Below are 118998 nucleotides of genomic sequence, written 5' to 3' on the forward strand. Positions count from 1 at the left end.
ATCTCTTGTCCTGGCCCTTTGCCTTCTCTACTATTATCACCATTTCTATTTAGTCTATGATGGAATTCACATTAGTTTTATTCATATTCATATTTATTCAAAACTGATGATACAGTTTATGCCAAAACTATTAATTAGTTAAGTAATTACAGCTGTCAAATAAAAATAGCAGAACACAATTGTATTTGAAAGCGCCACATTTCACCGATGGAGCTTTTAGAATGAAAACATAGCCTGAGATGTGTGAGAGAAAGAAAGAAAGAAAGAAAGAAACAGACGCAGGGCCGGCCCAAGCTTCCATGGGGCCCTAAGCAAAATTTGATTTTGGGGCCCTTCATTACTGCCAATAATACTGATTATTGATCATTCACACACCTAAACGTACCACTTCTTATTGTAATCAATATGAATACACTTAAAGAAGTAAAAGTGAGAGAACTTTTTCTTGTAGTTAGATTGTAATCCACAGTGATTAATGCCATGGAAGCAGACACCAGATTTGCAAACTTGCAGAAAAATCTTTCAATTAATATTTGGCACAGTCATCAACTCCCCCTACTGGCCACACAGAGAATCAAAACATAAAACCTCAAAGAGCAGCCTGGCATGTTTTACCCGTCTATGGTTTTTAATCTGAAATGGTAGCAAATTCAGCTACAAGAGCAGCCTGGGGTTGATTTACACTTAATATTCAAAGTGATATAGTACTAAGTGGGATACTAAATGTCATCTAGGCCAACTAAAAGTAACAAAATAAACCAATCATTTACTGTAAAAACAATCTGCTTTGTTTTTTTTTTTTTTTGTTTGTTTTAAATAAACTGCAACAGCAGTAACACAAATGGTTTATAAATAAAATATAAAGTTGAATTAGGTCTGAAAACTATGTAAAAATACAGGATCAAATTTGGTGTTGATCTTGTAAAACCGATTCTTCTCTAAAGAAGTGGTGTGCTGCATGAATCATGCACGCAATTTGCGCATCTCCCTCAAAACGGGGCCCCCTCCGCAAACGTGGGGCCCTACGCACAGTGCGTGGTCTGCGTATAGGGAGGGGCGGGGCTGAACAGACGGATTGTTCTGGATGTCAGGGTGCAGCAGAAGTCTCCGTCACCAGGGGGAGTCTCGGAGCTGAGGAACCATTAAAGCTTTTCCCCTTGGGTTCCTCCTTCCTTACTCCGGTCACACGGTCACCAGTCGCCGGCTCCCGAGCCCTGACAGACAAGCCTGTTAAAATGAAGATCTGGGCGTCAGAGCACATTTTCAAGTGAGTACTGTTCTGTCTGAATTGATGTTTTATATAAGTATGGGTGTTAAGAAACGGATTTCCTTTTATATAACTAGTTTTTGTTGGTTCCCTTCACACTGTCCGGGTAGCAGCTATTAGCCTCCTTAGCTGCTAAGGCTGCTTGTAAGTTAGGTAACGAAGAGCCTATAGGAAAGTTACCTAAACCTTTGTCTTGTATGTTAGTCACCACATCTAGTAAATTCAGCCTCCAGCCGCAATTATATTTGAAGTTTTTCAACAAATACCTACATTCATCGGTCTTTGCGTGTTAGTTTTAAACCGCTTTAGCTAGCTGAGTTAACTTTAATGTTAGCTTTTTGCTGTTAGCATTGAAGCTAACTTTGGCTAATCTGATGCTAGTTTGTCAGCCTAGTACATCGTCCTAAATTTTAAAACTTAAGGCAACATTTCAACCGGAGTTAAATGAAAGATGGTATAGCCTCGTGCATTTCATGTATTTCTGTTTCAGTCACGGAGACTAAATCTCCCGCTGTATGTAACATCATGTACCGCGTTATATAATAGTCTGTCTGCCCGTCAGACCAACATACTCTGCGATTAGGCAATATACAATGATCCAACCCTATTCGCCTCGTTTATTTGCTCCACAGTCAGTAAAAAATATTTAGCAATGGTAAGTGGGATATTTTTTTAAAAATCCATTTCTAGAAGTTTCTGTATGAATCCATGATGATGATGTGCGGAGGGGGCGTTCCTCCTCCTGTCGGTCTGTGGCTGTCTGTCAAACAAGATGAGCTTTACCTCTATACTGCAGATCCAAATGCACAACACTAACAGCGCTGATTTTTTTTTTTTTTTTTTGACCAAAAAAGCAAATTATGTGGTTCTGTGTAACCAGCTAATTTTATTGTTACGCCTTTTAAATATTTCTCACTGATCTTTGTTTGTATGATGAGTAAAATACAGTCATGAGTGTTTGCAGGAAATTTGTTGAAAGCTTCACAGTGGTGTTTAATCCTTCATGTAGGTTTGAATTTAATCACCATGCTAAGATTACCTACCTCAGCAGTGAAAGTGGCCTGAATGATATTATCAATTAATCTGATTCTCAGTGTTTGATTTCCAAAATGCTGTCACATCATATGCATTTTCTTTTGTTGGTGGGTTCAGATAATCAAATCCAAAAAACAACAAAGATAGTTTCATTATCACATTTATTTAAGTTATTAATCTTTTTTTAAAATATAGATTCTTGTATTTATCAATAAAGGACACTGCACATTCATTAAAATGTAAATGCTTTAGACTTGACTTACACCCACTAATGTTCATGTGCAGTCTCTCACCAGATTGTTAAACACCCAGTAGGAACTTGCACTTTATAATGTCAGTATTGGTTTTAACAGCCACCCATGGGAGACGGTGACCAAGGCGGCGATGCAAAAGTACCCCAACCCCATGAACCCCAGCGTGTTTGGTGTGGATGTTCTGGACAGAGGTGTGGACAAAGAGGGACGGTTACATAGCACCAGACTGCTCAGCACAGAGTGGGGGCTGCCCGCCATGGCCAAGTCTGTAAGTTTAGATAATGAGAAAAACGCTTGAGTCAAGGGGACGGTATGCTTTGATTGATCATGTTAAAGTGTTTTTCTTTGTACCAAGTTTGAGCTGTGTCCTTTTCCTGCAGATCATTGGGGTAACAAGAACATGCACTTATGTTCAGGAGCATTCAGTAGTGGACCCCAAGGAGAAGACCTTTGAGCTTAAATCTACAAATGTGAGTAGTGCTGACATAAAACATTTGACTGTTTACGCGCTGTGAATGCAGAAAATTCGAACTAAAACGGATCATGTGATAGACTGTGGTCTTCAGACATTGTTTCTAGTGTAACCTCTGGTAAAGCAGAATTATTTTGTTTTCAGAAACATGTCAAAGCAAGTCCATTGACTTCAGCAACCTAAACCGTAGTTGGTTCACTGCCATTGATTTTCAGTACAGTTTCACAGCCATCTACTTACCAGCGTTCCTGCTGTTTCCACATTGTGGAAAACTCTGCATCTTGATAATATATGGTTGGATAATTTCTTATTTATATATTTATTTATTTACCTACCCTCCATTTTAGTTTGGTAGAAGTTTGATTTGTGTGTTAGCATACACATGACCTGCTCTTAAGAACTCTGAAGACAATCATTATCTTCAGACATGTTAAGAACACAGGTGTATTTAAAGCAAGCTCAGTTTTTCAGTAGACGTGGTTGTCAACACAGGTGTAACATATAACATGAATAATTGCTGCTTACCAGCTGGAACCATCATCAGTGTTATCATTTGCACCTGTGCTTTTTATGTTCACCATGAGGGGGTTTTTCAGAGCAAGAGAGGATCACTGTCAGAAATTTATGGCTCTGCCTTCACCCTTCTCTCTGCGGTTGCTGTTAAATTAACTGGAAGAGAGAATGTAAACATGATTATGCTGCAAGAAGACCAATGCCAGCTTTATTTTTGGCCACCCAGATCTCCTTCACTAACCTGGTATCTGTGGACGAGAAGTTGACGTACAAGCCACATCCGCAGGACCCTGAAAAGTAAGTGACTCCACACTGAGTATTATTCCTGTGAAGTCAGGTTTGATTGAAGGATTATATAAAAATGATCAAACATACAAAAGCCACAACAGATTTAACACTGTTTGAGTTTTTTGCTGACCGTATTATTTATGTGTTTGTCAGGACGGTGCTGACACAGGAGGCGCTGATCAGTGTGAAAGGTGTGAGTCTGAGCAGCTACCTTGAAGGTCTCATGGCCAAGACCATCTCTGTTAATGCTGGAAAGGTACGCTTAAAATCTTTATTTAACTGTAAAATCTTAAATAAAATGTGACATTATATTCGTCTGTACACATAATGTTCTGTAACACTTTTGTCTGTCTCAGGGTCGGGAGGCGATGGAGTGGGTCATCAGACGATTAAACACAGAAATCGAGGAGTTGGCGGCGACCGCTCGTGGTACGATGCGTGTTCCCATGGCAGCGGCCGTTGCAGACAAATGATCCCAGCCTACCTGCCACTCTTTCCTCCACCATCATGAACCGATGGACTTCTCAAATGTTTTTTTCCCCTCAAAGGGGACCTCTCATCTGCCAGCACAGCCTAATAATAACCACAGCCCCATCCTTTGGTATGTTTGTTTTTGTTTGTACGTCACAGGAACTCTGTGTTCGTCCGTCCTCAGCAGTCTGCGCCGACGAGTTTGATACTTGTCTCCGTGGGCAGTGACGGGGAGCTGATGATAGTTTAAAAAAAAAACAAACAAACAGGGTTGAATTAAACTGCACTTGAAGCTCATAGGACTTAGTCTTGTGATGTTAAAGCTCTTTTTTAAAAAAAATTCACACTGTGCCTCCACATCATCTCATCAACTTTCTCTTTTCTAACCTTTTTCCCCTTCATCTTAAGATTTTCATCTCTCTCTAATCTTCTCTCATTGTTTCCAAATCCTTATAAACTAGTTGAGCCCTGGTAACAGCTGAAATGAAGTCACTTTTCATCGTCCTTTTCTGGCTGACCTTCCTTTGTACAGCAGAACTGACCAAAATATCTCAGAGCTGAAAACCCACCAGTGCAGACCGACTGTAACAAAACTTTGACTGTATGTTACAAACTGTATCAGCTGTGTCTTGGAAATATTTTTTCAAATATCTTCAAATCTGTGAAACATCTGTCAGCGTGTAGTCTGAACAGTTTGGTTGTAGGGTCTCAACGCCTAAATCTGAGCGCAGGTTGGCCGGACAGGAAAAACCAGTTTTGGGCGTGTACTTACATGGTGCTGGTCCAGGTCTGGAACAACCAGCACAAATTTGCCAGGTTTGTTTGTCAGAGTCTGCCAGATTTCTGAGCGAGTGTGTGTATAATCCAGAGTACTTAAGGTCCACAGCTCAGCAGCAGGGGGTGTTGCTGATCAGGTTTTGTACAGTAATGAAGAACAGCTTAGGCCTGTTATTTCTTATAAGTTTCAAAGCATTTAAATAAGGTAGAAGAGGGAGTTGTAGTTTACCTTTGTACCTTTGATACAGATGCTGGTCTGTCTATCAAAACTGTCAGCGTAGTGGACTGGTCCTCGGATGTTGTAGTCTCTCATGGTTGTAGTTTTGGTAAAAGAATGACTTGATTTCATAACGTCTCTTGTCTTGGTCAGTCTTTTCTCTTACACTGATGATGTGCTGTATAGTTAGGTGTGACAGTATAAGAACAAGCATACTTGAATGTGTAACTTATTTCCAGCATGTGTACTTAAAATACACTTAAAGTAGCAGGAAGTCTTTGAAAAGTGCAGAGCTGCAGCAGCACTGGTCAGCGTCCACCTCAGCGTTTTTGTGTTGTGAACGCTCACCAGTGTTGGAAGAGCACTACAGGTTTATGTTTGGGATCACTGAGTGTGCCAACAGCAAAAGATAGAAATAACTGTACTAATTTAGTTCCCCAAACATAACGTAACTTTATTTATATTATTTAAGAACAAACCTACTTTGTATGCTCTGACCTTTTTTTTTAATACTGTCTACAGATGGTGATATTTATGCTATATTTGTGTTGGTGAACATTGACAAAGGCTGTTAAACTGATCAATTTTAAAAGCTGTTAGCTTGTGGTGTTTTGCTAGTAACAGTGCAGTGTTTTTACTACATTTCCCAGGCTTATTCCACGGAGGACTCCTACATGCAACATTATTGATGTTGGTTCAGCTTCACAAACACCATACTGAAGTGAAGGCGACATAATGACCCTGTTGCTCTCCCCCTTCTTTTTTTTCTTTTCTGTTGACATTTTCATAAGGACAGTCCTACAAATTAAAGTGTACTTTAAAGAGGTTTGTTGTACAACCACAACCATTTCTCACTGTTAAGACGCTCGCTTGATGGAGCTCAGCAACATCACAAGTCTTCCGAGATGCTCCACAGTCAGTATCTTAGTCTCAGTTAGTTCAGTCTTTTTCCACATCTGCTTCCAGTTCAGCTGAGCTTCTTTTTAACAGCTTTTCCAGAGTTTACTTTCCATCCCATTATGCTTCATCCAGCTCAGGATCATTCTGTTTGAAGTCTGGTCTGCTGCCTAACTGACTAACCAATCAGTATCCACACAGCATCTCGTTTCATGAATGAAATGTGATGTTTTGGGGTTATTTTTTTTTTCTGTGGGGAACATTTTAAGAACAAGTGGCTGTAAATAGGCTCATATTTATATTTTGGTTGTGTTACATTCCAAGAATGTGAACATGCAACAGAATCTGAAGAGCGCACACTGAAATGTTTCAAAATAAAGAGATGTCGTTGTTTCATGAATGTGGTGGTGATGAAGTGTTTTGTAAAAATGTCTCGACTTTCACTTTAACCGTTTGAGGTGAACAAACAGGCATCAAGTTTAAATTGGTGATATTGGTTTGTTGCATTTCTTTACTTCTTCAGTGTTTTTGGTTTTCAGTCTAATATAAAGATAATTTGCTCCTGATATTTAATGAAGAGTTTACCAGATTCTCATTTACTGAGGGTTCATGGGAACGTGGGGCCATATGTTAAAATGTACCAGGAGCTGAACACAATTTATGTAAAAAAAAAAAAAAAAACACTCAATAGGTTCGTAAGTGGGAAATACAGATAAGATTGTAAATACAGATAAGATCGTATTCCTGGCGTATTCAGATTGTTTTAAATGAAAGTTCAACTTTGAATTTAAATGAATGAAGTCCCACTGCTGCAGTATTAGAATCCAGACTGGAAAAACCCTAATCCCTGCTATTATTTTGTGTACCTCTCAGGTGTCTATAGATCAGGTGTATTTTTTCTAAAACGTGGTGCCCTCTGGTGGTAGCACAAATAATGGTACAGTGGAACACAGCAATGCACATACACATGCTCTAAACTTATAAAATGAGAAGAAGTCAGATTCACAGTGTCTTAAAAAATAAGCTCTAAACCTTTTCTCATTATTAATGGAAACCAGTGGTAGGAAGTAAACCTTTACTCAAGTACTACACTTGTAATACTTGTAGTAGGTACTTATAAGCCTACTTCATTACTTTTTGAGGGCAAATATATTGTGCTTTCACTGTACTGTACTTTCAAATTATTAATACAAAGTATTATCAACTAATAAATTATTTATTTATTACCATAGAATAAGCTGCCCAGCTTTAGCTTAAATAATTCTTAGACATCAATTCTATATCATCCATAATTATAATTCAACATTATTTAGGATTCTGAAATGGGCTGCTCTACATAGTGAGTATTTTTGGCACTCTCTGATGCTAAATTCCAATCACAGTAAGATCTCCAACCATTTTTCACAGTTAGGTCTTATCACTGAGGCAGTCTGAATGCATTTAAAAATATTTAATTTTATTTTTTGTCATGTAGGGAAAAAAAATAATTGGATTTTAATTTAAATTCAAACATTCATGAAGCTGAACTGCAGATTTAATCAGAAATGATTTCATATGATGGCTGTACATGTGTAAATTATGAATAACAAAAAATGATTTGTTTACTGGTTTAAAGTTTGAGAATCATGTTTGATGTAGCAGAGTTACACGGGCCCGTTTGTCTGTTGGTTGGAGCCTCTGTCGCTTAGCAACACCTTAGCATCTGAAAAGAGGGCTATAAATCCCTGTAAGGAACAAAGACAATGGTCAGCTCAGAGACAGTTTATATTATTGGTTAAAATCTAATTCAAAGTCAAGTCTTGATTTGTTTTTTGCTTTTTTGTTTTTTTATAACTAATACTGACCACTCCAACTTTCAGAACTGAGTTGACCAGCTGTGCGTGTTTCATTCTGGGTAAATCAACACCTTTTTTCAGTTTCTCTGAAAGAGAAAAGTGCAAGTCAACCCAAGGAACCATGTACAGTGCAAATTATATATTTCATTTTCATTTAGTTATCCCCAACACGTTGGATCAGTACAGTGTTTTATGATGTTTCATGTGTGTTGCTCTAGTTTATTATGGTGATGATAAAATATAGGATCACACTTTGGTATCCAGGATGTGGAGGGGTGAGGACAAAGCTTAAGATGAAAGATGAGTTTTAATAGAGCACTGGTTGCTTTGACTGAAGTAGAAAACAGTTGTAAAGGTGAGAGGTGAACACAAAAATAAATAATTAAAAAAATATAACAAAGACTCACCATTCAGTTTCTCCAAGCCTACCGTCTTAATTCCCAACTTCACAATTTTTTCCAAAGAATCAGTCTGCAAAGAAGAACGTGTGATTGTTCACAGTCACAGTTTTCTGCTCCTTGGTTTGTGCACACAGAAATATGCTGTGCACTGTCCCTAACATAAAATGTGATGTAGTTTTTGTTATGTCTTTTACCTTAAAGGTTCCTATTTCACTTGCCACCAGCGTCAGTGTAAAACTGTTTGAGAGAAAACGCCATCATTAATTTTGTGTTTGTGAACTTAGGGTTAGGTGTGTATTTTAAAATGTAGTGACGCTCACTTGTCCATTGAAGCAGAGCCGGTCAATTTTCCATTAGAAATCCACACTTTACTGCTGAATTTTGAATCCTGGAGGAAAAAAAAAAGTGGTTATTTTGCCATTTATTTTCCTGTGTTTAGTCTGCAGTGTCAGTAATGATGCTAAATGCTCACTGAAGTTTCTGTGAGTGCAATTTGAAGCTTAAACCCAAAATATACTACGTTTACAAGCAAATTCTTACATTTGAGAAGAGAGTTTACATTTCTGACTAGTAAATTACTTAAGCTATTAATCACTGATCAAAATAGTTGTCCATTAATTTTCCAATCATTGACTAACTGATTAATCCACAGATCATTTGAACACTTGTGTATCTTTATCTACTGTGGACTGAATGATCCCATTAAAATGAAGTGAATTGTCGTCACAGAAGACACACACACACTCACATGTATTTATTCTTTCATTATCGACAGACCGGAAAAGAAAAGTTACTCACGGCATTGAGTTTGAACAGTGGGGTCTTGGTGCCATTTCGCTGGATGGCAAAGGCCTTGATGGCGCCCTGGAAGCCCAGTCTAACAGCAGCAGGCTGGATGGAAAACATTGGGACCTCTCTGGCATAAACCTGCAGCTCCATCAGCAGACCTGGAAACATCTGGGGAAGCTGCAGAGAGGAAAAAAAACAAAACAAAACAAAACAAAACAAAACAAAACAAAACAAAACAAAACAAAACAAAACAAAACAAAACAAAACAAAACAAAACAAGACTTGACTTGACTTCTTCAAGAGTGAAGAGAGCCAGGGAAACTGGAGAAGGGAGAGAGGGTAAAAGTTGGACTCTCTGATGCATGATAAATGCATCAATACATCACAATACTCAGCTAAATAGACCTCACAAAGCTTACAATAGATTCAGATCTATTGTAAGAAAAGTAGCGTGTATCTATACTAGTATACTCACAAGTTTTTTAAACGGTAGCCTATATCAAAAAATTCAACTGTCTGTGTTTTCTTGTTTGTGTTGGAACTAAGCAGATTTACTTTGAGCTTCTGTATCTAGAAGTTTAACACATGACCACCCACATCTAAATCAGTGTAGTTTGTTACAGTACTTTGCCTAATACTCAGTAAGCGCGAGTGTAAATAGTCTGGTTTCATCTCATCTCCAGGGACAGACTTCATCCAATGACACTGTTTAGTGAAATAAGTTAATTAATCAGTTTACAGAAGGTTAATCTGCTGGGTGTTGTTTTTGAATGGTGCTGCAGATTTTCTGACTTTCAGATAGAAGTTCACATAGACACAGGATTCAGTGCCCGTTGGGGCTGCACAGCTCACAGTCCCTGTGGGTGTCTGCTGCTTTTCAGGTGTGAATCCATTAGACCGATTGGTATTTATTTGGAATATGATCATGGTAACAATAATCTAAACATCTCAACAGAGGAACAGGGAAACAAGTGAACAGGCAAGTTTCTACTTCAGGGCAATAGCCTGGTTTAACAATAGCAAACTGAGTGGGATGTAGCTTTGACTTAGTTCCACTATTTTTGCTGCCTGGGTTCTCATACTGCACGAAACTGAAGTTGTTTCTGTGTTACATAAGGTAAAGAACATTGAGGGGACTCTTAGGAGTTTTTTGACTCTGATAAAGACTCATATTTTCAAATAACAATAAAAGTTTAATATCAATGCAGTGTGAACCACACTGCCATCATGCACCTACTCAGAGCTACTTTTCACTATTGTTTTCTTGACCTTTAATCAAGACCTGAGACACTAGGTGCATGCAAACTTAAAGTCATTCATATATTGAACTAATGAAAGTCTGACCTGAGGAATGAAGCGTCCCATTGAGCTGGTGTTCAGGTGCACAGGAGAGAACGGAGGTATCTGAGAGGATGAAACAACACGTCTTAACAACAACGACAAACAAATACTTCAAACCAAATTTAAATTGTCTTACTTTCTTCTCTATTTTCATCTCCTATCCATCCATTTATGCATCCTTTCGTGTCTACTTACCATGCTGTCATTGATGAGGACCTTAAATATTCCAGCTGAGTAGTATCCGTACGACGCAGAGTTCAAAGTGAATTCAGACAGACCCAGTGACAACATGTAGCCTTGCTGCTCACTCAGTTTGAAAGGTTGGGCCTCAAATGGAGGTTCAGCATGAGTTTTAATGCTGTAGAACTCTCCCTTTAAATGAAGAGTTGCAAATGATCAATTACAGATATTGATTACATTTTTGTTGTTGTTATTTTTTTTAAATGCATGCACTTTTTTGAAAGAAGTGAAGGAATGGCCTGAAACAATGTGGCTAAAAGTCAGGGGACTTCCTCAATATGCAAACAGACCACATGAAACTACATCCATGCTTGTATCCTTACCTTGAGACCCAGATTCAGACTTGAAACATCAATGATGGGTAAGCCGGTGAGGGAGAGGTCAAGAGTAAGAGCTTGATCCACATCAATGGAAACTGATAGAACAGAATAGAAATCAATTGTAGACCCAGTCACCCATTTATAAATTTTAAATCCTGCCTGTTATTTTACTTTTGACCCTAAAGTAAACGATGTAACAGGCCTCAACATGTACTCTGTTTTTGTAATTGTGGTCTTTCAATGAAAATGTAGGCGACTGCAGTACCGTTCATGGCCTGTAGGTGGTGCTCCAAGTTTGAAATCATATTTTCCACATTAGGGCAAATCTGGGGAAGGAACAACACGGCAAATGTCCTGCAGTTTTCACCACTGAAAATCTTTAAATCTTTACAGTAGGTTTCATACAGGAAATATCAAGCCTCCACTGATACACATGACAAAGATGCAGGGAAACACTCACTCACATTGGACTGTATTATACTGCTGATATGCCCCTTGAAGAAGTCCACAAAAGGCTGGAACAACCAACTGTTAATGAATGAATATGCATGGCTTTTATCTTGACATCTGTATCACCTCTCTCTCTCTCTCTCTCTCTCTCTCTCTCTCTCTCTCTCTCTCTCTCTCTCTCTCTCTCTGTGTGTTTTACTGTACCTGGCTCCACCATGGAACTCTATGTCCACATCTCCAACCTGAGCATCACAGCTGACACTGGAGACAGACAGATGCCCATTGGTATCTTTCCCCAGCTCCACTACAGAGATGACATTCACACTAAACATAGCCATGTCAAATGTTCCCCCGTCATGTCTGAAAATAAACAGTACAAACAAATCAGTGCACGTTGGTATTGGTGAAATTTGTTCATGCAACATACAAAGGCACAGAAACCCTCTGCCACATATTTTAAATTGCACCTGATAATAAATCTGTTTCGTTTTCTGTTTAAGTTTTTCTTCTTTCTGACTTCCCCTATCTTATTTCCTTTTTTTTTTTTTTCTTTTTGCACGACATTCAAGTGGTAATTTATCGTTACTGGCACATCAACTTGCTAACAATTCCAGTGACCATTTAATACAGGTAAATATGGAGACAAATTCAAAGTTAGATAGTTCATAGCCAGAACCATGTCTTTATTCCTCAATTCTCTATACTGTAGCATTGTTATTCATATTAAAATGCCTGGAGGGGAGTGCTGACTGCAGACCTACTGCCTGGGTCTAACAGTGCCCTCAGTTAACTGTTACTTTCACATTCAATATTTAACACAGATCACCAAAGAGCCCTCAAAACACAAGGTGAAAGAACAGGAAGTCACAACAGTCATTGCTTTCTTCTACAACAAGCTTTGAGCCAGTCCACCTAATGTGCTGTGCTGAGCTTAGCTAACCAACTTTATTGACACCATTTGCATTTTATTCAGGATAGTATGGAATGATCTGGTTTTAACAGTGTTTGTTAACAGTAAAATTATTGTTAACTTTTTGTAACTTAAAAAAAGTATACATTAAATTTAAAAAGGGAAGATGATGTAGCATAAGTGAACAGATGATTCCTCATCTGTGTAAGAGCAAAGCCAATGGCGTCCCATAAAAGAATACAGGAGTTAAAACTATACAAAACTGTCAACATTTCAAACTGAAGTTGTCTTTTGCCTAAATGGAAAACTTGAGATTGCTACAAATCCTGAGCTGTGGCATTACCGACTTTGCAATTACACGTCAGGCTGAGATTTGGGAAAACTCACATTATGCCAAGGTGTGTCGTCCAGTCACCAGTTAGTGCAACACTGAGGCCTGACATGGATGTCTTGACTCCTGTGGCGCCTGGATACAACTTAACAGACGGCTCTGGAAGGTCACACTTTGCTATTTTAATGCTGCAGCACATGGGAAGAGCAAAAAAAAAAGGTTGTTATCAGGTGGGGAGATACAGATCTGTATAATGTCAGTAGGTCTGACAAAATAAATCAAGCACACACACACTGTGCTAATGGTTTTCAGAATGTGTAACACGACAGCTACAGGATTAATCACACTGGAGTTTAAATTTGTGAAATTTAATCGGACACAACCTGTTCATTTTCAAGAGCAAATTGTCTGAACAAGTAATCTTAAACTGTAAAATGAATTTGTGAACTGATTTGGAACAGAAAATATGCCTCAGTATTCATGAATGTCAAACATAACTCCTACCCTGATAGTGTGTAGTCTATGCCCAAGATGCTGCCACCGATTTCAGGTAAAGTCACCTTCTTCAAGTTCCTCTGAATCCAGTCAGTACCTGCATGCTTTCCTGGCATGAACAGCACATGCATGAAGTTTTAATTGCTATGAATGAAACATGTCTAATCTAACACTCTGTGAAACAATAATTTTTTGTGCTTAGATACACTTAGAAACTGAATGAGTCACACCATCTGACATTGCCTTACCGTACTGAAGTCCTTTGTCATTCAGAATGACTTGTATGGCGGGATTTTTTCCACAGGTTAAAGAAGGGAGCATGAGCACGACTATCGCGTATAGAAGCATACTGCTGGGTCCCCTGGGGTGCAAGCAACAGCTACACTGTACTAAATAAAACATTTGAGCGTGAATGTAACCACAAAACTCAGACAACTACTGAGACATTTACATTTTAGTATGAGCCTGTATAAGGGTTTAGTAATATTGTGTAGCATACCTGAATTACTGCAGGATGAAATGTGGTTGCCAAGCTGAAATGAAAAGCTCCTGATGTTTGTTCTGCACGTGAACAAATGTCTTCTCTGCTTCTCTGATGTGAATTTATGCTCTGCAGCTTTTGCTTCCTCTATCAGTGAGAAGTGAAACTTTCTGACATTTGACAATAACCTGATATTGTCTGCTTCATGAGGTTGTCCATTAGTGTGAGGAACAAGAAACTAGAGTTGATTCTGCTCTGTCTGTCCTAACCCAAGCAGCTGGTAGAGTTTACATTTGTAAAAAAAACAAAAACAAAACAAAACCAAGACCAAAGAAAAAGCACTACATTCAACAACAACATCAAATAGAAACTTATGTGTTAATAGAAATATTCATATAATTTGTACTGAAATTACAGTACAATGTTTTTGAAGGGAGATTGATGCAAGTCAAATCTTATCAGAAACAGGCACAACATCCTCATTCTTAGAATAAAAAGCATGTAATAAGAAGCCAACTGGCTTGGAAAAGGAAGTGAAACTTACCTCGTGTTCTGTTGACTTTAACTTTCAATTTTGTTTTAACTAAGCAACAGTCTCCTTTAATATTTCTGAAATACTTTGTTAAATCTATAGGCTTGAAAATTCTACTCTACTCCACATTCAGTTATTTTCTTTTCTGTTTTAGCGTGAGGGCGCAGAGCTGACTACAGCAACTTCACTGATGCAAACAGCACCCTGTTCTGTCTGTCTCTGAGTCCTGTCAACAAGTGGTTGCACACCATCTGTCACACCGCTTTGTAGCTGGAAATATAACCCTGAAAGAGGAAGTTTGACTGGTCCCACAATGAAACAACAAACAAAAACATGTCAAAGTTGTACTCTTCATTGGGCAAGGAAACATTAGAATCACCAGCCATAAAATATTTGATTTATTTATCTCTTAATTCAACAAATACTCTTTGTCTCACACACCATGATTAGTTCCATTAAATCACAATTAACAAGTTCAATAGGAAGAGAATATTATCAGACAGACATTTTTTTTTTCATATAACACAATTAGGACCCACTTGCTTGCACTTTGAATTCACTTCATCCAGAATGACACTTGAAACACCAAGAAAACAAACGAGCCAACAGGACTACTATAGGCATAAGATGGAAAATAAAACACAAAACAAAAATAAACTGAAAAAAAATTAAATCTGTTCAACAACTACACATAAGTTATTCATGATTTATTATAATCCACAGAGCACCATCTGGTCTGAAGGGTGCCTTGGTCTTATGTTTTCTCTGAAGTGAGATTAATGATATATCTAGCAGCTCAAAAACCAGTAATAACATATTCACCCCATTGTTTTTCACATATTTCATTCCCCAGCTATAAACATGTACACACTCACAGTTAGACCCATGGCGGACATTTTCACTGGATCTTTGACAACTTTGCATGAAGACTGATACCTGGACAGGCTTGTTATTGCCCGCATATTTAATCACCCCCCCCTTTTCATGCGGAGGCTTCCTCTGTCCAGTTCATGAACATGTTTTCTGGAATGAGTAGACTACTTTACACTATGATTGTAGAGTTTATTATTGCACATTATCACGAAGGCAAAATAAAAAGATGTACATTTCACACAAATAATCCTCCTCACGAGCTTCTATGTCGAGTGGTCAACATGATGTTTTAATAAGGTCTGCGTCATGACAGCCTGCCAGCGTGCGGCATTTTAGGACATCACCGTTCAACAAAGGTCATCTCTGAAGCTCTCAGTCGTGGATATCGTACTTGAACGCCTCTATAAGCCCTTCAATCGAGTGAATGAGGCCAGATATGGCGCATATGCCTCCAATAACAAAAATGGCAACGTCGAAGAAGACGTGGTGCCACAGGAGATTCCTCCACTGGAGCTTCAGGTGGAAGAGGCTTGGCAAGAGGAAGCACAGGCCAGCGCCGGTAAGGCTCCCAGTTAAGCCCATCAGTAGCGCGAAATGGGGGACAAAGACCGCCATAAGCAAGGTGAAGACTACCAGGGCAATCCGAAGGCCCAGACCCCATGATTTCAACTGCCCACCGGGGCCGTAACAGTCAGGAAAGAAGGCTCTCCCGCCGTCCTGGAACAAGGATTTCTCCAGAACCTCAACTGCAGCAAAGAACGGCAGCGGATAAGATAACAGCGCCTTGGCGACGAGGAAGATGTTCACCACAGCCCGGATGGTCGAAGGGAGGTTATCCGTGATGACCTCTTTGGTGGCGTCTGCCCATGTCAAGTAGGCCACCAGGGCAAAGAGGCCCTTGAGGACGCAGGCGGCGATGTGAGTCCACTCCATCATGCAGTGGAACTCGTTGGGCTTCTGCATGTTTCCCTCCAGGGAGGGCAGGAAGATCTGGGAGGTGTAGCTGAACACGATGATACCAATGGAAATGGGGAATTTCTTCACGTCGATATAAAACTTGACCTTCTCCCAGGCCCACTCGCGCGCCCTGGAGAGACAGTAGGCAATCACAAGGACGTTGATAACGAAGTGCGCCACAGTGCAGAGGAAGCTGAACTTGGACACGGCCTTGAGGTTCTTCAGGAACGCGCACGGCAGGAGCGCGGCCGTGGCCACCACAGACCAGGCTTTCTGGGAGACGGGAAACCCCGGGAAACTGTTGTACATCAGGTTGCCGCTGACCACAACGTAAAGAATGCAGGTCATGACCAGCTCGATAATCTGAGCCACGTTCACCACGTGCCCACCCAGCGCTGGGAAGCGGGGCGCGCAGCAGGCATTGGCGATGTCCACGTAGGAGTCCCTCACGCGCACTTTTATGCCGTCCTCGTTCTCCTCGTACAGACACGCGATGAGGATTTTGCCCGTGTAGCAGCACACCACAGCCGCAAAGATAATGAGGAAGAGACCGAGGTAGCCGCCGTGGAGGATGGCGTACGGCAGGCCGAGGACGAACATGCCCTGCGGACAGAGAAGCGCACTTGAGTGGTAATGGACGAGGCCCACATCGCAGTGACAGGCCGAGTCAGCGCAGACATGCAATGACTGGTTCACCCAGCTCACATCTTACATAATAACAATAACGAAAATATATATTTTGCACATTAAAATCACACTGCGATGCAGAAATGTGTGGTTTATCACAGAGGATTAATTTCCAATGTTTGCATCACACGGTTATTTTTTTTTTTATTCCGCCTCGCCCTTGAAAAACAGGCCTTTCGTTTGCGTAGGCTATAGCCTGAATCGAATTAAGGGATTAAAAAGACCATTTAAAAACGAATTTTGATTTTAATTTGATTAGAACTTAAATTTGATGGAGCCGCTGATAAGCACGTGGGTGCCATTCAGCCTCGGGGCTATCAATGTCAAACAGGCCCTGCCTGCAGCTCCACTGATAAAAGGATTTGAACAAATAAATTCTAAAACCTATTGGCAGCAATGAATTCACTCACAAACCGCGAATTAAATGTTAAATTGAAGCCTGCATTTAATTATGATTGAAATGTAGCAGGTTTAAATATATGTGGAAAGCTCAAAGCTCATAATTTTATTCGACAAAATTGAACACATTGCTTTATTCTAATCTTGGATTGAGTGAAATTATGCGCATCTCTTTAGTGCTCTATTTCTCTTTGCATACAGTTTAAATATTAAAATATGAAAATCTTCAAGGTGACTTTTTGTCCAGTTGCAGGCCTGCACGGTGCATGCAGCACATGGTATTTTTTTTTTTTTACAAACAGTGATCACAGTGTACCTGAATGGCATTGGTCACGTTCCATCCAGCTTCCCATGACGTGATTTTTGGTTTATCCTCATCCAGCGAGCCTCCGGTCTTCAGGGACGAAGGCCTGGGGCCGGTGCCGTCTCTCTGGTAGTGGCTGTCTCCCTCCAACTCCCCCTCTCCCTCCATGTGCCCCCCTTCGTCTTCGTCTCCCTGGAGGACATCCATTTGCATCCCTTGCCTGTAGTCATAATCCAAATCGTCGCACTCGGCGAAACCCAAACCCTCCTCGTCCGTCGCGGCCTGGAAGCCCAGCCGGGCGAACACCCCGCTGACCTTGGCCTGAGATTTGTTGGACACCGTGTGGGCCGCATTGGTCAGCTTGTTGGTGAGCTTGTGTCGGATTAGGTGAGCCATAATTATCCGAATAAAATACGGTCTTCAAATGAAAATGATATTACCGAGGAAAAAAAGAAGAGATGCAGATGCATGCAGGGTGATTTACTAGCTGTTTTTTTTTTTAATAATTGCTACTGTAAAGTCATGCCTGTTGCCTCTTCGATGTCGTCGTGAAGTAAGCCAACCAGCCTTCTAACGGCTGCTTCACCGTCTCACCCAAACCGTTAGAAATCCTCAGCCGCTTTTCTTGGCTTGCTTATCCATATTACTCCTTCGAAAAAAAAAAAGAAACACTCCTTGGCATCTGTCTCAACAAGGAAACCCCACCAAAACAGAGACAAAACGAAAACGTGTCCTCACCTGTGGTTAAAAAAGACAATTACGCATTTCTTTCCCCAAGCAGTTTTGTTTTTTTTTTAGTTGGGGGTCCTGTTGGTGACAGCGCGAGCGCTGGAATTTCTGACTGCATCACCCAATGAGAGGGAGAGCGAGAGAGAGAGAGAGAGCGAGAGAGAGAGAGAGAGAGAGAGAGAGAGAGAGAGAGAGGAGCGGGCACGTGTCCGCATTGAGTGCCGGTGTAACGGCTCGTGCACAGCAGAACTGTCACGAATGGCACACAGAGAGAGAGAGAGAGAGAGAGAGAGAGAGAGAGAGAGAGAGAGGGGAAGAAAGATAGAGAGAGACTTTATTTCAGAGTGATCACGAGGATAAAACGTCCCGGTCATTTAAAGGCAGCAGCAGTAGGTTATTACAGAAGCGTCCCTGACATTATGCATGAATGAAAAGATCAAGCATTTCACCTGTTTTCATGCACCATTCTGTCAACAGGTCGACAGGCGCTGCCATCAACAAACAGCAGGCGCCATGCACGAATGCTAAATAAATATCTAACAAAACATTCTGCTTCAATTCATCAAAATGTAGCGGAGTAAAAAAATATATTTTTGAGTTCTAACATTTATCTACAGCTGTATTAGCGCTGCAGTTTGCGTAACAGTTATGGTCTTATATAAATGAACAAATGAATAATAGCGTAATTATTATTTAAAAAAAACCTCTTCCACCTGAACTGCTCAACTGTATTTTAACATGTGCAATCAATCTTAAATTTGTGAAAATAAAGCGTATCCAACTCTGAGACTGCGTACAGTGACACACACAGCCCATAGTCATACACACATCACATGGGTATTTTCAGAAATGCCTTTATGATCCATGGGTTATTATTCCCATTATTTTTAGGAATAGCCTAATATAACTGTGTAAAACATAGCCTACTGTATATAGCATCTTTGCAAGTAGAAAATATTTCAATGTATTTCCCACAAATGTTTTAATATTTTCTTACATATTTTTATTCTATATTTAAAAAAATTCAAAAGTCAAAAACATGATACCAGTATTTCCAAATAAAATACTCCCGATCTTCAAAACCTTTAAATTACTGGCACTCTTTACCCATATCTTGGTGTATGAATTTCTCATGCATGCACACGGCTACAGATTTTAAGTTTCCTGCTCATTTAACAGCTTGATTGCGGATGAGCATGTTCAGCAGGCTGTGGAGGGATGCAACTCGTTGCTGATATGATGAACATCCTCCAGCTGGCCTGCTGCAGAGCACCGACAGCACCACGGACAGCTCCTTAAACACAACAAGAAAAAGAAAAAACAGGTCAGACTCCTACTCAGCCTTTTTTTTTTTACCCTTAACACAGAATTAAAGAGGAAAACAAGCCCGCCCATTTAACGCACCATGCTCTTGATATAATACCTATATTTATTCTTGTCTTTTACTGGCATACATTTACAAAAGATGTATACAGAGGAAGAAATCTCAGTGGGAGAGGTATTCCTTCTCCACCTCAGCACTAATCGTCAGGAAATACGAAGCACCTCGTCTTTGCCTCCATAATCTGCTGTGACAGGGCTGAGCAAAACTGTCATCTTTTTCAGCCTGCTTGCAGAAATGTAGCCCAGCAGAGTAAGAGGGCTTAAACCAAGGCGTTTCTCTCATAGTCGCGATGATTTCCGAGCTTTAAAAAAACGAAAGAAAAATTCTTTTGATGTAGTATGTGTAAACATATTGAGAGTTTTTTTTTCCAAGGTTGATCCAAACAACAGAATAATGTGTTAAGAAGTGCGAGACAATGATGTGTGAGCAGCATCGCAAGACAAATAGCACGAAACATGGACGAGAGGTCTAAATTTAGAAACCAGCCAGAGGACAGAGAAAGTTCCGCATATTTTCATGCTTGACTTGGGCTGCTGTGCCAGCTGCTGTTTGTGCTCAGGCCAACGCAGTGTTTATTAGTGAGTGTGTGTCATCAGTGTCTGGGGGTATGTATGTGTGTGTGTGTGTGTGTGTGTGCTGGACAGTGAGGAAATAAGGAGAGTCCTTGGGGCGTCTCTCCCTCCCCCCATCACATGCACAAACCCCGGGCTAACGCTGGGACAGAGGATCGGCTGCAAACGTCACCACACACACACACACACACACACACACACACACACACACACACACACACACACACACAGAGAGAAAGAGAGAGAGACAGAGAGAGAAAGAGAGAAACGCAAGCACTTCACCCAAAATCAACAAAAATTAAACGGATTAAGAGGAAATGTAAGCGAAAGACGCATAAAAGCAATGCGACAGAATATTTTTATATTTTATACCAGGGTACTGAATTTTCTCACACACAATATATGTATTTCCGGGCTGTACTTCCAAAATGGATTTTCAGTCTGCCTTTTTTCTTTGAAAGGGCTTTGAGATTGGTTGCTGGGGCGACCAATTTAGCTTCTAAGGCTACAAAGAGAAGGATTAATTCAGGCTCGGTGTGTGTGTGTGTGTATGAGTGAGAGACAGCAAGAGAGAGACACCCGCCCGGTTCAGTGTGTGTGTGTGTGTGTGTGTGGAGGCCTGAGATATGGAGGGGCTTATAGCTTCGTCTAACAGCCGTGCAGCCCTGACTGGGAGCAATAATCTCTGATAGTTGCCATGGCCACAGTAATTGGACAGGGTGTGTGCACGTGTGTGTATGTTGAGATTTTGGAGAAAATAGATTTTCTGAGCACAGGTTTTCTTTTTTCTTTTTTTTGAGTGTGTGTGTGTGTGTGTGTGTGTGTGTGTGTGTGTGTGTGTGTGTGTGTGTGTGTGTGTGTGTGTCTGAAAGTCTTAACTACCTGCACGGAAGGAGAATTGAAAACATTCAAAGCAAATGTTTAATTTTATTTATGACAAAACTAGTGACTGAATTACAAATGACAGAGCAGTCATAACACTTGCTTCTACCAGGGTTGCACAGTTTGCGTTTTGATTGTAGAAAATTTGTGTAGAATACTTTAAAAGTGAATCTGTCTCCGGATCTGATCTGTGGTAATGCTGATTGGCTGATGGCTGACCACGATGTCTGGAGAAATACCCAAATCCTGGGTATCTTAAGGCTTTGTTGAAGAATGCATTGTTGAAAATTACAAGTCAGACTCCTGACCTTTGATTTGATTATTTCAATTTATCATGTAGCTGTCGCGAAACCCAAACTATATGTTCACCGGAACAAACTGTTTTAGGATCGATGCCTATTAATAGCCTATGTGCACATACCAACTTTCGATAGTTAACTGTGCAGTGTTTTACTTAAAAATAAGCCATTTTCACTGCAGACATTTTGACATGTAACAGCACGAAAAACGTAGGGTGAATAATGCAATTACTGATGGCTGAATTCCATTTAGCTGCTTCATATTCATGGTCCTGGTTCATACTGGCTCACTGTCACATTGTCATATCTCACTGGGACACTTGAACAGAACAGGGCCATTGTCAATGTTATTAATAACCCCAGTGCTTTTCCTGCAATGACAAGTCAAAATATCTGCTGTGAAAAAGCCCCATTAGTTCACACAGGAATTTGGAAATCGAGGTGATGCATAGGCACAAAGACATAAATTACATTTTTTATCTATTTATTTTTTACGTCTCATCCAAATGTGTTAAAATATGTATGCGGTGTTAAAAACTATTTTTCAAAAATAATAATAAAAAAAAACAAAAGGTTAAAAGATCTTTGTAAGAGGCCAACAATAATGGACAGAAGAAAGTAATTAAGGGAAATTAGATATTACTTTTAATTACAGGATTTAAAAGTGACCTCAGAGTGACCTAAATTTAACTTTAAGCTTTACATGTTTTTGAAATACAGTGAAATATATCCTGTTAACTCGGTATTTTTCGGGGGAAGACGGACCAGACAGGTGTTTTCAGTCATGTTGCCTGATTAAATCTCTTGCCATGGCTCTGCGGTCCTGCACAAGCTGCACTTCAATGACACCTCCTTTACCTTTCTGTTGGTCTCGGTGCACCTGTTGGGATGAAACAACAACATACACTGTAAACCCCGCCCTCCTTAGTTACTGTTGCTAAGCCTGTACTTCCATTATTGCCTCTTGCACAGCAGTTGCTTATTTATTTCCAACGGTAGCAGACTTACATGTCGAACCTCTTACCAATGCTAGAATACCGCTATAGGTAGCAAGCTAATTAGCCTGGCATGCTAAACTCTAACAGAAGTTTGCTGTTTCTGTTAGAACAGATAAACGGACATGAATCCATTCCCTATTCTTTGGTCGTTGTGTTTTAAGAAGAATGACACTCTTTAAGAAGACAGGACACTCCAAACTATTAAATGCCATCTATCACTTTTATTAGAGCCCCATACACATTGCTTTGACTTGTACATATCCAAAACTTGACAGGCCTGCCATACCTACCTCTGGTGGCTAAATGTTTGCTTTTTAAGTAAAGTGGTTTAATATATTTATACCTTACAGACATATTCGTCTTATCTACTCTTAACAAGACAGAGACTGCCAAACTAAAAATACACGCATACGTACGCACAAATAAATTTGAATATTTGTATTTTTTTTTTAGAAATACCCTATCCACATACACAGCCACATGCACTCATGCATTCACTCCCACACATACATGAATGCATGAATAGTGACAGGTGCACAAACACATTAATCACTCTATGGCCCAAAAAGATCTGCTGGGCTTACAGGGCCAGGGATTGAAGAGAGCCGTAGTGACAGACTGTGTGTGTGTGTGGGATAGAAAGAGAAAGACAAAGAGATAGAGGTTACAGTGTATGTGTCTCAAAGAGGAAGAATGTGTGTGCTTGTGTGTGTGCAGGCGTGACAGGGTGTAGAGGAGAGTCATGGAGGTTGCAGGGGGTTTTGTCCGCAGTGTGGCTCTGATATATCAGAAGTGCTCAGAGTCAGGATTGTTACGTAAACTCGGCTCTGTTCCTCCATTCCTTCCTGTCATTCCTTCACTCACTATCACTCTGTCTCACACACACAAAGAGCTTTCGTTTCTTTTCTCTTGGCTGTTTTAAGCCATTCTCTCCCATATTAAAAAATTAAAATGTTAATTCTCAGGAGTTTTTGCTCCTGTGAATTAATGATATGAACAGTTGAACAAAGGTGTACTTAATCACGGTGATTCCAGTAAATTAAATCTGATTTTGACTTGATCTTTCTAATGCAACATCATAATCACACAAGACATATAAAGCTGCAATTGACATTACAAAAAGAAATGTCCTCTGATCCCAGCATTGATGTTTAGAAAATGAAGTTCTGTGTTGTCATGACAACGGAGTGGAAGTGATTCCAGAATTCTGTGATTCATAATCACACACATAATCGTCACTGACAGATGTTTTTCCCCTCAGAGCGTTCAGCTCAGGAAACAGCACATTGTCACTGAAATGTCCCAGTCTTTTCCTGCCTCCACAAAACCAGCATTTGAAGAGGAGGTGAAAACCCTCTAGATGTTCTAGAAATGAGCTTGTGGTTTAGGGGTTGCTGGTTCGGATCCCTGGAAAGGATGTTTAATTGCGAGGAAAACAAATGACTGCCCAACACTTCTAATATGAAAAAGGCACAGTAGTGGTAAAAAAAAAAAAAAAAAAAAGAGCGTGTGTTAAAGTAAAATGATTTTTTTTTGACAAAACAAAAAATAGAATGAAGAAATTATCTAAGTTGTGCCTTAATATTCATAAGTCCTCAGTATTGTTCATAAATGCTCAACATAATTGGCCCTATATAACATTAGATTTGCCCCCTCCTTCCCCTCCCCGTCAGTGGGAACTAACAGTCTGTTCATTCCTCCACAAAATGGAGGCTGCTTGGCATCACGCGTGGCAGTCCCAGAGTGCTTGTGGACTATTAGAGCATCGTGCAAGGACAGCGGCACAATGTCACGTCTTGCCTCTTGGGAGTAATGGACGCCAGTGTGTGTCTGTGTGTGTGTTTTGGAGGAGCAAACATAGATGGGGGTGTATTTGTATGAGTTTGTGTCCGTATGTATGTGTGTGTGGGTGGGGATGTGTGGCTAGTGTGGATGTGATGTGTGTGTGTGTGTCTTACCAGTGTGTATGTAGCTGTGTGTGTGTGTGTGTGTGTGTGTGTATTTGAGAGGGTAAGCTGACCCAGATCTGCTTATTAGCATCAGGAGGAGGGGGACGGCAGTCACTTAGAGCTTTGTGCCTGAGCAGTGAACTGTGCTTGTGCTTCAGTGACACACCATCAAGCTTCATACAGTAACACCCCTTCCACACACACACACACACACTTTCCTTCCTTCATCCTTTTCATCCTCTGCTCCCAAATATCTGTGCTGTCCAGGAAATAAACCCACTCAAACCCACTCATAAAATGTAAAACGTATAATAATGGTAATATTATACATATATACATTAAACCAAAAAAAAAAAAAAGCAGCAAAAATAGAACATATCCAAATGTGCATGACAGTTTGCTACATTTTAAAACAACAAAGTAGAAAAACAGAACATTTAAGCCCATTTATTTTGCTGCACCTTTACATCAAATGGAAATATTGTATGTCTTGTGCATTACTATATACATAAAATTCCAGACATATTTTGCATGATTGATTGCATCTTGATTAGAATTTAAATGTTCTGTGGGGTGTAACATTGCCATTGGGAAAAATGGGTCTGGTTAGTAATGTTGCAGCTTTGCAGGGGTTTAACAGTTAGCCTATGTAAGTTTGTGTACAACCAGTTTTAATTATTATATTTCCGTTTGCTTTCAAATATCACTAAATATTCAATTGAAAATAAAACAAGGTGAGAAATTGGAGCACACGAAGGATGATTAATATGCTGTGATGTGAAAGTATTGAAAAATACTTATGTATGAACAAAAGATATGTAAACAAACTGAAACTTCCATTTTAATCCAACATAAATTACCTTTTACATTATATGTATATTTGGCATTAATTTCCAGTTAATTAATGGATTGCTGAATGAAGGAATGAATGAAACTCAAAAGCTCTGTGATTCTAATTTAGATACATTCATCAACTATGAATGGAAATTGAGAAATGCACTGCACACTGCAATAAAAACAAAAGTGGAAAGCCACATCAGCAGAAGTTGCAACTAGCAATATTGTTTTCTTTGTACAAGTGTTCATTTTCTGACTATACTGTACTTCACTTCACTACATTACTCACTGTTTATATGAGAATTAGGGATTGCATTAGATCATGCAATGCAGGGTAGTAGAAATCACAGAGTGTGAGAACTCCAACACGTGCATCGACTGAATGGTCTGAACTGAACTGAAGCCCGTTGGGACATGCAGTAGCTCTCATGTGCAGGTGTCCCACATCACCAGCTGAGGCTTCACCCGGTCAGCTGAGAGTAACAGGATGGTAGACAGAAAGAAATCAGGAATTGCAGGCCTGAGGGTGAATGTCTGTTCACATGGTTTCAATGTATGTTAAGAATGGACTCATGCTTTTCTAGGTTATATTTCCAGTTGACCACAATTTGGGGTGATGAGTGGTGATAAGAAAATGGCAGAGACATGTTTACATGTCTTTTAATTCACATGCAGATTGGCTCAGTGATAAATCTTATGCTTTTTCATGGTGGCATCAAGCCATAAAAGGGAAATTTAGGGGTCTCCACAAGACTGCTTTCAAAGCGTGGCTGCACAGCGTGAGTTTGTAACGACTGGCCAAAAAAAAATGAGTCAGATTTAAGTGGTAAGTGAAATTTCCATCTCATGTCAACGGGAATTGCAATTTTCTACAAAGGAGTTTAAAATTCTTTAAATATTTTAACATGAGATAGAAATTTATGATACTTTTATACAGTAATGCCAACGTCAAATGCTCTCAATCCGATAATTTTTCTACCTATTAATTCATTAAGGATAAACCATGTGTCTCTTTTCACAAGGTCTCATTAAATAGAGTGTAGTACGACCTCTGGTGGTAAAAGGTAGATATTTTTCATAATTCACTTTTACAGTGAATTCGCTTACACACGGTTTTCGTTGACAACACGTTACTATTCCCAGACTTTGTTGCAGTGCAGACAAACAGGAAAGGTTTAGCTGGAAATTAAAATATAAATCATAAAAAATGGCGGAATATTTTGTTTTGATTTCTGTAACAGTAAAACCAAAATATGTATTGTATCATACTCTTTCATATCAAATGATTTTTGCTTATTTTTGTTCAAGTGCTTCTCTGACGATTCTCTTCATATTGCTTCTTACCGATTAAACACCTGTACGTTGAGTCGGAACTAAAAGTCGGCGATACCAAGGTTGTACTCGGAGGTATTTTGCAGTAACGCACTTTCAAAATGGCTTCCAAAGAGAGACCGGTATGTCAAATCTTCTCATTTCAGGACTGTAAAGCCTCTCCCGACCCGATTTATGAACTCCCCGCCCAGTGTCTCACTCCTACTCCGGCCCCGATAGTGATAGATAACGGCTCCTTCCAGACCCGGGCCGGCTGGGCGGCTCCAGCGGCGGAGTACGACTCTCCGCGGCTGATCTTCAGGTCTGTGGCGGCGCGCAGCAGAGGGGCCGCCCGCAGCGAGACCCAGATCGGTAACGACATCCCAAACTTGGAGCCGCTGCGGTGGCTGCTGAAGAGCCAGTTTGACCGAAACGTGGTGGTGAACTTCGAAATCCAGGAGCTCATCTTCGACTATGTGTTTACACATCTGGGCATCGCCTCTGAGGTATTAGTACTGGGGGGTTAGTGTTGTAAATTCCAGTGTAGCCATTTTTTGCCATTTTGTAATTGAGTGTTTTTCTTTTCCTGTCAGTGCCTTTTTTTACATTTCAGTTAAATCCCAGCTGTCTTTTAGCTCTGCATATCAGTCCATTCAAACAGTTAACATATAAGGCATAATGTTGCAGAGACATGTTACCACCAACAAAGGTCTCCACACACTTCACATTAAATGGCAAATGTTTTCCAAGTCAGAGTTAAACAAATATAAGGACATACTTAAAAGCTACATACACAAGTATACAACAGGTCTTTTCAGTTCAGCCGGTCAAAATGCTTGAGGTCAACCATGATAATACAGAAAATGATGCTTCTAAATATCAGAAGTTTACAAAAGCTGTTCATGTGTATAATAAGGTGTTTTATTTCTAGTCAGACATAAAAATATTTTAGTTTTACCACTGAAGGAAAGTGCCAGGTAAGCTTGTAATTTATTAAACCTGTTTCTCTGTTGTTAATGTGCTTGTGCAATGACAACATAGAAACACACACTAAGAACAAAACAAAAACATTGTAAGGGGCATAAAGATATGTGTCTGTTACCACCAAGTGTTTCCTGGGAGGTTAATTACACTAATGCACACTTGTAATGTTTTGCCGTTTCTGTTTACTAATGTCAGTGATGACCAGATGTTTGCTCAGCATTACTTTCCCATGCTTTCACAGGACAGCGTGGAACACCCCATTGTGCTCACAGAGGCACCCTGTAACCCGCTGCACTGTCGGCAGATGATGTCAGAGTTGCTGTTTGAGTGTTACCGTGTCCCGTACGTCTCTTACGGCGTGGACGGCTTGTACAGTTTCTACCACAATAACACGCGGAGGAACATCCGTCCGCCACACACCGGCATTGTTCTGTCCTCAGGATACCACTGCTCACACATCCTGCCAGTTATCAACGGCAGGTGAGGATTCACAGACACAGACAGCTGCTTCTGTGTTGCATTTGTTCTTTTACAGTTCATTGTATATATGTCTGTAAGAAATCTGTCTTTTTCCTGAGCTTTTTTCCACAGAAGACATTTTCACTTACAGTAGGAAAAGCAAAAGTGTTACTTTTAACATCAGTGGTATCTCTGCTCTGTTCAGGTGTCCCACTAAGCCATGACAATGGGACAGTGAGCCAGGACGCATAATACCAGTGCTCTGAAACTGAATAGATAAATGGAATTCAGCCATTGTCATTTACACCTGTGGTTTTCCCACTGTGACATGTCTTTACTGTAAAAGACCTTTTTTACTCTCTTTAGCGCAACCATTCACACATTTTGTTCAGTTTGTTGTGTCTAATTTTGATACGGTTTCGATTCGAGGTTGGATGCGGTGAACTGTAAACGTGTGAACATGGCTGGGAGTCAGGCAGCGTCCTACCTGCAGCGCCTCCTCCAGCTGAAATACCCAGGTCACCTTGCCGCTATCACACTGAGCCGCATGGAGGAACTGCTACATGAACACAGTTACACTGCGGTGGATTATCATGAAGGTACAATTTGTCAGTGTCAATATCAATGTATATTTAAAACTGGCAAGTCTTTTCTTTAGTTTACAGCTCCAAGTTACCACAGTAAATAACCATTATGTTTCTGAAGAGTGGAAGGACTCCCAAATTAATCTCAAGTAACATTAATTAAATGCGCACAGGCATGAATTTTCAGCTTGTGGCTGGTGGAAATACAGGTGATCATAGATTTATGGAGATACATGCACATCGCTTCTTCCTTTCTTCTTTTCTTACTTTCCATTTCCTTCATGTTGTGTTCTCTCCAGAGCTGGAAAAATGGCGCAGCCCAGAGTTTTATGAGCGGGAGGTTCACCGAATGCAGCTTCCCTTCTCGGGTAAAGTGCCGGGCGGCTGTGTGAGTGTGGAGGAGAGGCAAGAGAGACGAGCTCAGCAGCTTCGACGCCTTCAGGAGATCAATGCTCGCCGCCGTGAAGAGAAGCTGCAGCAGGACCAAGAGAGGCTGGACAGACTTATGGCAGTACAGGCAAGAAACCTGTCTTGTTAATTTAGTAAAGTAGTGTTGTTATTCTCTTTAGGTTTTTCAAGTGGTATTTTATATGTGTGAGACTCAAGATTACACAGAAGACTATAAAAATTGGTCTTCGAAGGAATTTGGATGTCCTTGTTTCCTTTACAACAGCAACTTTTGATTGGATTTAAAAACACAGCTGGTGTGTGATCACAGAGTTTTGTGTGTGCAGGAGCTGTGGGACGACGGCCTGTTGGATCAGTTTCACAAGAGCCTGGTGGAGCTCAACATGGACTCAGCGGAGGAGTTGCAGTCCTACATCAACAAACTGCAGCTGGCTGTGGAGCAGGGCAGGCAGAAGCTGCTGCACAGCGACGGAGCAGAGGGAAAGATGGAGGTGGGTGTTACCTCACCAAATCAGAGAGAAAAATAGAATTAGTAAGTCTTGAATTGTTATTTTACAAGGGTGGGGTCTATATTTTGAGGGTAGGTCTCTGGTAAAACATTTGGGTTAAAAAACAGATGGTGCAGGGCAGTAACTGCAAAAAAAACAGAGGTGGGTTTATATTAGATATCCCCCCCCCAAAAAAATTGTAGTGAAACTAAAACATAGTAATTTATTCATTGTTGTGAGTTAAAGCACAGTGGATTCATACATACATAGTGTAGTTTTATACATTTTATACATTATGAAATGACAGCAGCTAATAAATGCAGGAGCCACTGAGCTGGAGTCAAACTCAAATGATCCAATAATTGATTAGGTCTGCGTGTCATTACCGTGAACGTGCTCGCGGGGCTCTGCAGGATACGAACCTGTTTGCTGCACTGGATGTGCTGCGGCTGACACGAAGCCTGAGGCTGTTCTGTCTCTGTCTGCCAGGTGTCTGAGCTGGAGCAGCCGATGGATGAGGGAGACGGAGTCGCGCTGATGGATTCTGACTTCCCCGAGGACACGCTGCCAGAAAAACCCGCTAATGTGGTTCAGGTAATGGCACAGAGACACTGCAACTTCCCAGACAGATATTTAGTTCCCCATTAATGCTGTGCAGGTAATTATCTGCCAGTTCAATATGTGTGAGAAAACTTTTTCTCCTGCATAATATATTTGTGCCAGAACAGCAATGAAACTAGCAAACTTTGCTCCTGAGCTGAAACATTTGGTGTCAGTACTTCTCACACATTTTATATCAGTGAACAATAACTTTGATCTCGATCTGCAGCCCATGTTCAACATGGCAGAGTACCACCAACTGTTTGTGGGTACAGAGCGCCTGCGGTGTCCAGAGATCCTGTTCCAGCCCTCGCTGACTGGAGAGGAGCAGATGGGACTGATGGAGACGCTGCAGTATGTCCTGGCCAGGTAATGATACAGTCCACAATAGACACACACAAAAAAAGCCAAGCTCGCATATGCATATACGGTACAGTACATGTATACATGCACACACATGCATCATGGAAATTTGTTTGCATGCTTGGACCTGTTTGTTTTACCACACAAAACTTAATTTTATCAGCTATAACATCATTTCTCCTATTAACTGTAGTAAAATGACACATGAAAGGTTACAACTCTGACATATTAATGTTTTTCTCACTTCTCCTACGCTACATACAGGTATACACCAGAGCAGCAGGAGGCGTTGGTGAGCAATGTGTTTTTGACAGGAGGGAACATGCAGTACCCTGGGATGAAGGAGAGAGTGGAGAGAGAACTGCTGGCTATGAGGCCCTTCCAGTCACACTTTAAGGTACAGCCTATATCCTTTTTAAACCCCTGTTTATCATTATACATACTCGTCTAAAGTGCCAGACCATCATGTTCTGATGAAGACTGAATTTTGTTAGAAAATCTAAAATTATGTTAAAATTTAACAAATTTGACGAACCCTTTCAGGCACAGTCATATTAGAGTAAGTTTTACAGTTTTCTTTACACAGTGGAAACATTTACAGACAGAGCTTACATCCAAATAGATCTAAACTAGATTCATACAAATGTACAAGTAAAGATAAAAGCCTGTTTTTAAAAATATAAAAAGTTCTAAATAAGAGATGTGAAAAGTAAAAAGTAAGAAAAAAGAGAAAAAAATAAACTCTAGAGAAACCAGTTCCCTCAGCTTAAAGCACCCCTACCTTTCAGTTAGGGGTACTTTAATTTAGATGTAATCTGTTTTCAAATACATTTGAACTCTGGCTCACTGCTTCCCAGGTTACCATGGCATCGCAGCTAGCCCTGGACGCCTGGTGCGGGGCAAGAGACTGGGCCTTGGAGCATCCGCCTGGAGGAGGAGCGGCAGAGGGATGGATCAGCAGACAGGACTACGAGGAGAAAGGAGGCGAGTATCTGAGCGAGCACTGTGCCTCTAACGCCTTCATTCCCATGAAGCTCGCCAAACCAGTTCCTGCTCGCCCCGTCGAACCCTCCGTTATGACTTCAGCGGGAGCTTCTGCTGCCATCTCCACGGTTACGTCTGCCCTGACTCCCTCCTTCTCTACTGGTGCTGCTGATGTTTCTATGGTTTCCTCCTAAACTTATTTCTCAGAGTCTCAATTTGGAATGAAGTACCCTTTTTTTTGGTGTAGTTTAACCTATCTGCTTCTGCATCAGACTTTAGTAACTTCATAACTGGAACTGGACTGTTCATATTGAATTGCCATCAAAGTAATCACCTTAAAAGTCAGATGGAAATATTTTTGTATATTATTATGTAAATAGAATTTGTTTTGTGTGTGTTTTTTAAAAATATATTTTCACTTATGAAAACAGCTCTTTGCTTTTGATTGACAGATTGACCAGAAAGTTTGGCAGATGTCTGATGCTGCTCGTCACATCGTGTTGCATTTTAGTCAACCTTCTTCAGTATCTTTGATTTTCTTCCTTCTCTTTTTTCTCTCTCTGCAGCTCACTTTCAAATCAGTTCAGTTACACACACAACAAAAAGTTTTCTCATTTACCTTTAGTTGTATCTATACATGCAGTTCATTTTGGTTTTATTATTTCTTGGGTTGCACTGGTCCAGATCTTTGCTGCCACACCAGTATAATGGAGGTGAAATTTTATTTGTTGTGCTCACAGCAGAACTTTAAAAAAATCAACTGCCTTATGTCTCCATTCCTCTGGATTAGCAATTATTTTCACTACTGATTATCCAATCTGTCGGTTATTGTTTATATTAATCGATTAATTGTGCAGTCTATAAAATTTAGTCTGACAAATGCCTATTACTGTTTCCCACAGCTGTAAATGATATCTTCAGATTACCTATTTTGTCTGACCAACAGCCCGAACCCTAAAGATTTTGCCATTTGGACAAATAAAGCAGAAGTAAAAGGTGATACCATAGATTATTTAGCGGTCAACCGATCAACTAATAATTTCAGCAGGCTGTTTTCACAGGGACTATTTCTTCTGTTTAAAGTTGTTCAGGTAAATACCTCCAAACCTTGGACTACCAGTATATTCATGGAGAAATAACTCCAGAAGTAAGTGAGATGATGTTTTAGTTTCTGATTTGGGTGAACTGAGCCTTTAAATGCAGCACACATGATGTGTTGCAGTGTAGTGTTGCACCACCAGATGGCACAGGCGAACAAAATGTAGTCGTTCTGTCCTCAGCCTCCACAGTATCAACTGAGCTACTGGGGTTTGCTGTTGGCACAATCACAGTAGTAGACCTATTACACAGTATTACACTGACCTCTGTACCTGAGTGCTTTGTTTTTATTGTTGTTAACACAACAGACACACAAACACATAGTTTCATCACCCTAATATTCACAGGAACATATAACAGCAGGAACCTCTGAAGTGTGAGGCTGTGTCCTTATGTGTGCAGTTAAGTTCTCTTTCTTTCATGTAACCTAAAGGTTCTGACTCTCACTGTTGGTTGTGTTGTAGGTGTGTTTGCTGTGCTGTTTTGCTCCTTGTTGGTCCATATTATTAACCCAGCAGACCTCTGCAGTCTAATAATATTACATGGCGTTAAACTCTGCCACAGCTGAAGGCTGAAAACCTCAGACAGCTTGTTCTGCTTCTCCTCAAGCAGCAGTGTGCCAACCAAACACACACACACACACACACACACACACACACACACAGCACTGGTTTCCACAGCAGGGCAGATTGGGGCTAATCAGAGCCAAAACAGACCTGTGACTGCAGGATGATTGGCTCAAATTTAACAAGGGAGAAGGAGGAAAAACAAAGCAAGAGGATTTATTTCTATGGCTACACTATACTTTAGCAAGGGTTTTCAATGATATTTAGAAAAAAAAATCAGCTGCAGGTGCAACCTAAAAAAAGACATTGGATAATTTCTGCCTTTTCAATTCCATATGATGCACAGTTGTTGTGTCCAGCTAAAGAGGCTGCCATTGTGTCACTTTTGGTTTGTTATGCACCGTAAACAAGCGGGTGAATAATCTCAGAAAGTTCATTGATCTGAATTTTTGAGAAATACAAAGACATATTGGCCACAGTATTCTGTGGTTATGATGTGTTGACAGTGGATCTTCTCAGTCCTTCCTGATGTGTTGTGGCTCAAATTTAAAAAGAAAACAGTGTGATGGGTGGTCGTGGTACCCACTTTTATCCATGTTCATACCTGCTTTCACCTCCCTCTTGCTCACCTCCACAATCCATTTTTTTTTCCCTCTGTTGTGTGCACTGTCACCACCTTGCCAGATGCCAGTGATGTAGAAGTCAAATTTACTGCTAGGACCAATAAACGTCATCATTAGGTGGGGTTTCTAAGAGAATTGAAGCTGAAGGCATACTGTAGGTTCATGCATGTAGATCATGTGTATTTTTAAACAAGCCTGCACTGTATTGGACCCTGTTCATGCCATAGTGCTGGCCAGTGTCCAATTAGGAGGATTTATCTGTGAGCTGCAGTGTTGTAGGTCAGCAGGAACACCAGGCAGGGCTGAGTTCATGTCACGCAGTCCTGTGTTGGAGGGGAGGAGAAAATAAAAACCAGGAGCTGGCAGTATGACAGATGCACAATGAGGGTTTTTTTTTCTTTTTCTTTTTAATAATGGTCGGACAATCTTATTGTATTTCTTCAGTGTAAAGCCTCTCAAAATTTCAAGATAATTCTTGAAGAAACAGCACAATGCAATCCTCTTTTTTTTGTTTTTTTAACCAGTACAGTGAGGTCTTCATGGTTACAGAGTTTAAAATAGCCTGTTAGCAGAATGTCCTGTTGGCATAGTTACATAAAGCACACACCAGGTAACTGCGAGTTTGGAGTTAAATCCACCAAAATCTTTGTTGCAGACAAGCCCACTGTTTCCTGACTCTCTTCTGTCTCTTAAGGCTAAAATATTGGCAGACTGCTGCAAACATAGGTGGCCTCATTCGAGGGTGGGAAGCCCGTGAGGGATCATATCATTCTTTCTAGTGATTTCCAGTTTATGAGACACCTGCACAGTGGGGAGGGGAAATGAGGTTGTAGTTTATACCTAATTTGCCTGATGCCTTCTCGCTGTAATGCCCTTAAAGCCAGCAGTGACAGAAGAAGTATTCTGATCAAGTAAAAATAGTAATATCGCACTATAAAAATTCTCCGTCACAAGTAAGTACTCAACTTAAAATTTTCCTGGAGCTAATTTGATTTATTTCTATTTTAACTATTTCTTTGCACCACTAAAAGTCGCAAATTGTTTTGAAAACTTTTTTGGGTTGATGTGTTCCCTAACATCTGCTGCCAGAGAATCCAGGAAAAAAACTAATTCCCATTATGTTTTCAAAGACTTTCATGTTTGACTGCTCTTTGTCTTGTGGGACTGATGGCACATAAATTCAGTGTTGTTTGGCGGCTGTCCATCTCGTCTCAAATGTCAGGGCTTCCCACAAGAAAACGATAGAAGTATGTGAAGAGACTGTTGTTGCTGTGAATGATATTACAAACTCGAACAATTATCAGGTGTCGGCAAGTTGATGTTTTATATTTTATGGACTTGAACTGAGGTCTGCCTGGAAGATTAGATATCAGTCTAAAAATCTTTGCTCTGTCAAGTTATAATCAATTTGCAGTAACGCTGATATGCTCCTTTAAAGTGTCTGTAACATAATCGTAATTTTTCTTTCATATCATTATATTCAACCAGTTTTGTCAGCATACACATAAAAACATTTAAACTCTGTATTCCCTTTAGAGTTTCTTGACTCCCAAGCTGGAGTTTCAGTAGACCCTTGAACATGTCGTTCTCATGTCTCGTGTTGGTTGCTGTCCAATCAGAGTCACTTGCTGCTCTCACTGAGAAGCTCACAGAGCAGCAGGATCAACATTATAAGCTGAATGACCCCAGCAGGCCTGATATTTCCTGCCTGGACATAGAGCATGGGCAGTTTGTGAGAAGCTGCTGTCTCTGTATTATTAATGGTGAATTATTGTTTCCATGGTATTCATTTCTTGCTTTCTGTTTCTGTTAAAGGGATACGCTGCTCAAAATCTTTCCCTTCTTGAGTGTAAAACACTCTCCTCCTGTAGCTTTGAAAAGTGGCTGTAAAACATCTGTAGCTTCAAAGATTCAAAGAAGGTAACAGTGTCACATAATAGCAGTTTAGACAAAGCTTTAAAAAAAAAAAGATTTATTGTGAACATACTAGATTAATAGATTTGATTTGACTGTGGAAAAGTCGACTCTGCTGCAGGAGCAGTTGGAGAAGTTTCTGTGGGTGGTTTTCATACTTTTTGTGCCTCTGTGAGAACTTGTCAGTTCTGGGAACCTTTGTAAGTGACTTGAACTGAACTACAAACCTTTCAGAGCCACATTTCAACCTGAGAGGAGGAACAGGAAGGTAGATTCTGGACAGAGTATCACTGAAAATCAGCTGTGAAACACTGGTTACACATGCTGAGATTATTGCTGTTATTTGTCACACACACACCATACACATGTGAGTTCCCCATGTAAGTGAGTCTTGGTCAGACATTGTGGAGGCAGATTTAGGATTTACAAGAAAGTTCTAGGGGCTCATTTGCAAAAGATCTGACTTACTACAGACACACACTGTTTTTCTCTCTCTCTTTCTCACCCACAAGCACACACACTCACTGATTTGACAGGTTGGGAGCACTATGGCCCTGTCTCACGCTGGGATTTATTGCACTCTGCAGACACCTCGTCTGAGGCTGATGAAGTCATCATAATGAATCTTTGCTGTTATGAAAAACCTCGCAGCTCCAGTTTTGCAAATGATCACTGTCTTCATTTCAGTTAAAGGTGCATGCTATCCATGATATCACACAAGATTCATGGTTGATTCCATGAAATACAATATAAACCTACACTTTAAAAATACGTAGATGCCACTCTGAATTATAAATATACGTTCTTCCTAGGTCATCATGTGACCTTAATGGTGCTGCTTTATCATCTGAGGGCAGACGTGTGGTGTCTGGGAAACAATAAAACATCTGTGACGCTGAAAGCAAAGGGCTCCTGTGCCAAATTGAATTGCATTTGTTTTAACTTCCAATTAAACTGGAGTGCAGTGAATCATAGAAACAGGTCCATGAAACAGACCAGGAGGTTTTCTTTTTAACAAGCAAAAGCACACTGTGTGTGTGTGTGTGTGTGTGTGTTTACGTGAGGACATAGATACGTGTACATCTGTGGTTTTTCTACTGTCAGTATCAATCAGTGGCATAAGGACACAACAGTAAGTCAGTTGTAGCTGCTGAAAAGCATTATTGCATTGGCCACTGTTGGTTGAAAGTTACATCTTTGTTTGGTGTTATCACTTTTGGGGTTGACAGATACTGTGCGACAAGTTAAAAAGAGGTTAAAATGTTAAAAAGAGAGGAAAAGAAACCTTTGTGTGTGTCTTTTTAATTCAAGATGAAGTAAAAATTTTACAAGTGTTAACGTGAAGGCGACATCTTTATTGTGTTATGCTTTCATGTTCTCTTTCAGGTGAGGATGTCTTGGCTGGGCTTGATAATCATCCCAAACTAATATTTTCCAGGTTGTTCAGACAGTTCCTTTAACTTGTCCAAAATTTTAAACGTGCAGTTAAAAAAAAATACAAAAAAAAAAATACAATAGCAGAAAGTTCTTAAGCATTTAATTGTCAAGAAGCTTAATTTTCCACATTTCTAAACTCTCTCAATGTGCATTCTGGTCTTCCACTGTGCTGAAGTCCTAATGAGGTATGAACATGGTGATTGTAGTCCATAATTGTGGGCATCTGTTGCCAAGATCATCAGGCAGAAATTTTGTCATTTGGTAGAAGAAAAGAGGACAATTTCCCCGAGTGTTTTTGAAGAAGAGGCAACACGAAAGCAACAGCAACAACAGACTTTTGTGTAAGTCTTTGTATTTTCATTTATTTTGTGTCATTCTTCATGTATTGCATTTTTTTTCCCTCAAGAATAGTTTCCCGCAACATTTGATGGATCCAAAATAATCCTACCCCTAGGAATGACGTGTTTAATTGCAGCACCATTTCAAACTTGTAGAGCCTCATTCGTGTGTGAGGGTACTTTCCTCTCTTTCTCTTTGTTGTAGCACCTTTCAAATAAACTGTGCTCTTTTGGGATGCGCATGCACATTAACTGATACATGAGGTCCATAGACATAGATATTCTCCAGAGCCTTTTAACAGGACACTGTGTTTGTAGGCTTTTCTATTTCCTCCAGTCGGCTCCCAAAGGACCAGTGAAGGAAATAAGGGAGAAAAGGCCTCTGAGCTCTCAGCAGGAGTGTGCACAGCTTCTTCTGATAGAACACCCTGATATGAGTAATGAGTTAATGAATCTTTACAGGGATGAAACCTTATCGTTCAAATATAAACTGTTACACAGTGTCCAGCGCTGTCTCAGGCACAGTGTAATCACCCCAACAAGGGAGCTGAAGTATCTGTAATCAGATGTAAATGACCTCTTTCTCCTCCCCCTCCTCCTCTCCTCCCTCCACATGCAGAGAACAACAGGTCTAAATCCTGTCTGTGCACGACTGTGCAACGCTTGTGGTTGTTGATAACAAGGGTCTGAATTATTGACTTTGCATAATTTGTTCCCAGGTTGGAGCTATGATATTTCGGACAGCTGTAGAGCATGCTAAGAGGCACCCTGGCGTAAGTAATATTTATTTCCTGTTTGTTTCTGTTAATCTCTGTCAAGTGTTTCTAACCTGTTTTCACACTAAAAATGTTTTACCATGTAGGTAAAGTTTGAGTAGGAACCCATCAAAGTCTCTGCATTGCCCTCTTTCCTGATTTTTGCTTATGAAAATATAATAAAATAACCAAGTAGAAATGCCTAATTTACATGAAAATTATTTGGATGTGGATGCACTGAATGCAGTCAGCATTTGGACAGCTCCTGTGTTTGTAACATTGAGTTAGATTAAAGGAATACTTTCTTTATTATCCTCCTAAAATGCATGCATTAATTTATTGTAAATTTCCAGGAAAATACTGCACAATGAATCTGGTTTTATGTACTGTACATTAAAATCCTGGACTTAACTATTAATTCAGTTCTAGCCCTTTGGCAATGAAATACAGCAGCAAAAATACAGAACAAAACTAATGACTGCCTACTTAGCCAAACCAATAGACATGATCTAAATCAAATGTTGTCTCATCTCATTTTAACTTTAATTCAGTAGGTTAAGTTGCTTCGGTGGCTCATTTCAAGTCAAGTCAAACTGTGAGAAGCTTAAGACTTAAAGAAAAAAAACTCCCATGACTTTTACAAACCTTCTAAATCTAAACTGACAAAAATGTAAGCATTTAGGAAATGAGTAGTTGGAATAAAATAAATTTAAACTTGAGGGTTGTCCCTACGGGGGACGGGATTATTTCTGCGTTTTTTACCAGCTCTGCTGTCAGAGAACGGAGTGACAGAGTTTTAACTTCTTGTCATCAGCGTCCCAGGAGACACAGAGAGAGAGAAAGAGAAAGAGAGAGAGAGAGAGAGCGAGAGAGAGAGAGAGAGAGAGAGAGAGAGAGAGAGAGAGAGAGAGAGAGAGAGAGAGAGAGACTGCAGGGAGGAAATCCCTATGAGACTCTACCAGAGCTCCTTGGTCTATCATCCGGACAGACAGACAGGCTGAGAGTCAGACAGTGAGAGAGAGACAGAGAGAAAGAGAGAAGCTGCAGGGAGCAAATCCCTGTGAGACTCATACAAGCCTGCTTGATCAAGTCATAACAGTCACATGGAGAGAGAGAGACAGGGTGTTAGAGACAGTCAGAAAGCTTAAGAGTCAGAGAGACAGACAGAAAATCATCCAGACAAACTGACAGATAGACAGGCATATACACAGTCAGACAGCCTGACAGAGATGGAGAATCTATTAAAGCCAGAGAGATTCAGATGGAGACAGGTAGCACTGAGACAGAAAGACATATGGAGAGTTAGTCAGACAGGCTGAGTTTGTGTCCAAAATCATCCACAATTTAAAACACAGTCCAACTCTCTGTTGTCTGAATCTCTGAGAATTATTATAACTTATAAAACCAACTTGCATATATATGCCACATGAAGTTATTTACATACAATGATTCTTCCACACACTTCATAGTCCTCCATAAATAATTCAAGTGTTGCCCGAAGTGGTCTGATCTTTTCCTTAAGTAAAAGAAGCAATACTACAAAATAGAAACACTCTGTTATGAGTAAAAGACCTTCATCCACAGGAGTCTCACTTATGTAAAAGTACAGAAGCATTAATAGCAAATTGTTCTTAAAGTATTAAAGGTAAAGGTGCTTTTTGAGCAGAAGAATCACCAGTGTTTTAAATCATTTCATTAAAATGACAGAATTTAATGTTGTAACTGGTGAATGGAGCAAGTTTCAGCTACTTTAAACTGCTGGATATTTTACTCTTTTCTCAAGCACATCATGTGTTTTGTGTGCAAGATCTAACTTGGCAAAGTAACTACTGCTGTCAAATAAATGCCCCCCCAAAAAAACATGCTCAGTAGGATTCCCTCAAAAGTAAGTAGTGAATAAATGACAGGGTCACACAGTGGACAGTGAGTCAGTGGATGGAGAGTTCACAGACCGTCAGGTAGACAGACAGCAGACAGATACAGAGAAACAAGTTCTGAGAGAAAGTCTGAGAGGCAGAGAGACAGATAAAGAGTCAGACAGGCAGTGTTTGACAGGCAGACGTGATAATCATTCAGTCGTGTTATGGTAAATCTTCAGCTGACAGTAAAAATGATGATTGTCAAATCAATGGCTGGTTTTCTCTCCTTTCCTTGAGTAAAAGTAAAAGAAAAGTAAAAGAAAAAAAAGTCAGCAAAAAGTTAAGTGTCAGAAGTAAAAGTACACACTTTGTTGAAAAACATGATGACAGGATGATGGAGGGAGATGGAGCAAAAGCCAGCATGGCAGCAGTTAATCCTCAGAGCTGTTGTTGGTCAGATGCTAAGACCAACAGTGCTGCGTTTCAGTAGACAGGTAGTGTCAAACACAGTGTGCACTCTCTAATAAGCCTGGTCCAATACAGACTACAGTGAGTCTCAGATGGAGAATAGTTGAAATTCACCTCATAGGAATTTGGAGTGAGTTAATAATTGCCCTGGTGTTATTGTTGACGTGATTCAGTTTCTCACAGCTGAATAGTTTGAATTTGCTTTCCTCCTCAGTTGATAAAATGCTGCATCTGCCCTTTTTTTTAAATTCATGAAGGTGCTTAGACATTTGCATATTCACTGAGACATTCAGCGAACGTAGCGTCAGGAATCATGAGTCATGAGGCTGGAGCTGACTGAGCCTGATGCCGCCGTTTTCCATCATGATGCTAGCGGCTGCCGTGTACAGGATTATTCTCTGGCTGACATTACTTTGATTTTAATGACCAGCGAATCAGCATTTCTGGCAAAATTGTGGCAGTAACATTGTCAGTTAAACTGTTGGCAGCAGTGGTTGCTATAGCAACACAATGTTCGACTGTATCTTCAGCAAAACATTAAGAACAATAAATACTGTCATGAAAATTACTACAAGAGTGTATAAATGTCTTCTGACTCAACAGTCGTCACCTTTCTTCCCTGTGGTCTGCAGAACGTCCCAGTGAAGAATGTGTAACCAGCTCTCCTGCCTTTATTGCTCCCTCTGTGGAAACTTGGAACAAGTTTTTCAGTCCAACTTCCTTTATGTTGTTAAACAAAAATAGCATCCCCTCGTCCAGCTGTGTTGCAGAGGGTCCAGCTGTCAATACATGACTACAGACACTGTGTGGAAAGTGTACACTTACTCAGGCGCTGTGGAATAAAAATGTTTCTGAATCTGAAATTTTGGCAGTTGTAGTGCTCCATTACATTTATTTAAAGAAATAGTTTGACTATTATTTTTGTAAATAATGCTTATTCACTGTCTTGGTAAAAGACAAGGTTGAAACTCTCATGTCAGTATGGCAAATATGTATGAAGCTAGAGCTGGAAGAGCTGGAAGCTGGAAGACGCCTCTTTGTTGATCAAACAAAGAGGCGTGATGCTTCTGAGGGTTTTAACTGCTGAAAGAAACGTAAACTGAACACCAAACGCTGTCGGTATAGTTATCTATTCAAAGATAACAAATCAGTAAAGTTTAAATTAATTTAACATGATGTAAAATTTAAGAAGCTTAATCTGTTGGTTATCTTTCTCTGTGTTTTCAGCTCATCCCACAGTTCTTCTTCATCTGTCTGGGAATGGGCGGGGCATCGCTGTACCTGTTGCGGTTGGCCAAAGGACCTTATGTTATGTAAGGATCTTCAAATTTCACTCTGACCTCTGATAATATGCTAATATGTCTGTGTGATTGCTGCTGAAACAAACAAACAAAGAAAACTCATCAGTTTCATGGCCGTCAGTAAGCTTTTTCCTGGTTAAGGCACCTGTTTAGTTCATTTTAGACGAATTAAACTCAGTCTTTTTCCTCTGTTGTCATGACTAGCCCCTAAGGGGGCTGTTTTCAGAACCCTCTTGTGATGTTATGAACTCTTTTGTGGACTTTTGGACTCTAGTTTCTTAAGAATTGTTCATAATTCCTTTTATTTTCAAGTCATGGCACCTTGTGTATCTTGCCTTGTTACACTTCCTGTCTTTGTCTTGTTTCCCGCCATCTGTGATTGTCTGCCCCGCCCTAATTGGTGTCACCTGTTCCCCATTACCGAGTGTATATATTGTCTGCATCTCCCTTTGTTCTTTGTCAGTTTGTTTTTGTCTTATGTCTTGTCTCTTGTCATATTGTCAGAGAACCAGCGTTTGTTCCATGTTTAAATCCACGTCCAGTCAGATCTTGTGTTTTGTTGATACTGTCTCTTGCTCCTTGCCATTGTTTTTTCAGAGTTGTTTTGTTACTTAGTCAAGTTGGTTTTTTGCCTTTTTCCTCTCTGAGTGATTTTCTGTTGGTACTTTGTTAGAATAAAAAAAAAATTATTTATGATTACGTCTCTGGGCCGTGCATTTGGGTCCAAGTCCTTGCTCTAGTTGTGACATCTGTGAGTCCTAATGTGAGATGCAGATTTGTTAACGTTTTAATGAGGCATGTGGAGAGCAGATGAGTCCTTGCTCACTCTAATTAAACAGAGGGACTTGTTTGTGAGCGTTCCTGACAACAGGGTACCCCCGTCTGCTTTCACATCTCCCTCGAACCACCTCTTGCTTGGACATCCTCTCCTCCTGCTGCTATCCAAACTGTTGATCTACCCTTAATGATACTCCAGTAACAGCAGACACAGCTAAGTGCTTTTAGCAATAAGAGCTCACAGGATGGTGCGCTGTCTCGTCTCTCTGCAGGTCTTTCATCATTTCTTTACAGCAGTGATTGTTTACAAGCTTGATGAAATTATTAGAAAGCGTGTCCTGGTGGTGGCACAGTGGGCTTAAAGTACATACCGTGGGCTGAGTTTGAATGTGACCTTCAACTTTTGCTTGCCTTTGTTTTGTTTTTGTTTTTTTTTTAAAAAAAGATTTTTTTTTTATCACATGCTATCTAACAAAGCTGGGATGAAATAAAGCAGCTCGCAGGAGTATGGCGTGCTATGTCTGAAATGAGAGCTTTATTTATGTCTATCAGACTCTCAAACAGCTTAACACGATGTCAGTTTATCCCACATTTGTGCACATTTGTTTGTGTGTTTAGCTGGAACAAGACTAATAACCCTGAGCCCTGGAATGAACTTGATCCCACATACCAGTACAAGGTAATATGGTACACGAGCACATACATGCATTCAGTGTTAGAATTCTGGGGTGACACTCTAACTGTATCTCATCAAGCTTCTGTTGAATTTGATCTTCTTCTTCTTCCACAGTTTGTTGCCATCACCACGGACTACAAAAACCTGAAGAAGGAGGGACCTAAGTTCTAAATTTCACTTGCGATGAGCAGGTGACATTGTTAATATGACTGGGAATGTCAGTCACACATGAAAACTGAGACTGCAAAAGCTGAATATGTAACATTTCTACATACTCAAAACATATGCAGGAGATATATGTCACACATGTGCACATGTTCCCATTATGTCTAAACTTTCCTGGTCTGTTTTGCTCATACATCATAAACTGAGGAGTTTAGATTTTAGATTGGTTTTTGCTAAAGCATGATACCTGTGGTATGCATGTTTTAGCAAGCTGAATACAAATCACAAGTAATTTCAAACACTGATTACTATTTTGTTAACCACTGTGCTGTGTTTTAGAAATCTGAATACATTTATTTTAATGTTCCATTCATCTATTTAGTATACATTATTTGTAATTAAGGAGCTTAAGTTTTCTTTTCTTCCTTTCATTGTCTAAAATTCAAATGCAACACAGCGTTGTCTTCTTCTGCAGCTGGAAGGCTTGTGTTTGCTTGTATATTCTTCAAGTGTGGAGCTTAAACTTCACCAGCTTCTCATAAAATGACACAGGCCTGCGGCTTTGCATTGAAGGTCAAGGTAATGCAACCGGACTGCACTTGTTTCTTCATAGCTGTCACGTGGTTGTGGGTTTAGCAGCCACTGAATCCCACAATGACTGTGTAAGTTATGAAAAACGAGAGGTGCAAACTGAGCTGGATTCTTTCAATAAATAAACTGTCTGATTCAAGTTTGGATGAGAGTGTTTTTTTTTTTTTTTTTTTGCCAATCTGCACCATCTCTCTCACTCACACACACACACACAGACAGGTTCAGACACACAGACACACACACACACATACAGACAGGTGACTTTCCAGCAAACACCTGCATGGAACTGAGTCAGATACAGATCTTTTTCCACACCCTAAGATAAAAATACATAATCAGTAACTCTGATGGAACAGATCCATCTGTTGGCAGTGCAGCTGTCACTTTGCGGCCTGATTGCTGCTTCTACAACCACATTTAGAGGAGTGTGTTTGTGTGCGTGCATCAGTGTGTGTGACAGAATCCCCATGTCTTTGATCAACCGCAGCAGTGGCAGGATGTTGAACAGTCCCCCAGCATGGCGTCGATGTGTGACAGCAGAGCACACTGTGTACACACACACACACACACACACACCAGTCCACATCCACGTACCAGAGTCTCTCCATGCTGCAGAAACAAGCACCTACAGTGCTCATTGGATGAAAATGAGACACACTGAGGAGGTTAATCAGGTGGAAACTCTTCCTGTGATTGATTGTTAACATCTAATCTTTTAAAAGAGACACCAATGAAGAAGAAGAAGAAAGTGGCTTCAGTCTGAAATGACATAAACAGTTCATGATCTAAAAGCAACCAAATCTCAGTCATAAGTCATAAAACATTGTTTTCTGGGAAGATGTTGGTTTCATTTTTAACTCTGCTCTCTTCTATTCTTGCTTTATTCTTTTGAAGATGATACTGAGCACTGAACAAAGCCCTGAATGAAAAAATACCCTGAATATAAAGCAATGTAAGTGGAGTAATGTTAAAATGAATATAAATGTGTGGGAACTCTCAGGAGACTAGTGGATTTGTCAGTCCTTAACTTCAGACTTGATGGCATGTATTGTCCCCATTTCTGAGACTACTCCTGCCGTCTTATTAAATATTGACACTATTTGTCCCTCCCTTCTTTCCTGCTTTATTAACTCTCATAGCTACTCTCGTACTACTTCTGAAGCATAAATTAAGCAAACTCTTAAATTCTTACATGCTCTCTCAGCTTTGTTCAGTGAAGGTGAGACTCGTGTTTCATCCTCTTAAGAGACCTCAGACCTCTCCTCCGGCTCTGTGCGCTCTGAGCTCGCATTCGTCTCAGTGTTCTCTGTGTTTTCCTCCCCCGTAACGCAACAAAGAGAGGGAATGAAGAGAGAACGAGAAAAACGGGGATCAAAAAAACCCCATCCTTCTTTTGAACACCACGGGGATTGTTGTGGCGCTGAGGAGAGGTCTAGTGACCTAGAACGGTGGAACATGAGGGATCAAATGATTTCCCTAAAGGATATTTAAAAGCCTTAAAATTCAGACACACATACACACACACACACACACACACATGCAGACTGCGTCAAAGAAGTTGTCAGGTCATGAGAAACAGGCACAGAAATGAAGCGGATGAGTCGATATTTGTGTTGTGATGCTGCGTGTGTGTGTGTGTGTCCTTGTGTTTGTGTGTGTTTTCTGACGACAGAGCTGAGAGCTTCCCTGACCTCTGACCTGTGATTCAGCCGGCCACTCTCTGTGGAGGGGACACATTCCTCAGGCAGAAACTGAAGCAATAACTTTCAACTGAAAAAAAAAAAAAAATTGGAAGACTGACTGAAAAAGTGCAGGACACAAAGAAGTCTGACACAAAAACAAAAGTCCATTCAGTTCTTTTGTGAAATGAATATTAAGCGCTCCAATAGGCAGCAGCAGCAGCAGTGCTTCAGCTGGTGCTGCTTTATAGAGCATTTTGTGTCTCTGAGGAACGTTCCTCTTAGAATAAGAAATAAACACATCAAAAATAAAAAAAACAGCAAATGTTATAATTTCATCCCAGAGTGAAAGAAAGAGGAGGCTGACTATTTTTATCTGGCTGTGAGTATAATGATCTGACTGCAGTAATTTGAGAAACAGTGGGGGAGGATGCTTTTAAATAAACAGAAATGCAAGTTCTGAAGGTTTTGCGAGGACAGTGAAGGACTCTGGGGTTACATAATGTTCTCATCTTCTCACGTAGATGATGAACTGTCTGTATATATTAGCATTATATAATGTGGCGTAGCAGGGTGACATAAAGAGACAGTATCACAAAGAGGAAAATGTAACTTTTGCAAACAGCAGAAGTGAGTGAAGATGGTCTTGGTTGGTTGTGTCCAAAGTTTTTTTCAGGGTGTGAAGCTTTGGCTCCAACCATTTTCCTGCAGATCTCTGTCTCTGTCTGGAGATCAGCTTTTATTTTCTTTTTCTGGACTGCTCCCTGAAGTTGACAGTGAGAGGAAATGACCAGAGGAAATGCCAGCAGCTTAACACGGATCAGTGTTTATGAAAACTGAAGAGTCTCCTCCCTACTTTGGCTGTAAACATAAATCATCTGCCTCTCTCTCAAATGTTGCACAGCAGCAGGTTTTCATACCACAGCGAGACCAATGCAAGTGACAACAGAGAGCTTCTGAAATTTCAGTAAACACAACACACTTGTAAACATTCAGAATGAGATTTTATTGCAATTAAGAAGATCTACTGTATATATACATTGTACACTTGTCACAAATCCTTTTAGAAATTAAGAATAAAAGTGAAGGTAACAGTAGGTGAAATTTGTGTGTTTTACAAAAAAAGTCTAAAAACGTAGTTTGCAAATGTTTGTGCTGTTTCCAGTTTTTGGTTTGTTGTTGGTGTCCAGCTGCTGTGATTTTCCCAGGGCCTGGGACAAAGCCTGACACTGATAAGGGCTCTAAAAAGAGCTTAGTGACAGAAAAGCCAAATACCTGAAAACACTTACAGTCTTTCTTAGCTGTCCTGACTGTGAAGTGAAAACTTGTTACTTACTCACTTAGTTCCTTGCCTTCACAAAAACAAATAAAAACATCACTTCCCAAAGCAGCCTATAAGAATTTTAGTCCAGTACTGTACTAAGTTGTCAAAGTGTAACAAACTGTTTTGCTGAATGAGATGCTGATACAGTTAAACCTGCTGCAAATTTAACATCATCTCATTATTGTGGTGTCATTATATAAGGAGCATAAGACACAGAAGTAACACTTTACAATACGTCTCCCTATTTAATATTTATTAGCAGTTTATTGAAAATGTAATGAATGATTTATAACACGTTATAATGTAGCTGTAAGTAGCTGTAGATATAGGTCCTGATCCATTATCAGGCTTTGATAAATCATATTAGATTTTTCATGTTCTGGCTGATATGTCATGAGCTTGTCTGAAAATGTGACTGTGTGTGAAAAGCATTACATTAGAGAAGATCTAAAGGATCCAGCGTGTTCGTGATGTGATGGGGAAACTGCCTTTCCGGCTGTGGCACTGTCAGTGGTCAGTGAAACCCGGCATGGGGAAGGGCCTGGAGAATAGCTCCACCCGCTGGCGTAGTTCTGCGATGCGCGACACTGTCTCTGGGTCCTCCAGCAGGAAGGACTTGAAGCTGGCCAGGTTTCCTGTTGGGACAAGTGTTCATCTTGCTCATAAAGAACTTGAAAGCTCTCTCAGCAAAGAGTATGTCTCCATGGTGTGTCTTCCACACCACTCTACCATTCTCACTGGATAAGTCATAAGTTTACACAAAAGAAAGAAACTTCTTCTTCTCTCACCGGTCTTCTTCTTCACATCCAGCGCGATCTGAATCCCTTCATTGAAAAATTCCACAACTTTCTCAAAGTCTGCCTCTTTGAACTGTCGGGAGGTCAGAGCCGGGGTTCCTGTTAAAAAAAATAAATAGTGACAACAGGTAAGAGAATGGTAGGGATATGACAATATTAGTTCAATCACTGTTGATAAAGTTGATAAAGAGGTTAAGACTGGTGCGGCTGAGGGAGACATGCTGACAGATTGACTGACAGGCTGATGGACTAGCAGACAAAAAACAGACAGACAAAAGTAAACACAGACACATCACAGAGGACAGACAGAGACAGAAGAAAGAGTCCAACATCACAGAAGTACAAAGACTGACTGGTTGACAGATTCTGCCCAAACAACCTCCACTCCTGCTGCTCTTCGCCAAGAATAATCCATTTACCAACACATCCTGTGGAAGCTTTTATGTTTTTATTTGAGTACCGAGCCTAAGTCCTCCTGGAGTGAGGGCGCTCTTGTCTCCGGGGCACGTGTTCTTGTTGGCGGTGATGGACACCAGCTCCAGCACCCTCTCGGCCCGAGCCCCGTCCATCCCACAAGGTCGAAGGTCAACCAAGACCAGGTGGTTGTCTGTTCCACCTGAGAGGAGGAGGAGAGAGATTTTCTGTAAAATCAATGTTTAGGATTAAATGAGCTTCTGAGCTGAGGAGTAAATACATCTGAAGGTGAGCTATGCTGCCATTTCCTTCACTCTCCACTCAAATTTTCATGCAGACAATGACAAAAGTTATCATCACTTCTTAGTATTGGCTTTTTTTCCATTCAACTGTCAAGTGAAGGTTAAGTGAACTTTTCCAAAGTCATAAAAACAGAATGCAAATTAGGTTGGAGTAAATAAAGAAGTGATCCAAAAGCAACTGTGTCAGGTACTTTGAGAAGCAGCATTATTATATCACTTTAGATGCAAAAGCTAATTCTGTAGTCAGTGAAAAAAACACAACATAAATAAATGTCTTATGCTAGTAAAACAAACAAACAAAAACCTTATGAAATTCATCTTTATCATAAAAAACAGCAGCCTCTGTACCTGAGACCAGGGCGTAGCCTTTCTTCAGCAGAGCGTTCGCCATGGCCTTGGCGTTCAGCAGCACTTGAGTGATATACTGTTTGAACATGGGAGTGGAAGCCTGCGGAGACAGAAATTATTCGTTAGAGAGTCCATATCAGGACACTCCAGATGACAACTGGGAGTTCTATGATTTATACATGAGCTTCTGAAATTAAGCTGGAGTTTAAAATGTTCTGCAAAGTGTTTTCCCAAAGGACTTTCTCTCATTTTTGATTTTGTAGCCTATTGTTGAGTATTGATACAAAAGAAAAAAAAAAGTTGGTATCTGGACCTGTTTGAGGGCGACGGCCACCCCAGCAATGGCGTGATTGTGAGGTCCTCCCTGAAGTGAAGGGAACACGGCAAAGTTCACCCTGTCCTGGAGGTCATAGGTCACCTCCCGACCTTTCTTATCCACAGACTGCACACCTTTACGGTAGAAGATCAGACCGGCCCTGAGCCGGTGAGCGCAGAGAGAGAGAGAGAGAGAAAGCCAGGCACACTCAGACTGAAATGTCTTTATTAAATTTTCAACGAGACAGTGAACAGTACTGGTCCTGCACAGCTTGTTAAAGTAAATAAACAGTACTTTTTTTAAGGTAAATATACTGGACATTAAAACACACACTGTAATAACCTTACCTGACCACATAAGACATTTATCCTGTGACAAATTTGAAAAATAATTTGTGCACAGCATCCAGGCCCTCACCTTGCTCCACGCAGGGATTTATGGGTAGTGGAGGTGACCAGGTCAGCATGTTGGAAAGGAGAGGGAACAGCCCCTGCTGCCACCAGGCCGCTGATGTGAGCCATGTCTGCCAGCAGGTAGGCATTCAGCTCCACACACAGCTGAAACACACACAGTCAGAGACACCAAGTGATAAAAGTCATTTCTATGTTCAGTCTTTTGGAAATATTATTTATTGTACCACTCTTTTTGGGAGTATTTTGTGAGCTGCTTTTTCATTTTTTTCCCAGCTTTTGTTTTTACTACTACATATACCACTTCTGCTTTAGAAAACAACATAATGGACATTATGTCCCTGACATAAGAAGTACCTTCTTCATGCGAGCGTAATCGAGGAGGCGAGCGTAGGCACTGGTTCCTGCTATGATGAGTCTGGGTCTGAAGAGTCGGGCCGTCCTCTCCAGCTGATCGTAATCTATCAGGCCCGTTTTGGGCTGAGGGGACACAGGAAGACAAAGGCAGAGGAAAGAGTCACAGAAAGGTTTTTACAGTGTTGTTTCTTTTCAGCTGGAGCAGTCTTTTTCTTCACAGATTCACTTTGACAAGTTGGATTCAAATCTTATTTTCTAACAACAGAAAGTCAACCAAATTATTACTCACATCCAGCTTGTAAGGCATTGATTCAAAGTAGATGGAGGTGGCTGAGATTCTCTTGGCATCTGTCATGTAGCCGTGGGTAAGGCTGAAATGTTGTGGAATAGGAAAAAATACATTTCTAACTTTGCATATATCTCAAACTTTCAGCAGCTGAGGGTTCATGCAAAGTCTTCTACAGCTTTGTGAATGTATCCTAACCTCTTCAGCTCCTGATTTCTCTTCCATCTTATCTGTTTATTTACATAATCAAATATGGTACAAATAATTTCTCTGAAACTGACCTTCGTCATCCTTCCTCTATTCCTTCCTCTCATCTACAGCTCATCCTTGGTGACTGTAGCTTGTACATGAATTTGTCTTCTGAGAAGAAAAAATGCTGTTTCATGTTGGTATCATATGTCAAATATACTATGTCTTTAGTGCATATTTGTACATATTTTTATTAGTTTTACATGGTGTTTGGTGTTTAAAACTTGCAGGTCTGCATTCATGAAGCTGATTATCACCTGCAGCAGTAATACAAGATGTGTGTTTGAGAGCTGGTTTGGAAAATACGATTTCCCAAGGTTCAGTTGCTGTAGTTAAAGCATTTAAAATATATTCATTTCAGAGAGGGGGGTATAATGTGACAACTCCAGACTCTGTGACTAACTTTTTGTCATTTACATTAATGCCTCTTTTTTGACACTAAGTCCCATAACAACATCCAGTTTCATGTCGGAAAATGTCAAAACCACACAGGCAAAGTCTCAAACTATTTTATGATTCATTTAACAAAACTGGAACAACTAATAATAACTGTCAGATATTTAATAAAATGCCCATCTAAATGTACTGAATAAGACCACATGATAATTGCAAATGTAAATGTAACAGGTAATGTTATGAATTCCCAGTAATGGCATACGATCACATTATTATTAACCAGCAGTTATAACTTATTTTATTTTCAGGTTTTTATGTAACATCCTATAAGAATCATTTACAAGACATTGTCATATAATAATAATAATAATAATAATAATAATAATAATAATTTTTACATGTCTTTGGTCTTCTGACCTGGAGTTATTTCTATTCTGTTTTGAAAACAGTTGTTTACATTATCACTTGTTACACAGACAACAAACTAAAGAATCCAGTAGGTCTATATTTAAGCATCTCTGTTTTGAACAGGTAGTAACATGTTCACTGTCACTCACTGTCCTCCGTCGGGCAGATCCAGGCCCATGATGCGGTCATGAGGCTTCAGTACAGATGTGTAGGCTGCAAAGTTAGCGGGGGAGCCAGAGTATGGCTGAACATTGACACCCCACAAATTTGGGTCCAGACCAAAAGCGATGAGTGCTCGTTTCTGACACAGCAGCTCAATCTGGTCTACGATCTCTGCACCGCCATAGTACCTGAGAAAAGAGACGAGAGGCATCCATCAAGATGTGATGGGAAAACACTGAAATATAAAGAATAGTTTAAACTTATTTCCCTGTGTGTTGCAAATATATATTTTCTGCTTCATATTCACACATCGGAGTTGACAGTTGCTTAACTGCCTTGCAGAAGCATTTATTGAAGCTTGGCCAAGGAGAATACAGACGAGCAATACAAGTTAACACCATGTAATGCCACCCGATTCTGAAGGTTATCAACCTTGCATAAAGATCTCATTTAATACATATTACATGTCCACATAATGGTGTTCTTCATTGGACCACAGCACTTATCCATACATGTGTGACGATTCTGTTGGGTACCACTAAGCAATGAATAACTTTCACCTGAGTCACATTGTATAATGTCCCTGAGCTGAAGGACCTTTGTTCCCTCTCCAGACCTAGAGTCTAGCATACATCTAGTCTAACATTTTCTATATCCTTGGTTGTTATGCCAACTGCCACTTCTTTCTACAGCTGTTCCATGACAGACAATGAAATATTGCTTTTAGGGCCTGATTATAAGTGACCTGTAGAAATATAGCCTAATACTACCTAAAGACCTTCATATCATATTGTGTTGTACTGTATCATGTATCATTGTGTTGTACATATAGTATCATATTATCCATGCAGTTGTACATATAATATCATATTATCCATGCAGTTGTACATATAATATCATATTATCCATGCAGTTACCTTTGTCCTGGGTATCCCTCAGAGTATTTGTTGTTCAGACATGAGCCCTGGGCCTCAAGAGCTGCACGGCTGCAGAAGTTCTGACAGAACAAACAAGCACAGTGTCAAGATCCAGAGCCACACACTGTGCATTTTTTATTTTTTATCATGTTTATGTACTCGGAACACTGTCAAAATCCAAATATAACCTTTATTTACCTGGAGATGGGTGACTGGACCCCTTGCTCTTTTTCAGCAAGACCCAGCTACACAAGACAACCACAGTCTAAACTTGAGTTGTCCAGTGTGCAATTGAATTCAACTCCTCTTGCAAATACCGGTTATAAAAACTATATGACAAGTTCCAGAGTCAGAGAAGGATAATCCAATTTGTTAAAAACCGTTAAATTTGTTGCATAAATCTTACAAAAGGTTCATCACAGCCTTTTCTGGAAGGTGCAAAATGAGTTGAATTAGCTTATCTAAAAATATTAAAGCATTAGAGGTAGTATAGTCAAATTAAGGGATGAATATATTGGAATCTAACTAATACTGAATCCCTGTGAGGTTCAGCACAGTGTCAAATCTCCCAAAGACATGAGAGTCAGAAGAGAGATGGAGCTGCAGAAAAGGAAATGAATGCAAATGAATTTCTCTTCCTGTCTCAGTCTTTTTTCTCCCACTCTCACTTCTGCACATATTTTCTCTCTCTCTCCTTGTCTCTCTCTCTCTCTCTCTCTCTCTCTCTCTCTCTCTCTCTATCTCCCTCTGTCCTCCTCAGCCGCCCCCTCTGCCTTGTTATTATACTAAACCTGTCACTGTTCAGGGATCCCTCAATCATTCCAGTGGGATTTAAAACCAGTCCCCCGTGTGACACAAAACTCTCTCTATGACATTTCAAAACACTATCTCCACACATACACACACACACACACGCACATATCCAAAATCGCCCCTCCTCCTCTGTCTCAACTTAAAATGTGGAGATCAATGGCAGAAATCACTGAGGGAACCTAATGGGATCATTTGACTGTGTTCCTGAAGAAAAAACACAGGGGCTCTCTATTGGGAGTCAGCCTGCAGCAGCGACTGACTGACAACACACGCACAAGAAGATGAAAATCTTTCAGATGTCATTGTGGCTGATGGTGCGGTGGATTCGTAATTGCTGGAGAATAAAAAGAATGAAAGCTCCCCTCTTTTCCCACAGCTTCCACTTAGATAAAATCAGTGACTTGTGAGGGGGAAAGTGTAAAGGAAATCTCGGGGAACCCTCTGAAGAAAACAGTTAAATTCTGGAAAAACTACAGCCCTGGTGATTTGCGGTTACACAGCTGAAGGAGGCTGCAGTTTAAGCTGTTTTTCACATACGGCAGCTTTAACACCTCCGTCTGCATAAAAGCCTGATGATTACTGATAACTGATGATTGATCAGTGATAATTAGTAACATCTTTTACATTCACAGGCCCAACAGCTGCCTTCACACAGGCAATACAAAGAAAGACGTTTAAAGCATCCTTCAAACCAAACACCGTGCAGGTAATGAGCTCCACCGTGCATACTCACTATTTAGCTATTAATTTGCCTACACTGTCATTACTACACTACGTTATGATTTTCACATTTAAATATTTTCATTGACTGTGAATTATCCCTGTTAGCCTGTAAGGCATTCATGACACAGCAGAAACCTGGACAAATTTCCACCATGGTTGACAATTAATTGAAATTTAAATGTTTGTTGCGTGTTTATACACACACACACACACACACACACACACACACACACACACACACACACACACACACACACACACACACACACATATTTTTTTTTCTTTTTTTTCTTTTCTGCATCTACCAGTAATCTGAATGGAACAAACAAGTAAGAAAGAATTTTTAAAAATCGCTTCATATGCTACATAAAAAGTTATTTTTGCCTTTTATAAAGGCTGCACAGAAATATTGAAAGAGCTTATGTGTCAAAACTCAACTGTTTTTGCAGAACCAGTTTCCCACGCAAACTACAATGACGCAAGACACTGAACAAACATTTAAACAGTCACTTCTGATCCCTCTTCTGACTGGTGATCATGGGTCATCGCAGTCCACATACAACCTGAGTGTTTTTACCCACAAGATAACAAATCCTGAAAGAGAAGAGGCTGTAGAAAATGTAGTGTCATTTTTTTTCTTTTTCTTTTTGTGATCACATCATGAAAAGTTGACAGTTATTTTTGGGTTCATAATTGCTTTGTACATGACTTTGTGATCAAGAAGAGTGGGAACAATTTCTGAAAGGGTTGTCAAGTGTAATGGGAATATAGTGACGCCAGGTTATAGCAGTAACATTTAGTAACTCTATAACTATACTATAAATACTATTGTGAACCATGTTTACCCTTTCATAGATCATGCCAGCCGGGTTAGATAACCAGCGTTGATCAGTTCATTGTAATGGCGGTGTGTGATTTCATCACATAGAAAAGGGAGATGAATCTTGTTGAACTGTGCTTTTATAATGAATCTGAGGTCTTGTTGTCCCTCAGTAAATAGCTCTTTCCTCATCGAGAGACCTCATCAGACCATGAAAAACAAAACATCTCCACTCCACTTCTTCTGTCCCTCTCTTTTACATATTTGGGTCTCACCTCTGACGCAATGAGCTCCAGTCCCCGACACTGCCTGTCCTTCTCCTGCTGCAGGAGGCTCCACATCTCTGGGTCATCCTGGGCCAGGCTCTCCTGTCCCGTCCACCCACTGGCGCTGCTGAGGCCTCGCCTGCACGACTCCACAGCGATCTGATGATCTCGGCCCAGACATCCTGAAACTCTGGAGAAGAGGGGCTGCAGCGGGGAATAGTGGTGGAGAAACACACAAGAATCATCACAGTCTATAACTACATATTCACTTCTACATATTCACTAATAAAGTAATACGTTAGACCAATTTGGCTAGACTCTGGAGAGATAGTGCTGTTCTATGTAATTAATAAAACCTTAAATAGGGCACAAATGCCAAGTCACAGAATCTGATGCAAGTCTCCATTTTGCTATAAGTTGTGCAGAGTTGAAAAGTTTCTGAGGGTTTCTGTTTTGTTGTTGTTGTCCAAGATTGCTCCTTTGGTGTCTTTTGAAAACCTCATGAAGTGTAAGCCTGTGCGAAAACACTTTCATCAGTCAAAATTATAATACTTTGCACCGGGGGTTTGGAAACAAGGGAGTTAGAATAATGTGTCTTTTGATGTTCTAAACAATCCATTAAATGAAAGGCACTGAAAAACCAAACGTGTTATTCAGTGGAGCGGTTATGGAAAAACCGTGGACATGAAAAGTGCAATGTGGGCTGGCCAGACACACAGTGACTCAGTTATCAGGGTCTTGTTTGTTGAAGGCAGCTTGTAGCTGCATGATAGTTACGTAACTGTGTGTTACTTTGGCCTAATACACAGATTACTGTTCAAGCATAAATATATGTTGAAGCAAGTCTCCTTTCATCTTTTGTGTTCATTATGTTTTCTAAGCCTTGACTGTATTAAGTCTTGCATAAAGCGCCGACTGTACAGTCAATTTCCCTTTGACAACAAAAAATATTCTGGGACAAGCAGCAGCGCTCATTTTCTCTTTTGACAACCTGAGATAATCGCATTTCTTGGACAAACATGGTGACATTCATGCAGCTGGACTGACAAATCAAAAGTGCAACAAAGAACATACTCAAAAACGTGCATCTTCAAACCAGACATTTCTATCAGGGTTGAGGTGACCTGGGGTCAAGACTGACCTAGTTTGCAGAAATAAGTGATTTAGTCACAACGGGGAAAAGAACTTTTAACGCAGATACAAGGGGATCTGGGCATGTATTTAAAAACGGCTCTAAAATAAACACATTATTAAATAAATGTACTCACCCGTAATGTTTGCCGTAGTGACAAAGATAGCATGTCTGCGACAGCAGAGGGCTGGGGAAACAGAAAGCTTTCAAGGTGCAAAGGGTGAAAGTAAAATCAGTACTGGAAGGGAGCCAAGGACATGCGTACTGATAAAAGTGACTACTACTGTAAATCATCTGGTTCACGTCTTTGAAGAAGAACTATCTCATCACAGCTGCTGTGCAATGAACAGGCTAGGAATTCATTTTAAAGTAAAAGAAATTCTTGAAGTCAGTTTGTGTTTCCAAAATTTAAGATGATTCTGGATGGATCTATTTTGTTTTATTGATGAGCCTAGAAATCACATTTTTGAAATGGTGAATAGCTAATTGCATTTAAAGTCTTCACGTCTACTGATGCATATTCAGAAAAACAAAAATCATCAAAAACACTACACACAAAGTGATATCATGAATCAAGTCACTGTAGTTGCAGACAATACAGAGCTCACCTTTTAAAACTCATCGTAAACACATTCTGCTATTAACACATTATCACAACGTTTGGCTCAAACTGCTCTCACTGACATGTTGAAAATATGTTTTTTTAATGGCTTATAAAAACAGTCAATCTCAAACCTATTTGGAAAACTGAACTCATGATTTTGGAGGATGTATGAAAAGTCAGTGTTCGATGTCTCAGTTTCAGCCTCGCAGAACCTATCATCCAAAGTGCTGCTGGTTCTGCTCCGTCTGAAAGTTGTGGTCTGGACAAATTTTCTGCACCAGCCTGTAATCGGTGCCGGTGAAGGCGATGAAGATGCATATAACCTTAAAGGGTTTGGCACAGATCCAGGCTGCCTGGGACTGGGTGTTTTCTGAGTAGCAGGTCTGCCCCGGGTCGTACATGCAGGGCTTGGTTTTCTTGGACCGGTTGGTTCTCTGGTACTCGACCCGGCAGTTGAGTTCGGTGACCATCATCATGTCCTGCTGGTGCTTCTGAGGGCTGGAGCTGGTGGACTGAGTGGGACTCTGGAACTGAGGCGTCACATCCGGAACCAGGACTGAGTTTCTGTTGTGAGCGCTCTGAGTTGCAGGATCCAGAGCTTCCCATCCAACAGTTTTGGAGGGTGGGACGATGCTGACGGATATGTTCCCCAGACGGGAGGAGTTGTGGCGGAAATAGACGCTGAAAGTCCCGTTGATATGGTCCACGATTTTGCCTGTCACCAGGAGGCTGAACTTCACCGTTTTCACATTGAAGTAAAAATCGCCCCAGCCCAGGATCTTCTTGGCCTTTGGGGATGTTTTGGCAGGAGGTTTGGATTTGGGAGGAGGGCGGTACAGATACTGATCCAGGGCTTGGGAGAAGTTCTGTGGCCAGCCGTACGGGCCCATTGAGCTGTAAGCAGGCGTTTTTTGTTTGGTAGAAATGATCTGTAAATCTTTGGAGATATGTTTAACCTTCAGTGCAGCTCCCACTGCACCTTCTCTTCCACCTTCCTCTTCCTCCCATTGCTGGTCCTGAGAACCCAAGGGCTTGGCTGTTTCTTGGAGCTGCAGAGAATAAAACATAATTGAAGGACTGTAACATTTTCTCTCTCTCTTTTATTCTCATTTCTCGAGTCAATTCAACCAAATCATACACAAAAAAGCTAACTAAAAAACAAACAAAAAAAACAAACAAACAAAAGTAACAAAGAAAAACTTAGTTGGTCATCTTTATTCATTTCAACTTTTCCAGGTTTTGAGATCTCGGTGTCTGAGATTTCCGTTACCACCCCCATATAACAGATATGAACAGAATTATGTTTGTGATGCTCACAGAACTGAACAATTAAAAATACCAAAATTAAAAATACAGAAACTTAAATTTCCAGAAATGTCCAGAAACAGCGTCTGTCTCACTCCAGATAATCCAGAGACCTCATTGTGAACCGTTTTCATTGGAACTAACACTATCTACCAAAGAAATGGTCCCTGTCAAAACTGCTGACAGTGTGCTCCCTGGATTATCCAGAATAACGGGGACACTGTCTCTGGAAAGATGTCACTGCTGTTGATCTTTTCTTCTCTGTAAGAACAAAAATTTGATATTTATGATATTTCCAAGATGGATATCCCAAACTCTAACTGTGCATGGCCAGATATAACTAGAGGTAAGTGATAAAATATGTTTAAAGGGTGAACCAACCCTTAAAAGCACAGAATGAAAGGGAAAATGTACCTTTTTGATGTTACTTCACTTCATTTTAATGGCTGTGCAAACGGTGGAATTTCTTCTGAGTACAGCAAGGATAATTACAGCGTGTCAGCGATACAACACAGTGCCTGTCAGTGTCCATGTTTTTTGTATGGCCACTACATCTGTATCTGTACAACTTGTCTTTTTATGGCACAAAATAAACTTCTTGTTCCATTTCATTTCAACAGTGGGCAACAAACGTGTGTTACTGACGTCAGACTGTTTAAGTAATAAATTGATCTGTTGTTTAAATGTAACTATTAAAAGACAGGTTCATGTTTTTGTACCTCGGAGAGCAAACCTAAGGCTTTTATATAACTGCACATTCATCACACTCACAGATAGTTTTGAAAAGCTCTATCATATCAGTTTTAGCCTCGTGCTATAAAAAGGGATAAGACAGGTTAGAAGGAGAAAGCCCTTTAGACCATCAGGATGACCCCAGATGAAGGACAGTTTCCCTGTTATGCGATAAAGAGTAGCAGACAATCGATTCAAATAATTATACTTTAACATGTCAGGTCCTCTGAATGAGAACGACTCGAAAATGATTGTGATCAATACTGTAGGTCAGCTCCTTCGGGCAAGGACTACAGGAAGGAACATGCACACACCCACTCACAAAGTCACATTCATATTTCCATTAACACATTTTAATTTAGCTGTCCTCCCTCATATTCTTTTTCGCTTGTTAAAACTCTAAATCCTCATTTCAGTGCAACCTTGATTATGAACTGAATCTATGGGCTTTTTAATCAATATGCTTAGAAGAGCGAGGGACACGGTCAACACACAGGTCACTGTTGAAAACACTGCAGAGAATCAATAAAATGATATACATTTACAGCACATACTGTATGAAAAGGTTAAAAATATGCAAACTGTTGGCAGCATCTTCTCCAGGAAAAAAAAACCTTTTTCTCCTCCCCCGTCATCCCCTTAAATATCCCAGTTTCAATTCTTAAATTGATTTGGCTTACATACTTGAAATTAATGAAGGATTAAGCTTTCACCTGGCTTCACCTTGTCAGGTTATTATATCCTTTCAAGAGCACTTCATATTTTATTAGCTACTGTTTCAACTCTGCATTTCCCCATTTCCATTCACGTTCCCCTCCTTCCTGTTACTGTCCCTCACATTTAAAAAAAAAAAAAAAAAAAACCCAGTATAAAGGTGTCTCAGACAAACTCACTTTCCTTGGTCTTTTCTTTTGAAGTCATACAAGATGGCATGGTAAGTGTGAACAGCTTGCAAAATTATTTGCAGAACTTTTTTTGCAGAGCCTCAGCACAGTTTGCTAAGCTGCTTTATATTCTTACAATGTTAATATCTGAACAAACTGGCTACTAAATATAACAATATGATTTATTCCATCAATAAATACTAAACGTGGGGAGACAAACTAGTGCATTTGTATAAAGTGCAGCATTTATTGCAACTAACTGCTTAAAGTGTTAAATAGTTTGAGAAGCAGTAGTCGTCTATGCCATAGTTGTATCTGTAATCACGCAGCGGAGAAGACATATTAGTCACATACAGAAACATGGCTATTTCCTCCTGACTGTCCCCCTCAGTTACAAAAATGGAACTGCACAGAAAATATAAAAAGTGTGACTGTGAAAATTAAGTGCATGTTCAGATTGATGAAGCAGCTTATTATAGGCCAGGCAGCCACCTGCTGTTGTGCCTATTAAAACACACAAATCCCAATAAATCCAGTCATTACTGAGGATTTTTACATGACTGATATTTCTCAGATTCACTGCATAGTTGACATGCAGCAACTGTGATATAACAAAATGCTCAGTCACAGTCATGGATATACCAATGTTAACAAAATCCACTAAAAAACTAATTGGATCCCCTCACTGTTCAGATGAATCCAGGTGTCAGATGTTATTTTCTTATTTTATTCATTAAAAATACTTCCATTTTAAATGGATGCAGTGTGAGAGATGAGCCTCTGGAGAACTGAGACATGAGTTGTGCAAAAAGTTGTTGTTTAGGACTTTATTTCTAGTTTCATCGTGATGTGTCGAAGGCAGACGGAGGTTTAGGGTTATTCTCCTCCAGATTTCTGAATAAACAGCTCCCAGGATATCATTATTTCTCACCAACAAGTGGGATTCACATCACCCCTAACCACCCCAGCCCTGTGTGCCAATCTCTGCCTCCTCCTGTAACCAAGTGAGCTCCAGCATTGCCTATTGTTACAAGCCTAAATCTCCAACTATGTGCTGTTCTCACCTGCCCTAATTGGAGCCCACTGTGTGACAGCCATGTCATTGGCTCTGTGTCAAGATGCCAGCACAGTGACTGCAACTGAGCAACGGCGGTGGAGTGGATGCAAGCACAACACCTGTGCAAAAGCACCTGCAGAGGAAAAATAACACTGAGAAACCTGAGAGCTATAATTGCATTTTTTTTTTTTTTTTGAGGACAGAGAGAACATCCTCGCCATTGGCTAAAAAGACACTTAATGTGTCAGTTTTTCAGACTTAACAAAAACGAAGTGACAACGTTCCTTAAGCCCCGGGGTGATGAAACTTTTTCGAACTGACAAAGGCTGAGCAATCATTTAGTTCGAGTAATAAAGCACAAAATTAGGTTGCTTTGCGGTTTCACCTGACAGCTTCAGCGGTAAAGTTACAGATGTTGCAGTCGGCTGCTCGTGCAGCACAGTTAAGAAAGTTAAATTAAAGACAGGAGAGTAGATTAAATTAAATTAAATTACAATTATGCCTGAAAGAGAATTACAGACCACAAGACTGGAGCAAATTAAAAAATTCTGAGGGTGGTACATATTCACTGTGGCTGAATTTCACCATCCAATAGAAGCGTCAGCTTTGATTAAGCCCCAAAACTTTCTCAAATCATGAGAGGCAAGTGTTCAGTTGTGAGTCAGACTGTAAAGAACCAAATCAATCCAGCACAAAAAACAGGGCCTGCTTCATTCCTTGAATAAAATGTCAAACTTAAGTCATGTGTCAAACTTTTCAATGGAAAACCTTAAAGACGTGAAAGTCCAAGTCAAATCTCAAATCAGCAGAAACCAAGAAGTCAAATTTCAACCAAGTGCCAATAAAATTCTGACAGGAGTCAAACCTGAGCACAAATCAACTGACTGAACTTCTCACCTCTGTCTAACCCTGCAATTCATATGGAGGATTTGCTCTGCAGATTGTTACGATGTTAACTACTATCTACTATCCTTTAAAACCAACACAAACTAAATAATTTCTAAGAGCCTTCATTTGTTCATTTGGTAGTTCTCCTTCTTTACAAAAGAGTTTTAAATCTCTCAGAATTATTGATGCTGGTTTAGTCTCAAGACACAAAACCAACACATCCTTCCACAAAGAAAAAAAAAGGCAAAACAAAACAAGACCAATGCTTGGCTGTGCAACAGTGCTGCATTATGATAAACAGTGGCAGAACCAGAACATGTGGGAATTTGAGATGGACTCTTTGACAGTAATTAAATTCAAACCTATTTGTTTCCCTAATTAGCAGCACACACACGTAAAATCTGCAGAAAATGAAAACCTCCCAGTGCAACAGTGACCACACAACCTCAGGAGCGGAGCACGGTGCGTCTGTTCACTGGTCTCACTCACCGCTGAGGGGAGAAGCCACAGACAGGTGATGGCAAAGTTCAAACACAGCGGCTTCATCTTGCAGCAACCGCAGCAACGCTTCTCCATCCAGAGGGTCGGATTGTGTGAAAGGCAATCTGCCCCAGTGAATAAGTGGTGTTCACCGAGTTAAAGCCTACACTCACTTCAAAAGTAGAGAAGACATTCCGCAGTGAGAGACTCAGGGAAAAAAAAAATCCCCAGGATCTGGAGTGAACACTCGGCTCAGTGCTCCCTCTCCCTCCCACCACCTCTCTCTCTCTCTCTCTCTCTCTCTCTCTCCATCTTTTCTTCCTCTCTCCACCCCTCAACACACACACTCAGACACACGCACAGACGCACACTAACACACACACACACACACAAACACACACACACACGCATTTAACATGACCAAATTTTTAAATAAAGCATTGCCTGGAGGAAATTGTGCTCAGTAAGATTTAATCAAGGGAGAATAATTCGAATTTGTTGCAGACTAATTGGTATCGTTTGTAACAGAAACAATGTCGTACATTAAATAGTCACACAAGTACTGCTCATTTGCCTCCCTGCTCATTTTCACCACCTAGTCGGCCCTTATTATGACTCATCAACCCGGGGAAAGGCGCTCTCAGGCGGGCACAGTTTGACAGCCCGCCCCGCTGTCCCCCGCATACTTTAGCCACGGGGAGGCTGACAAAATGACAAGGGCCCTCTCCGGGAAATGTAAAAATCACTGACAAGTCTGCTGAGATTCTGCCACTGCCTCAGCCTATCAGTGGAATTTCAAGCCAACAAATCACTGCATGTACTAACCAACCAGACAAGTTGTCTCCAAAAAAAGGAGCATAATGAGAGGCCGTGTAAAAACAGAAACCTGCAGAAGTTTCGTGCTTCTCCGTGTCCAAGCACCGCGGCGTTTTAAAGTGGCTGGTGGCTTATTAAGGATGTTTCGTGTGAGTGTTGATGACTGTGAAACCGCCGATGAGCGTCTTCAAACCATACCAGGGTTTTGAAACATCAATCGTGTCGAGAAAAAAAAAAAAATAATAATAATAATTAAGTTGGTTAGTTAGGTTAAGTTAGGTTAAAAAAAAATTATAGACATAGATAGATAGATAGATAGATAGATAGATAGATAGATAGATAGATAGATAGATAGATAGATAGATAGATATAGTGCACAGGGTTGGGAGTAGTTTTGTGCTGGCAGGAGAGGAGATGCTTTGGAGACTGTGAACAGCATTTTTCATAACCGAAATTGTGGCGCATTTGGTGTGTAGGTGAGGAAAGTTTCAGTGAAAAGTTTCAGTGTTCACTGGAAAGGTGAGTGTGCTGTCAGTGCAAGTGGATGTCATTTCAGGGTAGAAAAACGTTTAGATTTCAGGTCAAATAACTGGTGTTTTATCTCTGGTCACTGATTTAGAAAAAATGTTCTCACAGTGTTTATAAAACTGAAAATAAAAGGGGGAGAATGATCATCTTTTCATATGACCATATAGACCAACCATTAAACTACACCTTATAACTCCACCTTTGGTTTAAAATGAACATAACGTTTTTTTTTGCATTTTTAACCATTACTAAACGACCCACGCTTAAGTAAGCTGGCTTCATATGGCAAACCCAGCCATAACACAGAGGATCACTCCTCAATCAGATCACATCAGTGAACTCGGTGGAGGCTGTGTCTTGATGGTAGCTTCTATTTGAGAAATAGTTATATCGAAGTCCCCACGTCTTCGTTTCTAAATGCTAAAATAGGGAAAGTAAGCTATATACGGATATGAACTGATGTGATAAAGTTTGCAGCTAGAAAGAAATATTTTTATCTAACAGTTAAATAGCCGATATATTCTCAGGATACGGATGTCCTGTACCGGTTAGGACGGAATGAGCGGAGTACTATCTTGACAGAAGGCGCTGATGTGTTTGTGCGCATGCGCAGTACAAGTTGCGGGTATACTGTATAGTACAGTAACAGTAACTTTTCAGTTTGAGTGAAAAGCTTTTCACATCATCTCTTACTCATCTTTCACTCTACCAAAGAGCCCGGTAATGTTTTGGCGAAAGGAAAAATGAAGAGTTTTATTTTCACTGTAGAAGTGATTTAATAAAATAATATTTAAAAAAGAGGTGTGGTCAATGACGCCATGTTCCCACAATGCATAGCGCGTATGGCACTTACAGATTTAAACGTTTACATTTATGTGTCACACGCAGCGTTTTGGTGGAACTATTTGAGCCCTGTGTTTGTAAACAAATATACAACTGAATTTGAAGAAAAAAACCAACAACAGTTCAACATTTTGTACAGTGAACCGTAAGTGAGGATGCCAAAGCGGAGAATGGGGCGACCCACACAGACATGAGGGGTCAGTACACTCTTGTTTCTCTTCAGATCGTATAAATCTTTCGCCTTTTACTAAAGATTTCCGTGGAGAGGAACAACAAGAGTTTTACCCAATTTTTTGATGCCCTGCGAAAGTGGGGCTTCCTATGGTTGTGAAAAATAAGAAGTCAGATCTTCCTGAAAGAGTTAAGCGTGGTGATAAACTGGCTTGTGAATGAATTGTCAGTGTTGAGCAACAGCTCTGTAAATGAGCCCGTTGTTAGTGAAATTTATGCTTTAGTTCTTAACTTCACCGTGATGGTGTAGACGTTTGACACGTTTCCGTCTTGAAAATCAAACTTAGTCTGAAGGATCTCAAGGTAAAACAGCTCCGTCTCCTTCAGTTACATTAAGACACCTAAGTTTCAGGGGCAGACGGGCTCTGACTGTTGTAGTACGTCCCTATGACCACGAGAGGGCGCACACTTCAAAGTGAACCCAAACTAAAGTGATAATTCACAGCACAGTGTGTCCTATATCAACTTTTAAAAAAATGTTTTGGCACTTCAGTTATAAATATTGGACAGATTTAGGTAAAATATATGTTAAAGTTATAAGTACTGGTTTTACAGATTTTCTCTTCAGATCAGTGTTGGTTTTCAGTTTCAGTGACACGAATAAATATCCCGCAACCAAATATCAAGTTTTCTATAATATGAATGCTCACATCTCCATACCTGCATAATAAAGCTGTCAAAATATTAAAAGCGAGGGAAAAATATTATAGAGACTTATTAGTTTCTGCGTCCCTATGAAATCTTGTGAACGGGACACGAGCTGAATACCTGCATTTCGCCAAGTCGCCTGTGAGGAGCAGAAACATCCCAGAGGCGCATAATTTGCAGAAAGTTGCAAAACGAAGAAGAAGACTTGGTACAGAAGAAGAAGAAGAAGCAAAACAGAGGTAAGAAAAAAAAAAAACAAAATGTCGAACTCCACTAAAACGTGAGACTGCTCTGTCTCTGTCTGTGCCACAGTCACAGGCTGGAAAGAAAAAGAGGACGGATTTGTTGTGAACATCACTGACACACAAAGTTGCATCGCAGCAGGTGAAGGAGGAGGAGGAGGGGCACTTCTGCACCGGCTGAATTAAACTCATGGACTGTTTGTTGTTGTTGTTGTTGTTGTTGTTGCTGCTGCTGCTGCTGCTGCTTTTTCTAAGGGAGTGAGAGGGAATGTATCTGAAATAGCAGCTGAAATAGGATCACGTGTAAAATCTTATTATCCTGTAAACTGCCGATAATTATTACAGTCAGAGGTGATTCTGCCAGTAAAGTCCTTAGTTGAGACCAGTCATGGATGCTCATGATGTTGTAAAGACTTAAGAGATTATGACAGTGTTAGTTCAGCTGCTGGTTATCAGCAACAGCATCAGGAAGTGGGGAAGACACCACCGACACAGAAGCACAGGAGGAATGAGAGTGTAATCTGGAGGTATTTCAGCACCTGTGAGGGTGATGTGACCAAGGTGGTATGCAACGTGTGAGACAGTTGTGAGCAGAGGTAAGGATTTAGGGTACTTGTAACCACCGGTGCTATGTGCAATCATGTGCATTGCAAACATCACAATGTGGCATGCATGTGCAGCACTCAGAGCACACAGATGAACCCTGTCCCTACCCCTTACCCTCCTTTGGAATTACCTGTCTGCCTGAATTTCCAGTCTGAAGTTCCTGATTTGCCACATTACCAAATGACCCAGACAGTCACTGAAAATGTGGGTGAAATGATTTTCATGGATCTTTTGCCATATTCATTTGTGGAGAACAAAGACTTCTGGAAGCTTAGGAATGTGACTGCATCTCATTGGACACTTCTCGTAGGCATTCACTTCACCAAAAGAATAAAAACCGAAGCGACAAAGTGAATTGAGAGCGGTGTTGTGCACTGCACAGCTTGTATTTGGACCAGAACATTCTCAGCCAGCTCCTACCTGTCACCTACAGGACACTGGATTGTACAGAATGCATCAGGGGCCATGACACATAAACGTGCCAGAGCATTGCTCAGAATGAAGGTCATTGATGCAGAGCACAGAAGCCTGTAGAAATCTTGCAGTACCACCAGCATCTTGTTGAAGAGTGGCAAGCCAACGTTTTGTGCTACTCTTCACACAGTCTTCATTGTAATTTTTTCTCTTTTTTTTCATATCTGCATACAGTTGTATTAAATGATATGCAACCGCAGACAGAGGTTTCTGATGTTTCTCTGCATTTCTCTGTCTTTTTTTAATACAATTTTTCACCTTTTGGAAACATTTTAAAGAAAGTGTCATAGGCAGCTTTTAAGTGCACTTCAGGTTTAATATCTGAAACATGTATACTTCAAGCATTCAGCTGACTGTATCAGCAGTAATTAGCACAAACATTTGATACCATGTTGAGCTGAGTTACTATTTAACACATTTTTCTTTCATACAGATTTTCTGCAGTTTGTCAGGGTCACATGTGAAATTACTTATAAACACAATCTTGGACATTGTCTTTGCACTTTTTACTCTCTTTGTTAATATAAAGCAATATACATGTTAAAATAGCCTCTAAAGGACCTGGGCGGCCTTGCAAATGGTAACAAACAAGTCATTAGGTATTTGGTTTGGCAATAATATAAAGTATTTATCTGCCACTGAGGTTTTGTTGTGAGAAGATCTAACAGGAGCTCTCAGTGTCCACGTACTTTTGATTCAGATTGATTTAGAATTACATTAATTGTCTACCTTCATATTGGTTTATCATTTGCTTTGTGACCTTCTGCAAGGTTCTCCAGGTTTTCAGCAGGTAGTACCTTAAAGCATCTGTTTGTGTTTTTACGCTATTCACAACAAAGCCCATACGTCACCTGATTGTCTCTTTCCAACTTATTAAGTGTTAATAAAACAGTTTTTCTAACTATTAAATCATTCATCTCTCCGCTCTCATGCTTCTCTTTGTGTCAAAGGCACAGATAGATCACAGCTAATTCTTTTCTACAGTGACGAACACAATAACAGCAAAATCAAAAAAAAATTTTTTGGTAACAAATATAGAAAATTACTGAAAGATCAGGAGGATCTCCCAAATAGTGACGGGACCATTTTGTGCTGATGTTTTTAAAGTGTGTTGCAGGCTCTTTCATTGCATATGATGGTTTTTATGTCACAGTGATCTCCTGCAGCAGATCAGCAGGGAAGTAGCCCAGCTTGCGTCCAGTGCTGACCTTCAAGTAGCCGCCTTTCTCATCTCCTTTCTTCACTACAATCTGAAACACAGAGTGACCACAGTGCCATCAGCATTCATTTAATACACTCTCAAGGGCTTCTACATATTGTATGATACGCTGTGCACCATTTTGATGTGCTGACATTTTGATAGTAAAACATTAATAAGATTAACAATGTCAGAGCAGGAGGTTGATGTGATGATTTTAAAGGCTTCCTTTACTTCCAGTGATGTCTGAAGAAAGGAAAAACTTTTTGGGTTGATTTTTTTATATCGCAAAATGTGATTATAGAATGGTTCCATGTCGTTGGGTAATGCATACCCTTGCACACATCAGTTCAGTTACCTGATCTTTCTTCAGTGTGATTTGTCCCATCTCTCTGTTCCCTACAAAGGCGCGCGTCACCTTGTAGACCCTTTCTGATGCACGCACTTTTATGAGGTAGTTGGTGGGGAAGTAGCCCGTCTTATCTCCCATTTTCCCCTGAAAATAAAAGTGAACTTTTAGTTCATCCTCAGCAACACGGAAGGACAGAAAGACAGACTGAAACAGCGCACATTTAAAGATTCAGATTTAGATTATCAAGAGGCGGAACTCACCCTCCACCACTCTTCATTGGAGTCATCCAGGACTGTGATCCGATCACCAGGGCTAACGTACAAATAATCAAATTCAAAATTACAAAAAGTAGATTTAACTGAAAAAAAGAAGAAATGCTTTACGCTGAGTGTAATTATTTCACTGTTTGTGTCTTTCAAACTTACTGGAAATCGAGGTCGTCTTTCTCGATGGCCTTGAAGCGGTAGAGAGCCAGGTAATAGTGGGACTGGGAGAATGTACCTTTACTCTGTGGAGGATACAGCACAGATGCTGCTGCATGTGATAACTGATAATTATTTATAACAGAAACAGTGAGTCTGAGTAGCTGCTTGAGAGTATAACTGAACTGTTTCTCACCTTGTCATCTGCTTTGTCTCCTCCCTTCTCCTTCTTATCATCAGGCTTCCCTGTGTGAACATCAGACGTCAGTCACCAGCCAAGGCCCTGCTTATTTTATGGTAAAGGTGGTAATGGCTTTTTATGACTTTAACTAGTATATGCCACAGAGAATATCTAATTGTTTAGTTTCTTTGTACCTTCTCCTCCCTCCTCATTCTCTTTGGGCTGTTGGTTCTCCTCTTCCTCTTCCTCCATCATCATCATCATCTAGAGGACAAAACATTATTAGAATCAGCACTAAACAAACATATTTAACATGTAAAATGTTGTAAACGCTTGTAAACCTTGTGTCTCAATTCATACTAGAACAATTTCTTCCTCTGGTGTTGGTGAATGAATGTGTGAAATATTTAGTTTTCATGGCTTTGATGAAAAGTAAATTGTACACTCACATTTTTCTTGTCATTTTCATTCTTTTTGCGCTCCTTATTTGCCATGATGACACCGACACGCAGGGTGTCAAAGACGGGGTCATTCCGGTTTGGGTTGTCTGGTTAAGGACATTAAAAAGTTAAATTGTTGAACTGTTTTCTTTGAAATTAATTTTTCAACTTGAAGGTCAGATTGCTGTTTCAAAGCCCCCTCCACTCTGCCATTGTATTGTTTTGCTGTCCCCACAAAACACACTCACAAAGTTTGTAATTGTAGAATGTAAACTCGCTCCAGCTTTTCCAGGACATGACAGGACAAGTGTCCTCAATGTCAGCACAGCCCTGAATATAAGATTAAACCTAGATACACATGGGACACATTCATTCAGACTCACTTGAATCTGGTTGGTCGCTGCTGTACAGGGGGGAGCTGTAGGCCCTTCTGAAGCCAGGCGGCTACAGGGAACAAAAAGAGAACATCATGTTTGAATGTTTTCCAGCAGTTAAATATTATATATAAATATTTGTCTAATCAAGGGCAAAGTAATGGCAATCTGCACATTTTAGCAGCCCTCTGTACTGTACTATAGATATTGTTGTTGCAACACGACAACAGAAAGAACAGAACTCACAATTTTGCCAAAGCATCTCTGGAACTCGACATATGACTGACATGAATGGTGAATGTTGGTCTTGCAGTTTTTACACCTCAGAGCAAACTTGTTGTTCACTGAAAGATAAGCAACGGAACAACAGCCAGGAAATCAAGACTTAAGAATTATATGTAGAAAATATAATATTTGTAAGTAAATATAATATAATCTTGTTGGTGTTTGTGTACATTCTTTCTCAACATAATTTCCAGTACATACAAACTATCATGCGAGCACAGACGTCACAGAACTTGGGTTTCTTGCAGTAGTGGTCCTTGAACTTGTGGGGTTTGTCGTTGATCCGGATAACTGGCTCGGGAGGAGGTTCTGGTTCCTTCTCCTCCACTTCCACCTCCTCCTCATATATGAAATAGACCTGGAGACACAAAAGATTCATGGCTAACGTTTCGATGCTGCCCCTGAAAATTTGCCTGCAATGAAGAAATAACATGAGAACGTGGACTAGGTTCATGTGGATAATATAGTAGTCTAATTTAAAAAATCCAGTTGTCATTATTTGATACTTGATATGTAAAATCACTGTGCAGTTCAGCAGTGTTTAGAGTTTGTAAAATCGGTTGTGTTAAAAGGTTCATATATTAGAACCTTCCAAACATTTGTGCTAGACCAGATCTACATTCTGTTGTCCAGCTACATCTTCTATGATTTAGCATTTAAAGAATCACATTCCTGATTAAACCTGCAGTGATAGTACTTCACAGATCAGCCAGCAGTGTTACTTTATCCCACGTGGGGGATAAAAGGCAGAAACACTTAAGTCAGAGTTCATATTTTTCCAATTGACGCTGCACTGCGTTCCTGTCCCAGCTGGTGGCTATTTTAAACCGCTCGGGAATGGCACCGCTAACAGTGGGGGGGCTGACATGGTCCTGTCACTCACGGTGTCTCCGTCCTCCCTCACTACATTGTCAGGAGCTGGAGGGTTGTCATGGATATCCACTGAGTTTTTGTCATCCTCCCTAACACACACACACACACACACACACAAAGGGGAAAAAAAAAAAACAGAGCAATGAGTCAGAGCAAATCATGCAGCTATATATCATTAGTTCATCGTGAAAAGTTTGTCTCTTCACAGTGCGAACTTTGGGTCTTAAACCTGACTTCATGTTTGTCCACAGGTGAACATGTGATATTTAAACAGGACATGTGAACATGAAAACTGGTAATGTTGGGGTTACAAGGTTTTCACAGGAGAACATCATGGAGTGACCTGATGTAACTGATGTGCTTTGTGTTGGTGTCAAGTTGCCATTCCACCTTAAAATAGCTGAGCGTTGATTATTTATTTTGGGAGACTCCTGTGACACAATTTTCTCTAATGAACATACTGCAGCTTTATCATTATTGAATATGAATATAGACAAACATGGATCATTGAACTGATTTTCAGGAAATATACTCACTGATCCATGGTGTTTGGTGGACAACGTCAGTGCTTCCCCACCTACAAAGATATTTAAATATTTATCTATAAGTTTAAAGCATTTATTCTTTTTATCATGTCTTTGTTAAATCGTGTCGTTTCCTATTTCAGTTACTATTGTGGATAAACTCAACAAGCACCACAAGCCGAGTGTGGACACTTCTAATTAATGGAACACAGGCAGCAAATTAGGTGTTATTTAGCATTTACTCTGTATTTGTCATGCACTTGACTCATGTGGCATTTAGTCCAAATCTACTGCATGGATTTCATATTTTGTCACCTTTATTTATTATGAGAGGATAATGATTAAAAATCGTATTGTTACACAACAGAGTTTCATATGGTATTCGTGATGTGAACTATTTCAGCACAAAGGCAGTTGTTTAAGACACAGAAACACAAATAGACATGTAAATACAGATATGCACAGAACACAGAACTTGGGTGTGTATTTTTGTGTCCATTTGAACACATCACAAAAAAGTGACATGCAGTTGTACACTTATTACACACACACACACATACGTATATACTGTTTGAATGCACTTGTCCACCTGACCCAAACTATTTGAGGACTGTGAAATTTAATCTAATCACAGCTAAATTTGGATGCCTGTACCAGACAGGAAAAGAAGAGCAAAATTTAAAGCAGTAGATTTTACTTTTTGTGAATAAAAAACACTTTTGGTAACTGTTCAACAAGTATTTCAGAGCTTTATGTATGTAACTGTCCCCCAGAAATTAATTCAATTAAACTAACTTTAACACTTCTGTCATCCAAACACATTTTGCAATAAAATAATCCATACTTCAAACTTCTAAAGCTACACACCTGTTGTCAAAATTCACACAGATCACACAGAAGAAACTCCAAACCTGGTGAATCCCTGTGAACGAGTCCTTCACCTGCTGCCGATGACTGGAGCAAAGTACGGCCACAGGATCTGAGTCTAACAAACCAGCCGACCAACCTGCCTCCTCACTTCAGGCCCTCGGGATTCTGCGTTAACTCTCGCAGTCTGGACCCTTTTGTTTATTCCCTCTGTCTCTCCAGGTGATTTCCAAAGTGATTTCACGCTCGGGACGTGAGCATATGTCTGTATTTGTGTACTTGTCTATAATTTTGTGTGTGTATTTGTAAGTGTATTTCTGTGCTTGGCAGGCTGAGCACTCATGTGTCAAGCTGACTGTTTGCGACAGCTGGGGACCTCGGACTGAGCACCGATGACGAAGGGAAATCAGATACTTTCTCCCCCTCTGTCTTCATTACACACATATACGCACCTCTTTCCCCTTGTCCCACTTGTTCACAGACAACAGAAACACACAGACACGCAGAGGCATTCATACTGCTCACTGTCCTTGTCCTTTTATCCCATGAAGAGCAAGAACAATACACAGTTTTTATCTGATACTTCACATCAGTGCTGTGATAAATGTGTGTTTATGAATTAACAGTTGCGCTGCACTGTTGGTAAATCCAACAGAAACACTTATTTCACTGTTTTTGACACACCGTAAATGAAACATGGGGCAAAAAAAATTTTTCTTTTGGAGTATATTATTGTGTAGAGGGAGTTTTTACTCATGACCTCTGTGTTTCTAACACCCTGGCTGCTGCCCTGTTTGTGGTTTATGCAGTATTGTACTGTGCTCTTACACTTGACCAGGACCTTTTGTATTTTTACTGTTTATACCCGGACTAGTTCATAAATGGAGGTGAGTGTGAGTGTTGTTGTCTGTATTAACTCATCTCAGTGATTTCTTTAAAGCTCTGAAAGCCTTAATGGTAGCTGGCACAGGTCTACAGATTCACACTTTCACATTACTGTCACAAAAGGTGTTACTATGGGTGAATCACAGAATGATTGATCATGACCCCATGACCCTGGAGTTGGTAAAATCAGAGTTGTTTTTTGTTTGTTTATTTTATTTTAATTAATTTATTTTTATGTTAGATGTTTGAATGTGTGCTGCAAATGTATGTTTATAACCAATGGCTCACCTGAAAACTGAAAGTTTGTCCTGGTGGTGGTGCTAGAGGCTAGCGATAACATCATCAGGCCATTCAAATGATGGCCAGATTAACCACCTAATGGTCCTTGAGCAAACGTGAGCTGTGGCCCCCAACTGACCACCCCTTTTCCCTCTTTCTATGTGTTGTTAGTTAGTGATTATTAATTATATTTTAGCAACTTAAAGCTCAAATACACTCAGACATTTGCACCCTATATGCATCTTTTAACTGAACCAATAAAGGCATTAAAACTGTGTTTTAACTCAGGGCACCCTTCACAACAGTGGAGACCAAGCTCATGTAATATTGCGGGTGTTTTTCCCTTTTCATTTTATTTTTTTGAGTGCATACAGTGTTATCGAACAAATTTGTAATTAATAAAATCAACACACAGTAATGGCCCTTGCTTCGGGTTCTCCACAGGTCTGAAACTGCAGGGTAGTTGCTGGCTTTACTAGGTTCTCTAATTCAGCCTTAGCCAAAATTAAGATATGCTTTGCCCCTTGGGTAAGAGGCGAAATGTCTTCCCAGACAAATACAAGTCCAGTTGCCTTCGATTCAATTAGAGAGAGAGAGAACAATGACCTGGATGAATGAGAACATTCACAGACATATTGCTTTATAGTTATGTTGGTCACAGACACCAGACACACACAAATAAGGCAATTACTTAACTTCCTTGGCTGAAATACACTCAAATGGCAGTTTATTAGGTACACCTAGGTAAATGTAATGTACCCTAATACAGCAGTCCTACCGTGAATCCTCCCTGCATGAATTTTATAGTTTTCAGTTTGTGTGGAAACTGTTTTAGAGAAGTGTTGTTTCAACTTTATGGTCATTTTGGAGGCTCCAAAATGATCATAAAGTTGGATCAACTGCTCTTTAAAAAAAAAAAAACTTTAATAAAAACTGAGCTCTGTAACCTTCATGAAGAACTGCATAAGAAAACAGAAAAAAATACACATGGAATGAAAGGGCGAGATTATGTGATACGAATGAAGACATTTTACACTTTAAAATGAACATTTAAGGACATGTTTTACACTTTGTTTCTGTTTCTTGATAAACGAGGTGTTTTCTCGGCTGAGAAAGCACTCTGCAGACAGGTGAGCAGGGATGCATGACGGTGAGCCGCAGACACGTATCCCGGGCCTGTTATTATTGTGTCATTATCATGTCCTCCATCAGGCTGCTCCGCTCTCATGTCTGTCTGGAGCACTACAAAGGTCCCGGTGCATGTCGGGTACAATACTCCCTGGCCACTGAGTGCGCATGCCCGAACGAAAACTCCATTATTTTTTTCTCGGAATCTGTAAGAAAAAAAAACAGTGGGCAACTGTGAATTTGGGATTACATGGGTCGTTATTATGATTGTTGGACTACATCTGACTGCAAGACGGTTTAGCAGAACAGAGAGCAAAGTGACGGTTGGATAGCGGAGCAGCGGGAGCGGGACATCCTCCAGTCTTGTCGGGACTCTTCACAATCAAGTAAATTTCAGTCAGTTAGCTCTGCTAGCTTAGCTGCTGGCGTTAGCACCGACATCCCAGGCGCAGGAAAATGAAGCGTTATTGCCCTTTGTTTTTAAATCCGACTGGCAGACGTTGCATAAATGCCGAGAGCTGACTGGTCGCGCGAATGCGCGATTTGAACGACTGAAAGATATATTTTACGGGCATTTATTTAAGCATCAGTCGTTTTCAAAACACTTTCTGGCTAGTCCGTTAGCTAACCAGCTAACTCTTGATTCTCCCGCGACCCAGAAAAGCCAGGACTCCAAAACTTCGCCAGCAGGCAGAGAGAGGGTCACAGGTCCCGCTAACACTAATGTTAGCTAACGCCAGTCAGTAAGGGCAAGTAAGTAGTAAGTAAGTGCAACCTGGTGGCCGCAGAACTGCAGTATTTTTGTAAACCTGTATTGTGCATTGCTCGTTTCTTGTTACCGTTGCTAACATGCAAGTGTTTCGCATCCGAGTGTTTTGTGCGCCTGACAGCTGTCACGACAACACGGTACAAAGTAGGGTAGCCTGTTAGCTTTGCTGTTAGCCGAGCTGCTAGCTGCCGTGTAGTTGAGGAGATATTGCTCCATGGCTGCAGACGGCGCATATGTTGACCTGAGCTCAGTTCCTTCAAAATTTTACTTCAGGCTTCGTCTGTGTTGCTAGCTTGTTAGCTTCTTGGAAAGGCAGCTGCTTTATGTTGTAGCTGAAAATGCAGTAAACCACGGGCCTATCCAAACACACCCTCCCACTTCAAAGTAGCCGAAGCTTGTTCTGAAGTTGTTTTCTTTTAAGAGGGCAATGCATCAGATTTAATCTTCTCTTTTTTTTGAGTGCGCTTGGATTACATCAGTTGCAGGCCATTGTTTATTGCGTGAGTTATTTACTCTGGTTACCCTGTCAGATTACATAATCCACCTCCACCTTTCTTTGCAGGCTCTCCATCTTCATACAAGCCCCTACTCTGATGTGAACTGAACAAATAAATAAATCTGTTGGAGTCATCCTCTAAGTTGAGGAGCTGCCTCATAGCTGGGGAAAGTCCAGGTTGCTTGGGCATCAAGTCAGGTTTTACTGGCAGTCTGTGCGCTTCTAACCCACCAGCATGTACATTGGACAGTGGATACCCTAGCCAAAACAGATCCTGGCTTCCCAAAGATGACAAGGTTTGTAAAATGTGCTTCAGTCTTGTTTTTTTTTATTACTTTACCTTGACAGTAAACTAAAATATTATTTTTTCTTTGCCATGGCCACACCCAGTGGTGATGAGTTGGCATCATATTTTGGGTTTTAAATGTTACACAACATTATGTAGAGCCTTGAATTGTAAGGAGCACAGACGTAAGGAGAGTAAATGTCGGGCACTTTGCCAGGCCTTTTTGGGCATGTAGTAGACAGCTGGAAAGTAAAGTCACAGTGACATTGAAGTAGTGCAATATATTTAATTAGCAGCTCTTACTCTGTGCATTTTTTATGATTCTGTTAAACCTATGCTGATTTCATCATGGTGCCAAGGTTAAATTTTGTAATATTTGATGTTTGAGGTTGACATTTTGGTGTTGTGTAATCAGATGATGTGTGAGACCCACACATTTGGCATGCAGGTTTCTTTAATTAGAGCATTGATATTCCCTAGACTTCACTGCAGAGGCATGCGTTCATCCATTTTATGCATGCATGTGTTTACTTATTTAGTGACTCAATGAGCACAACAGACTACACTGATAACATGCAGCAACCTATAGTTGTATGTATACATACATCATTAAATGACATTCAGCTGGGGTGTTAGTCTTTGCTGACTTTGGGCTTTAAAAATTAACTTTACTTGATTATTTGAAAGCTCTTTGTAACAAATGTGCATGTTATAAACAATATTCAAGTGTCACTCCACAATGGCATTCAAATGTCATTGGAAAGATTACAAAAGGTAAATTTATTATGGAATGTGGAAAAGTAAGACATGAAAACATTTTAGATGACATTGACTTTTTAAATACAACTTTTTTCTTCTTTTTTTTTTAACCACAGGAGATATATAACATTTTAAAGCAAAATTCTAGACTCTTAAATAAATTGAAGTTCATTTTATGAGATAAAAAAAAATGATTTATTAACATTGGCTGCTTTTTCAAGGTGCTGGCAGGCTGCAGCTACAAAATGATGGGAGGCAGTGAGACTGTCAGTGGGGACAAGGATGGGGTCCACACCACTGCAATACACGTCCCCATCGGCTGGCAGAGGAGAGTGGAGGGCGGGCAGGTGGTCTATGTCAGGTGTGTTGGTTAAATTGTACAGAAAGCGCATGTAGACTTATGTTTGTTGGAATAAACTTATGATTTTTATTTGATGGTTTATTAACGTGTTTTTGTGTTCATCTGTTAGCTAAATATTTTTTTCTGAAGAAGTGTGAATGCTGGTTTGGTAACGTATTTGGATATTAACAGGAAAAATGACTGAGGCCTCTGTGAATTTCGAAAGAAAAATAAATAGAAAAATAAAGATGCAGTATTTTTTTTTTCCCAACAAAGATTTCCCTTTGCTTTATTTTCCTTGACAAGCTCAGGGCAGAAGAGTTTATTTTGATCTGAATACACATATTTCATAGAACAGTGGTTTGGATCTTGGCTAAAATTAAAGTATGTAAAATATAACATTTTAAATATGAAACTGTGTACGACCTCTGGCTATCAGAAGAAAGTTTTTTTTCCTGTCAAACTAGTCCAATGGGGATTATACTGAATCTGAATAAGCAGCTATGTTGCAGTTTATTTATACATAGGCTATATTTGTTATGTTGTGTTCTCATTTTGATTTAGTAAAATGGGATTTCAGACTTTCTGTAGAGGAGCCACTTAAAACACAGCATCATTCAGTTTGTGTATGCAGCCCTGTTGATGGCCTTAAGTCCTTCAGATTCTAAATATGGAGATCTTGATGTGTGTTCAGGTTTACAACTTAGACTTTCACTGTGCTTTAAACATATCTTTGTTCGTGTCCTTTTCAATTTGCTTTGAGTTTGCTTTAACAGTTTGTTGCTGCCTTCTTCCTCTAGTCCCAGTGGCACTGCCCTGTCCTCTGTGGACGAGGTCAAGACCTATCTGTTGACTGATGGCACCTGCAAATGTGGTCTGGAGTGTCCACTCATCATCCATAAGGTAAAACCAGTCTGAAAGTAGTGAATCTGTATGTGTTTGATCATGTGGGTGTCATTCTCACTCTGTGAATTCATATTATAACACTACTACTGTCATATTCACCATCCACAAATAATAGACACTTCAGTGTGCACTTAGTTCCATACACATATTTAAACAACATGGTGATGACCTTTTGACCTTTTCAAACTCACTAGACCAGTGTGGTGGGTTAGTTTTACTAAATAGCCATTCGCTCAGAGACAATAAGTGGTGATCCTTGTGTGAGTATACATACATGAATGTGAAATACTCCCACTGCTGCCTTTGAACTGTGTTTAATTTAATTAGATGTCAGGGAAGAGCTCGCTCTCTCAATTCCACCTAATCCTCTTTTATCTGGTGTCCTTCAGGTTTTCAACTTCACTGTGGGAGTGAAGGTGGAACAGCACAGCCAGCCATTAGGCAAAACAGAGCAGGACATGACCAAACTGTGTAACCACCGCAGGAAAGTGGTAGCAATGGCAGCTCTGTGTCGCAGTATGCAGGCCTCACAGCTGCCCTTTGCCAACCTTCATCATCCAGGTAAATTTTGAAGCACTGAGACTCACTACTGCTGTACCTGTGTAATATCATGGAATAAAAATGTAAACAAATGAAATAACTTTTCCATACTAATTTCTACAGTTTTACTAAACAGATACTGATGTAAGAAATGTTCATTTTTATTTTGGTGTGGTTGGAGTCTCACTATAAGGTGTCTTCAGTTCCTGTCTGTCATATAGCAACAAAACCTACACCTTTTTCCACCAAATCTGCTGATGTTGGGGTTGAGTGTCTTGTGTGCACAGTAGCAACCTCACATCGAGGGCTGCAATGGGGCCTATGATGTCGCAGCTCCCACAGGACCAAACACAGATTTACTTTAATGTGTATGTGTGTGTGTGTGTGTGTGTGTGTGTGTGTGTGTGTGTGAGAGAGAGAGAGAGAGAGAGAGAGAGAGAGAGAGAGAGAGAGAGAGAGAGAGAGAGAGAGTTCACAGTCAGCGTTGTCATCACTGTGGGAATGAATTGAGATGAAATGTCATTTATAAAAGTATGAGTGGCTGGTATTCTGTTGTAAATACTCGGCTTTCCAGTGCCTTTCTCTTTTTGCTCTGCTTAGACTAGATGTGCAGTTTTTAAGTTAAACATAAATAATGGTAAATCAATCAAAGTCCCTAATCCAAACCAGTTTTGTAAGCAGTAACACCATCACTGCTACTCTGAAGTCTGATGTTATACTGTCTGCTTGGTTGTCTGTTAATATGGCAGTTAGCACTGACATGATCCATATTTTTTTTAGATACAGTTTTAGTTCCTGTTGCCTCGGGCAAAATCCATAAATGTGCTAAATGTGTTTTATTTTCCCTGTGGGAAAGGCTAGGCTGACTTTCAATTAAAAAAAAAAAACAAGAAAAACAAAACAACACATTTGATTGCATGTTATCAGAACTGTGCTGGTCAGTGCAGATTTCAGCCACACAGAATTGAAAGCACTGATATATTAATAGCGGTAATGTGACTTCCACAGTGTGAACAGGAAACATTCAGCAAAACTCATCATGTGTGTTTGGTGGATCCTTTGTTTGCTCAGATGTGTTGTTTGGAAAATAACCAGTACATCATCGTCACCAGCTTTTCCATGTGGGCTTAGAAGGAGTATAAAAAAGCCACCTTTTAACACAAACTGTGGTAATAGGTGATCCAAGTCTTTCCTGTGTGCTTCGTGCCATTAAGTGCCTGCATTTGTGGCACTTAACAGCTAACAACTGATGAAAGTGAAAGATTTTGTTTGATATTATTTCTGTCGGACCCTGCATGGTTGAAATATTGCACACTACTTACTTCAGGCATTAAAATTTAAATACCAGGATGCTTTTCCTGAGCACTCACTCAATCACTCATTATGGCAGAACATTCAGACACGGTAATTAGTTTATAAACTGCATTGTAGACAGTTTATGAAAGTAGAGAAATTAATTAACAAGCTTTGTGTGTGTGTGTGTGTGTGTGTGTCCATTTCCAGAGATGAGCAGTCGAGTGGATGGCCGCGATCCAAAGGGGGTACTCGTGGAGCGGGAAGAAGAGGACCGTGGCATTTACCATCCCAAACTCCATCCAGTCCCTGCTCGACCCCACAACAACTTCCACTCAAATCCCTGCGCCAGCCCCAAATCCTCCCACCAGTTTATTTACCCTTACAATGGTTCCTCCCCAATCCTTCACCCAGGCACAAACTCTCACCATCCCTTAGATACTTTGAGAAGGCTTCACCATCCTCCTCCTCTCCCTGCATCCTCCACCTCTTCCTCCAGCTCCTCATTCCCATCTTACAGTGCTGCCCAGAGGTCACCCCGCACCCCCACGCCTCAGAACGTCAGTCAAGGTCAAAGAACACCCAAAACCCCGGAGACTCCTGGTTCTCCTCGGCTAGGGCCCCTCTCCTCACCTCCTCCCTCCTCCCCTATGACTCTTGGTGGAGGAGGAAGAGGAGGACAGACTCACGGTCATCATCCTCATGGTGTCATTGTAGGAGGCTCCACCCTCTCTCCATCTCCCTCCCTCTCACCCTCTGTCCATAACATGAACTGTGTTTCTCCACACCAGCGGACCCGCCACCCTTCTGCCTCTCCTTCCCCTCTCTCTGAGCAGGGCGGAGGCTCAGCAGAAGGAGGAGGACAGATGGGAAGTAACTTGCCTCAGAGGAGGAAATCCACCTCTTCCTCTCCACACTCCCCTCTCCCTGGTGGCTCCCCAAACCCCAGCCCCCACTTCCCCAAGTACAAGCTGGAAGATATCTTGGAGCAGTTTAAGAACTCAGGCAACAGCAGCACTAATAACCACCACCTCTTAAACCCTAATAACCCCTCCTTATTGACCAACCAAAGCAGTAGCAACCCTCATGCTCTCTCCTCGAAGCCCTCAAAGACTATCATGAGTCAGACTTCCAGCACAGGACCACCAGCTTTTGGGTTGAACTCCGCAGGCCCCTCGAATCTACCTCTGGGGCCATTTCTGAACCACCACGGTCATCAGGGCAAAATGCCACACCCAGCGTCTTTCCCTGCAAGTAACTTGCTCTCTGCGGCTGCCAAGGCTCAGCTGGCTAATCAGATAACCCAGGGCCAGAGCTCAAATGCGGCCGGCAACCCAGTGAGCTTGGCCTCTTCTCTGGATATCCTGAAAGAAGCACAGCAGCAACAGGCATCAAAGGTAACTAACAGCACTTTACATAACAGCCACCCTCCCTCCTCCATTGCTTCTACTAGGCCTCCCCATCCCTCCCTTGCAGCAGCCTCTGCCATCCTCTTTCCTCCATCCCACTCTCTGGCCCAGTCTCTGGCTTCCTCTTTGCCCCACCTGCCTCCCACAGCAGAGCGTAATGCTTCGCACAGGAAGAGGCAACGGCGATCTCCGACAGTGCTCAGCATGCTAAGAGACACGCAGCAGCTGGCTAATGGGCCACGGAAGACCCCACCAGGAGAAGCCGCTCCTGCTACAGTTATCAACCTTTCCTCGTCTTCCTCCCCCTCCTCCTCGCACTCCTCCTCCTCTACCTCAGCTGTGCAGAACCAGAATGCTGTCATGTTGGAAACCCATCATCATCTCCTCCCCGGGCAGATGCCCAGTATCCCTGCTCCTCGACAGACAGCACACCTTTCCAGGCCTCCTCGACAAAATGAGGCTCTGGATTTCACTACAGGCCTGACTCCTGCACCTCTTGGCTTGGATCCCCCAACCCAGCCTCTGTCTGCTCTGTTACACCTGCTCAGTGTGCAGAATGCGCAGGCCTCAGCCTCAGCATCCAACTCTGCTTCTGCTCAGCCAGGGTCTGTGTCTGTTGAAGGAGGTGGACACACTAATAAACAGAGCCCCAGACTGTCACCCTCTTCTCCCGCTCCTCACTCTAACGTCAGGCAGCCACAGAGTCGGTCACCCTGCCGAACCAATGACACTAACTCTCTGCCCCCTGTGCCACAGCCGCTCTCTCCTCCTCCTGCTTCCTCTCAGTTCAGATCAGTGCAGTCTCATTCACATCCCCAGTCTACTAAAGCAAGTCCTCTACAGAGACACTCTCCTACTTCAACAGTGCTGCACAACCCAAATGTAGCTTTACAAAACAGCAGCAGCCCATCTCAGCATGCATCCCCAAGTCCCTCAGACAAGCATCAACCAACTGAGAATCACATTCCTACATTAGACTCTGTTTCCCAGGCACCTTTGCAGGAAGTCTCACCAGAGGGCACTGTGGCAATGGAGGTTGGTAGTAACAGCATATCAACATCAGTGGACCTGAGTCATCCTCAAAGCAGTGTTTCTATGGCAATATCCACCTCCCCGAAGCCACTTGATCTTAGCAACCATGTCCTGGCCCTTCTGGCAGCATCTTCCACTGTGCCGCTGGGGGAGGGCAGCTCCTCCGACCGTACCACTGATGTTGAGATGTCTTCCGAAGGAAATCACACTGCAGGTGAGAATATTCTTTAGAATATCAGAAGTTTGTGTGTGGTCGTGAGCCCCCCCCCCCCCCGGTGACATGTGCGTGCATTGTTATTGATGTGTTATTGTTAGCTTGTGAATCTAATGCTGTTTTCTGGATAACTGTCAGCACTCAATTCTGCCACAGTTAAAGCCTGTGTTAAAAATTGTTTATTGATTGATGAGTCAGCCTGAGCAGAGGTGAATGATTCATGTCTCTCCCGCTGCAGGGCCAGAGGAGCCTGGATGTGTGGACCCGAAGGTCTCCACAGTGACCAAACCTCCAGAAGCTCCCAGCCCTGGACCCGCCGTCTCCTCTCGTCTTGGGGATAATAATAATCCCCCCACTCCTTCATCTGTGGGAGACTCACCCACTCCCTTACCTCTGGCAGAGGCCTTCCCCTTCATGAACCAAGAGCAGCTGCTTCAGCTGCTGTCATCCACAGGAGGTTTGCCATCCCTCCTGGACCCTACAGTCCTTGCTTCATTGCCCCTGGGGGGGCTGTGGTTGGGAGGACAACAGGCACAGATACCCCCTGCCAGTGCTACACTACAAACACCACAGAATCTTGCAGAGCAGCAGCAATCAGAGCAGCAGCCACAGTTGCTGATACAACAACAAGAGACACAGCAGCAAAACCACGATCAACAGCAGAAGCAACAACAGATAAACAACAATCCTCTGTTTCCCTTGTTGCCATTGTTGAGTGGTGCCCATGGGGAGTTGCCTCTGAACCTTTTGGGCCTATTGAACCCGCTCCCACCACCAGCTGCAACCCCTAACGCAGGACAGGAAGCTGATTTAGGGCTAACGGAAAAACCTAGCCTTCAGGCTCTGCTTATGGCCTCGTTGTTGCTGGGGCAACAGCAAGCACCTTTGTTACCTCTGTCTGGGCTGGGTCAGTTGAGCCAGGTCAGCTTAGAAGTTCCTCTCCAGCAGCCACAGCAGATCCCCACCACATTGGAGGGCCTCACCCTGGATAAGGCCTCCGGCCTCCTGGATCCATCTACCCTACCAGGCCCGGGGCTCTTGGAGGTCGCCCAGGGCCTTCTCCCCATTCCTCCAGGGGCTGAGGGCTCTATCCAAGCCCTGCAGTCTTTGCTCCTTCCTGCCGCTCTTCCTCCTCCCCCTGCAGCCTTCCTGCCCCTCAGCCCTGCCTTGCTCACTGCTGCCCTGAGCTCTGCTGAGCTCCACCCGCCTCCCCACACCCAATTAGCTCCTGCACAGCAAACCCAACATACCCAACCTCAGGTAGGCTCCCCCATCTCCTATAGCCCTTTCCTTTGAGCTCCTCCTAGTGTCGCTTAAAAAAACCTATGAGTTAATTTCCTTAACTGCTCCATTGTTTTTCCATGAATTGCTTTTTTCCCTTATAGTTGAAAAATGTTTTTCTCTAAACTATTTTTAAATTAAATCCTACATGGCTTTTCTGGGTTGGTTGCAGTCTGTCTGTCTTAATTTATTTGAGCGCATATTTTTGGAGACATTTTCATTTTGACCGAGAGACAAGTATTTGTCCGAGTGTTGTCTCTGTATTTCTCCAGCCCTGTCTCTAGCTTTTTTTCCCTGCCTGAAACTCAAAACAGTTCTCTCCTCTCCTGTCCACTGCTCTGCTCTCCAGGTACCTACTGATGGTGGTGTTGACACACTCATACCCCTGTCGCTTCAAGGCAAAGACAACCCCATCCTCCAACAGTTACTTCCTACGTTGCTTAACCCTGCTGTATTAGGTGAGTTAGTGCCCACCCTCTCTAACACCTCTTTCTCCTGTTTAAAGTCAGTATGTCAGGAATAGATACTGAGAGACTGATACTGGTTTTTTGGGGGCAGATGCTGATGACAACTTAAGGGAGAAAATCAGATAAAAATGGGCGAACAACAAATTGGTCGGGCTCTAGTTGGGAATAAATGATCTGTCCTCAGTATTAAAACTTAAAACATTACTGGCATTCTGTAGCTGTAAGCCATTATATGAGTGCACCTGTGAAATGTGTCTTCTGTAGGAGATCTTTCTGGACTCGCAGGCCTCCATAACATGGTGGGGATTGGAGCAGGTTCCATCCTCCTACCGCCAGTCCAGACCTCTGCTTTGGGCATGCCTCTGCTGCAGGGTCCTGATGGCGCCATCAACTTGCTCAACAACATACAGGTAAGTAACTGGAATGAAGGTTAGTGAATAAAGTACCTTATAAACAGGGATTTAATTTTAGAGGTTTGCACTTAAATTGCCCAGTGATGCTTTGAATTTTTAACCAGAGATCTCCAGTTTATTTGTTGTTTGGTTAAAGTCTTCTCTGTGAGCTGGTATCTGCACTGAGCGAGAGAACATCCACTCTGTAACATCACTGTAACAGGCACAAGTATTTGTGTTGGTCCAACAACTCCAACAGAGTGAGAAATCTTCCCTCTAGCGGATTGCGTCACATCAGTTTTACGAGTTGTATTCTCCCAGTTAAAATTTTATTCATGTTGTATCAATAATTTAAGATAAGCTTAATGGTTTTGTACCAGGTCCTTCGGTATTAGGATTACGTAGCTTGTGAAAAAAGGTGTGCTAAATTTAGTACTTAACAGAGGGGCTGGTACTTTTTATTTGAAAATTTGCACATTCTTATTCATTCTAAAAAATTGCTTGTCATTTCAAAAGTGACAGCTCTACCTTACAGCTGTTATTTCAACGTGTCAATTACATGTATCAGATCAAACTCTGTGTTGGCAGATACCCACTGCTGAAGGCTGTATGATTTGTACAGTATATGTGCTGGAGAATTTTTTTGTGTCAATGTAAAAACACATTGTTTGTTTCCTAGTATTTATATTGGGGCGTTTGACTGAACATTTTTCCTTTATTCCTCCAGCTAAACCTTGCACCACCGTCAGATGGAGAGAAGCCAGTCTCAATGCAGGAAACACAAAGCCCTGCCCCACAGGAAGACATTCCAGCCGGTCAGATCGTTCCTGACGTGGTCCCCAGTCCTGCTTCAGCTCCGCTCCCGGCTCCTGCCCCTCCACAAGAACCCACCCCACCCCCTCAGCGAGAATCTGAGGGCAGGTCTGTTATTGATCCTTACACCTCTTTCATGGACACGATTTATACCTCCTTCCTTCAAGTCAGTGCTAAAGAGCAGGAAGACGGGGCCCACATGGGACCATCTGACCCCACTTCACCCTTCTGTGCCTTACCGCCGGTTTCTTTCCCTGTGGAGCACCAAACCCCGTCCACCCCTGTCCCAACTCTGCCACAGGCAAGTGCCCCAGTCTCCCTGAGTCCACGTAGGGCCTGTTCCCTCCGCAACCCAGACTTATCCCGACTCAGCCTGGAAGCAGCAGCCCATTCCCCTGCCCAGGGGACGCCCAAACCCACTGATGACGGGTCTACGTCACCCTTACAAAGGAAGCCAGTCATAGTAGAGGGACATACACACCCAGAGCCTCCTATGCCACCCATATATTTGGAGGAGGCTAAGACAGACTGTACTGGGCCTGCTGCAGCTGTGTGCCCTTTTGTGGAGGCAGGAGGGGACAGGCAGGGTCATCTTCCCCATTCAGGGTACCTCAGTCCCAGGGATGGATGCAGTGGGAGGCCCAGTGAGGAGACAGCTGGGACATTGCTGCACACCGAACAGGGAAGGGTGAGTGCCTCGGGTCTTCTTTTTTCTTCAAACTCAGGCTCACGATAACTCTTACAGTTTTATATCACAAAGTGCAACTACATCATCATCATGCTGAGACATCAGAATGTGGACTTTGGTATGGACCAAAGACTGCAAAAATAGAGCGATGTAGCATTATGAGGGACTTAAGTGGCTGCATCTTTAATCATGATGCATCGAGATGCTTTGATTGTGGTGGGTTTTTTTAAATGTGGTTTCTGATTCTACCTCCCAAGGATCAAGCAGGAACAGCAGGTGGAGCCAGAAGAGGAAGGAAAAGGAAACAAACGTAAGTTGTCTTATTAACGGTTAATTTTTCAGGAGACAGGAGAATTACCTGGGAAAATCCATTTCCTGTAAAAATCTGAATGGTATCGTATAACGTGCTACATTGTGGACAATATTATTTCTTACTTTGTTCATTAGGCTACAGAATGTGTTAGAAGACTTCAGAGACATGGATGCTACAGCACTAGAGGAAACCAAGGCTATGGTAAGACACTGCTCCCCCTCAGTGACTCACAGTCAGTGGCTATCAAAAAGCAGCATGGAAAAATGTTGAAGTTATTTTGAAAAAAGACCTTCATGAGGTCAAGAATGAACCTTTAACCTTAAAAAGCAGTGGGCTTTCAAGTCTTTGTTCAGATTCCTAAAAGCAAAACGCTGCAGTGTAGATGCAGTGGTAAAGTCATTCCACCACTGGACGATTGTAAAGGAGATAAGCCTCATGTGACTGTAATTTCTCTTTCTTGTTCCAGACAGCACTGCTGAAGCCTGAGAGGTCAGTCCGCGGCAGGAGGCGACGAGGCGCAAGGTCTCAGAGGCAGTGATTGGTGGAGGGAGTTGTCAGTCAGAGCTGTTCACCAATCAAAGGCGTCCAGACGCCCTTCTTTCCCCCTCCATCTTTCCACCATCATCACCACTGTTTAGACCTTATTTAAAAAAGAAAAAAAAAATTCAACTGCACTAATATTATGTTTGTTGTCATGTCAACCATTGTTATGGCAACCACTATGAAAAACACATAGGAGAGAGATCTAGTCTGAAAAATTAATTTATAAAAAGTAAAAAAAAAATAAAAAAAGAAGAGAGTTTGTGGATACTTTTTCACTTAGGTCTTCTCTTAGATCTAGTTCACAAAATGATGGTTGCTTGACATTGTGATCAGAGATCTGTTAATTATGGTTGGTGTTAGAATTATGTCAATGAGAAAACACAAAAAATGACAAACAAGAGTACTGTTTTCTTCTCATCAGTGTGTAACTGTGAGTCAGGATTAAGCCCATCTACTTGAACGATGCTCTCTGTTGAAAGTGTGTCTGTACGAGTGTGGACGTGCGTGTCTTTTTATGTGTCTGAGTGAGTGTTGGACAACAGTGCTTTTGCTGAGCCCCCTCACTGTCCAACCGTTAGTTGAATTTATTTTCGTTTTAGTAAACGAAACCCTGTCTGTTAGTAAGATAGAGACACACAGCAGTTGTATTTCAAAGAAACGCTCTGAAAGGTGCTGGAAGAGAATATAAGATGGAACAGACTTGAGTTGTTTTTTTTTTGTTTTTGTTTTTTTGTTTGTTTTTTTTTAATGAAATAACGTTTATATGGGACAAGCCAAGGAAATAATATGGTTAACCCTATCAGGTGTCTTAGTCAGTTTACATCAACCACTTGTCACATGTTTTTTGTTTTTTAAATCCTGATTCCACATTCTGTGAGATTTCCCTTAATGGTTTGTATATCACTAATAATTTTATGAACTGAGAAAATGGTAATTTTAAAAATGAAGTTTTTTGTACAACTCTTTTGAATCATGTCGTGACACCAGGACCAGGAAAACTTTTACAAGCGAATCTGACCACACCAATCTGAAACAGTTCAGAAAGACTCTGAGCACCATTTGTCCCACTTTGATAACCCACTTACATTTCACATGCTGTGTCATTTGTTGCTGTGAAGAACTACTTGTAGCTGTGGTGTGATGGAGACTGTGTAATTATCTGTTGACATAACACCCACCCAAACCTTCACCCCCCCCCCCCCCCCCCCACCACCACCACCACCATCCCCATGAGCCATGAGGTATATGTCTGGAAAAAGGATTGAATTTGGAAACTGAACTTTTGCAGGAACCCTGAGTTTATAGAAAGTACAGTATGTCCTTAGATTGTATGAACGAGTGGCTGGAAAACTTAAATGCGGAAAGCGATAATGTCTTACGTGGATCTGTTGAGTCCGTGTGTTACTGTGGATTTGGAGTAATATCCTCCCTCTGTCTCATATCACTGTTTGAGCTCTCCTCCACACACTGCCCTGCCCCAAGAGTACTGGCATCTCTAGCTGTAATTAAAAAAAAAAAAAAAAGCAAAGAAAAAAACAAAACAAAAAAAAGAATAAAGAAAAGTGAAAAAGAAAGCAGATTATGCAATTTCTACACTTGGAGATTTGTACATATGTACAGTTAATGTGTTTTATTTTGATTTTATATTGTTAGAGAAAGAGACAAGAGAGAAAACAATGAATTGTGAATTTTTCTGGGAATTGTAATTAAGTATTTTTCTCATTCTACCCCTTGCTTTCAATACTTATGTTTAAAAAGACGATTAAATTGTGGACTGTAGCTTTCTTTTTTTTATATGGGAGTCTTTTTTATTTAATATTAAACTATTTACAGAAAAGTTACCTTGTGTTGACTTCTGTTCAGAAAAGTTTTCAGTTTATACTGAAGGTATCTGAATTTGCCTTTAACTCTCACACATTTGCATAACGTCATTTGCTTTTACTATGTGTCTAGAAATCTGTTTGCAGTAATCGATAGCTTTCAAAAAATAAGCCTCATAGCCTTACCTGTTACCCTGCCAATGATCAAATCCATGGTCAGCTACAACATGCAGTTATTATTGACCATTGAATGTTGTGTTTTGTTATCAGGATTTAACATTTTCTGTTCTTCTTTCTTCTGTATTATGTGGCTTTTGTCTGTATGTTCTCAGTGAGGGCTTTCCAGATTGTGAGATTTTTAGTAATGTGTATTCCGTTTTGACATTGTGCTGCATCATCCCTGCCTCATCAAACACTGTAATGCTGCTTCAAGGTGAGGCCTAAACTCATATTTTAATCAATAGTCCTCACTGCCTTCCCATAATGGTTTCCTATGCCTTCCAAGAATTACCGTCAGGCCTTGCAGAGGGGCCAAAATATGGCTGGGATGATTAGTCACTACATCAGCGCGGCCTGGTGACTGCTTTATACAAAAAGTAATGAAGTTATCCTTCATTTCTCTACTCGGATGTGACGCTGCAGCTTGGCGCTCTTGTTTCCGCCTGCCCGTGAGGATGCTGAGCTGGTGATGCTGAGGCTGTGGGTACCACTTTAAAGAGGCGGATGCAGACCACGCCCTTCCTCGACTGGCCTATAGAGGGCGCTGTGACGACCAAAGCAGGCCGATCATCAGCAGCTTTACCTCACTGCCCTTCCAGCAGCATCTCACCTTCAACCGGCCGGACTCACATCCACCGCCGCATCCGAAAAACATAAGAAAAAAAAAAACACGCAAGAGAGGAAGACAAATCAACCGACAGAGGAAATCGAGCTACATCAGAGTCGGTTTTTTTAATGATGTAGGGCATCGTTTTGCGGTTTGACATCTAATCTAATTTAGCCTGTCCGCCTCGTTGCGACTCGGAGACACCGTCCAGCTGCGCATAAATAAATCGCAACCTCTCTCGGCCTCGTCAGGATAAAACCGTGCAACCTCTCCAACCACCACAGAGTCCTCTCGACGGAGAAGGTCGAAGTCTCTGCGCATCTCTCGTCGTTTTATTTTGACGGTGAGATCAGGCCCCTATCCGCGTCTGATCGCCTCCAGCCTCAGCAGCATCTTCCCTACCAGCAGAAAGCAGCATCCTTCCTCCTCCTTGAATCTGCGCAATGGCCGATGTCCCAGCGGAGTGCAACATAAAAGTGCTGTGTCGCTTTCGCCCTCTCAACCAGTCGGAGATTTTACGCGGGGACCAGTTTCTCCCCAAATTCCAAGGAGACGACACTGTCGTCGTCGGGGTGAGTAAAAAAAAAAAAGGGAGACGCTTTGTTGTGCACACACAGGCCCCTTCATCAATAAATCATCAGCTGCTGGACCCATCTGTTTGGGTTGTGGATTGTGCAGGAAAGCACGATAATCGGTGCAGCATTGGGAAATACCGCACGTCTCAACCCCTGAAATCTGTAATTTAACTTAACGTGACAAAGCAAAAATACACGTTATGTTGTTAAAATGCGCAGGCTGGCCTTTTTTGCATGAGCTGACTGGGATCTGCACTGTATAGCATGAATGATACATAACCCTCCCTAATAAGATTACACATAATACTGTGAAATAGATCAAGAACATCAGATATTTGGAACTGTGAGTTGTTTTTTTCCCCTATAGGCCTGTATCAGTCAGTCATGGCCCTATTTTAGTCATCCTGATTCACAGCACACTGTAAGACAACCTTCATAGGTACATTAAAGGTTGGATTAGACTTGTAAAGTGTTTTCAAGGCTCACATTGACTCACTCTGGGTGTTTAAGTTAATCAGCCTTTTTCTTATTAACCTCCTTAATGAAGGAGACAAACCTGCAGCACATGCAAGCTTTCTATTCTCGTCTACTCTGTTGTTGGTGTATTACTCAGCAGATGCTGGTGGGACACACAGGTGAAGTCTGGTGACAGTCTTTGTGGTTGATGTTGAATTCTGGAGGGGCTGGGGAGCTGGATGGACCCAAATCTGATGATGCTGCATGTTCCCTTCAAACTGAGGATTAGTTTAAGTTTTTTTTTTTTTTTTTAAAGCTGATGCATTTCTATGCACAGAGTGCATAATTCAGCATCTTTGAATTCTAAATGTGTAATAGCTAGAGAGCATTTATCCAAAGCTACTGGAATGAATGCTACGTTTCACTCAGGGAACTTGAATTAGTCAAAACTAGAAAAAAGACATTTATATCACAATAATGAAAACTGCTAAACATTTCCATCTAATTATATTATAAAAACATTATTTTCTTTTAAAAACTTTAATTTATCAAAAGATATAGATCTGCAGGTGTGGGCTTATTTTCAGTGTTAGTTTCTGATGCATTCAGTTTTTTTGTTTTTGTTTTTTGACAGTTGCCATTTTTCTTGATTTCCATCTGCCTTTTTCAATATACTTGAAAAAGATTTCCAGAAAAATCTTGGAACAAGGTGACTTTCATTGGCAATGGACTAAAATAATCACCGTGCTTATTTTTGTCCCCTGTTGTGTGGTGTTAGTGTTTCAGTTATAGACAAAAAGGTGTGATAAATAGATATTTTGGTGCAAAGATCTAACTGAGAATAGTGACTTGGCCATTGCTACTTGGTTCTCTTGGTTCCATTTGAAATTCAGAGAACTGAAACTGAATTGATTCAATCCCTGGTAGCCAAAGTACCTTCAGTGTAAATGAGGTCAAATAAAATGCTACAGGCTTGTAGATCAGTTTCATTAAATTATGATCTGCACGTCAGCCTGTAAGAAATGAGAACAGCTATACATGTAAACTCAACTCAGGTCTGAAGAAGATTAAAGGCAGCATACAAATAGAGTACATGATAACTACATAGAGGGGTAAAAGGCGAGGAATAGTTAGCTTTAAATGGAGGAATAATGTTGAAGCTTCCTCCTGCAATAATGGAAAACATCTCAACCTGACCTTCCTCTCTCCTCTCAGCATGACGTTGGACAGTGGAGTCAGAAACTGATCTCTCTAATTGCCCTCAGAGAGGATCAATAATCATCCAGCGAGCTCATACATCTCTGACTGACCTGCTGTCTCTTTTCACTGTCTCCATCTGTCTGTCTGTTTCTCTGTCTCAGTTTTTCCTCAGTCTTGTTTCTTTCTCTCTGCCTTTTGTCTCTGTCTCTCCTTTGCTCATCCATTTTCATGTCTCTTTCTGTAACTCCTCCACCCCACCCCACCCCACACCCCCATCCTGGGACTGAGCGTCTCTCTCTCTGTTAAATCACTCTGTCATGGGGGCGGGTCTGCAGATGAGTCAATTTGTTAATGACATTTAATACGGCTCATGTTCTGGCAGCTCGCATTGTTGTGTTGCATTGTGGCCTCTGTATCAGATGGGACGGTGACATTCAGGGGTTTAATGGCCCGATTTCTGCAGCGAGGATTGTCAGGGCTGAGTCACTTGTCAGTGCGTCACACAGTAGTTGTTTGGATTTTAGGAGGAGCTGAGTTGTTTTGCAGACAAATTTTGAAATAAACAAAATACATTACTGTGGATTTAGCCTCCATCCTACAGTATGATGAGATCTGGTCCAAAATAAAATGCCAAGCTGCTCTAAAATGTGTCATCAAGACATCAATGCAAAAATCAAAAGGACATTATGACTATTGGACAATTGTTTACTTGAAAGTCCACACTCAAAGATAGTGTAATGTGCACTGGATGGTACATTTGAGCATGCTGTCATTTTAAAGCAAGTAACATTCTGGGAAAAACTCCTATGTCCAGTAAATACAAAGCTGTAACCAGGAGATGGTTAGCTTAGCTTAGCTCAGAGACTGGAAAGGGGGGAAAGCCTATGTCTAAAGGTTAAAAAGGCTTGATATCACTGCATCACTGGGATATAACATGTTGAAGTTAGCTTCAGAGGCTAGCATTAAAATATATATATATTGTTTTCCTCAGTAAAAACATATATCATGAGTCTTGGTTCACTCTCAAAGCCTCATGGGTGTTTTAATTGTTAAATATTAACAAAATAATTGTACAGATTTTAAAATATAGTACAGAAATGAGTATTAGTTTATCTTCATCCCCACTAAGAAAACCTGCTCAATTACAGAGTTACAGATGTTACAGAAGGAAAAAAGAGAATTTTTTTTTAACCACCTTGATCCGTTATCAGAAGTTGCCAGGTCCTGGATGAAATACGGCTCTGACTAGCTGGGAGAAAAAGCACTGCAGAACTGGCTTCCTCACTCTCTGCTGATATCATCTTCTTTTGTTGTGTACTTACTGCCAGGGAGATGAAAGCAGCGTTGAGCGAGCCATCAATAAAAATGGTATCAACTCTAAGGCATTTTGAGCACATCTGTATGTCCAGACTGATGTGTCATATTATGTGAAAACACAACATATCAACACATTCTTATATTTTCACCTGAGATGAGTTACATGCTCTTCTACAGCTCTTTGGCTTAATTGTTGACAAGTTTTGAACAGCATACCTTATGTCAGTTTGTGTTTGTCATTATCAAAACCATTTAAACTTGTTTTGAGCTTAAACATCCCAAAAGACATTCTGAAAGCGTGCTATCATCGCGAGACATTTCTCAAACCTTAAAGACAGATTGTTTTTTTATGTTTTCACACAACAGTAGCAATAGCAATATATTCTGTTGGATAGTAACATAAATGTGTTTTTCTAAGAGCAATGACATTTAAAGGTTTAAAAATAACCTGTTTCAGATGAGTGTATATCTTATTGGTATTTTTATGTTCAGGCATGTGAGGATGAGTCAGTCAGTTTCAAGCTTCAGGCGCCTCAGTCAGTCTCTGACCACCTCTCAGGGTGACATCATTTCCCAAAGCTGATACAGATGGGTAGCACTTGGAAAAGAAATTAAAGAATAAAGATACACACACACATAATAGCTAAAAACACAAGGTACTTGAAAACTGAAAATGTGATCTGAATTTGACAATAAGCAGTTATATTCTCTCATATGTCCTTTTGTCAACTGTTTGTTGTTGTTCATGGTCTTCACAGGGGAGGTCCTATGTCTTTGACCGAGTGTTTCCAACTAACACCACCCAGGAGCAAGTGTACAACACCTGTGCCAAGCAGATTGTCAAAGGTACGGACAAATAGCTGCACTCAAAATACTTAAAGTTGTTTAAAAATGCATGTGCTGTGGACTCATTTGTTCTTCATTTTTGACTCATAGATGTGCTGTGTGGCTACAATGGCACTATCTTCGCATATGGACAGACCTCCTCCGGGAAGACTCATACCATGGAGGTGCAGTGTTCAGAGCAAGAGATTTTTTTAAATGGACCTTAATTTTATCCACTCAGATTTGGAAATCTGTGTACTGCAAACATTTAACTAAAAGAAACTGCAGAAAGTGTTTGTACAACCACTGTGAAGTTTTTCTTATGTTTCCGTTGTTATTTTTTGTCCTGTTTATCAAGGGGGGTTTTTGGTTCTTGAAAACAGTTCTTGAAAACTACTGGAGAGTGACCGAGGAGCTCTTCTTCCAACACTGTTTTTTTTTGTTGTTGTTGATTCTCTTTGGTTAGATATTTGTGGTTAAAATAGAATTTTCTCTTTTTTCTCCCAAACCGTTTAATTTCATGAAACTTAATTTAACCAACATTTGATGTGAAGCTATTGCCATTTTAGCATGAACTCCCCATTCACTTCTGTATGCTTTTATCTGTGACATCCTGCTGCAGGGCAAGCTCCATGACCCTCACCAGATGGGTATAATTCCACGCATCGCTGAGGACATTTTCAACCATATATTTGCTATGGATGAAAACCTTGAGTTCCACATCAAGGTATTGGATGAGTTAATGTCTTATGTTGTGTTAGATTTCTAATGTGTTGTTTGGACATGGTCATTTTAAAATCCTTTTTTTGTGCTCCAATGTGTTCTCTTATCTGCAGATATGTACTTTTGTTTCAGACCAGTAAAATAGTAATTTAACTTGCATCTTGCTACTAAAATGTTTAATGCTGTAAAACAATTAAATCTCATTTTAATTTGGTTTCATAATTTTCCTCTCATCACCAACAGGTTTCCTACTTTGAAATCTACATGGACAAAATCCGTGATCTGCTGGATGGTTAGTGCTGCTGAACTCTTCATGAATCAAACAGTGTTTTGATTTTCCAGACTGTGATATACAATGAACTTAATGTAGCACCTTCTCTTTTGGTACTTCATTCTGAAATACTTGTACAAGGCACTCACCATTTTAATTTTTCTCTATTTTTTAGTGACAAAGACCAACCTGTCTGTTCATGAGGATAAGAATAGGGTGCCATACGTCAAGGTTTGTCAAAGTAGTGTTTTTTATGTGTTGTCTTTTTAGGTGAAAATCTGTCTTTGGACTGCATCAGATCCTTGATATTAATTATGTCTCATATTCTGTCTCAGGGATGTACAGAACGTTTTGTCTCCAGCCCTGACGAGGTTATGGATGTGATCGACGAGGGCAAAGCTAACCGTCATGTCGCTGTGACCAGTGAGTCTTTGTCTATTGATAATGCGTCACATGATATAAATCAACACATGAATACTACAATTGTAGACAAAAATCTGATGTGTTATAAAAGAAAGAACCCAAGAGGTTGTTTACAGTGAAACCTTTCAGTCCTCCTCTCTTCTTGAGAATGAAAGTAAGTTTTCTCGCAGCTCTGCTTCCACATCAGAGCACGAAATCCAGTGTTGGTTTCTCGACGGTGCCAGCAGTAGCTCTCACAGCTCGTTACTCTTGCGTGAACTGACAGCTGAGTTCATGTAGCCTGTTATTGTGTCTTGTTATGTAATCTTCGTGTTACACTGTGCTATAATTTACATGCTTTATTCATTCTCATGAAAGCAAATAAGATCTTGTCAGATGGAGTTCACTGTAATGTAATTGGCAGCGATGGACAGTTATTGTAGTTCTTTATTTATTCAGGGAAAACCAATTCACAGCAAGGCACGCCGTCACAATGGTCCCCTGCAAATACAAAACCAAAACTAAAAGAAAATAATGTAACCAAAGGTATCGAAAGTGTAAAAATCAACAATCTTATACATACATATACAGTAGCACAGATACAAGACAGATGACTTATAAAATACAAAGAAGAACAGTAATAGTCTAACAGTAGACAGTAATATAAGTACAATGTGCAGTGATGAAACAGAAGTATTAAGAAAAAGAGGAGCATTTGTTGTATAAAACATTTCTTAACAGAGTCCAGAGTCCTAAAGCTTATTCCACCTATAAGGAGCATAATAGGTAAAAGCAGTTTTTCTGAATTTTGTACTCATATATGTTATTGTGGATTTGTAGAAAGTAAAGTATAACAATGTCTCTGCCTAGGTTAATTATTGCAATAATTCCAAGTAGCAGATATAAACAGCTTCTGTTCTCTGCTCATCTAAGAAGCTGTTTTCTGACAGAGCAGTATTCAGTAAACTGGCGACAATGTTTTTAGCTTTAATTGATGTTACAAAAATAAAAGCTCCCTGATCTGTAATTCCTGATCTGTGGTTTGGCCTCTGTGCTGCTGACTCACTCGTCTTTGGCCCAGTAATAATATCTGACTAATGGCTCCAATACTGCAGGTTCACAGGTCAGAGTGATGCTTTAGCTTCATTGTACAACACTTTATTACAGTGCAAAATAGCAGCTGATATAATATATGACCTAATCACCAGTTAATGCAGTTATTATGCTCAGTAAGAGCAATAAATTTACATTTTTTTGAAGATTATCGAAAAAGGATTACATGTTTTATTTATTTATTTAGAAATAATTGAAAGACTCATTTCCATTGTCAGTTCATTATTAAGATTTTTTAATTAAACATATTTCACTACTGTCAAAAAAGAGTTTGTGTTGCAGCGGAGTTATTTCAAAAGACTAAATTTACAATAATGAACCTCCTCTGAGAACTGTCTGAGCACCAAGGCAGTATATTAATTTATTATTTCTGTGGTGGAGTCTTGTGCTGACTCACAGCGCTGAATTCGTCAGCAGACTGAAGTGAAAGGAGTGGGTTCAGATGAGCTTTGGGACTCTGTGCTCAACAAAAACACCACTGACTGCCTCACTGTAATAAATCTAAAACTGCTCAGTCCTTTCTTCAGAGTTAATGTATTTTGTGCCCCAGTGCTCACTGTGCTGAATCGTCTTCACAACAGACTGTCTGTGACATTCTTCAAGAAATTAGTCGTTTCATTCAGGCCTCTTCTGAAAAATGATTGACTTGGACTTTTTCAGCCATTTCAAATCCCCTGTGTTGTAGGACTAGAGCTATGTGTTTTCTTATCCAAGAAGATGAATATGACTGACAGACAATGTGTTGCCTAAATTTGAGACACATTGATTGACTTGCAATATGTTACATTGCTAATGAATTAGGGGTAAAAACACGTACATGGTCATCTCATTGAAATCAAATGCTTAGTTAATGCAAACAAAGAAGAGTCAGTTCTTTGGAAGTTTCTGAACAAAAAGGAAATTAAGCAAATACATTTCCACCCATTAAACAGAAACCGGTACTAACCACTACTACTACTCACACCACAGAAACAGCAGAAATCAATATATCCAATCGTGAAGTTAGTTCAGCTACAGAGGAATCAATTACTATTTCCTGCTCTCAGTGCGAGTCCTAATCATCTTAAACTGCATCACTAGGGTTTATGTTCCTGACAATGATAATCTGATGCTCTCAGCATGCAGGTAATGAGCCAGTGAAATGAATCACGGGTCAGAGTGATGCTCACATTCAAAATAAAGTAGATTGAATACAGCATCTGTGTGGAAACATGAAAAATGAAAAATTAGTAAAAATTCAAAACACCTCTATAAAGGCTAATGACAACAAAAGTGTCATAGTTTTTCAATGCTGTTCAAAATGTGTTTATATCTGTAATACTTATAAACACGGGAGTAAACACAGGAGTGTGCCTCCAGTTAGGATGAGTTGACAAGTACAAAAAATACAAAATCTTATCTAGAAATCCAATTCTTCAAATATCGTACGATGAAGTCCTCTCAGAAGCTTTGTGTCTTATGTAAGGTGGATGAAGCTGAAACATAATAACAGATATTTTATATGTATTAACAGTTTGAGTTTGAATAAATGCTTTTCTTTGCACACATCAGCATTTACTCAGCTACAGAGTGTTTTTGCTTGTAGCGTCCTGTCTCGTGTGGTAAATTGTATGCTAAAAAAATGAAAGCTCAGATTGCTTGTCTGGTACAAACTGCTATAAAAGAACATGGGTGTTATAAATCATCCATCCACTGAGCTGATCTATGAGCAATCTCTTACCAGACAGGCCAATAAAATACTGTCTGACCCAACTCATACGGAGCTGCAGCATGTGTTCTGGCAGAAGCTGCAGAGTCCCCCGGTGCATGCTAAATTACTATAAATATTAATTTCTGCCTCTGTGATATGACTTTAAGTACACAGTGTCATTGTAATGGGGTTGTACAACAGCTATGCATATACTGTATGTATTATGAACTAGGGGATTGTGTGGACTACTGTTTTATCTCTTTAATGCAATTGTAGGAGAACTGATGGATGTGTTGCTTATTGATTGGACGCCAAGACAAATTTTTTAATTGGGACAAATTAAATAGGTCTTGTCTCTTTTTAAAAATGAATTTAAAAATCACCCACAATTACAGAACATCTTCTCTGTAGAGCAGAAATAATATAAAGCTTTTTAATGGTAATAATGTGACGATAATCAAATTCTACAACAATCCAGCCTTGAAAATCAACTGAACGTAAGCAGCAGTGGACCAGATTTGCTGAAAGCTGCGTTCCAGAGCAGCACTGTCTTCTTTGTTTCCTGTTAATGCTTGCTGACTCACTGTGCTGCAGAGCAGTGTGCTGATAGCAGACTAATGGCACGACACTGCAGACACTGAGGTGATACCCTCAGATATCATCTATAGAGAAACCTGAACTTTCTGTCTGTGAGGAGGTCCGATGGAGAGAGGCATTTAGATCAGGGCTGTGTTTAATCTGCACTCTGTGAAGTGCTGATGTCATTCTGCGGCAGTAATGGCTTGTCGAACAAAAAGACGCACATCTTTTCAAAAGCACAGATACAGCTCTTTAAATGCACACATAAATGACCTCAAATTAGTCTGCAAGACTTCTAAAGTTTTAAGAGTTCAGTCAAACGTCCTGCTTTATGTGACCCAACTGTTTCTGTCTTTGTGCAGACATGAACGAGCACAGCTCTCGCAGCCACAGCATCTTCCTGATCAACATCAAGCAGGAGCATGTGGAGACTGAGCAGAAGCTGTGTGGAAAACTCTACCTGGTGGATCTGGCTGGCAGTGAGAAGGTAAGAGACTCTCTGGGGTTAAAGACTGTTAAAAAATCGTCCCCCAGCCTTCAAATGAATGCTACATTTTATTTAGTTTGGTCTTCACCTGTGTTTCTGTCTCATTTCTTCAGCTGTGCATGGTTCATGCTTGACCTCACTTTCTTTGTCTTCGCCTTTATTCCAGGTCAGTAAGACCGGAGCCGCTGGAGCTGTTCTGGATGAGGCTAAAAACATCAACAAGTCTCTTTCAGCTCTGGGAAATGTCATCTCTGCCTTGGCTGAGGGCACGGTAAGCCATTTCCACGCAGCTTTACTCATTTTTTAAAGGCAGTAGAGTAAAAATTGATGCCATGTGCTTGTAACAGAATCACAGATACGTTTACAGCCAAGTAGATATCCAAAAGATTATACTGACTTGTCAGTATTGAGCCAATATGAGAGATATTTAAGGAGCTGATGTGGAGTAGGAGATATATTTCTATATTTTTAAGTTAAGTGAAAGAAATTCACTTTTGAAACATCTGTAGCTTGATTTACTAGTGGAATTGGGGATTTTTAGATAAACTGAGTTGAATTCCCATTGCCATTTCTACTGTCTCTCTGTCTCATTTCGAACATTCATGTACAGGAGCTCTGTCCCTCCTGTTGACTTGTTAATGAAATGCATCTTGCCCAGTACCCACACTCTTCTTTCTTTTCCGCCAACTCAACAGGTTTGGCTGTGAAATGCCAAAACTGTTCCTGCCAATTATAAGATTGGTTGGATGCGGCACAATCAATCTGCCACTTTTGAGAGCAGTTTTGGGGTTTGTAAGGATCCAAAATGGAGAAAACAGTGGGAATGGGAAAGTGCTAAATAAAATCTGCTGATGAATCTCTGCAGAAGCACAAAATCAGGAAACAAAAGAAACACCTCACACATTTCTTGATCTTTCCTCTCTCTCTTTTTTCTGTCCTCGTTTCCTCACTTCTCTCTTTCTGTAACTGTCCTTTCTTCTCTTCTCCCTTCTTTGTATAACCTCTTCCTCTCTTCTCCTCTCTCCCGCAGAAAACTCATGTGCCGTATCGTGACAGCAAAATGACCCGCATCCTGCAGGACTCTCTCGGTGGGAACTGTCGCACCACCATGTTCATCTGCTGCTCTCCCTCCAGCTACAACGATGCCGAGACCAAGTCGACTCTGATGTTTGGTCAACGGTAGATACATCTGTGGATACAGTCAATGAATCATTCTTTTTAGAATAAGACAAAAATATCGACACAGAGCAGAAAAACGAACAATGTTTATGGCTTTTTCACATGGTGCCACATTTTAATAGGGGGCTAAACTGTTTATATTTACCCCTCAAAGCAGGAAGGTGACCTAGTTTGGGCGTGGCCTACTAAAATCCAGACATAGAAGATGCTAACTGAGACTGTCCACTTCATTATATCACATTCAGTGATGACTAGGTCACCCATAACATTATGGGTTGAATTAATTAAATAAAAAAATATAAAATAAAAAAAATAAAAATTATGGAACTATTTTGGACATGACATAAAATCCAAACAGCAGATACAGATGCTAACTGACACTGTAATACAATATATGGCACTTATTATATATTTGTTTTGAGGAAATAAATCTCTTTTTAAGTCTGAAGGTTCATTAAAGGTCTCAAGACCAGATTATTACCTGATATTAAAAAAATCAGGCATCATGTTTGTGTCAGAGCCTCCTCTTCTTTTGTAGTTTTCTCTCATACTTCGTCTGGTGACCTTGGAACTACACCACCAACATAAAACTAACTTAAACACAAAGACTGATCATCAGTCCTTGTCTCTCTGTCTTTGTCTTCCTCCATTACAGTGCCAAGACCATCAGGAACACTGCCTCCATCAACCTGGAGCTGACGGCGGAGCAGTGGAAGAGGAAGTTCGAGAAGGAGAAGGAGAAGAACAAGACCCTGAAGGACACCATCCAGAAGCTGGAGACCGAGCTCAACCGCTGGAGAAATGGTGAGTTGCATTAAGCATTTTCTGACTTCCATGACTTTGTAAACAGAACTGCATTATACTCACATATTTGTCTCTATGTCCTGTTTGTCCCTTCATTCCTGCCCTCAGGAGAGAACGTGCCTGAGACTGAGAGGACTACTTCGGACATGGTGACCCGTTTCGAGTCTGTGGAGGAGCGCCCCATTTTGGATAACGACACCTCCTCCATTGTGGTCCGCATTTCCGAGGAGGAGCGTCAGAAGTACGAGGAGGAGATCCGCAAGCTGTACAAGCAGCTGGATGACAAGGTTCAAAGACGCAAACATGATCATTATCATTGATTAGGGACAACTCAGGTCTCAGTTTTCTAGATAAGCTCTGCTGTAATTCCACCTCTAATGATTGGTGTAAGTACAGATGTTATTTTTGTATTATAGTTCTTTTAAATCGTAGTTTTTTTAATCAAAGAAATACAACGATAGATAGAAATCTAATTATGGATTTATAAATAGAAAACTGTCATTGAGAAACAACCTCTGAATTTTTCTGGGCCACCGCTGTGCATACACAAATGCAAGCCTTTGAGTGTGGGTGGTTGTGAGGTTGGTATTTTTATATCATTTATACAGGATGATGAGATCAACCTGCAGTGCCAGTTGGTGGAGAAACTGAAGCAGCAGATGCTGGACCAGGATGAGGTGGGTACACATAAACCATAAACAAACTCACACTGTGTCGTGAGAAATCTATCAAACTGTCACTAAATAAAATTTACATACATTTCAAACTGAAGGTCTCTATCTGTTTCCTTCTTTCAACACAAACCACATTTCCCTCCTTCCAGCTTCTGGCCTCATCCCGTGGCGACGGGGACAAGGTCCAGGCTGAACTTGGCAGGCTGCAGGTGGAGAGCGACTGCGCCAAAGCTGAGGTGAAGGAGGTGCTGCAGGCTCTGGAGGAGCTGGCCATCAACTATGACCAGAAGAGCCAGGAGGTGGAGGAGAAAGGGCTGCAGAACCAGCTGCTGGCCGACCAGCTCGCCCAGAAAATGGTACATTTTAAGAGGAATGGTGTGAAAGTGAGACTGACAGAATTAGAGATGAAATCAGAGGCAGGAGGTGGAACAGAAGGATCTGCTCACTGCACATGGAGACAAGCACCAGCTGTAGCAGGGCAGTTTTCATGAGTGGAACATACTGCAGGAGTTAGATGGCAGTCAGGTACTGGAGAAAAACCATTAGAGCCTTATTTTATTTCATCCATAGATGGGGCTAAAAAGATGATTATTTTAAATCACCATAACTAAGGGGTCATGAGTCTGACTGATGAAATCTTGTGCAACTCATCCTAAAATGGTCAAGCTTCACTAATCCTCACTGACTCTCTCTCTTTCTTGTTTTCTCTGTAACAGGCCAGTCTGATGGAGCTGGAGGCAGAGCTGTCCCGTATGCAGGAAGTGAGCGGTCAGCAGAGGAAGCGTATCGCTGACGTGCTCAATGGTCTGATGAGGGATCTCAGCGAGTTCAGCACCATCGTGGGCAATGGGGAGATCAAGCTGGTGAGTTGAATCACAGTGTAGAAAGAGGTTTAAATTAGAGAACAACATTTACATATAGGTACATTATAAGACCCTTAACAGTGTGTTCTTAACGACTTACACATGACTGTGGAGAAACCCTTGAGGAGATGTCGATCTTGATTTTTCCTCCAATCTGCAGCCGGTGGAGATCAGCGGTGCGATCGAGGAGGAGTTCACTGTGGCTCGCCTCTACATCAGCAAGATCAAGTCAGAGGTGAAGAGCATGGTGAAGCGCTGCCGGCAGCTGGAGAACATGCAGCTGGAGTGCCACCGCAAGATGGAGGAGACTGGGAGGGAGCTCTCCTCCTGCCAGCTCCTCATTTCTCAGGTGATGGATCGGAGGAGAGGGATAGGAAGGGATGTGGCATTGTGAAATAAGATGCAGCGGTATAGCTTATAGATGGATAAGAAAAACTAGGCCAAATTGAGAAATATAAGGAAAAAATAAACAGAATATTGAACAGAAGAACTGGTGAAAGATGGTGAATGAATATTTGTGGTTGGTCATGGGAGGGTTTTTATGCAACCCCTGTGATTTAATGTGGGTGTTTGTGTTTGTGTTTGCGCAGCACGAAGCTAAGATCCGCTCTCTGACGGATTACATGCAGAGCATGGAGCAGAAGAAGAGGCTGTTGGAGGAGAGCCACGACTCCCTGAGCGAAGAGCTGGCCAAGCTGCAAGACCAGGGTAACATGCACATTTCAACATTTCAAAATAGTAACACAGTCACAGAAGTAATATGCAAGCAAAAGAAAAGAGGGGATAGCATACACCATTTGTATGTATTTCTGGGGGATTTTGCCTCAAGCTTTATTCAGGTTGTAACTCTGAATGCTCTCGTTCTCGTTTTCTTTTTGCAGATAACTCCCAGCTTGAGGAGAAGGATGGAGAGAAGGGTGAGACTGAGGATGGAAATGTGAAGGTAAGAGCCTTATCAGACCCTCATATTGTCTCCGTTAAACAGAGTAACTTCAAACAGACTTTGTGGCTTTTTATTTTATTTAAAAAATTTTAATTCAGAAGCACCGTTTAAGAGACGTCTTACATTCCCTCTCTTCATTTCCAGAAGGCTGTTCGTCAGCAGGGAGAGTCTCACCGCGGCCTCCATCACAAGCAGCTGGCCCGCCTGCGGGATGAGATCAATGAGAAGCAGAGGATCATTGATGAACTCACTGAGTCTGTCACCATCTTAATTTGTTCTTTCCATTTACTCAACAGATAATTTATTATTGTTAATCATTATATACTGTTAGAGTTAATGACATATTACAGATATCTTTTCAAAAGTTTACCTATTATCTGTGAAATCAACAAGTTTGCTGTATATTCATTTTAATCTAAACTCTTCCGTGTCTCTTTCTCCTCCTGAACATGTGTGTTGTTACTTCACACCTCCAGTCGTAACTCCAAGTTGGAGCTGGAGCTGGCTCAGGTTCGTGCTGACTTTGAACATCTGAAGAGTCAGGACAGCACCAAGAGCGAGCGCCTGGAGGAGCTCTCGTAAGTGTTGCGGAGGTCCAAGATCTCAGGACTAACTGGGAAGAGTCCAGTTTACCTCCTCTTAAAGTCCAGCACGGGGCTCTAAAGCATAAAACATTACAATATCCTGAAGTACACGCAAATATTGTCGTTTATAATTACAGTTTTGCTCTGCTTTCTGTCAGATTCCTGCACGAACGTCATGAGCAGACTAAACAGGACTTGAAGGGTCTGGAGGAGACTGTCGTGAGTAAAATACACACCTTTATCTATCTGCCTGTATCTCTTCTGAAACATCGCCCCCTGCTGTGTCTCACTCTCTGTCCTCATATCTTACAGTCTTGTCTTTCCTCAGTCTGCTCTCTTTTTGTTTTTATAATCTTGGTCTTGTTTCAAACCACAGTTGTCTTCCTAACCTCATCTCCACCTGTCTGTCCTCCAGGCCCGCGAACTCCAGACCCTCCACAACCTGCGCAAGCTGTTCGTTCAAGACCTCACGTCGCGGGTTAAAAAAGTAAGTAGCTGAAAGAGGACAAGAGAAGGCATTGGCTCAGGATTTTTTTTTTCTTTCATGTTAAGAGGGTTTTAAAGAATCTGTGACCTTAATACCTCCAGATCAACCTCTGTAGAATTAGTAACAACATCCTCCATAACGCTTATCCCCTTGACATTTTAATATCATGTATGTGACACAAGAAATACACATTTTATGTAGAAGAGTGGAATAAACATCCAAAGAAAAAGTCCCCCAAGGCGGAAAAAGGTCACTGTGCAACATATATTTTTGCCTTAAAGGGGGTTTTTGCCTTTTGTAGCCAAAAGTGTCCGCTGACCAAAATCTTGAGATGTTGTCCCCCATCACTGATCCGTTGAAAAGCTGAATAGGTCGGGTGAGAGGGATGTCGAAAGTTAAGATCAGAGGATTATTAATGTGAATCTCCAATAAGGTGAAAGGTTTTGTTCCACAATGAAGTGAGTCTGAAAGCCTGAAGTCTAAGCACTTCTTAAAGTAATCAGTGAGTCACTGAATACTTCGGTCAGCCCTTGTCAGGTTTAACAGTCTCTTTCTGCCAGTGGAGCAGTAGAAAACCTACCTTGCTTTCTGTTTTATTTTCTTATCTTTTTGCGCCGTCGTCTCCTCTGCAGAGTTCCGAAATGGAGCCTGATGATAGCGGGGGGTCTAAAACCCAGAAGCAGAAGATTTCCTTTCTTGAGAATAACCTGGACCAACTTACAAAGGTTCACAAACAGGTGAGAAAAACACAGAAAGGATGAGAGGAACTAACTTTTAACTAATAACTTATAACTATAACATCTTCTGCAGCTTGGACTGTTATCATATGCTTAACTTATACTAGAGTTGGAGACAGTGATATTCTGCTGTTTTCATTCCAAGAGGTAATAATTTGCCCACTACTTGCATAAAGAAACTTAACAAAAGATACTTACCATACTTCAAACAACGTAACTACAGTATGTTAAAGCCCACAATTTATTTGTGATATAGGTAATTTGTACAGTTCTTGGCACTACAGTAAATGCATTTTTCTAGTCAGATGTCCAGCATCTGGCTGGTAGAGAATTAGAAGTGATTCAACTGTGTTGCATCATACTATTGGAACCGAGTGGCTTTTGTGTATTTTAAACAATAATGCAACTTGACTGCAACTTCTTGATTCTCTTATCTCTTTCTCTCTCCCTCTGTCACTCACTCTCTCTTTTTCTCCAGCTGGTTCGTGACAATGCAGATCTGCGTTGTGAGCTTCCAAAGCTGGAGAAACGTCTTCGGTCTACTGCTGAGAGAGTTAAGGCCCTGGAGACTGCACTGAGGGACGCCAAGGAGGGCGCCATGATGGACCGCCGCCGCTATCAGCAGGAGGTCGACCGCATCAAGGATGCCATGAGGGCAAAGAATGCCATGCGGCGCCCCCATGCAGCACAGATTGGTACTGCACTGAAGTTTGATTTGATTGATGCTTTTGTTTGTCATTGTTGGGGGACGGGTATTTTCATAAGTAAAATGTCTGACATGCAACATACAGTTTTATTTTGTCATTACAGTTTAACCTTATCTTACATCACTTTATCATCCGACAGCAAAGCCAGTGAGACCAAAGCAGCTTCCAGTTTGCTCTCCCACAAACCCATTCTATGCTTACATCCGTGCCACTGAACACGGCAACGCCTACAGCAACGCTCTCTTCCAGAACAACATGACACAGCATAACTCCGCCAGCGTCAACTGCAACCCCAACTCTGTCCAAAGCAACACGTGAGTTTGAATCCTTTCTTCTGCCTTTTCCAGCCAGACATGACGTGGTTTTAAAGTCAGCTCTGTATACTTATCTACCTTTTGTTATATCAATTAATCAATTAATAGGATGTGACAAGTCATCTTCATTCATAACTTCATGTGCTCTGCTGGTGTTTGACTGTTTACTGTTTCCTCTCTGGTGTTTTACACAGAGTTTCCACAGCACTGGGCTACAGAGCAGGCAGATATAATGGAGACATATTGGAGTCCTACCCTCTCAACATTGACAACGGTAAGGAAAGTCATACACACATATACCTGTATGCACGCTAATGTTCACATGTGTATATGCACATGCACATGTACAACTATTTTACTATAAAATCAGTTTTTACTTGATCGTTATATTGAATATATGAGATAATTATTCTCGGGCTCAGAGTTCCTTGGTTTTACATCAGTGTGTACACTCTGTTAAATTATACTATCAATTATTATTTTCTAGTATTAATTATTTTATTCATTCATAATAGTTATTAGCATTACTGAAGTAGTATTATTATTGATAGAATTCATTAATCAATAAAATCAAATTGCTGTTTGTTTCCAACAGGTAACAGCATCAGTGAAACGAGAGACATCAATGACAACAGGTGAGGATGTCAGTAAACAGAAAGCTGTTTAAGCTGTTTCTGGTCACTTTGACTTTAACTAACTTAAGATTGTAGTTAACAGTTAACAGGTTTCCTGCTTTGAAAACATAAAAAAAAAGATTAATCATTAAACAGTAAATTTAGTTCTGTGAGAGTTATGTAAGGAGGAGTGAATTTCTGTTGGAGCCTTTGAAGTGAAGTGAAATGAAAATTCTTGTCTTGTTGCAATCAGTTGACTTGTCAGTTTAGCTCCTGTTCTTCATGGGACTGATATTAAATGCAGCATCCAGCAGGAGTTAGATATATGGTCGATAAAAATTATGTAGTCGGTTGTTTACTGAGTCTTGTGTTTGTTTGTCTTCTACATTAACAGGAGTGATGTTCACTGTGGGAGCGAGGTGGATGATTCAAATAGGCACTACATCATTCAGCAAGAGACGGCTGCAAGCTAATTCCATGGTAACTAAGTACACAGTCATACAAACACACTCTCATGTACACACACACACACACACACACACACACACTATTGATTCTTCCATGGACAGTTTGACATCTGACATTGCCCAACAGAAACCTTGAACACTAAAGAAGACAAGAACAAAATCACATTTTCATTTTTACAGTTTCCATGTTAGCTTGTTGTTTTCTAAATTAGATTTTTTGGAATGTTTTGGAAAGCTGAGAGTTGAGTGAAAATGATTTTGCTGTGATGGTTTACCTACAATATGTTATACAGGTTTTCAGTCCATGCAAAATCATTTTCATAAAAACTGATATGGCTTCATAAATAGGAGAAAATCAGTTCAAAACTTAATTGTACTTAATTGAAAAAACACACTTAATTAAAAGAAGCAAAAGGAAAGAGTAACAGTCACCCTCTGAAAATCTTGTCTGTGGTGACCTCCAGTAGTTTAACTTCTCACCTGGCTCTGCTGATGCTCAGGTGAACTCCAGGACCCTGTGATATCACTGCTGGGTGTGTAACAGATACAACAAAGCACATTTCTGCTGGCATCAAACCACACCCATCACTGATGCTGGATGTGGTCAGAGGTGAAACTTTCAACCAGAGAGGGCAGCAAAACACTGCTTTTTAATCTGTTGTTACACTTTGATCCATCAGTAATCACACATCCAATATGAACTCAAGCACATATCTGTGTTCCTCCAAACAATGACTTCCTTTCATTGTCTCTCTCCAGATGATGACCAAGTACTGTACCCGTCCAAGGACCCTCTCCTCCCATCTGCATGCAGCCTGTCTCCCCTGTCCCTCCACTGCATCACTGATGAAGGTGACAATGAAGATCTGTAGCCCTGTAGTCTTCTAACTAGATGAAGCCCCCCTGCCTCCTCGTTCATATGGTGACCACTCTCATCCTCAGGTTTGGTGTCCAGTCCCTTCCAGTTCAGACAGTGCAAGAAATAAATTAAATAAAAAAAACATTTTTTTTATTAGTATAGAAAATCCTCCACTAATGACTGCAATTTGTCAAAAGAAATCACTGATGCTGATAACATCCGGAGGTGTTTGAACTGAAGTGGGGTTGACTTCATCCCTGATTACTTAGTACACATTTTGTAAATAATATAGTGCTGTATACTCCAGTAGAGGTTTTCGACCAGCAGCTGTTTGTGTGAATGCACAGCCTCCACTGTCCCCCTGCGCACATCTTCTTAAGGGAATCATGGATGACATACTGTAGGCAGACATGACCTTTTTCTCTGTCATAAATAAGAGCATAGCGTGTAACGCCAGCTTGTAACAGAAGAACCACACTCTGCATGCATGTCTCTTAGCGGGTTAGCTTTCAAATCTTTGCATGTGTCATGATTCCAGTCAGGAGCTGGCATGCTGCGAGGGAACCGTCTGATCGACTTCGACAGATGTCACAGAAAGAGAGAGCTGGTTTCCCTTAATCCCGATCCTGGTCTTAGTGCTTTAGATTTTCTATTTTAAAGTAAGTTTGAGTCCATCACTGGGTTGTTGTGGTTTTAGCGCAAGAAAAATAACAAAAACCACATCTGAGTCTAGTTTTTATTGAGGAGGGGAAGACATCAGATGCAAAATGCATGAGGGAAGTCCAGCCCAGACCCGCAGTCTGTATGGAGGAAATGTTTTGTAATTGCTTTGAAACTGTGATGTTGCAGATGTATGATGCCATTTACACTTACACTTCAGGAAATGCTACCCATATCCATTCAACGTGGCTCCCTCTCTCCGCATTGCACCCACACCTTGTGAGTCTACTTACCGAGCCTTAACAAGAGCTGATTTTTCATGATCAAACTAACATGCTGTCATGTGCATACATTTGTAATTACTACCTCTAGAGCTACTGATTATACTCTTATCACAGTATACTAAGATATCGTCTTTTCAAATGCTAAATATGAGCAGATCTTAGAGTTTCTAGAGCACTGAAACTTTAGTACACCAATAGCTGTAAGTAGATTTAAATTATCTTTTTAGAGCAGCAGTTTTGTCCTCCCTCAACTTCATGCATACACAGATTCCTTCTCCATTATATGACAGGATCAGAGCTGAGCAGATAAAAAAAGTTCCAAAATGTTCCTGCTGCAGGAGAGTAATCATAACTCTGAGTTCACCACATCAGGGCATGTCAGATCATGTCATGTTCACTGTCGAAGCAAAAGTACACTACCTTGGATTTCAAACATTGTCCTAAACTTTTCAAATTTTTGAGACTGAAATGATGAAGCCTGCATCGCTTGTCTGAATTTAAAGCTACACTGTTGATGTACTTCCCCTGCCTTTTCTCAATTTTGATTTATAAACAGAAGTTTAGTAACATCTCAGGACCTGTTACAACTGGATGCTATTCAGTGATTCAGTGTTTTTTCTTCATCAGATCCATCAGAAGTCCAGTGATCAGGGAGTGTCTGTAAACTAGTCCCCAGCTGAGCAGCCACCAGTCTGGCATGGACAAGTAGTTTGACAGAAGCATGTAGCTTGTTGTCAGGTCATGCTGTAATTCTTCTGTGATAAATCCTGACCAGCCAATCAGGATAGAAGAAAGCAGCATGTCTTTGGCAGGTGAAGAAATGTTTGGACTGAGCAGAGTCACTGAATTAAAGGTCAGATTAGAGCAGAAGTGTGTCATTCCTAAAGGAAACATCAAAAACATGTTTCTTAGCTTGGAAAAGTTGGACAAAAATCAAATGAAAAGGCAAGGTGGATAATATTTTGGCGCTAAAAGAGGCTTCTAAGATTATAAATTATAAACTTGAATATGAGTAAATGAGAAAGACATAATTTGGATTTGCATTTGTATTTTGTTTTGTCACTTTGACCAGACTTATAGCATTACTATTCAAATCATCTCTGATCTGTTTGTTCTGAGACTGATTAAGCCTCTGTTACTATGTGAATATGAAAATCTTCAATTTTATCCTCAAAACTACATTGCATGACTGAACTTGATCTAATTTAGCCCAGTTAGGAACTCAGTATGATCCTCCTTTGTCGTCTGATTAAGAGCCTCATTAATGAGTGATTAACTGATGACAGCACTGCTCGATCTCATGTTCTTACTGGCATTAACAACATCTCAGGGCTTCACATTCACAATCATAGTGACCATGGGCCACCACCACTGTCGTCCTCATCAACTTAAACCTATGTGATCGCAGATGAACAATCGGGTCAGAGTGTATTCTTCCAGGCTTAGCAGGGGAACAGGATGATAAATCTAATACTACACATGTAACATCATTCTACACATACGTAACATTTCCATTCTATCATGACATCCATAATGAAATAATCCCTCAGCCGCACCCTGGTCAGACCCTACTGTAAGTGTCCAAGCAAACCCTCTATTTGACATCATGTTTTAAATGTAATAAATAATTTTAAAGGAGGGGGAATGTGTACTATATTGTCACCTGCTGTTCCACTGTCTGATTTCAACATATCTAAAATTTACGTGCTATATATTGTTAATCTTGTAAGTAAAATAGCGTGCCATAGTGAAATGCAGAAGAGAGGTACACGCTAACTTTGTTCAAAGAAATGTTTGTTTTATTTATTTCTGTATGTCAATACTGTAGCGTCAACATGATTATGTGAAGAATCACCGTGCAAAATTTCTGTATATATAGACTCATCACTATGCTGTATTGGATGTGAACCATTGTGTTGTAGTAAAAAGTTCAATAAACTTGTAGAAAGGAGTTTGTGGAGGATTGTTTGAGTGTTTGGTGTACAACTAACAGGTTGTCCCTCACTGTCACAGCTGAAAATGTCTCCATCTAGTGGATAGGAAGGGAGATTATAACACTGAAACATTGAATGAAAAGAATATTTTATTGGCTGATTACTCCTCCTTTGCCTTCAGTTCAAATGACAAAGAGACTTAACTGAAGAAACATTCCAACTCAAGGACAGTCTCCTTTTATACAGTTTATACAGAACACAGAAACACACCTAACTTTAAAACATCTATAGCTCCACCATAGTCCAGCTGTTGGTTTTCCAGCTGTATTTTTTACTGTGTAAAAACAGTGATTTGATTTCATTGGCTGCTGGTGAGCTGTTGTGTGTTGGGTGCTCTCTTATGTTATTATAACCTCTAACCTAAACAGGAAATGAAGTTTCAAACTATGTTATCAGTGGGACATATTCCAAAAAACACAACATGAAAGGAAAAGTAGCTGTTGAATGCAAATGAAATAAAGGACAAAACAAGTCAAAGAGTCAACAATGAAGCACTAATGTCTCACATTTCCACACCTAAATCATCCTGTATGGAGATTTGAATGTGATGATTTCATGGTACAATAAGAAAAATGATACAACTTGGCTCAAAAGAATCCGTGACTCATATAAAGTAGCTTCCTGTTTTACTTGACTTTACAGCAGAAACCAATAAATCATGCACTGACACTTTTACTGTTCCTTTTAAATAAAAGACACTATTAATAAGCAAAGTCTGTGTACTCCAGAGGGCAGTCACGTCAAAAAGAGATAAAGAATAATCTGCATTTTCATCATATATAAAAGTAGGATGTCTATAATCACAATGAAGGTGGATATGCAGGTGTATGTATAACAGGAATCTGAGATCTGAGAAAATCAGGATTTTAATATTTTATCTTATTAATAAAAACCCTGCAAGTCTGAGAATGTGACATTAAACCCACTAACTCCTGTTCTGGTTTATTATTATAGATCTAAATTCATCTTTTCATCTTCTCTGTATGAACATTGTGGCCAGCCAGATTTTTCAAACTCTGTGGAAGTGATGAAAACCCCAGACTCCAAAGGAACTTCCTTTGTGTCCTCTTATATTATAATAAGCTGCTCTTCATCTTTCCCACGAGAAAGGAAGCGGTGATGTAAACAGCAGTGGCACGTGAAGCATCTTCGTACTGTAATCTGTGCTGTGTGCGATGCTGCATGTCCTTACAATAACACACATTCAGCTGGTAAGACATATCTACAGTGCTGAAAATCTTGATAAATCTATGGTCAAGCTGTAAAACATTAGGAATTCATCTAAACTGAATGAAATGATGTAGACCCTAAAATTTCTGCTTCATTACACACATTACATATTAGATAGATTTTTAGCCAAGTTTTTCCCAGAATGTTAAAATTTAATTGAGTTGTTATCTTCTCCAGTTGTTTTCTTGCTTTTAATATTTCATCCTCTTGTTTTATCATGTGACAAAACACTTTTGTTTACGTTTACACTTTGAGACAGAGAAGGAGAAGAAAGCATGAGGTCATCAATATCCACATAAAGCATATGTATGAAAACAGCTGTCTTGAGTAAAGACGAGAATATCCTGCAAATAATTCTTTATGCTTGTGATTTTTTTTATTATCTTATCTGAGTGATCCTCCTTTTATGAGGTCTGAGATGGTCCCATGCCAGTGTTGAGTGGACACGTGATGCTCAGTATCAAGTCACCCAGAAATGCTTTTTTCCCCTTCATGTTTGGTTTCACTTGCTTTGCCGCCCTCTCTGGAGGCTGTCCATTGATTTCCACTAAACTCCGCGCTCATCCCCGCTGCGCGCTCCCGCTGCCCCATGGATCAGAAACCGGAGACTCTGCGGCACTAAGAGGGCGTTGCGCCGCTGACCCGAACAACAGGACCAGACAGGGGACCGACCCTCCAAACCTCCAGGTGGAACCATAGACGCAGATTGACGGAGCCCGGAGTCTCCGGTGTCTGTCCGCCGCTGGTGCAGCACGTTCCTGCTTTAACTCCAGCCTGGACACGAGGAGCGACCCGCGAGGTAGAGATCACCTATATTCATATTTGACATTGATGTGCTGATGATTGATGACCTGATGACTGGTGAATCTATGAAAAGACGCGACTGATCGGTCATGAATTTCATTGTATTATGTTAAAATGCTAAACCGCGGACAGAGTTGTTAAACAGTGAAACGCTCTGTGTCCCATTCGGGTTGGCACAGTAGTGACTAATGATGATGTTAGTGTCAAGCTGAATCAACAGTTTGCCCTTTGGCGAGTCGCACAAATTAAGATTTTACTGCAAACCGACTTTGATTAACAGGTCGCAGTTTAGTGGCTCATCACGTCGTGTGTCGTCTCGTCTGTTGTCTTGTCTGTTGTCTTCAGCCACTTCAGCTGGAAAATCCCAGAGCTGTGCGTAAATGGACCCACATTAGTACAAACTGTAGCAAAGAGGCCGTTTGCGTTTATTTTGACACAGAGATGAACTAGTGAGGAGGTTCAGTTCACCACCACAGGTGTCTGCGTGTATCTGCATTACATCTGCATTGTATTTGCATGTACTGCAGTATGTTACTGCTGGAGATCCCAGGCCGATGATGAATGAGGTTCTTCCTCTGGCAGGGCATCAGGCAGAATATTCATTTGACTGAGCAGCTGAATAAACTTCAGAATTATTTCATTTCAGAAATAATTTTTTAATCAATATTCAGATACAGTCTGTTCATATAAAATGGTACTATACAGGCACATGTTACCATGACATATCACATAAGACTGCCACTGGTGCGCAGACTTATCAGGTCTGTGTGCCCAACACATCTTCATAATGGCTAATTTATTTTTTTTCTCAAACACACATCAGCATACAGAGGACTCCGTTTCATTCTAACTAAATTAACTTCAAGAGAGCATTGATTAATCCATGTGGATATTCTTTTAATCAGAAGCCAATGAGAGGGCGGTAATCTTACCAACTTTTTGCTCTGCTGTCCGTCAGTTACCTAAACTTAAACCTGATGATGGGATGACACACACACACTCTCACACATACAGGACAGTGTGCTTAAGTGTCACTCGTCTGGATCAAAATTAGATTGATTGAAGGTTTGACTCCTCTTCAAAGGGCTGGTATTTGATCCTCAGCGTTGCAGCTCGTGTTAGTCCACATGGATAGTTCTGTTACGAAAGGAGGTACTTGTGAAAAAGCCATGGACCTGTGCTCTTATAGCCACACCTCTGCAAGCTTTTATTATTTTAGATGTGATTGTAAATCACAATTCACAAATTTATCATGTCATGAGTATACAGCAATTTTAGTTTGAGATAAAGAGGGAGTTTATTTAACTTACAGCTAAATCAGTGCCAGTGGGAATGTTTTTCAACTTGATTTGTATATTTTGCTTATTTATTCATAGATTTTTTTTGTATATAAATATCTTAATCCATTTAAATATCTTAATCCATTTTGAAGTGAAGGACATGACGAGTCGTGAACAATTAGTCAATTAATTGTTGAAATAACAGCTGAAAGATTAAGTAACACAAATTTTGACTATTAATGATAGCAGATTGTTGGCGTCTTTGATAATTATGTCTGTTGGCAAGTACGTTGTTTTCAATTTTAATCCATCACCTCGGAAACTTGTTTTGAACATTTCTCATTATTTTTGATATTATAGGCTGAACAATGAGAGAAAAACGTGATCGATAGATAATAGGAGAAGAAATATTTGCTGCAGCCTTTAACTTTAACCACTCTCTGTGTTGTTGCGGACCTAATGTTCGGTGTACCTCCTGTGTGACCTGAGCTTGTGTGACTTCACCCCTGTAACCAGCTGTTACTGTCTGTCTGTGTGGCTGCGTCTTCTCTGCTCTGGGGCTTCTTCTCTGCTGTGTGGGCGAGGTTATAAATAAGAGGCTGGAGATTTTTGCGTGTGTGTGTGTTGTTTAACCAGCTGCTTGGGAGGTTTGTTTGTCTCCTCTGAGTGCAGGTGTACTCGCCAGCCTCTAGATGCTGTTCTCGCGCCTGTTTTTAGCCCCCACCCCAACAAGCCGCCACTTACCACCCTGCTTTTACCTCAAGGATTTCAGTCAGCAGCACCTGTCCACTGATCTGTGTGTGTATAAAAGAGAGGCCTCTTTCTCACAGAGATTTTACTATTTATTCTTCAAAACTTTCTGTGAAAACTGTGAAAATATCCTTTTTATGACAAAATAAATAAAATTTCTTCCTCTTATTTTAGCAACATTTTTTAAAATTTTTTAACATAGGAAACATGACTCTCATGTTTTTCCATTTGTGACATACAGTGTAAATAATGTCATAGGGTGGTCCTTTTTTCCTGTGATGCCAAGGCTCAGAAATCATGACGATGACCTATTTGAGCTTTAGGGAGGATGTCGTCTCCTGCAAGCGCAGGATCCAGAGTGAAAAAAGTTTAAGAACCCGTATTTTGAGGTTTTTTATGCTATTTCTAATCTTTGCACAGATGAGATAAATTATACCCTTTAGACGTGTGTGTGTGTGTGTGTGTGTGTGTGTGTGTGTGTGTGTGTGTGTGTGTGTCTGTGTCTGTGTCTGTGTGTGTCTGTGTGTGTCTGTGTGTGTGTGGGTGTGTGTTCTTGTCTAGACACAGAGAAGCATGGGAAAGTGGCCCCAGCTTTTCAGGGCAGACCACCAGCAGTGACAGTCCCATACAGAGATCTAAATATTGACAGCTTGATATCCAGTGTTTAACAGGCATATAAAGGGATATAGTATAGATTCTCTCTCACTCTCTCTCTTTCTCTCTCTCTCTCTCTCTCTCTCTCTCTCTCTCTCTCTCTCTCTCTCTCTCTCTCTCTCTCTATATATATATATATATATATATATATATATATATATATATATATATATATATATACACACAGCAGTATGAAAAATAATTGAGAGAAAGAGGTTTTCAAATGAAATTTAAAAGTACTTTTTATAAGGGTGTCTGACCTTAAAACATATGTTTATCTTGTAACTGCATTTTAAAAAAATCTCTAACCCAGTGTGTAAAGGCAGATAAGCAAACGATTTCCTAGAGCAGGAGGTGTAGTAAAAGCTACTTTTCCTGCTGAGAGCCAATAATAATAATAGAATTTTGGCAACGTTTTGGCAAATACACTTATTCGCTGTGTCGCTGAGACTGAGAAGGTTAATACCATCTCATCTGTCTGTTCTGTAAATGTGAAGCTGGAGTCAGCAGCTGGTTAGCTTAGTTTAGCACAAAGACTGGAAGCAGGGAAAGGGCCTGGCTTTGTCCAAAGGTTACAAAACCTTTGTGTCTCTGAAAGTTGAACTGTTCCTTTAAGTCAAGTTAAGCAAGTTAGAACATCAGCCCTGCCAGACTCTGTGTGTCTTTGAGATCTCATTTTCATTTACAGAAGACAGAGAAAATTCGCCACGGGAAAATGTGCCTCTGCACTCTCCCTGCAGTTTGTTAGTGATGTGATCGACGACTTTTTTCTCCAGGCCTGCTGTGACTTGACATTCAAGGCGAGGGTTGCATGTGAATCATATGGGAGTCACAGCGTCAGAACCAGCCTAAGGAACATGTACTGTATGAATCAAACATAAAGGTCCACAAGTCCTCACCAGCAGGCCTCAACTGGGTCAAGGCTGTGGACTAATTTTTCTTCGCTAGACATTACAGAAGTTTGTCAGTAATATACTGCAACAAGCTATAGGAATATAATTAGGAATAGGAATACCATAAACTTCAAACTTCAAACTTGTTTTGCCAAGTTTATGAACTGTAACCATTTTCTTGTGTTTTTTTTTCTTTTTTGGTGTCTCTGTAGGTTGTCTTTATTCAGCATTCTCTTCATTTAATGTCCCAGCTTCCTGCCATGCCTCTGTGGTTATTTTGTTTGTCCATACAGCTACTGTAGGCATCATATTTCAGTCACACACACAGGCACACACACAGTCCTGTAAGAACAATATGTTTAAAAAATCCAGTCAGCCTCACAGTTCATCCTGAGTGACCCAAACAGCTCATGGTGATTTATGGCCGACAGGGTCATCTCCAGAGGAGCCTGTGAGGGGTCACACAGTCAGTTGGACGGCCAAAATAGACGCCTCTCCTTCTCTCCCCCACTGGGTCAATTTGTCTCTCTCAACCCAGAGCTGTCCCTGTAAAGCAAGTGTTGAATCACACAGCCTACATCTCCTGGGTCAGTCTGTTAAAAGCCCCTGACTGTTTGAGTTTTTCTGTTGCTCGGTGTTGTGCCCATACCGGGTTTAGCATCGGTGTGGTAAAAGATTAGCGTCCAGTGGAATAGTGAACAGTTTTGTATGTCACATGGGTGTCACGACTGTAATTTTGACATTCCTGTCAAGCCTGTCTGCACCTTTGTAAAGTGGGTCAGTGCATGTGTACGTTCTTCACTGTGAGTTGCTGTATGGAACTGAGGTTGGAGGAGTGGAGGTGAGGTGGGCCAGGCAGGTGGTTATCACTACACCTGAGTGTTGTAGAGCTTACACACCTGTTAGTCAAGGTAAACAAACCTCTAAATACACCCATCTTGAAACCATGATGGAACATATATTTAAAAAAAAGACACAACAAAAGACTGAAATAAGCTTTTGAGAGCCAGCATCTAGTGGCTATTACAGGTACTGCACCTTAAGGCACTTTCACATTGGATTCAAGGATCAGCAGTGCTGGTTTCTTGTTGTTTGGGTGAAAACCAATGTGGATACAGCTAAGTGCAGTTTTCCAGAGAAACCATAGGTTTTTTTGCCAGTTGTTTTCCTTGTCCACTGACCACAGATTACAGATCACAAGATACATAAACAGTCAGGAATGAAAAGCTTGAGGTTAGTATTTTTCTCAGACTGAGGAAGAGCCAAATTCTTTTGGAGTCTTTTCTTGTCATTCTTTAATTTTAAGCTTTGTTTTTTCTTTCCTTTTTTTTTCTCCTGTCTGGATAGTTTGACCCTCACTGCTCCAGGTTAATGATTTCAGCTTTATTGATACAGTATGTTGCCATACAGTGCCAGGCAGTAGTCTTGTATCCGCTGATGACAAAGCTTTGTTACAGCTGTGCAGCTCCAGCAAAAGTGAGTAATTGAGGCTTTTTTTTTGTCTTGATCTGCATCTTCAAACAGAATTTATTTAATAAATCATAAATCCAGAAATGATTTAGTAATGAAGCATGCAATGTTTGCATATACAGTTCCGTTTAAAATCAGTAATTGTAGTTTAGCTGAGTTTCCTAAAACTCTTACATTCACCACACTTTGCAATACAGAGGGGCGCTCTTTCACCTGGTTTGAAGAAACCTAATGACAAATGGGGAAGAGTCTGTAACGTAACAGAGAAAAATGGCTGAATTGTTTTATTGAAATTGCATTATTAGCTTGAGTTATAGAGGAAGTCTCGCTTCCACTGGCTTTTGGGAGGCAAGGCCTCTGATAAAGAGCTGTGCAAAATTAAAATCAAATCATAGACTTGGTTAAATGGCTGTCATGAATCCACAGCAGCTAGTCATGTGTCTGCTTGTGTAGCGTTCACAGTCTTGAAAATATGCCTGTTTGTTGTCCTTGTTTACCACAAGAAACATGTCTGCATCCCAAGGACTCCATAAAAAAAAGTTTAAGAAACGCTGAAGCAGCCAATTCCTCATAAAACTGTCAATTAGATGCACTTCCTGTGTAGCCCCAGCTTTGACCCCTGCTTGCTCACTGGAGGAAATGCATCTCCAGCTATGTTAACTGCTTTACAGAATGGTAATGAGGTGCTAGCTGCCTAAGCCAGAGCTTGGGAAGATGCATGC

At 40.7% G+C, this 118998-nt stretch overlaps 10 protein-coding genes and 1 non-coding gene across 19 annotated transcripts; 6 read left to right on the forward strand and 5 right to left on the reverse strand.

Annotated features, from left to right (window-relative positions):
- The first annotated feature begins 1122 nt into the window (after window positions 1-1122).
- Window positions 1123-6591, forward strand: LOC121189501 (PRELI domain containing protein 3B-like). Its single transcript, XM_041049676.1, has 6 exons — window positions 1123-1267; window positions 2656-2824; window positions 2937-3026; window positions 3768-3838; window positions 3983-4085; window positions 4186-6591. The coding sequence occupies exons 1-6, from the start codon at window positions 1236-1238 to the stop codon at window positions 4300-4302; spliced, it is 582 nt and encodes a 193-aa protein (XP_040905610.1). The 5' UTR covers window positions 1123-1235; the 3' UTR covers window positions 4303-6591.
- A 1035-nt stretch (window positions 6592-7626) lies between these two features.
- Window positions 7627-14550, reverse strand: bpifcl (BPI fold containing family C, like). Of its 5 annotated transcripts, none has more exons than XM_041049664.1 (17): window positions 14329-14550; window positions 13803-13836; window positions 13552-13664; window positions 13313-13412; window positions 12865-12996; window positions 11772-11927; window positions 11582-11645; window positions 11383-11443; window positions 11121-11212; window positions 10753-10929; window positions 10561-10620; window positions 9226-9393; window positions 8748-8815; window positions 8622-8664; window positions 8434-8497; window positions 8036-8112; window positions 7627-7915 (listed from the first exon to the last, which is right to left on the reverse strand). In XM_041049664.1, exons 3-17 carry the CDS (start codon window positions 13649-13651, stop codon window positions 7835-7837), a joined length of 1443 nt encoding a protein of 480 aa, XP_040905598.1. In that variant the 5' UTR covers window positions 13652-13664; window positions 13803-13836; window positions 14329-14550; the 3' UTR covers window positions 7627-7834. The 5 variants fall into 5 exon arrangements, with proteins under 5 accessions (XP_040905598.1, XP_040905571.1, XP_040905589.1 ...); XM_041049637.1 differs by having other exon boundaries at window positions 13552-13692; XM_041049655.1 differs by having other exon boundaries at window positions 13803-13931.
- Window positions 14551-15561: 1011 nt separating this feature from the next.
- On the reverse strand, window positions 15562-17932 carry LOC121196255 (vesicular inhibitory amino acid transporter-like). Its single transcript, XM_041059844.1, has 2 exons — window positions 17549-17932; window positions 15562-16749 (listed from the first exon to the last, which is right to left on the reverse strand). The coding sequence occupies exons 1-2, from the start codon at window positions 17930-17932 to the stop codon at window positions 15562-15564; spliced, it is 1572 nt and encodes a 523-aa protein (XP_040915778.1).
- An 8681-nt stretch (window positions 17933-26613) lies between these two features.
- On the forward strand, window positions 26614-32629 carry actr5 (actin related protein 5). The gene is made up of 9 exons (XM_041046436.1): window positions 26614-27003; window positions 27723-27961; window positions 28370-28539; window positions 28824-29041; window positions 29259-29423; window positions 29910-30014; window positions 30250-30389; window positions 30648-30780; window positions 31241-32629. Exons 1-9 carry the CDS (start codon window positions 26620-26622, stop codon window positions 31559-31561), a joined length of 1875 nt encoding a protein of 624 aa, XP_040902370.1. The 5' UTR covers window positions 26614-26619; the 3' UTR covers window positions 31562-32629.
- A 5330-nt stretch (window positions 32630-37959) lies between these two features.
- ndufa4l2a (NDUFA4 mitochondrial complex associated like 2a) lies at window positions 37960-44074 on the forward strand. Its single transcript, XM_041066574.1, has 4 exons — window positions 37960-38116; window positions 41653-41738; window positions 43122-43182; window positions 43294-44074. The coding sequence occupies exons 1-4, from the start codon at window positions 38072-38074 to the stop codon at window positions 43348-43350; spliced, it is 249 nt and encodes an 82-aa protein (XP_040922508.1). The 5' UTR covers window positions 37960-38071; the 3' UTR covers window positions 43351-44074.
- A 2531-nt stretch (window positions 44075-46605) lies between these two features.
- On the reverse strand, window positions 46606-56259 carry LOC121201128 (serine hydroxymethyltransferase, mitochondrial-like). Of its 2 annotated transcripts, none has more exons than XM_041066793.1 (12): window positions 56191-56259; window positions 54932-55126; window positions 52301-52380; window positions 51371-51571; window positions 50172-50253; window positions 49883-50005; window positions 49533-49672; window positions 49113-49275; window positions 48806-48899; window positions 48196-48357; window positions 47727-47834; window positions 46606-47573 (listed from the first exon to the last, which is right to left on the reverse strand). In XM_041066793.1, exons 1-12 carry the CDS (start codon window positions 56221-56223, stop codon window positions 47446-47448), a joined length of 1509 nt encoding a protein of 502 aa, XP_040922727.1. In that variant the 5' UTR covers window positions 56224-56259; the 3' UTR covers window positions 46606-47445. The 2 variants fall into 2 exon arrangements, with proteins under 2 accessions (XP_040922727.1, XP_040922718.1); XM_041066784.1 differs by having other exon boundaries at window positions 48196-48351; window positions 48800-48899.
- Window positions 56260-56873: 614 nt separating this feature from the next.
- LOC121195209 (neurexophilin-2-like) lies at window positions 56874-62100 on the reverse strand. The gene is made up of 2 exons (XM_041058516.1): window positions 62014-62100; window positions 56874-57707 (listed from the first exon to the last, which is right to left on the reverse strand). The coding sequence occupies exons 1-2, from the start codon at window positions 62098-62100 to the stop codon at window positions 56874-56876; spliced, it is 921 nt and encodes a 306-aa protein (XP_040914450.1).
- A 2294-nt stretch (window positions 62101-64394) lies between these two features.
- On the forward strand, window positions 64395-64508 carry LOC121177305. The gene has a single exon (XR_005893216.1). It is a non-coding gene; the product is annotated as a U5 spliceosomal RNA (small nuclear RNA).
- Window positions 64509-66676: 2168 nt separating this feature from the next.
- On the reverse strand, window positions 66677-72236 carry stac3 (SH3 and cysteine rich domain 3). Of its 2 annotated transcripts, none has more exons than XM_041045982.1 (13): window positions 71953-72236; window positions 71054-71094; window positions 70528-70606; window positions 69846-70002; window positions 69606-69703; window positions 69369-69429; window positions 68995-69092; window positions 68740-68809; window positions 68561-68610; window positions 68368-68450; window positions 68203-68254; window positions 67949-68086; window positions 66677-67642 (listed from the first exon to the last, which is right to left on the reverse strand). In XM_041045982.1, exons 2-13 carry the CDS (start codon window positions 71059-71061, stop codon window positions 67535-67537), a joined length of 1002 nt encoding a protein of 333 aa, XP_040901916.1. In that variant the 5' UTR covers window positions 71062-71094; window positions 71953-72236; the 3' UTR covers window positions 66677-67534. The 2 variants fall into 2 exon arrangements, with proteins under 2 accessions (XP_040901916.1, XP_040901924.1); XM_041045990.1 differs by having other exon boundaries at window positions 71909-72236.
- Window positions 72237-74354: 2118 nt separating this feature from the next.
- Window positions 74355-88520, forward strand: mbd6 (methyl-CpG binding domain protein 6). 3 transcript variants are annotated; one of them, XM_041053461.1, is made up of 13 exons: window positions 74355-74586; window positions 75532-75761; window positions 76732-76871; window positions 77651-77753; window positions 78146-78317; window positions 79800-82244; window positions 82483-83504; window positions 83875-83983; window positions 84257-84402; window positions 85112-85885; window positions 86143-86195; window positions 86333-86399; window positions 86665-88520. In XM_041053461.1, the coding sequence occupies exons 3-13, from the start codon at window positions 76756-76758 to the stop codon at window positions 86734-86736; spliced, it is 5079 nt and encodes a 1692-aa protein (XP_040909395.1). In that variant the 5' UTR covers window positions 74355-74586; window positions 75532-75761; window positions 76732-76755; the 3' UTR covers window positions 86737-88520. The 3 variants fall into 3 exon arrangements, with proteins under 3 accessions (XP_040909395.1, XP_040909412.1, XP_040909404.1); XM_041053478.1 differs by having other exon boundaries at window positions 79800-82235; window positions 82480-83504; XM_041053470.1 differs by lacking the exon at window positions 74355-74586 and adding an exon at window positions 74669-74953.
- A 1310-nt stretch (window positions 88521-89830) lies between these two features.
- Window positions 89831-108253, forward strand: kif5aa (kinesin family member 5A, a). Its single transcript, XM_041052955.1, has 29 exons — window positions 89831-89959; window positions 93694-93781; window positions 93872-93945; window positions 94383-94487; window positions 94727-94775; window positions 94930-94985; window positions 95090-95177; window positions 98901-99025; window positions 99192-99296; window positions 100056-100204; window positions 100860-101008; window positions 101117-101295; window positions 101617-101685; window positions 101832-102038; window positions 102399-102545; window positions 102706-102894; window positions 103136-103253; window positions 103427-103488; window positions 103633-103742; window positions 103965-104066; window positions 104231-104291; window positions 104488-104559; window positions 105192-105296; window positions 105775-105991; window positions 106143-106317; window positions 106512-106591; window positions 106913-106952; window positions 107326-107411; window positions 108158-108253. The coding sequence occupies exons 1-28, from the start codon at window positions 89831-89833 to the stop codon at window positions 107402-107404; spliced, it is 3129 nt and encodes a 1042-aa protein (XP_040908889.1). The 3' UTR covers window positions 107405-107411; window positions 108158-108253.
- The last annotated feature ends 10745 nt before the right edge of the window (window positions 108254-118998 follow it).

This window comes from Toxotes jaculatrix, chromosome 2 (assembly GCF_017976425.1).
Source record: "Toxotes jaculatrix isolate fToxJac2 chromosome 2, fToxJac2.pri, whole genome shotgun sequence".
Classification (NCBI taxonomy): Eukaryota; Metazoa; Chordata; class Actinopteri; family Toxotidae; genus Toxotes; species Toxotes jaculatrix.

Coding starts and splice junctions, on each gene's coding strand:
- LOC121189501 (XM_041049676.1), top strand. CDS start 1,236: ATGAAGATCTGGGCGTCAGAGCACATTTTCAA. Junction 2,825..2,936: donor TGCCCGCCATGGCCAAGTCT/GTAAGTTTAGAT, acceptor CTTTTCCTGCAG/ATCATTGGGGTAACAAGAAC. Junction 3,839..3,982: donor CATCCGCAGGACCCTGAAAA/GTAAGTGACTCC, acceptor TGTGTTTGTCAG/GACGGTGCTGACACAGGAGG.
- bpifcl (XM_041049664.1), bottom strand. CDS start 13,651: ATGCTTCTATACGCGATAGTCGTGCTCATGCTCCCTTCTTTAACCTGT. Junction 11,213..11,382: donor CCACCTACAGGCCATGAACG/GTACTGCAGTCG, acceptor CTGTTCTATCAG/TTTCCATTGATGTGGATCAA. Junction 7,916..8,035: donor CAGTTCTGAAAGTTGGAGTG/GTCAGTATTAGT, acceptor TGTTCCTTACAG/GGATTTATAGCCCTCTTTTC.
- LOC121196255 (XM_041059844.1), bottom strand. CDS start 17,932: ATGGCTCACCTAATCCGACACAAGCTCACCAACAAGCTGACCAATGCG. Junction 16,750..17,548: donor ACGTGACCAATGCCATTCAG/GTACACTGTGAT, acceptor CTCTGTCCGCAG/GGCATGTTCGTCCTCGGCCT.
- actr5 (XM_041046436.1), top strand. CDS start 26,620: ATGGCTTCCAAAGAGAGACCGGTATGTCAAATCTTCTCATTTCAGGAC. Junction 28,540..28,823: donor TGCGGTGGATTATCATGAAG/GTACAATTTGTC, acceptor TGTTCTCTCCAG/AGCTGGAAAAATGGCGCAGC. Junction 30,390..30,647: donor CTGCAGTATGTCCTGGCCAG/GTAATGATACAG, acceptor CGCTACATACAG/GTATACACCAGAGCAGCAGG.
- ndufa4l2a (XM_041066574.1), top strand. CDS start 38,072: ATGATATTTCGGACAGCTGTAGAGCATGCTAAGAGGCACCCTGGC. Junction 38,117..41,652: donor ATGCTAAGAGGCACCCTGGC/GTAAGTAATATT, acceptor CTGTGTTTTCAG/CTCATCCCACAGTTCTTCTT. Junction 43,183..43,293: donor ATCCCACATACCAGTACAAG/GTAATATGGTAC, acceptor CTTCTTCCACAG/TTTGTTGCCATCACCACGGA.
- LOC121201128 (XM_041066793.1), bottom strand. CDS start 56,223: ATGCTATCTTTGTCACTACGGCAAACATTACGG. Junction 51,572..52,300: donor GAGGGATACCCAGGACAAAG/GTAACTGCATGG, acceptor CTCTTTTCTCAG/GTACTATGGCGGTGCAGAGA. Junction 50,006..50,171: donor CAATGCCTTACAAGCTGGAT/GTGAGTAATAAT, acceptor GTGTCCCCTCAG/CCCAAAACGGGCCTGATAGA.
- LOC121195209 (XM_041058516.1), bottom strand. CDS start 62,100: ATGGAGAAGCGTTGCTGCGGTTGCTGCAAGATGAAGCCGCTGTGTTTG. Junction 57,708..62,013: donor TGTGGCTTCTCCCCTCAGCG/GTGAGTGAGACC, acceptor TATTCTCTGCAG/CTCCAAGAAACAGCCAAGCC.
- stac3 (XM_041045982.1), bottom strand. Junction 68,810..68,994: donor ATGAAAATGACAAGAAAAAT/GTGAGTGTACAA, acceptor TTTGTCCTCTAG/ATGATGATGATGATGGAGGA. Junction 68,611..68,739: donor GAATGAGGAGGGAGGAGAAG/GTACAAAGAAAC, acceptor ATGTTCACACAG/GGAAGCCTGATGATAAGAAG.
- mbd6 (XM_041053461.1), top strand. CDS start 76,756: ATGATGGGAGGCAGTGAGACTGTCAGTGGGGACAAGGATGGGGTCCAC. Junction 76,872..77,650: donor GGGCAGGTGGTCTATGTCAG/GTGTGTTGGTTA, acceptor TTCTTCCTCTAG/TCCCAGTGGCACTGCCCTGT. Junction 84,403..85,111: donor ACTTGCTCAACAACATACAG/GTAAGTAACTGG, acceptor TTATTCCTCCAG/CTAAACCTTGCACCACCGTC.
- kif5aa (XM_041052955.1), top strand. CDS start 89,831: ATGGCCGATGTCCCAGCGGAGTGCAACATAAAAGTGCTGTGTCGCTTT. Junction 102,039..102,398: donor ACCAGCTCGCCCAGAAAATG/GTACATTTTAAG, acceptor TCTCTGTAACAG/GCCAGTCTGATGGAGCTGGA. Junction 105,992..106,142: donor CCCCCATGCAGCACAGATTG/GTACTGCACTGA, acceptor ATCATCCGACAG/CAAAGCCAGTGAGACCAAAG.